Genomic DNA, 132,258 nt, shown 5'->3' with positions numbered 1-132,258 from the left:
TTCATTATTTTTGGTGAGCTCATTTAAATTTTTACTTTTTTCCTCAATCTGCAGACAGCTGGAACATTATACATAGATTTCAGCTCTTGCTTTTTTCTTAAAATTTTAGCAAATATCTGTGCAGTTAGCAAGCCTGTAACCTAGCCTAATATAAGCGACAGCAGAAGCATTTGTCCTCTACCTGAAATACAACAGCATTAAATTAAGGGTTACCCCTAGGAAACCAGAATAAAATTTATTATTGCTATTTCCAATGAATCTTTGATAGCAAAGTGCTGAAAACAGTTGTTGCAGAGAGTTTTTCAATTTTTATAACAATTTTTAAAAAAGTTATTAATCCTAATTGAAGATTCCATTCTGCAAGCATTGCCTTGTTTTACTTTTATTGAGAGAAACTTCTTAACCACTTTCCTCTCAAACACCAAGTGAAACAGATGCACTCTGCAGAATGGGGAATCCCTAGAGCTAGGCATGAGAATAGCTGCCAGGGTTTTCACTTTTTTCCTTACTAGCTTTGGTTTAAGCTGTTGACCTCCGTGATGTCTAGTGTCATTGAGTTCCTCAAGTTAATCAGGACCTCTGAGAACATTTCCACTTGTTTCACATCTGCTGCCTTTCAGTTTCATTGGCACACCATATTTCTTGTATTATGAAAAAGGCTAAATATAAGAGCCCACATGCTTTCTCTATAACTTCACATATTTTTGGAAGCAACCATCACATCTGCTCAGTGTTCTTGCTCTTTTCACTGTTTCATACAAAGGATGCTGGCTCTAACAACAGTTGTCATGGGTTGTGGACTCCTTTCCATGTTTCTGTCTTTCCCAGAACTGCACTGCTGAGGTGCTTTGTGTGAGAAGGCGTTGACATGTCTCAAAAGGAACAACTTGCAATTTATAGAAGGAACAATTTGCAGTTTACAGGTCTGTTCTACGTGCTCTTGGCTCTCTCTTGGGCTGTTGATACAGATGGAGATTTCTGTGGCTGACCTCAGAGGAATTCTTCTGATGGGCAGGAAGGCTGGAATGTTTGCCTGGTGACTCATCCTTGTACCCTCTTTTCCTGTCCTTGCCTCTTATATTTGAGTGATATCAGATAACATCCATTAAAAACAAGGCCAAAAAAGGGCTCTCAAAGCTTACTATTCTTCATAACTACAGCTTTTGCTCTCAGGGTAACTTGTCACAGGGAGTTGGACCAGGGCAACTCAAGATAGGCTTTACATCTTCTGTTTCTCTGGTGGGTCCATCTCCTAAAAGTCCTTGCTGTTCTGTTACTGCAAAATCAAAGATAGCTCTGACATAAGGTGCTGAACCAAAATATTCTATGTCTAAACACAGTAATATCAATTCTGGAAAACATAGGTGACTGTTTTACCAGGAGAAAAAAAAGCAGTAATTCATATTTAGATCTTGGTGTTGGGTTCTGAGAATTCCAAATGTCAAAACATTAATGCCAAAGAAAATAGAAACAGCCATATTGACAGTTCCAACAAGTGACAATATAAAGTTACACACTTGTGAGCTAATGAGTGATTAACAAGTCACTCTTTTTAATTACTTTTCCAGAAGGACTTCAAAGACTTCAGATGGAATTTCAGCTGAGTTTGGATAAGTATTGGCAAGAGGTAGTCTGCAAAATCGGTTGGGCAATGGACAGGCACTTTGGTGAGATTTCTAGTTCTTCCATCTGGTCACTTGGAAATCTCAGAACTACGTTCTAGCTTGGCTTTTTTCTGGCATTTTAAATGCAGCTTAAATCCAGGAAATGGAACAGCTAATGAAAACCAAAAGCAAGACAATTCAGGATGCCTATGAATTTAGATTCTTGATCCTTCTAAAAAACATTTTTGCTACCCCTAAAAACAATAATTTCAAAATTTTCCTAGATATTAAAGAAAATGCTGTTGCTATTTCTGTTGCTGAGCAAAGAAATAAGGGTGTGCCTGATTAAGGCCATGAAGCAGATGGAATAGGCTTAGATCACTTTTGACAACAATGTAGGTTTAAAAACACATGAAAATTCTCAATTTCTACGACTGAAAGTCATAAAAAAGCATCAAAACCACCACCAAATTTGAATTTGGTCATGGGTAGCTCAGTAACTGCAACCAATGACATTTAATAACAAGTTAACAAGACTCTAGCTCTGGCTTGCTTTTGGCAGTCAGCAGTTTGAACCCATGGACACAGATACAGATAAAAGTAGACTGAATAGAGCACTGACTATGTTGTCAGTTTTGGATCATGGATTAGGCTATTTGGAAAACAAAAATATTAAATGTAGTGTGCTTGATAAATATTGACTTTCTGGAAGGTTTGAAAGCTACAATGCTAAATAAAATGTGCAGTTTCTTATTGACACTTGACTTTCTTAGTGACACTTGATCTATGAAGTCATCTCCAATAATATTATAATACATTGAAACAGGAACAAAAAACAACTTAGATGTCTCCTGGGGCCAATGATTACAACAGCTTTTGACTAATTTTCTTACTTTTACCTCCCCATGCTGTTTGCCACCTAGAACTCAAAGTCCGTTTCTTATGTTATGAATGCCTGTTTTGTAAATTCAGAAAACATTAGGTGCAAACACACACATCAGTTAAATAGTTACAATAAGAATGAACTGATTAATAAAACATTTTGCAAAGGCATGAAAGGATATAATACAATACTATTACAGAATTACATTTACATAATGTAATCCTTCATATGTTTTTTGGTTAAGATAACGATTTTAAATTTATTCAATTCATATAAACCTGAAACATCCATAATCTGATTTTGGATAACCCTCCAGCACCACATAACCTCCCCCCTGCAATGCTCACTAGTCACGTTTACAAAGCTTATTTTGTTTTTAATAATTCTCAAGGACAAGAGCTAAAACTAGCCAATTAGCCAGCTCAGCTCAGCTCAGATGAAACATTGTATGTATGATTCTAAACTCTATTTTACAAAATCATCCTGGAAGAAGTACAACTAAACCTAATGAGGCTGTCTGAGAAAGTGGGAAAAAGTTCAACTTCTTCGTGTTAGACTGATGAAATTTTGCAGTTCCATGTTTTACAAGTGTTTTCCATGCAATTCCATAGATTAGCTAAAGAACAGGATTAATGAGCTATGTCTTTGGTCTTGGCTTTTTTTGTCAAGGCTCATGTCTATTTTGAGAAGAGTAGCACAAAGCACCCTTTAGCCTTGACTACATCTGATCTTCTGAAATGATGCAATGGGGGTAGGGATGAAAATTCAGCTTCTGTTTCCCACTGTGTTGCTGTGATTGACCTGTTGCCACAAAACACGTGTTGTGTGCCCACAAGTCATGGCAACCTTCACTTGGGGATGGGCTGTGGATCCCCACCCCAGTGATTTCCCTGCAACAATGCAGCTTTGCTCAGGACCACAGGCCAGGCATAATCTGCCTGAATTTGGTCATGGTCTAATATACCCAGCTATGTGATCTTAAACAAATCTTCTCTTACGTGCTGCTTTACACAAGATTGCCATGTTCATGTTTTTACTGTTAAGTAGATGCCAATTATGTAAATGATAAAATAAAAAGTAATTTATAAGAAGTGCGTTTTTCATTGAGTTCCTCAAATGAAGCCTTTCCGTGTATTTTAGAATTTTTACAACTGTGTGGCACTATAGCAAAAATCTCTAGGTAGATGACAATTACAAGTGGAAACTCTTGCTTCAAAGTAATTGTTAAGACTGCTAACCAAGTAACCTGAGTGGAAAATATACTGAAGAAACAAGAAAAAAAGGAATTTGTCTTATGAAGAAAAGTAACATCATGCTTTTTTTAAATTTTCCACCATTAGGTATTGAGAACCAGAACTAATGTTTCAGATTAAATATAAATTATTGGGATGTAAATTAAATGTATATTAAGCAGAGCAGTAGAAGGACTAGGAAAAGGAAAGGAAAAGGCTTCCAGTACAGTAAGTGACTTAACAATATATGAGATATAAACTGAAACCATGTGAAGACAGGAAAATACAAGCTTAAAGCCATCAAACTGCTTTCACTGTTTTGAATCACCTTGGTCTAAATAAATGATAATAATAGCTAAAATTATATCACATTTTTACTGTTATCTAATTAATTTAAGCTTTTAAAGTGGAAAAAATCATAGTGTCTATGCCAAGCTTTAGCCTGCTGTGAATTGAAGTGTCTGGGTTCTAAATTAGATGCGAAAATAAGGTTTTAATGGGAATGGCAACTGACCCTTGGCAGTCACAGTGTTAAGAATTGCTGCTGTAGTATTAAGTTACACATCTGTTCCCTGGGCACAATTTTACAAGTTATATAACAACAACCATTGTAGGATTACTCAATCCCTTTACCTAAACTTAAGTGCATGCTTAATTTGTGGTTCCTGTAATAGTTCTCTAGTGCCGTGTTCATAGAAGATGTCAGTGACACCATCAAATCCAGATCCTGCCTAGACCAATAATGTTCTGCTTACTAGTACCACCCACCCTAAGGGACATTATTTTGTTTTTCCTTCTCTCCTTTCTTAGTTGGCAACCAATTCCTGCCCAAAATTATCTACTCCCGGAAAAAGTCTGCTCATATAATAGACACATAAGCTACAGGTACAGTACATACTGTAATTCATTTCTTGGCATTTGTGTGAGACAACCACCCAGCTGCAGAAGGAAAGAGTAAGACATATTAAAATATGTGATACAAGTGATTTTTTGTTGGTTTGGTTTTTTTGCTTGGATTTCCTGGAAATCATCTGTACAATTACACCACATCTTGAATGTTTTTTTTTTATTTTACATAGTCTTTAATAGGCATAACTTGACAATTTTCAAGACAACATTTTCAAACCTATCTGCTTGCAATTAGGCAAGCAAAAAGCTATTTCAAATTGTGTCAATGCTGTGATTTTTCAGAGAGCAAGTAATCTGATAGGTTCCTGTTAACAGCTGCTTAGTACCACCTTTCAAAGATACAGGGGGTCTGTATTTCACTGTCTTCATAGTCTGGAGACTATGCAATTACTGATTACTAGTAGTAGCCTCCAAAGTCCTTGATCTGGCACAGCATCGCCAGCATGATGGCCAAGCAAATATCAAAGAACATTTTCCTTCTGAAGAAAAATAATGGTTTCTCTTCAGGGAAATCTGCCTCATTCCTTTTAGCTCTTCCTGTTCATCCTGTAAAACTTGGGGGTAAAAAGCAATCTGCTACTAGACTGCCCACTGTGAAGTCAGATCCTCAACATTGAAAAAACAAGGATTCAAGGAAGAACAGGCTCACTGCCATCCCATGGACCTGTGTTCATCTAAAAGCAACTGCATTCAGTGGAAATGTGCCTGCAGAAGAAATCCAGCCCACACAGTTTCACATCTTATCTGCATAGTCATCTCACTGGCAAGTCAGACTGGATAAGGGATTTAGCTACTTCATGGCATTCGGGATGTCATACAACAGATGGAGATTTCTCAGAAATCTCTCTGGCGTGGTTTCAGCATGCAAAACATCTGCGTGAAAGGCAATGGATACAGTAAGAAATGGAAAGGCCTCCTTAGTGGTGTGCTCTGACAGATTTGCTTGCTAATGAGGCAAAAGGCAGAAAAAGGATGCAGTGTGCTGTGAGCATACCATTACCTTTCCTGGTCTGCAAAGATAACCTAAGTCAGACGTTCCTCCTAACTTGCAGATTGGTCCCAGAGGAAGGAAAAATTTGTTGTGGAGATGGGCAAAGAAGGATGAAGAAATGTTTGCTCACTGATCAAAAGCTTCTTTCCCAAAAGCATTTTGCTTGAAAATGCACTTCCTTTCCCTCTCTTCTCAATTTTCTTCTGTCTTAATGTACCCACTACCTTTGCTACTCCACTCTACATATCATCTTTATTGTTTTCTTTCTCCCTATTACCCTCTTCTGGCAACAAGTTATGCAAATGGCAAGACCCTGGAGGAGCAGCTGCATATATCTTTCAATGTTTAGCCTGTGAGGCAATTCAAGAATTTAATCTTTTCTCTGGTGTTTTTTGTAGGAAAGGGCTTCTTGTTTCTGCATACTCGATACAACAAACAAAATGTCTGTACAGCACTGTGGTGATAGCTGCCCAGTTCTACATTAATCAAAAGGTGATAAATTAAATATAAAAAGGAGTAGACTTCAGGAAGGTGAGGTTGATTGTAATGGAGCAATGTGGTAACTGGGAAACCTGGATCAAACAAGTATCCTCTGCTTTTTATTTGATTCCCAGTATCAGCATTAGACATTCTAATGAATGATTCCACATTTCGTCAATTTTTTGAAAAACAAACTCTCATAAAGCAGAGCTACAAGATCTTCATAGGTGCAGTTATATCAATAACCTTGGTCTCAACACTCACTATCTGTGTGAGATCACTGACATGGGATGCAAATACTGTAGTTAACTGTAACCTGTGGATTTGCATCAGTAAGCATACTTAAGGGACACCTTGTATTTGGAGCAAGAGGACCTGCACTGCCTCTGCTTCCATGGCTGACTCGATGAGCCAAAAAGTCAAGATTATGTTTGCCTCACTAGTAAGATGGAACCAGAAGAACACACTCTGTTCTATTTACAGTCTAATAGCAGTATAGTGGTATAATTGCATAATATTTGTCTAAAAAAGTGTAGTGGTAGTATAATTGTCCAGTGACTGAGTTAGACAATTATAACCATCTGAAAGTATAGCTTTGTCCATTTACTGTGTCTCCACTAATTTTCTGCAGTAGCTAGACAAATTACTAATCTATTTGTTGCTAACACTGTTGCCTGCTCACAAGTTGCCAAGACGGGCTTCTGTTTCACCAGCAAGACCACCATTGAAATTATAAGACACATTCAAAAGTTGCAGAATATATTTCCTTGAAATACATTGCTTTCAGCTTTTGCTATTCATAAACATCCTCCTGGTTAGCTGAATTCTGTGACATTACTTCAGTTGTTGCACTGAGTACTTACTTTTAGAAACAAGATGGAAATGGAATAAGTCAGAGAACTTTAAAGTTTTTGGAAGCTGAAACACTAGCCTTTGCATGGAAGTATACCTTAGTTACAAGGCTTTAATTCTCTATAAAAAGTTATAGAAGTATACCTTTAGTGGAGTGGTGGTAGTTTCCATCAAGCAGAGGTTTATACCACTTGAGCTACTCCAGCACAAAGCAAAGGCACTAAGCTATTCAGTCAGTCACTGAAAAAAATACGGTGAGTGCAAAACTGGATTGTAATCATGAATTAATCTTTGCAGTGTAACAACTGGGGCCACGAGCCTTGCTGTATCACAGTGGGGCCTGGACCCCAGCTAAGGTCTTCAGGAGCTACCAAAAAACATGTCAGACCCAGAGAATAAAAAGAAATCTGGATTGGTAAGTGATGGTACACAAGCAGTAAGTGATGTCTGCCTGAGGACTGCTGATGTAAGCTGGGTGCTGCAGAAGTCACTGCACCTGTCCCCAGAGAGACGTGTGTTTGCTCTGCCTCTGTTTGGAGGAAGAATTTCGAATACAGAGCTCAGTAGGTTAATGAGAAGATGGCTAATGGGAAAAACAGTTGAGTTGAAAGGAGAGAAGAGTTTTGAACCTAAGCTGTCATTATAGTCAGTCACAGGTGCCAGTGGTGACAGCCCTCAGATAAGCACAGCAAGATGCTCAGATTCTTTGTTCTCATTCAGACAAACTCCTCCTGACTCCAAAGGAAGTTGGAGTGGAAACTGGGTAAGGTGCCTGGTATTCTGCTTAGAGCTGGAAATAGCCCATCAGGGGTTAGGGAACACTACAACATGTCTATGATTATATCAAAACTACACAGAATCAAAGGAGCTACAGGGAGATACTTATCCTTCATGAAAGATTAATCACTACCAAATATTTCTGAACTTGCTTGTACTGTTGATTTCATGTCTGCTGTCTCTGACTAAGCTGCAAAAAGATTAGTCAACTCCTGTGTGACAGTACCAATCTCCATGCCTATATGCTTCTTCTCAGCAGCATTACTTCATAGCCTAGATATCTATTGTCAACTAGAAGCACTGGCCAGCCCATGAGACAAACACAGTAGTCAGTCAATAGCTGATTGCAGACATCTGCCGTGCTCAGGAGCAGCGTTCAGCTGCAGTGTTTGTATTTAAAAGCTTTTGTGGCCAGACAGCAGGACTGACTCGCTCAGAGCTTGCTTATGGTAACAGTCCCCCAAGGCAATGACGCACGGCTGGAGCGAGGAAGCAGGTTCTCTGATTTACAAACCATGCTCCCCTCTTCTCTGCCAAATAACTACACTGTCTAAGTGCACCTTAAAGAGGGGAGGAGTGGTAAGCAAAACCAAACTTATGAATATCTGCTGATTTTAGCTAACACTCCCCCTGTATTTTTATTTTTTTCTGTCCTATTTACACTTTTAGCCACCATTCCAGGCAGAGGAGTGTGTGTATCACCCCAGGACTGGTCCTAAAAGGCACTGGGACTGAGGGAGGAGGTGATGTCCTCAGTCCTTCTCTGAACAGGCAGAGTGTCATGGTGGCAGGATCCTCAATCATTGCATCCTCCTTGAAAGCACCATGAGCCTCACCCGTGGAGGGGTTGGTCTTTTGAGAACTGGTATTTCCCTAACATCACCTTCTTTCCCAAACAGCAACAATATCAAATGAGGCTCCCTCAAGACTCCAACAAATGGCCCATGAAGTGGTCCAAATTTCTAATATAAGTCTAATTCATGGAAATTTGAATATTTTCACCACCATCATTGACTTATTTTGCTATTGAAGTGTAAAGAAACTTTGCATCTGGTCCCTATCTTTCTGGGCTGGTGCAATTAAAGCTGAGAAGCTGCGTTCAGTGCTTTTTTCCAGGTATTTCTCTAAGGATTTGATATGGTGATATCAGAGAATGCTCTTCCTGGCACACAGGAAAACTGGAAGATATAATCAATTCTCAAAAGATGAGTTTACTTTGAAAACCAAAATTAAAGTAGAAGGGCAAAGAATGGGGTTCTGCAATATGATCTAAAAGCTGAGGAAACTATGTCTTCAAGCAGTCACCATTAAAATTTCCATCATCAGTAACACTTCGTGCTCTCAGTCTGAGAAGCACCAAAGTGGATCTGAATTACTAAAAAAGGCAAAAAATAAGAAAAATTATCTGCCATATTTAAATTTTTTGACCAAAAATCTGCTGTGTCAAACTTTCTTTCTGCATACCAAATGCTGGTAATCTTGCCCGTATTATTTGGATTTTTATGAATACTAATTTTACTTCTTTGGCATTCATTGTTCAAGGGGGTGGGATCTGTTCTCTGCATTTTGGTCTCTGCCTTTTCCAGTTACAGACGTAAGTGAAGAACTGACTTTTTAAAATATTGACATTAAAAATAAAGATTCTCTGTGTGAAAATGGTTGAGGGAGAGAATTGCAGACAAATTGAATGCTGGAATGTGAACAAATATTCTCTAAGTCTGTGTTTGCAGCAATCAGGCATCTCTCACTACAAGAAGGGCAGTCATTCCAGCATGTAGTAAAAGGCTCTCAGGTTTAATCTTTCAGTGTTTCTGTGCCAAGCAGGTTCACATAGTTTGGACAGCATTTGAATAAGCATCAATCTTCTGAATACTTATCTAAGACAAACTTCGGAAAACTTTCAACTGCCTCTATTGGAACTAATTAATCCTTTGAGCTAAAGCCAGTGCAGCTGGGTTTATTCAATTTTCCAAAGAAGAGAATTATTGCATAAAAAAAAAAAATCAACAAATTTTTATGAAAAAATATAGGATGCCTTATTTAAGAAATAAGTCCCTGATTTTGATGTCATAGTCATAACAAATGCTATATTTTATGGGGTTAAGTTTTAGCCTAGCAGATTACTGTCCATAAGTGAACCTGACCTTTTTGAAATCAGAAATGCCGCCCCAGCTCTCAATGCACCTTATCTAACTAAAGTTATACAACACTGGCAAAAAGAACGTTTTTTGCTTTTACTTGGAGCCTTTTCTCAGAAGAAATCCCATCTTTCTCACTGCCTGAGGAGCCAAAAGGAGGTGATCATATCAGCTTTTTGAGAATGCCAGTGCTCCATTTACTTTTTTTTCTGCTGGTGCTAATTGATGGTGAAGGATTTTTCCTCAGAGACTCTGACTTTATGTTCACTTCTACATTCATCAAAGCTCCCTAATTTTGCTTCTTTGTGAGAGCAACATACCTCACTATAAAGGTGTTAAAGAAGTAATTTACTCAGTGCATGAATGAAATTCAGAGCTGCTATGAAGTTGTCTCTTTGGACTGGAGTGCTCCCTCCAAAGAATAAATGTGTTTTCTTGACAACTTCCCCATATTTGCTTTGCTTGTAAAGCTAAGGAATGGTGGCAGTAAGGCCTCATAACCATGCAGAGCTGTTCACAAAGCACCATGTCTTATTATATAGCAGATACTGCTTTTCATTCTGCAGTAGAAAGATAACAAATATTCCTCCTATTTCCGACAAAAGTGAGCTGTTGCAGTCTTTGATTTTCTTTGAATTAGAATCTGGCTTAGTTTCTCGTCCCAAATGCTTTTGGGTCAGGCAAAGAATGGACTTTAACCCCAACATTATCTGGCTAATGCACTTTTTCACCAGGCTGGTTTTTTTCATTGGTCTTATTTCCATGAGACATACTGATTTAATCATGTGTTCAGCTGTTCTCCACTGTCTCATTCTCTTTTGAACTGGTGATGATTGTATGTGCACTTGTTTGTGACACAGACAGCCTTCCAAATCTTTTTGCTCCGGTATGCCTACATAAATGCATACTTATGTCACTGCCTCCCTCCATAAAAAATAATTTTAAAAAAAAATCTACTTGAAAAATGAATAATTTATAAAAGAAAACTTCAACTTAGTGAATTCTTCCCCTCTGCTGTATGACCTTTCCTTATCTATTGTCATGAGGTACATCATTGTCTATCACGTTTCGTTTCCCTCAGGAAAAATCCTCATACTCTTTTTGATCCACTTTGCTTCATGCAGAACAGATGTTTTTTAACTTGTTCTGGGCGAGTGAAGATCCACCTTGATGAAAACATTTCCTCAAAGTTCCTGCTACTGTTGGTCAAGGCCAGAGCAGAGCTCAGAGCTGTCTCAGACATGGGCACACAGACCCTCTTGGGGGACAGAGAGGGTGCCAGCTGGCAGGCTGCACCTATTCACTTGGCATCCCTGCTCAGCCATTTATCTCCCTTTCTCATGTAGGTGTCCTAGGTACTTCCCAGTGACCTCAGTGTGAAGAACTGCAGACTGGTGGTGGTGAGTCACTCAGATTCACTCAGCTTGGGGCTCACCTCCTGCAAGGTCTCTGCTCTCCCTTCCCAGGCTCTGCTGCCTCCCACAGGCCAGTAATTCTTGTGCAATTCTATTTCTCTTTCACAGTTTTTCTTCAATTATTAAAATCAGAGGTAAGGGTTTTGTTTTAAAAACATACAAGCATAGCCTTTGAGACTCCTCTGGGAACAGAATTTTCCAATGTTCCCTTGGCACTAGAAGTACTTGGTTGATACTTTTTAGTAGTAAAGTTGTGAAATTTTGTTTTTTTGCTTTTTTGGGGCATCTATGGGGGTTTGTTTATTTCTTTGTTTGATAATGTAGTAACCATTGTATTCAAAGTCAGATTTGAATTTCAAAACAGGAAGTCCATGGATGCTCATCTGGAGTACAAGGATATCTCTAATCCAGAATTATTAACGTATCTCCATCTATCACGCCTCATTTAATATGGGGATTTTATCACAAGATTGCTGAATGCTTCAGGTAGGAAGATATTTTGACACAGTCTGAAAAAAACTCTAAGCTTCCAGATATTAATCTCGTCCCAGCTCCAAACCTTTTACTCACCTCTTCTTTTGTATGGTTTGTTTCCAATGTTGCAGTGAGTACATGTCTTCAGGATATGTTATGGAAAAGTGAAGGTAGGTCAGAAAAGTCAAATACAATTCTGGTTTTAGTAAAGACCTTTGATCACAGGCATAGGAAAAGTAGAAAGAGATTAATGGAAATTACTCTTTCCTTGGATTCACCCTTTTGAAGCCGCATGACTTATGCAATATCTCATATAAACCTGCATCTTTGCTATGAACTAATACGACATTCACATGACAGCAAAGCTCAAATTTAGCCCTTCAAAAGCTGCTTGCTGAGGTCTGAGATGACGTGGGGCGAGTAAAACCTCTCTAATGCTTAAATCCTCCTGCTGCTTCAGAACAGTCAGCACCTCATTAGCCTTAGCTCTTTGTTTGATAGGAAATGTCAGCTCGCCACAGGAAATCTGCACCCAATGGCAGGAGCATCTGTCTCCATCTAGTGTTCATCCCTCTGTGTTTGTAACTCAGCTGCCCCATGGTGAAAGCTGCAAACTGAAAAAACTTGCCCTCTAAAGTGTCATCCTCTTACACACAAGAAGTCAAAATTAAATGGTGGTCACAGCCAGAGGTAGAAGATCACATAAAAACCTGCTTGAGAGCTGCCCTGGCATTCAGGACTCAAATCTGCCTTGCCCTAAAAGACTGTGAAGTAACAAAAAATGGTTGAAAAATCTTTCCTTTCACAGTATTCCTCTACTCATGACCAAAGTTACATTCAGGGTCTTTCTATTGATTAATGTTGAGGGAATTTCTTAGTAAGAGAGGTGAAATGTTTAATTAAGGAAAAATATCATGGAAACATTTATAGGAATACTTTCCACTGTCATTCCCAAGGAGTAAGAGTTACTCAATTTGCCTCACAATGTGACTGTGAAGGAGAGAGATGTCACACCCTTTGTGGATTGTGAAATCAAGATAATTTTTCCCCAAAACCTTCTGCATAGTTTAAGGGCATTTGAAGTGAAACCAGGAACAGACTTCTACCAAGGCACCCCTTGGCTCCAGAGGCCCAGCTTTTTGATTAATATCTTGCCCAAACACTTATAAGAAGAGGAGAAACCTGTGTAAAAACTGCAGGAAAATCATTTTGTGCTGGTAGAAGTAGAACCTGAAGAGAATGGTGGGCCACATTGGCTTTTTTGAGGAAGAGAGTGAGTCCCTTCAAAATATTTTTAGAGTCCTGGAGGATCCTTCAGGCTACCTGGCCTGGAACCACTGAGCTGTCAGCCACAGAGACAACATCCTGAGAAACCCAGGTTGGGTACAAACACAAATTAGTTTTAAAATAAGAGGCAGAAGTTAGAAAGCAAGCTCAGTATGTAGTGGATTGTATTAAGAGCCTTTGTGGGAGCCATAGTTTTTATCAATCACTCTTTGTGAGATATTTGTTAGTCCTATAATCACTAGCTGAAGGCAATAAAGCCCTAGCTCAATTTCTTAACCCTTCCATATTTCAGTAAGTGGAACAAATTCCAAAATCTCAGAGAATAATCTAAATGTCAGTGGGGTGAACCCAAATGATTCTGATGAAAGCCAAGAGAGGCAAGCAAGGAAACCATGGAGCTCCGTCATGCAGTTAGTGCTGGTACCAGCTTCCAATGCCTTAGATATTGTCTCAGGGCAAAATAGATTTACAGCTACTGTCAACATGTTTACACATCCCAGTTTTCCTGTCTCACATCTGAAAGTCTTCCCAAAACATATTTAGTCACTGACAGTCAGAGAACACTTAGGGCTGTAAAAGTGTGAGGGGTCTACTGCCTTTCATGGTGGGGACCAGAGAAGAAGGAAACACAGAGGACTTTAATGAAGAAGGAATTTAAGACAGACTGTATGGTCTGTGGGAACCTCTTAGACCTTCAGGGAGTTTTTGAAGTGCCAAGAAACAGGGAAGTGGCACACAGGATGCTCTTGGAAGAGGTGTGGGAATACAAGGAAATTCAACTCCAGCAACAATGTGAGACTCCAGGAAACCTTACAATTTCACATTCCTTTTTTTTTTTTTTTGAGAACTAGATCCTTTCTGTTCATTCTGTCTTCTCTACTGCTTGATCACTTTTTCCTTATTCTGAGGACTCAGCTGGATTATAATCTTCACCACCAAGTTCTTGCTGACCTCCAGTTAATGAGAACAAGACAAAGACCACCCATGAAAATATTGCAAGCATTGCTGATGTTGGAACTCTCAGTGAGTGCAGATAGGTTAAAGCTCTCTGCAAGAAGAGAGACATCAGCATGGCAATATTCAGCATTTGGTACAAATTTCATTTTTGTATTTAACTCCTCCTGCCTACCTTGCCATTCCTCAGTCTTAAAAATTACGTGCTTTTTGTTTGGATTTTGAAACAGATTTTGCTGGATCACTTTCATTTTGAACACCCCTATTTAGCATTATGGATGTCAGGAGGTATTGCTTCCCCTAGGTGTTAGAGCTAAAGAAGAGTAATGTGAACATGAATTTTACAATGTACAAGGGCTGAGTTTAAACTTAATAATAAAACCAGATGAGTTTTCATGCTTCTGAGTTTCACAAGGACAATTTCACATGGTATCAATCAGAAACAGGCATACTGCAAATGAAGTTGTTTCGGTTAAGCATCCAAAACTTTGGATGCATTTAGAAACCTTGCTGGTTTGGAAATAGGCAAACATTTTCATCAGATTTGGATGTCCTGATCATATTCCAGGGATCTTCTGTTTCAGCCAGCTCAGAAATGGTGCAGAAACTGTCACTGAAATGTTTCTATAGTCATGTAACTTGCTGGCAACAGGCAGATACAACATATGATGTATTTTTTTTTTATTATCTAATACTAATATTACTAACACTAATCTTTATTAGTATTACTATTAGCTGGTTAGTTGTGTATTTATGTATGTCTTCCACATTTCAAAATGCTTGAGCTCTGGAAAAAGTCTGGGGTTTTTTCTGAACTACATTGCACCTTTGTAAACAGTGACAATAGTTCTGTTGAGTAGGTAAGTACATATTTGTGGTATATGTACAAATTAAAGTGACTGTAGTACTCAGGAACAGGAATTAAGTCCTTCGTGTTATTCCCAGGACAGCAAAAGCACTTGTAGTGGCACTGCTGTCTCATATCATGGACATATATCTCCAGTCTTTTCCTGGGGAAATGTCCTTAGCTATGATGAAAGAGTCCAGTTTCTGTGGAAATTCAACTCTCAGCTTCTTTCCTGAAGCTGCCAAGAAAGTTTGCCTGATGTGGGTTTGGATGTGAACAATGATAATGGCAAAAAAGGTAACAATGTTAATTTTGAGCAGTTTGGGTACTCGAACTTTCACAATGCTTCTTCCCTTGGTTCCATCAACATTCATTGTACCAATTTGATGTTGTGCCAATTTATGCAGACAATCTTCAAACAGCTTCTGTTTTGAATAAAATGAAGTTCAATTGCTTGAGTAGCGGGGGTACCATATAACTGCCATGGGTTAACTAGGATTTTAGGACTTTGGTAGGGAGACACCAAATTACAAACCTCTCCACAAATCCCAGACTTTTCTTAATCAATATTGATGCCACAAATCACTAATCTGTTTAGTGCTTAAGAATGTCACATGTAGCTTTTACTCTTTCATGGTAACTCTTCTGCCCTGTAATGCAGGCATGAGGGCATGAATAAGCTTATGTGTGATATAAGAAGGCAGACTAACTCAAGATCAGCTCATGAAATAATGACTGGAAAAAACAATGATCTGTGGGAATTCTGCCCAGATCTATGAGAACTACTAGGATCGCTTTTCCCAGACTAATGAGCCTTGGGCAGAAACAGTTTGAAATGCTGAAACCAAGAGCATTTTTGAGGGAGGACATTTTAGAAGAATGTCTTGAAGCTGCATTTTGTAACTGTGGAGAATAAAGTGGAGACTGTGTGTGGGTTGAGACTGTTGGAATCAGGATGCATCTCACCTAACTTCAGATGTCCCAAAGGAACATATTTAGTGTAAACTGGTAATTTGTGTTTCCTCTGTCAGCAGTAGAGAGAGACAAGTCTATGTTTAACCCATATGAAAGACTTCTTGGTGACACCTATTTTACTAACTGGAACATTGTCCTTGTAAATGTCAATCATTCCCCGCTCAATAGCACCTAGAAAACTGCATTAGACGGGATAATTATCTTGTAAGCATCTTGACTAAAGTTAGGAGATACAAAGTCTCCTTTTCCATCTTCCAGGAGAGGATACTAACTCTTGTATACTGTGGCCCTGGTGGTTGTAATCCAGCAGTACAGACTTGCTTCATGCTGGTGTTTGGCCCTTGTCCCTGTGATGGGCTGAGGAGGTGAGGTGGTGAACAGGCAGGCTGTATCCATAAAAATGGTGCTGTGACCTCTTCCAATCCTAGGAGATGTTGCCTACCTCCTTCTCATGAAAGACCACAGATCTTTAGTCCCCTGCACAATATCCCCATGGAGTGAACCTCACAAAATATCAGTGTTTATCAGTGCTAGGACCCCCATCATTGACACTGTAGTTAACTATGTACAAATATTTTTTTTCCAATTTCATTGTCGTTGTCCATGCACTTCCCAAAGACCCATGTCATCTTCCATACCTTAGGTGCAGATTTTCCTACCAATCACAATTACTTGTGCTAACTGCCTGGGATGTACAAGGATTTAACCAAAGCACCTGAATAACACGGACAGAGAAGCTGGGTCCTACAGTCTAGGCAGGCATGGTTCTGGCCAAAGCAGCTACATTAGTTTGATTGTAGGAAGGGAACAGCAGGGAATAGTGTTTTCTGTCTTCACTAGACAAATGTTTTGAGAGATTTGTATCTTCATTCTTTAGTTGGACAGGCCATTCAGCCATGACAGTCACACCCTTTGGCACTAACCCAAACCACTGCCTTTTTGAAGACTGCTATAGGTTTGGACAGGGAGCAGACTACCTTGGCCAGCTTTGGAAGGTGATGAATAAACAGAGGCCTTTGTCCAAAGACTCTCTTCTCTGAATTATAACATAATTGCCTGTGCCAATAAAAAAGGGGGATTCATCTCAGTAGTTTTGTAGTCAGTACAGAGAAATAGCCACTCCCTGGATATTTATCCTAGACAGGCATCTGGCCTGAAAAGCTGACTCTGAAAGTTGACTCAACTTTTAAGGTGTCAGTTTGTGCCAGGGTGATGAACTTAAGTGGGATGAAATAACTTATATGAGATGATGTGACTAGCAAAACTGGGAATCAGACTTCCCAAGCCCTGACCAAGTGGTGATATCACAAACCCATCCTTTTGGATTAATTATTATTTACTCTAGAAGAGCTGCTGTTATCAATTAGTTGTGTTTATTTTAGCAGTGAAGGCACTAAGCAGATTGTCTGAATTATTGTTTCCAATCTGTCATGCATAATTGATTTTTCAGTCCATTGGAATTAAATATAAACAAAAATAATATTTTCAGTAAAACCAAAATGACAAAGTATCAATGTCAAACATTTGACAAATAAAAAGTGTAAATCAATTTCATGTTAAGTCAAATTCATTATTTCTAATGTTTTGAAAAGAAAAAGAATAGTCTAAGCATTTGAGTACTTTTAAGACTTGTTTAACTTCCTAATCAATTTTTTTTAAAAGAAACTTTTTCAGAAAGTCTTTTGTTCTCTTGGCAAGTATAAATTGGCAAAAAGAGATGGCAGTTGTGCAAAGCAACTGAGCTGTGGCATCAAATAAACATTTTTTCCAAAGAAAAGAGGCTCAATCAATTCTAGCATACTGGAGATGGAGAAACTGAAAAATGGCAGCAGTCCCTAGAAAATTAAATTCGAAAATAATGTGCATATGTATTACAATGTTCAAACTAATATTCAGGTGAACCCTGTAACTTAGTAAGGATCATTTAATGCAGTGAAAAAAACACTTGCCCTAAAAGAATCATTGGACTTAGCGTATATTGTGACAGGAAATCTCCCAAGCAAGTCTGCAACAGACTTGTCAACTATTTATTCTGACTACAGCAGGTGACTTAGACAAAGAAGAGGGAAGAAGGTTACAAAAGGTGCTAAAACCCCTCAAAGACAGGAGCAAAGCCAACAAATTCCCCTTGTACTTTTTCATTTCAAGTAATTCATTACTTTTTCACTTCAAGTAATTCCTTTTTAGTGTCAAGAATCCACCAAAAATGATAGGATTGATCTGGAGCTGTGCCCAAGCCCTTGGGACACCTCTGTGTTCTTACAGCAACGTCACCATTTTCATTCTTTCCCTTTCTTGCCGTGAGGTTCAGATCGTTGATGCTCTTCTTCCTGTACACAAGTAGTACAACAGCCTATCCCCAAAAGCTGACTACCTTTGCAAATCTACATAAAGTGAGTGCTAAGGTGGCTTACAAAACTATCCCTGATTCTTGGACTTGACCCTCCCTGTGAGCTGTAAAACTGTAGCTTTTTTACAAGGCTGCCCTGTAGCAATTCTGGATTGGCTCTGACAATCCACTTGGAAAAAAAACCCCATACCAGTGGAGTTGCCAATTTTTCTGGGTTTTTGTTGTTTGGTTTTTTTGGTTTGGTTTTTTTTTTTTTTTTTCCTTTGAAATAAATTCACTATCTTTGGAATTGTGACAGAAAATGTGAGTTTGATGATCTTACCAGAAAAGTGCAAAGAGCATATGGATGAGTGTTTTGACATTACATATAAACTTGAAAAGAAAATTGCATGTAATTATCTGGATGTCATCATCCTTAGGAAAACTTCTGGCATCCTTTCACTCAAAATATTTGCTTCAGCCCAACCTCCTCCAATGATTAGAACATGTTTTGTGATGCTAACAGATTGTTTGTAGGAAGTTTGTAAAGAAAAATATAATTGATGTAAAAAAGGGAAAAAATCCCTTTTAATCAGTTCCTCATGCCAAAGATTAGCAGTGATGTTGACGTGTGCAACATAATCGGTCATAATCAAATCCTAGCTGGAATAGTACCTCAGATGTTGTTAATTGTATTCCTATTAGCCTAAATTTGGTTTACCCATTAAGTGCTGATGGAGGAGACAGATACTTGTTCACAATACTGTATATTTTCTGTTAGCAGCCTAATCAAATTGATGGAAATGCACAGAATTGTAGCACACAGTGGCAGATTGGAAATGCCCATAGGGGTTGAATTTCTGCCATGGAGAGTTTGCCTTATCTTCCCTGCTTATGGGCTTAAAGACTTCAGAATGTAGCTGAAAATAATATCATCTCTACCAGATATTTGAACTATCCTTCCAGGATTTAACCATAAATTATGGAAATCCCTGCAACATTCTTATAGTACTTCATTTAATTCTAAGGCTTTTTCCTAAAAAGGTACAGACTCCCTGATATTTCTCTTGGCTTTTCCACTGCTCTGAGATTTAGGCAGCCTGCTAGCATGTGCAGTTCAATATTGCTCCAACCTACAGGATTCAACATCTCTTTTTGAAGTGAAAATATGCTTTCCTGCAACCTCCATCAAACATGCCCTCTCTCAGACCTCCCGCTGTGGCTAGGAAGAATTTTTGCTGAAGTTCTCAGAAATTACTTACTTTCCTTACTTCAGTTCACAATATTTCTTTCACCATTTTGTCCTATACTCCACTTGCTCCTTCCCCATTTTAACCTTTTCTGTGATGTTCTATCAAAACTACTTGACCAAGATTTATGACATAACATGTAGGAAAATAAAAAACAAAGCTAGCTGTGGTTTTAAGAAAAAAAAAAATTTGGCAAAAACCCTTTTGAAAAAAATAGTGTTAACAGGTAAGTTGCAATGACTTCAAATGTACATTTTTCAAGATTTGAGGCTTACAAACAGTGTAAATTCATGGTCATACAATTGTTCACCATATACAGGTGTTGTATCTGGCTTCACACTCACATTTCTCCCTCCTTTTGTTCGAGATAACTCCATGAAAAATAGACATAATTATTCAAGGAAGGGCAGTTTCAATGTTTTTGGTTCTCTTCCACAGGTGGGATGCCCATAAACTACATGAAGATTATATCATGACTAAAATGAAATTTTCACAATACATAATGGTAAAATATGCTTCTACACGCTTCCTTCCCAAATCTGAAATATAGGGTGATTCTGCATGTCCCTTCTACTGCCAGATTCTGGCAAGAAATAGCACCTGCTTCACAAGATTGCTGGGTAACTAATAACAATATCTCATTTTGATCACCTTTATAAATGCAAAGGCCTGTTGCTCTGGCCATCTATTTTTAAGAGGTTAAATTTCTTAAATTTGACCATCTCTTCCAGCTTATCAGTTTTATTTTGACCCTGTTTTCCATGGCTGTGATACACATTTTGCCTTTCTCTGATTTTAGTAAATTACAACACTACTTGCAATAGTAAGCAGTCAGAAGCATGATGCAACAGTATTTTACATCATGCTTCTTAGTGCTGCACTTCATGAGATCTAGGACAGAGCTTGTATGAATCCGACCAAAAGTCCCCATAGCCATTGCCCTTCTCCAGGAGTGGTCAATGAGGATAAATAGAGAAAAGTCTAAACATAGATGAAGAACACAGAAGCATTTTCCAAGAAAATCTGCCTTCCTATGGCAGTTTGTGGTGAGGCACCTTTTGAATAAAAAATGCTACCTTTGTATGTAATTAATCTCTTGAATGGTTCTCCTCCCAGATTAATGCAGTAAACATCTGAGTTGGGAAGGACAAATTTCTGCTAAATCTAGTACCCCACCTCTCTCAAAAATGGTTTATGGAATTTTTGATCTTGCTACTACTACTTATAGTAGATATTAAACTATGCATCATGACAAGTACCATTCCAAATAGTGATTAACAAAATTGAGAACACTTTTTTCTCAGCTTGTTATTGTGAATGTGCTTTTTGGTTCTTACAGTTCAATTCCAAACATCATCTTGCATAAAGAGGGATCACTAAAAAATATTTGTAATACATATTCTTTTTTTAAAAAAACAAGTCTCTGTACAGCAATCATTTGGAAATGATTTCAAGAGCAGTTCTGCTCTTGAAACATGACTTGAGTCTGGTTGCCAAGTTGCTCTTTCCTGTCACACGTTTTACTGATTCTGCAGCTGGGCTGCTGAGTACTGTCTTCAATTTACTGCAATTGTGCCAGTGTACAGCAACAAAATCCATGTAATTATAGTTTAGCACAATTCATGCTGGCTCAGCAAGCAGCCATTGTCCCTCTGGTGCTCTACAGCAGCAGTTACCTGAAAAACCTCAATGTTCGCATCTTAAATCTTTTCCTTTTGGTTCCAGGTCCATGAGGTCTTTAGGACTGGTGAAAACTTCTATGCAATCATGCCAGAATGCCCAAGATTTTCTTGGATTATCTCAGTATTTAGGGATTTAGTTATTTATTTGTTTGTTTGTACTGTATGAACACAGTCATTTCTAGAAGAGAAATGTTGATGCAGAGTAGAGAAACACTAATATTAGTCTTAAATTTATACCATCTGCATCAAGATATGTTTAGACTGCTAGAGGATATGATGCTTTTTATCCATACAGATCAAAGAAGTCAAGTTATCTTCCCAGCCCTCCATCCCCAAACACACTGAGCTGGCAAAACTCCAGCATTATTTTAAAGTGCTCACACATTGAATAAAAAGTCCCTGCCTATCTGCTAATATCTTTTTCTTGGTACAATCACTTCTACTTGTTACCAAAATGCCACGTATGTGCTACAAGAAAGGAGTTGAATTACGATGAGAATTTCTGGTCTGGTTAGCAATCTCTCATTAGGTATTTTGCCTTTCCTCTCCAGTTCTTTACTCTGCTTCCAGGCAATCTATGGGAAATCTACCTCAGCTAGTGTTGACCATAGGTCATTTATGGTCCATGGAGCAGTAGGAAATGTTTCTTAGGAAAAGCCAGTATATTCTGTTTTGTTCATCGTAAAAAGCAGGAGTCATGAGCTCTTGAGTCATTCACCAAGGAAATGGGATATCATAATTATGTTAGTTACGTCATCCTTTTCTTCTGCCACCACATATTACCCTATCTACCTCCTCTCCCAATTTCATAAACTCTCTCTGAGGACAGCGACTGCTGTCGAAGATGTTAAGAAAGACTTAACGTCTCTATTTTTAACTTTATTTTTGTCTCCTGTTTGTTTGTATGGGACACAGAATTTTGCAGACTTTATCAGTAAGATGAATCTGACAAACAGATTTCCTGTCAGTAGGCCTTTTGTCAGTATGACATGTCAGAAAAGTTTTTTTTGGTTGTATTTTACACAGCACAAAGATTTTTATGTGAAATTTTTGTAGTTAGGATAGCTGTGTTTTTCTCATTCAGGAACACAAATAGAAGACAGAAAACTAAGAGAAAAAATTACAATAAATCCTTTAAAAATGTTTATTTTGTGACATCAATGAAACTTATACCAAAGGAAATAGAAAATTCAGTTTTTCCTTAATTAACTAAGATCAGATTTCAAAAGGATCTGGGGAAATTGAACTGTGAATCTCATTCTCTATACTCAGTTGCTGGAATGAGACAGACACATTTGCATATATTAGGAGGACATACACAGTCTGCTTTCCGTGCTTCCTCTTTGCCTTGTTAAGCAAGCCAGTCTGCTTCTAGAAAGTGACTACCACTTCCAAATGAAAATGGGATCTTCTTCTGAGCACCTGACATCCAATTGTCCAGCTATGACTACTCCAAGATAATAGCACAGGGTCCTGGCTTTGATGTGCTGAATCTCAATTCTGTGGCTCCCAAAAGGCAACCAATAGAGATTTCAACCCTAATGAAACGGGTCAAGTGCTTAAGTATTTCCAAAAACCCAAGGAAAAGTCGGTTACACAACACCTTCTGAAATCAAGCCTCTGGTGTGCCAATGCTGGTAGTGGCGGCATGCAATATTGGGTGATATTTTTCCAGCAGCTCTTCAGGATCAGACACTTCCTACACTTTGTCAAGTCTGGCTTTGAGGCATTCCTAAAATGCAGGGGGATCATGAAAAAATCTGTGCAATGAGGAACTTGCAATGTGGTGAAAGGAACTCAAACGAGGTCCCTCCCTGAACAAAAACAGATGGAAAAATACAGACAGACCACATCAGTGCTCCATCACCTACATCAAACCACCCTCCCAAACATCTCCTAAACCAGTACAAGAACCACATCAGAATAAACTTCCTATTGCTGGGATCTGTCAGACCAACAGCTTACAAGCATTGGGGCATGACCCAAAAGTAGGTCACCAGAGGACACCCAACTGGGTTTCATCCCACCAACTGAAAGGGCAGTAAATCCCTGTGGTTGCTAAAACCAAGTTGGAATTTTAAGCCCAGTGAGAAGGAGCAATTCTTTCCCTCACCCTCACCTTCCCTTCCTGCTGTAGCTGTGCTTGCCCTGGATTCCATCTTCACTTGCCCACAGCAAAGCAGATGACTCTCTCTCTCTCTACTGAGTAGTAGCTCTTCAGTTGCCCTCTCAGCTCCCTGTTGCTCCTGTTTAGCACTGACAAAGTGCCCATGTGATGCCACAGTACTGTGTCAGAGCAATGTTGCCCAGGTGCTGAGGAGCACACAAACAGCCCTATTCCATCCCTGTGATTTGCCAGGAAAACAGCCTCCAGGGTTCCTCACCTTGCCAACTCAGGCGTAGTGGTTTCTGGTTTTCAGCTCATGCTTAAGATTACCAAGCCCACTTGGTTACACGTTGTTATTCCCCACATGAATGGTCAACTCCTCATAAAGTAGGACAATGTTTATATTAGATATGAAACTTAAAATGCTTATATTTCTGTTAAATGGGAAGAGGAAGACAGCAAATGCAGTCACAAATGAACACAGCAAGAGCTTCCCAGCCAACTCATTCCCTAAGAGCATCTGAATAAAAATTTAATGGAAAAACTAAGAAAGTTTCTAGGCCACCAATCAAACTGTGAAGTCCAGCATTAGAGGAGCTTTCAATATTTAACAACTAGTGCTGACATTTCTCTAGCTGACAAAGGGCTCTCTCAATGGAACAGATGGGAGATTTGTCTTCCAGACTTTTCTGCATAGGGGCAAGTCAAAATGCAGCCACTTCTACTTTATAATAATTGTTTTAGTAAGTACTAACAAGAAAAATAAAAAAAAAATAGAAATAGCAAAAATGTTTACTTGCCTGGAACACTGTGTCCCTGTGGTAATTGCAATGCAAATAGAGAGTGAAGCAGTGTTCCTGCTTTTGTTTATAGCCTAAAGAAATGGGCAGGTAATAGCACATGAGGAAACAAGACAGCAAAATCTGAAGCAGGGTTTACAACACAAAAACTGTTATGTTTTTCTCTGAATATCACATTAGAAATTCCAAGGCAAATCCTACTGTATCACAACTGCTGGCACTCTACTATATTTCAGCTGGGCAGGAACAGTTAATGGTATTTGTGTTAGAAGCACAGAAGGCACTGTTAGTTCCCTAAAGTGAGAATCATACCTAATGTTGCATTAATACTGCTCTTTTCTCTACTAAAACAGCTTTAGGCCTTAGTCTCAAGTGTTTCATAGGTTTTATGGTGTTAACTTACTGTGACATCCCTCAGCAGCTGAAGCACAGATAATGCTATCTTGCAGATAACAAGCATGCATGTGGGTAATCCATTTAAGTCCTTTCCTAGATTATCTCCCAGTAGTAAAAATGCTTAAAAATTAATCATTCTTTCTGTTGTGTTTTGCTCAGAAAATCCATACTCTTCTTATCAGGAGTCAATAAAATCTTTTCCAAACATTAAGATAAGTATGGCAGGGAGTTTTAAAACATTGTCTTAAAGGAAACAGTAAGTATATACTTTGCATCACTAAGCTTCTCTGTTTCGCTACTGAGCTCTGGATGGCAACACTGATACCATACAACTGTGGCTCAAAACCCCCCTGCCCCATGTCTGACATCTCTCCTGCTGTGTACCCAGGCTTGATGTGGATTTTATGGTGTTCACAAGATATTAATGAGGTCTTGATGGGTTTTGTTGCATCAGTGATACAATTTGCTCGAGATTTGTATGAATGTTTTCATTCTCAGGGAGAGATTTGTTTTAAGTTCCTGTCAGTTGAATGCATATATATTCATCATCGCTGGCAACAGCTTATGATTTCCTGGGATCCTGAGAAAAGCAAGAAGAGCAAATCCAAAATATATTCTGTCTTTGGAGAACAAATTGAAAAAGCATATGATATTTGGATTATTTTATCTGAAAGGCAATGGTTTTCTTGGAAGAGCGCTAGAGTAATGCACAAGCATAGCGACATGCAGCTCAAGTACAGATCTGCATGTTGCAGACTCACAAGAGGTAGCTGCTGTGGTGATTTGCCAGGTGCACCAATCATCTTCCTGTCATGGGATATATAAACAAAACAAAGAAATTCAGTGGAGCCCATTTCTCATTCTTTGGTAAACTCATTTCAGATCTCCCATTTTAAAAATCCTACTTTTTGGTGTGGCGGTGGTGATAAAAATAAAATCTCTGCTCCTCACCTTCTAACTCCCAAGAATAATGGGGAAAATCACATTCTTTTGTTCTCTACTCCTTTTCTTTAGGTACCAGAGAATATTCCTCCAGTGTCTTTTTGCTGCCCAATTAGACACTTTTCATCTGCTTGGTGTAGTCACTGAAGATTAATTTGAGCTGATTTAAATTAAAACTACTGTTACATTACACTCAGTTGAGCAGATTTCTACTGAACTGTGTTGATGATATTTATCTATCTTCAACAGCCAGCTCTGGTTACATATGACAGAGTTTAACCTGAAGAAGGTCTAATATGGTGAAGCTGAACCCTAGAGGATGACAAAACAATTCATTGCCATGCCATGTCATGACATACAATCCTAATTCCTTTCCCTCCCCAGAACTACAGTTTATGTTCAGTAGTATCTCTGCATTTGGCTAAAATCAAGAGGTCCATTGCCCATCTTAGAAGCTGTATATAAATTAACCACAGACACTGTTCTATGGGATTTGTCTCACCTCCCCTTGAACCTGTGCAGCATAACATGGATGGAAGAACCAAACCTAGACACATAAGTGTGATATACACAGTGTACTTTCAAAACTCTTTGGTGCAAAGCCAGCAGTGGGTTGTTGAAAATCATGATAGAAGGCTGTTACTTACTATATTCCAGCTGCTGTCATAAAAAAAAATCATGCTGCTTTAAGTAAATGCTAGTAAAATATCACATTCCTTCCTTCAGTAATAAATTAAACAGTTTATGAAAATATTACAGAGTGAAAAATATTTGGGAGGGTCTGGTTTTTCATAAAACAGCTGGACCTACAAGTTTTGCAATGTACAGCACCATCTCCACATCTTTTGAAATAAGCATAGTGGTTAATACCCAGCTGTCTGTTTTTATCCTTGCTCAGTTCTTGCCACAGGAGCCTACTGGATGAATAATCTCAAGAAGGAGAGAAATAGAAGATATAGATATAATACAGTTGATAGAATTAGAAACTAATAGCTAGGAGATCAGTGATCTAATGCATATTCATAGAAAGAGGCTCCCTTCATATATTTCAGATATATGCACTAGTTCCTGTGCTGATCCAGTGCTGTGGTATTAAATTATCCCAAATGCATGAAATCCTGTTTTCTTCTGCCTTTGAAGTTGTGGTATGACTTCAAGGGGGAAAGGAAAAGACTGGTAGAGCTTTTGAAAGGCTTACTGCAGGATCTGTAAAATTAGTAATTATTAATATTAATTAATAATGACTTTTGGAAGTACAAAAAAAAAAAGAACTGAGGTCTGTTGCAGAGGGAATGATCACTAGAATTCTAGGTTAGGTACAGCATTGGTCTTGTGCTGTACATATAACTTGTAGAGGTTAAGGTAGAAAAGAGATTAAGCAAAGGTCTATTAATTCAAAATTCATCTTCCTGAAAAAACAAACGATCAGGCCAAACAGAAATTGATGCCCGGTGACTTCAATGATTAGATCATAGTCTTATGATATGAGGCACATCACATAGCAAACTGAGCTAGGGCCAAAAATAATGAACAGAGATCTCATTAACTGAGATTCTGCAAGTTCTAAATTTTACTAAATCATTTTAATGTCACCTGTCACCACTAAGTGGCAAAAATAATACAGTGAAAGCACTCTGTATTTGCAGTACCAGACATGCCTAGCATACTCCCTATGAGTCCACAGAGATTATAAAAACCCAAGCAAATGTTTTTTTAATCAGACCCAATTAATTTATTCTTAATCCTTCCCAAGTTTTTTTTCCAGTAATAATACTGGTGCTGTCCCTGGAAATTTTTTATCACACACAGGACACAATTCTTTTTTAAGGTATGGGAATGCACAGGCAAACATGTTTTGCAAATGTGTAGAAAGTAGGGGCAAAGTTAAAATTTAACATGGACTAAAAGGAGCAAATTCAAGTCTTGCAGAATATTGAAGCTAACTCACTGTTCTGTGTGACAAACGATTTTGGAGTGCCACAATGCTTCAGCAAATGATAAAATTTTGGGAGCAGCAGAGTTATAGTGATCAAAACATAACTGTAGTAGAAAATCTGAGGCTATGTCAAAGAACGTTTTCACATTGTTTACCTCTATCTGCTATCCACATTTATTTTGCTGGTATCCTTCTAGTCTGATCCTTGTAAAAGTAGATCCACCAAGGAGAAATGTCTCACAGCGTTGGAGAATCCTTATAACAGGAAAGGGGATCATGGAAACATTTAACAGGAAAGTGGAGTACATCATTCCAGTGCTAATGAATAAAGTGAGAGCAAATTTATGTAAATACAGTCCAAGTAACAAAATTTATAGATTCTGTCTCTGAAAGCTCAATGAAGAATGAGCTGTAGACTGAATTATAATCTAGCTCAGCATTAACCACCTGGTATGGTAGGAAAAGGTACTAGTTATCCAAAACTGCGTAAAATTCAGTCTTCTTTGGACCACAATTTATCAAGACATCTTTTACTTAGGGATATTACTTCTGGCTTATCAGGCATTCCCATAGACTAGAAGTTTTGCTGCACTTCAGGGAGGACCCACATCACTGATGACTGGGGTGAGACTAAACCCAGCAATAGCAGCAACAATAACAATGAATATTATGTTCCACAATCTGGATGACTACCTGTTGAAAGATTATCTGATTACTTAGACCAGGAATAACACCATGATAGACTTCCCTTAGAATGTAATTTTGCTTTAAGCATGTTGTTCATTCTTACACAGATTTTTTTTTTGGAGGCCAACAATGTCATCCTGTACAGCAAAGGAGAAAGTGGATTTCAATTGCTAGCTCCTTCCTCTTAGTTGACAAAGACCTGTGAAGCTAAATGTAAGCATTTCCTTCTTTATTTCCAGATAACTGAACTTGAACTAAAGGGAAGGTAGAAATCTATCAGGAAAAAACAGTAAATTTTAGTTTTGTCAGAATTTTCTTGCTAATGAACAGTATCCTGAGCCAGGGAGTAAGTGTGGAACATCTACAGAAATCAGGAATAGCTTTTCAGCTCTTCTCATTGAAGTTGACATCTCCTCAATGACTGCAAGAGGAGAGAGGAATTCTCCTTTGGGGGGATTGCTGGAGGACAATATTTTGTGTTTGGTGTTTCAGGCGATAAGTGATCTGTGATGGTCCAGGGAGCTTACTCCAGACCCCTCCTGACACTACCACCTTCTGTAAAATTTCTGCTGGATCCTGTGACCGCAATCTTAGTCCACAAACACTTTGAGCAACTCTAGACCAGCTCTGCCAGGAAATTTATGATGTGCCTTATAGGAAATAAATCTTTTCGTGTTTGGAACAGTCTACCTCAGTCATGAAAATCAGAGGAGTCTGGAAATCAGAAAGAACAGCAGAACCACAAGCAATTATCTTGGCTCTTTCATTAACTGAAACTGCTGAGTTAAGTAACAATTAGGGCTTTATCCTCTGTAGCAAAAGGAGCAGATTGTCAGGTTTCCTGTGAAATTTCTAGTTTTTAATGAAACTATACCCATGAGATAGGGAGCACTGCCTTCTGGCTGGTGTGTTATGGGCACACGCATGACCCTCTGCCCTCACTGCATGCGGAGCAGGGAGGAGAGGCCCAAGCTCACCAACCAGGGCCCTAAGCCAACAACAAATCTCTCCCTGACACACAGAGACCAGCCCCCAGTTAAGGAGACTGTAAGTGGGTGGTACAAAAATACCTGAGACCTTTATCTCCTTCTGAAGTCACCGAGATTCAGAAGAGAGCAAGATGCCTGTGGAACGGAGTGCACTCTCTGTATCTTGGCATGTGTCAATCTATGATCTATTTTTCACCTGCCCATTCAAAATGTGTTGACTGCAAACAAGAAGGGAAGGCCACTTGTCCATTTACAGAACATCAGGGTCACACACCAAGTCTGATAGAATTTCACCACAAAATACCTGCATTATCAGCATGGCAGCATATGAAAACAAACCTTTTAAATGTATTTTTAAAGGACTGTCTTTTTTTTTTTGCAATTAACTGATTTTTGTGCATGTAAATTATGTACACAGTCAAATACATTAAAATCTGATTATATGTTTCAAACTCAGTTCCTTGAAATCAGTGTAGCCACTGATACTAGCAAAAGAAATAAAAATGTTCCTTCTCTTGTGAGAAAAAAACCACACCAAAGGCACGTATGTTGCATTTACATGGATATCTTACATTTGAGCATACCCACAACCCAGAGAAGTGGCAGCCATAATAATCATACAGATAATTGCATCATACTCACAATAAAGATGTTACTTGGAAAGAATTCAGTTTTTTGTCAAAAGCATATGGCATTTATGATCTCATTTTTCACAAATTAATGTCAAGCCTTTGATTCAGTATTGAAAGAGCCATATGTCCAGATTTGTCTCTTACACATCCGGTGATAATCAACACGGATATTCACAGTAATAACATCAAAATTTGAGTACATCAAATGTCATGAAAAACCGTAAAATCTGGATGTTTATCCTATGTCTGTAACAAAACCATCTGAACTTCAATCATTTGCAAAGCTGGTCTGGAAATACAAAGGAACCAATATTCACATAGAAGACACGGATTGTGTTATATTATAAATTGTTTACTGCAAAATATCTTTCTCTTACTTTTCCCTCTTTGAACTATGAAGTAATGTTAAACTAACCAGTCTTTAATCAATGTGTTCATTACTCCTAACTAGAGTCACATAAAAATTAAAAGCAATCAATAACGGCAGAACAAGTGGATTCCCTGAGCTATTACTCTTCTATTCAACATTTTTTTCTGTATAAAATTATGATACTTCTTAAAATTAACTCCTGTTACCATGATCTTGGAAATATCCATGTATAAAGTTTTGTTCATATGTTTGTTTTGTAAGTTGCTTCTGAGCTCCTTTTTTTTTTTTTTCAGTTTGAAAGAACAGCTAACTTTATCTATACAAGAAGAAACATCACCGTGTGATTCACAGGTGTACTGCAATTTTTTACATTGAGAACTGTCAGATCATATAATAACAGTAAATGCGATATTGTAAACATTACTGAATAACTTCATTCCTGCTACTAGATCACAACATTAATTAAAGAATCAATATATTTTCTTTTTAAAAAATCCTTAGGAAGTTTAAGTATTTCAATGGGAGAGTTTTATTATTTTGCCCAAATTTTGAGCCCTCTGTAAAGCTAAAAAGGCAGCCTCTCCCCAGCATACTCCTTGCCCAGCCACGCACCTCCCCTGCTCCCCAAGGATATTGATCAGCTTCCAGCTTCCACTTTGCCAATCAGAACTGCCAGTTATTTGTTGCTAATCAAATACACATTTTCTTATGACAGCAGTTGTTCCAATGGACCTCAAAAGAGCTCAGGTTGTTCTCAGGCCACAGTTTGGATTGCCACTGATGGAAAATTCCCTGAGGGCTTTAATTTGCCAGGCAAACTGTTCGTGTTTGGGTAATGGACAAGATGCTTGTGCATTGTATCTGCAACTACCCCACAACATGACCCAGTCATGCTGCACCCAAACTACATGACCCAGACATCAGTTTCCTTTAAAACCATGGCACTTTCAGAGTGCTGTCTGTCTCTTAGTGTCATGACTTATCTGTTGGGAACTTGACTCTCTCCCTGAACAAACAGAGCAGCTGACAGTGACACAGAGGATCACAGTCAAATTGACAGGTACCTGTTATTCTTAGTCAACCTCAACAACACTAGACATTTTATAATAAAGCTGGGCACCAAGTTCAGATTGTGCCCAATAAAGTTCCTGCAAGTGAAACAACCATGGTCTGGGGGAATTAGCATTGTCAGTAAATTACTGTATGACACATCTTTCTTGTAGAAACAATTTTCACAATAAAAATGGGCCCAAATTCTGGCCAGGTTTGGGCTGAAAGGTCTGCTGGTCATCATTTGGTCAGTAGGTCAGGAATGCTTTGAGAAAGTCTGTTCTGCTTCTCCTTTGCAAAGCAGATTGTCTGCAGTGGGACCCAAATGTTTATGGGTTGTCATATGATGAACTGAGTCTCCTATCAAATTACAGCCCTTAGTCCACAGAGTGAGTGCGCCACTCTCAGTGTGTTTTCCATGAAAATGTGGTATTTAAATTTGGGTCCACCCTGAAGGTCCTAATGGGACATAATTAAAAGGGTTGTGTCTTGCCCGGGGTCCCACCACCATGGGGAGGATGCAGCCTTTCAGAGTAGTGTTTCCAGGAATCTCTTTGATGTGATTTGCACTCACAGAGGCACATAGTGTGAGTGCAGAGGTTCAGACCATCTGCAGTGTTTGTGCAAGTGGGCACAAGGATAAAAAGTCTCTTTGTTTCCTGCCTTCATCTGCTCCCACACTTGGCTTTCAAATGTGGGTGCTGGATTCTGAGGGCACTTTTCAGCACCTACAATGACGTGACTGATGCACTTTCAGATTAAACTGTGTAGCCTGTTTGCCAGGCTGAGATATTTTCTGTCGAGCCTCATGTTTAAAAATTCATCAGATGTTAAAAGTTCAAAGTGGTTTCAAATTATCTGCATCTCAAGAAGGAGTCTGTAAGTGAGCACGTTAGAGTTTCATTTCTTCCTATGCCACCACCAATGAAAGCTTCTTGAAGTTTCCTTAGCTAGAAAAAGGCAACAACAACTTAATCATTCACTGTATCAAATGTCCCATGCACAGCATCATGGTGCTGAGTAGTCTGAAGACATTATTTAGTAATGATGCTATATTTCATTCCAGCATTTCTCTCTGCTGCCTCATGAACCAGGTTTCACCTGAAGATCAGAACTTTTTTTTATCTGAGTGTTAGTAGCCTGGAGTGAATGGTACTTTGTTTTCCTTTCACAGTAAGGTCAGGGAATGCATATCTGCCCCATCAGTTTAAGAATTAACTCCTAAGGCATCTGATGCCCACAGGAAACAATATATTAGTGCAAAAATCACAAAGATCATTGTCTTCACTCTCCAACTTCCAAATATTTATTCTTAATAATCTCTTTGTCATCAAAATTTCAGAATTTATAACTTTCCCCCTGTCTAAAGGACACAACTTTAGAAAAGGCAAAAAGGCAACCTACATTGTAGTAAAACTCTTACTCAATGGGTCTTTCTCTAATTATCAAGTGTGAATTGATTTTAAATTAACTAAGTAAACTATAATTTTTGTCTCACCAGGAAGAAGGAAGGGAGAAGTTGCACCTCTTTAGCTGTAGCTTTTTGTTTCATCACAAAACACTCATCCGCCCAGTCTCTCAGTGCCAATAACTTTAGGTTCTGCTCTCCACTCAGATCCTCCCACAAAGGGAGTGCTGCACCATACCCAGCACTAAGAACAGGAGGCAGGGACAGGTAGGAAACTTATGGTTCAAACTCTCCTGGGTATGAACAGCCTGGAGAAAAGGATGCAGGGGTGTGTCTGTTCCTGGGGAGTTCATGGATACTTGCCTTGAATGTATTTGGCTTGAGCATTGATTTTATGTGCCACAGCTGCCTAACCTTAGCGAGGTTTGGGCTGTCATTCCTTAGGCAGGACAAATTTTAAGACTTTAAATCAGTAACTTTGTCTTTCCATATGTTTCTCATTCAACCTAATATGCAATTTCCAGTTAAAATAAACTTGGCTTTGGGATAACAGAGATAGATAATCAAGGCAGCTCACTATCCCACATCAAACTCCTCCCTTCCTCTGTGTTAACATTCTCTGGCTTGGGTCTGATGCCATTCTAAGTGTTCCTGTGTTCCTGCTGTTAAATACTGTTTTCTTTCACTGTCTCACACTCCTCTTTCCTTAATAATAAGGTTGTTTTACTTGTTCTCATGTAACCATAGTATTGTTCTGTCACTTCCACCCATCCAAAAAAAAAAAAAAAAAAAGAAAAATCCCTCCTTGGCAATGGAAAGAGATGCTGTAGGGAGAAGGCAGAAAGGAAAAAACAGCAGAAGGGTCCTGAGAGCAAGTTCATTAGCTGGCCCAAACACATAAATCCAGAGGAAGGGCAGACCCCCCTTCATGAGTCCCTCACACGTAAAGGAGAGTATGGCACATTTCTGTTGGAGGAGGCGGACATGGAGGACTGAAGTGCAGAAACTCTATACAGATTTGGGTCGTAGTAGCAAGCTCTAGAGCACAGACAGAGCCTTTATATTGCCCAACCCCATGTTGCTGAGGCTACTGGTTTGCATGGTGGGGATGTCCTTCTCCCAGAAGCAAGTTTTGACATTTTTTTTTAAAAAAAACATTTAGCAGAAATCCTTTCACTTCAAAAAAACTGATGTTGAGAACAGCAAAACACTAATGAGTACTGGAGTACTGTCTGGCTGTAAAATAGTAATATTATTAATAATTATAATAATGATAATGGTGGTGATGATGATGATGATGATGATAATAATAATAATAATAATATTGATGATTAATAATTTGCTAATTAAACACCTTTGCAAGGTGAGCAAGAGTCATGAAATACTCATGAAAAGGCCAACTTGTAAGGTGGCTGAGAATGAGGAATTCTGACCTTTGAGACTGAATGTAGCCCTCTAAATAAATCTGCTTTTTCTAACCCTGAATACGACATAGACTCCCAATAAATGGGCACTGGCTAAGGAAACAAAGAGATCCTGAGAATGAGACTGCTGCCTTTCTCCCTAAAAACCTCCTGTTATCAAGAGAAGTGAGTGGTCTGGAAGAAAATTTGTTGATGTCTGTCTTCCCCGAAGGTACTTCAAACAGTAAATGAACACACAAGATCCCATGTTTATTTTCTTTTAAATATATTTTTGAAAATATTGTGTGATCCAAAATATGTGTTTTTCAATTTTTCATGGCCTGGCCGTGAGTGATGTATTTTATCCATATTCATAACAGTGTACAAACTTTCTATTCATAGCTCTCTCCACAGCATAAATTTGGGTGGGCATGCTGGAATTTCCTTCTGTGGCATATGGTAATCCTTTACCTGAGGGCTTGCTCCAAATAAATGTTTACATTCCTCTGACAGCTCTCTTGAAATGTAAAGGAACAAGGTATGTGAGTCTTCAATAAAATAACTGACTGCATTTACATGTTTGGGGGAGGAAGGCACATAGCGTTCCTACACTGGACTGGCTGCAGGAATGTCCAACCTTGTTTCCTCTCATAAATATTTCATAATAGAAAGGACCTTAAAAACATGCCAATCCAAACTGCGGATTGACCCTTCCAGCTCCAGGCACCATAGCTAGGAGGGACTGAAATAAACACCACAAGTAAGCAGTGCCTGCAGTGGGCAGTCATCCGTGGAAACCACAGCCTCCTCTTTGGTCCTGGGGACCATCGTTTCATTCGGAGGCTATTCCAGGGAGGGCTGGCTGAAAGGGAGGGTGGTGGGTAGCAAGGGTCACACATCAAAGGTGCAAAGAAAGGTGGAAATGATCTGGAGAAAAACTTCCTAGTCTGGGATAGGGTTTCATTTTATTTTACACAGTTCAAGCAAATGATGTTTTTACTGATGTAGATGAAAGAATGCCCCAGCAGCTAGGGATAAGCACACTGAAGAAGTAAATAGGAAAAATGTCCACACATGGTGATTATATCCCATTACAGAAGTAAACGTGCCACTGTTTGCTTATTAGAGTACCAGGCCTGCTCGAGATCCTGTGATTCCAGCTAGTCATATGGGGTTTCTTTAACCTTTTAATCATTTTTCATACCACCAGGCTATTCATTTGGCTGCCCTCCTTTAAGCTACTACCAGGCTGGGGTTGGCAGGCTACCAACACATCCCCAAGAGAAAGAGCAGCACAGGAAGTCAGGAGTTTGTTATTCCACAGGAATCCAAACCCACAGCTTTCTCTGGTCACTCCTGCCCACCTTCCTTGGCAATTGAGTTCTAATAAGATATCCTTCAGCTGCCTTTGATATCCTTTACTGAGGGGACATAATGTTTAGCCCTGGCAGGAAGGTAAAATACAGAGGCTCTTTCTCCTCTGTTACTCGCATTCCTGCACAGTGAAAAATGTCACTTTTCCCAGTTACAAATCTTCTGTTTCCCATAAGTGCTCATTGAGAGGCCCACATATTTGCTATTTCTCTCAATTGCTATCAAGATCACTCTTATGCGTCTCTAAAAGGGCACAAGGAGCTTGTGCAAACTGAGTAGAAATAAAATTAATATTGGTCTGGGCTGACAACACCCCTCAAAACCTGAGAAGTTCCTGAGTGGCATCTTGTCCAGGACACTTAGACAAGATTTTCTTCTTTAAATGAAGAAAAGCTTCATGGATGTTACATGATTGACACTGGCATAAAACTAGGGGAAGCAAATGGACCCTAGTAGCTGCAGTAAATTATAATTACCAGAATAATAAACCCCAGATTTATTCTCTGAGGAACAAAATTTCCTCTGCAACCTTTAATTAAGTTGAGATCTGAGCCTTTTGTGAGCTCATTTCCTGCACAGTGGCCAATTTACAGTATGGATACCAGCTCTAACATATGTAAAATAACTTGTCTGAGTGTGACAGAAGAAGTCAAAGATACAGCCAGGGGTGGAAACAAACCAGACCATAATATGAATGTGCATAATTCCTGCTAGAATCTGATAGCACATTTATCCAATCGTGGATTTTACTCTTACTTCACAGTCCTACACTGATACACTCCCATAGTTGCTCAAGCATATCAGTCCAGCCTTTAGATCAAAGCCTCCCAGACTACCCTTACAGCTTGTCCCTAAGGTTGGCAGTTTAAGATTAACTTTTTTTTCTAATGCTGGAGATACAAATACTGACATCTTAAGATTTCAGCTGAGTTTTTCAGTGGGATTTCCTTGTGTTTGGAGAAGTTCCACTGTGTTCAGCTGGTGATCTCTAAAACCCATCCACAGTCCTTTGCCAAACAGGTTCAGAAAATCATTGCAAAGGGAAAGAACAACCCTTAAAACTGGGCTGAAGTGTATCTCCATATTTGGTTTTGTAATCTTAATGAAGATGTTGAGACACGCCTCCTAAATAATCAGGGCATTTCAAGGCATGCTCCTGTAGATCTCAGCACACTTCTCACCATATGGTCAGTTTCATGCAGTTGTCTCCACAAAAGTGGAATTTAGAGCCCTGCCGTTCTAAAACACTCCTCTAGTACATGGATAATCTTGTATTTCTACAGCCTGCCTGCATCACCATTAAGTCCCATTAGAACTGCACACTGGGCTTCCATGTAACTCTTGGGTGGCAGAAGCCATGGGGAGGGGCTGCTGGTTTCTGCTCTCAGGAAAAAAAATCCACTCTGGGGACTCTGCATTTCAGTGAAAAATTGTCACTGCACAGTTACACAAGCACCTTGTCACACAACCCCTATCCTTAAAAAAGAGCTGCGCCCACCCCCCAGACACACAAGGGAAGCTAAGTAGTCTTGCATGGCAAAACTGAATTACAGACTAAAAATTCAGAAGCAGCAATCAGATAATCTCAGTGAGATTAAAGATGGGAAAACAAGGATTTTAAACAATCCATGTAGGCTTTGAAATTATATTTCTATTGTCACATTATGAAGGCAACAAAATCTGTTTGTAAAGTGCTTTGTTCCTCCCAAGCAGTAGTGGCAGCTGTTTGCATCCAAGTATTTAGTATGGGCTGGGGATAGACTGTTTAAAGTCTTTGAAAAAAAGGAATTTTATTTTCATTCTTCTTTACCAGAGTGGAAAGTTACTTCACAACTTTTAAATATTTGCAAATTCATCCAGGTTTGAAAAAAAGAGCCCACCCAAAAGACTGTGTGAGATGTATAAAACCACAAATTCCTTGAGGCTTGTTTACTTTCAAGTTAAGAAAACAAAGCATTTTGATGGCTACCAGAAGGAGGGCAATGTGTTTTTGTGCTGATTGCATCAAATACAGTTTCTCATTGTCTGGAGAACAATTTTCTGTCAAGAAATTGTTTTGACTGAGCTTTGGGTAGTAATGAGCTTTTACTATTCAATAAAGTTCTGCTTATCACTATCAACTCAGGTATAGACTGTGAACCACTTCCTTTTGGTAATCTGTTGAGATTTATAGCTTTCTGCCAAGGCAGCAAACTACCTCACATACCTCTGAAGGTATCTCACAAAAAACCCGCAACAAAATCTGCAAATCGAAAAGCAATTATTAGAATAAACATTCTAGAAACATCGCTGGTTTGGTATATTTCAGCTTTTATTACGTACGTATACACACATACCAAATTTCGCCTGCATTCACTTACTTTGGAAATTATTGGAAGGAGTACATGACCACTTTGGTGTATAATTCCAAGTGACTCACTCTGTCTGTACTGGGAAAAGAAAGCAGTCCACAAAGGACTGAGTGCCTGCATGTCAGATTATTAGTTGTGCATAGGCTGACATCTGTGCATCATCAGGTTTTCTGTATTAGTGGTGCTTCTCCTCATCAGGATCACTCTATTATGATTTGTGCTTTTTTTCTAGACCCCCCAATCAGATGCTATTGGTAAATATGAGAGGAAAAACAAAGAGCAAGCAAGCTGTATTTTTATGCTCTTTGATGTTTTAAAATCTGCCTAAGATACAGCTCATAAGCATAATTTTAAAACCATCCAGTTAAAAAAAACTCTATCCCACACTTTTCATTATAAATGAGATTTTGAGTCGTGTTTTGGACCCTGAATGGGAGACACACCCACAGAAGTAAAGCTGTACATTATACAATCTAATAACGTCTGAGATTTCAGTCAATGTGACCTCAAAACACTCAATGCTTCAGAAGTATGGAAGTTATGTGATATGTTCCTTTAAAGAAATCACAATATCAGAAGTCAGTGCATTGCAGAAACAACAAAAGAATAAGGTTAGTAATAATATCCAATTAACTATTGCTGCTGTACACTGTATTTTATAGAAAGCATGTAAGGGAAATAAAATTTCAAACAACCCATGTGTTTGTGTAGCAAGTTACATCTTGAACTACATCTGTTAAAGCACTTGTTTTCTGGATAGATTACAGCTAGCCTTCACCAACCTCTTAAGTGTGGGTGGAGGTAGAAGGGGGAAGGCCAAGTTCAGAAAACACCTTTTTTCTATGTCTTTCCAGGGCATTGTTCCAAAATACGGGGCACTGTACCAGTAATGTTGTCATCAGCTCCCAGAGCATCCCTCTATCTCCTTGGGGATGTCACAGCCTGTGTGCCAGCTGACCAGGAAATAAAGAAGCACCTTAACAAAAACAGGAACAGAAACTAATCCATATTGCAGTCTGCTTCTAACAAGTCCTTCAAACCTCTCCATGTCTGTTGGACATGGGCAGGATCAGGCAGGATCACTCTGCCAGGCAGCTTCCTTGCAGACATACTCAGCAGCAAAAGTCTTGTCAGTTATTCCTAAATGCACTCATCCTTCTTTGAGCTGGAGGTCTGAGGTCAGGGATAATTAAAATATCATAGTATGCCCCATAATGCACTCTCCTTTGTAGAGGCCTGTTGTCTGTGACACTCTTCTCTCTGACCTCAGCAAGTGAAAGAATAATTCATCCTTTGTGTCCTGCATTATTTTTTGCCTCACAAGGATGCAGAAGCTCTTTTGAGGGTTGTCTGAAGAGTCATGCCCACAGCCTCCAGTAGACCACCTCTAAGAGGACATCCTCTTGAGATTCAGCCAGTTCTCTTGTTCCACAGTCTGAATTGCCTCTTTCAGATGCTCATGAGGAGACGAGCTAAATATCAGCCCTGAATGCTGCTTTTCAAAAACAGCCTCGCCATTACTCATTTTAAAGTAAACAACTCTTGCAATGCACAATAGAATGAGCTAGGTGTTTCTTGTGCTATCTATAAATTGGTGGTTTCTTCTGTGTTCTCTGGTTTATTTATTTTCTATGGATAAAGGTCAGTAAAATATGAAAAAAAAACATTTATTGGTGTACAGCTTTGTTACAAAACCATTTTTCAATATTAAATCACATTAAATTATGTGTGTAAACCTTATCTCTCGCTTTTATTTGAACAATGTTTGGACATAGTCAGGCCTCTGATGAATACGTGATGAGAAATAATTTGATCACAAATTTGTTTCACTGGATTATGCTTGAAGGTTTACCATTTTCTTCCTCTTCCCTCAAATTTCCGTCTTATTCTCCCCACTTGTCTCAATTAAAAGTTCTGTTATTGCCTCCCTCCCCAATGATTTTTTTTCAAAATTCTGCTTTCATGCATTTTTCCCCAACCAAGATAGCTCAGCAAAGTCATCTGTTCTTTCATCAGGAAGCCAAGAAATGGCAGTGACGGCAGAACTCTAAAAGCCAGTTTAAACAGCGAGCAGTTTCAATGGGTCGTAGATCCTTTTCATAGTTCATCCAGACCCATTCTATGATTTGGCAAAAGAGAGGAGCTTCTGCAGGCATCATTACTGGAGGTATTAATGATCTCATCTCGTCTGACGCAGGAAACACAACAGCTAGTGGTCAAGGTGGCTGGGAGTAAGGAATGTACTGTATTTTTTTACACAGAAGAAGACCAAATGACCACACAGCCACTGCTGCTAGTTTATAAAGAAAAAAAAGAAAAAAAACCACACTTTTTCTTGAGTTTCCAGACTAGGAAAAGTACTATTACTATATGTGCTATATTTAGGAGAGCCAAAATATCCTTGTTCCTTGTGACACTTTTCAGCGTGAATTCAAAGTGACAATGGTTCATGGCCTGAAGTATCTGCTTTATTCCCAGACAGCCATCTCTCTTTGAGGTGCTGTTATTCTGCAAAGTGTTAGAAGGACCATCAGAGCAGATATCCTGTTTGCCTTCTTCATCCAGGTCCATTCTTCTACCAAGACAAAGCAATAGTATGTTTGAGTCATGTCATGCAAAAGAGGGTGAGTGAGATCACCTTTAAACATTGCATTACACTGAGTTACCATAATAATATCTCAAGTCTCTGAATTTTAAGAAGCCCCGTGTCAGATCTGTATCACAGGGGAAAAAAAAAAGAAGCTGATATAAGATGCGGGAAAAGCAATTCTTCAGGCCCTGTGTTTTCCAAGCAGAGATTCACTTCTTGGTGGCAAAGGAGCATTTGAGCCCATCAATTGACTGACTGTTGTAGTATTTGTCGTTGTGGCACTTACTTGTTTTGCTAAAGGAAATGCTTTCGCAGGGAGAGCACACACAGCCTGGCACAAACCGGAGTGTGCCCACATTCCTGACAATGATGGTTTACTTAGCTGTGCAGAGGGAGGCTGTTTTCAGCTGGCTGGGTAGAGTGCCCATTTTTTCCTGAAAAAGGGGAAACAGAGTAACAGCATGAAGAATTGTGGACTTGAACTGCCTGATTTCACCACCAGATCTAAATTCTTCCAAAACAAAATACCTCAGATCTTCCAGTGGGCAACAAGGTGTGTGTTTGTACACTGCTGTGGCAGGCTGTGGAGTGGTTTTTTTATGGTGACTTTCAGCTAGCTCAGTGTTGCAAACCAGACACAGTGGCCTTAGGTAACAATTGGTCTCCTGGATATTAATGTAGCATAACCCTTTTTCTCCAAAAACTCTGCTTTACACTACATAAGGGCTTTGTACTTCATGCATTTAACCCCTAAAGGATTGGAGGAGGATATTTGTAGGTCATTTTAGGGGATGAGATGGCTATGAGGTGCAGCAGGCTGAGATGGCTCACCTGGAGGTAGCAGTATGGATAAGGTTTGTACAACAAGCTAGGAAGTGGAGAAAGTGAGGGAGAAGGTTTTCACCCAAATTCTCCATTACTAGAACAGGACTCAGTTTTAAACAGATAAAAGTCACTTTGCAGATAAAAGTCACTTTTTCAGCACTTCTGAATCATGCTGCCACTGGAGCCACCCTGAGAAACCAGAGCAAACCTCTCATTCAAACAGGATTAGACAAAATTTAAAGCAAATTAGACACCATAGTCACCATAAGGAATGGGAAAGGAGGGATGTCTCCCTGAGGCACCACCAATCTAATAGATATTTTTGTGCATTTGTTAATCTAGGAAAGTTAATCTCCCTACAATGGCTTCCGCAGAGCAAGTCATGGGGAATTCTGTCTCTTCCTGGTCTCTCCTAGTGAGATCAAAGAAGCTGCATCATTTAGTCTAAATTATCTTCAGTTCAAACCTTTCCCCAGATAAAGAAAATTCAACTTAATAAGTCCATGACAAAACTAAAAATGTCATATGGTAGAAAAAAAGAAACCAGCGCTATGAGCCATTTTTAGAGTAACATAAATGTTCAAAACCCAAAACCCTCAGTGTCAGATTTTTCTCCCACCATTTCAACCATCCGCTGATATAAAAGCAGAATTCAGACACAGTTACAATTAGCTACATCTTTGTCCTGTTTTGGCAATGGGATTTGAGAAAATTGCACAATTTAGGCAAAAATGGTCAGTATCTTGAGCCAGGTGCTGTGTACTTTTGACTGCTGGGAAACAGCACCGATAGCCCTGCTTTAGCTGGTGAATGGGAACTAAGTGGATAATATTTTTTACATCAGTTTCAGGAATGAGATTATAGCCTTGGACCCAGAAATTACATCCAATATTCATTTTGGTACATTTCTTTAAATTTATCAGGACAGACTCCCTCAGCAGTCAGTCATTGTTTTCCCTACTAAGCCCACACCATAAATTATTTTGGTATATTGCCTTTTGGTTTATCTTTGCTTACAGTAACCCCACATTCCTTGATGAATGGCAATCCATGTGTAAGCTGTCTGAAAGATAACTTCTTACTGGAAACTGTACCATACATAGTTATGACTCAGTCGGAACAACAACAAAGACTGCCCTGGTGTTTTGATTTGTCAGCTCCCCTCCATGTAAGCCATTTGATAATCCAGGACAATAACCCAGACTGCCTGATTTCAAGTTTTCTTTGCACCATATTTTGCACAAACAAGCCAAGTTGCCCCCATCAAAGATTACATTGGGTAGAAAAGAATGATAGAAAACAGCTTTACTCCTGGGACACTCTGCTGATCCTATGAGAGATCAAATCTTCACTCTCTCCTTCTGTAGAACCCGGTGCTTTGGGCCTCATCTCCTTCCTGGGAAAGATATTGCATTTGGAATGATGCCTTCTGTATTCATTTCAACTTTATTCTTCCCAAGCTGTAGTGTGCAAAGTAGCCTGTTGACTTTCTGCTTCATGCCTTGCTCTGAATTCCAGATTAGCACAGCTTTCTTGCAAATGCTGGGATTAATTGGTACAATGCGTTGCACCAGGCTTACATTTCCAAGAAGTCTGTCTCACATGCTAAGGGGGAGTGTAGGAAAAAACTGCACATGAAATGAAAAATGTTCTCTTGACACCCATAGGTAGAAATGGTGGTTTAATTGAAACTCATCACAAAAAGTCATCCAGAAAGGACCCAGAAATAAAATTAGTCATTGGTTTGGTATAGCTGTCTGCACTAAGTCCTCTTTGTATTTCCCAACAATACACACAGCTCAAAAATAATAGTCACTGGAAACCAAGAGAAATATGACTGATGCTGACTTGGTTTAAGTATAAATGAAACAGCTCAAAAATTTTAAAATATACCTCAAAGATAAACACATCTGTTTGTCTGGGAGCCACCTCTCACATTACAGCAACCCTTTTTATTTCTGTTCCTGTTCTGTTCAGCTTTACCATTCCAAGTGGAATCCTGACTTGCTTTCATTTAATTTTATTTAATTTAATACAAACAATTTAATGCCTTCTCTTTATTTAATTTTTAGAAATCTAAATGAACCAGTAATAGCACATTCATCAGTCTACATTAATATTGACTGCAGGAATTTATTGGGCCTTACAAACAATTTTGTTGCCAGGATATAGTGGTTCTTGATAGCAGTGGACTCAATTAGAAATTGCACATAGTCTGTGGACATGCACCATCGTGGCTGTGGCTGCAGCAGCTGAACAGGTCACTGAAGCAACACCACCTCATGTGCTCAACATTTTCTCTCCGTGGCCCCTATCCAACATCCATCCAAAAGAGAAGAGACAATGCAAAGAATTTAAAGGAGACCGCCCCTGTTATTCTGACTGAAACAAGTTATGGGAAGTCACATGCAGAGCCTGGCCAGCAGTTCTGAGGGGCTGGTAGCTTCCAGTAGCAGACTGGGGAGGAGGCTGTGGCACTCATCTTTTTGTTGGCACAGCTGCAGCTGGAACAGGGCATGCATCCATAGCCTTGCGCAAACACCAGCTGCAAGGGAGGAGATGACAGAGCCAGAAGAAATGCCATATGGGCATGTCAGCGTGCATGCAGCTTGAAGCAAAACATCTTGGGCTTGCAGTGAACTTATTCCACTCCAGACAGTGGGAGCTCTGCCATTTACGTCTGTGGCAGAAATAATTCTGAGTTCTGAAGATGACTTGAACTGCATTAAATGAAAGGACTGTTTATCACACATCATAAGGTGAGTGTCAACTTGCTAAACCACATAATTAGATCATGTATCTGAGCCCTGAATTCTTACTTATGCACCTAAAGAAATAGATTGAATTTCATAAGCTCTGGGAATCCAGGCATCTCCTGTTGACTTAGTCATTCCAAGGGCAACTGTAAGGTTCCCAAATTTTGGGAAAATAAAACCATTTATTTATATGGCCATAGAACCTACTTTCGAGTGTAATTATGTTAATCTTTTAGACTGCAAAATTGAATGCAAGGAAATAAAGCCTTTTTGGGAAGGCAAATTTTAAATGATGCCTCACTTATTTCAAAATACAGCAAAATCTGTAAGAATACTCATATAGACTAGAGCAGCACAATTATAGTGCTTTGGATGACCATGGTAAGATCTTAGTTTAGTATCATCATGGTTAAATTTCTTCTAGGTACATAATTTCTTTTCTACAGAACATGAACCACTTATTCCCACCAAATACAAATCAGTCTCTTATTTCCAAACCTAGAAAGTGTGTCAATCACTTCAGAAGCTGTTATCTTTCAGATGCATGTAAGTAGACCTTACAGCTTCTATGTTTAGTCATAAAAGAAAATGCTTAAATAGCCAATAGCAACCTCTGAACAAAGCAATGACATTTTGCCTCTTCACTGATTTTACTGTATCTTTCACTGCGTATTTAGAGGTGAAACTGCCCTGCTGCCAGGGATGGAAAGCTTTACAATGGTCTTGTGCTCTAGACTCAGAAGTTTCATTAGAGTGAGGCAAAGAAATTATTCTCACAACTTGGTGGTTTCTAGATTTCAATGTTCTCACCAACAGAGACCCCACTGTATTTGGCTGTAGGAATCCCCTTGCCCAAGCCCAGTGTGCAGTTGGTGAGGCAGCTGCCAAAGGCTGTGGAGCACCATGGAGTGACCATGGTGTGACCAGAGTGTGCTTCAGTGGAGAGGTGGCTCTTGACCTTGGAAGCGACAAACAGGAAAAGAGACAGAGAATGGGGAAGATGAAGCTCTGAGTAATAGGAGATATAAAAAAGAATGCCAGGTAAAGTCTCTGTGCATACTGCAAGTACTTAGTTTTTTCATTACATCAAAACTATGTGCAATATACCAAAGCACACTCATTTTTACAAGCAAAGTTATAGATATTGCAGTATCTCACTTTCCAACCCTCCTTTCATAATCGCTTTCCCATATGTTAGGGATGTCACAGTAAAGAAGCAGATCTGCTGTACACAAAAAGTTAATATATCAAGCATCTGAGTATAATAGGTGGGAAAAGGCAGCTCTGAATGGCTTTTATCATTCCCCAGACCCAGACCAGCCAGTGTCTCAAAGTGTCTGGAGAGATGAGGGAGGACTTGTCTTTCCTCCCTTATGCTGCCTGCAGAAGCCTTCTGGGGGAATCTGTGTTGGCTGAAAGCTGGAAGGAATTATGGTGTTGTGTGCATTGCCCAGACAAACAGTGTCCTGACATGGACCAGGTCCTCCTGGTTCCCATGCCCAAAGCTTTTATTATCTCTCCACTTGCCATATGATGTCATCAGCAGTCAAGTCCCACCTTGAAATCGTGTTCAACCCAAAATACCTTTATTCAATCCATAATTTAACCTTAACACACATATAAATATAACAATCAGTTGCTGACTTTATAGATCAACAAAAGGGATTTCTATTACCAGGGACATGTCGTCTCAGGGACTGCTTACTACTGGAAATGTACAAGAGCAGCGTGAGGTTCTTTCCACCCTTCCCCCTCATCTCTTTTTCATACCTTGACTGACCACTGCTATCCCCTGTTTCAGCACATTTATGTGTGCTGGGATACTGCTCAGGTCCGTGCAGACAGTGTTTAAAGTGGACAGTTTTGGAGCAGCATTAGGCAAGTGCTTCCTAGCTGAGGAGTCTGACCATGCATTTGGTAGTGTTTTCCCATGCTAGGAAAGCTGGTGTTCTAACATGAACAGGAGAATAGTGGCCTTTCTACAAGCCGTTGTCTGTGTTTGAAAATCAAACACCCAGACTCTGCTGAATATTTGAAGTTCAGATAGAGATTTGGGAATGAAAGGCCTTCCCGCTTTGAAGTGTTTTCCTTTTCAGTACAAATGTTCAAATTAATTTGGCATTAGTGAATCAGAAAATTAAGGTCCTGAACAGAATGTCAGTTATGGATAAATTTAACCCAAAATGTATTATGGTTTGACTCTATGCTGAAAATATTCATATACATGTTTAAATGATTCAAGAACTACTGTGTTTAGCATGAAATAAGTTAAATACAGATACTAGGACTTGCTAAGCTAAAGTCTAAGTGATCTCCTCAGATGAGACACAATCATTGGGCATGATAGGTCCCAACTTAATGTGTCAAAAAGCTCCTATCTGAAGGGTCAGACAAAACATCCAATTTTGCTTCATATTTGCATGAACTAGGTATGCATATCTGGCTAGTGACTATATCTCAGCTGACTCTTGACATCAGCTTATGTTATCATTCATTTTCTCACTCTGTGAGCATTAAGCTGGGTTCACAGGTGCAGCAGGTCACAGGTCACACCAAATAACTCCGGCCTAATTGCTTTGAAAGTGTCTAATTTCCTACCCCTCTCGGCATTTACTCATCTGCTTTCAGCCATGTCAAGCACTTCCATTCTGTCAGATTTCTAAATCTTTATGCAACATATCTCAGACTTCTACTGGTCTGCTTTGCACATCTGATCTGGTAGGTGTTCTTACTTCTACTAATGAAGTATCACCACAGTAAAAGTGCTTCCACCTTTTTCCTCAGATAATATTCAGCTCTATCCTCTTCTTTCCACTGAACTGCAAGAAAAGCTCTGAACTACAGTGTGAGAGGTTCAGTCTCAATTCCATCCTCTTCTGAAAGGCCTTTTCATGTCCCAAGCATTTAGAGGTGAACACCATAAATTCCAGGCAATAGACTGCTCTGAGATCCTCCTTGATGATTTGAGTAATAAACTACAATGAATAACCACATGTTCATTAGATCAGAGAAAGAGAATGAACAATTTTACAGACTCTTGGGTCTGATATTCCCATGGCCAGTAAAGCATCTCACCTACCATTGTTTTTGACAGGTTGACTATGTTGCTGGAGGCTTTAGTTCTGGGAGAGGAGCCCCTCTTCCTTGGTTCACAGCTCTTCAAGGCTCTGCCCTGTAAAATGCTGTTTTTTGCCTTAAATTGTCTTGGAACATCTAATACTCACAGTGGTTTAATGGTTATCTAGAAGTACTGCATCCGGTTTTTAAAGGCAAAGGAAAGGAATTAAATTTCACATTCTTCTCTCCTCTGGTCCTGTTTCTGTTAGCCCTCATATTATTGAAAAAAAGCTCAAAATGGTCATAATCTGTATGAATTTAGCATTGCACAGGCAGCTAGGGATTGAAGAGAGCTGAGGATAATGAATTCTGATGAAAAACCTCCTCCAGTTTCCTGCAGTTAGAAGATTGTCAAGAAGTAGAATTTCAGATAATATTATAATATTCCCTCTGGTTTATTTATAACCACACTGGCTTTGTTTTGATCTTGGTGATGAGGGTTTAGAGCTCTCTACATATCATGAAAGGAGGGCAGGATTCTTACCTTTCACGCAGTGGACTTAAGACATCTAAAAGACTAAAGCTGCATTACAACATTGAAAATTCCATCCTGAGCAGCAGATTTTTCTTTTAATTCCCACTGATCCACATCAGTCTGGGTGCTTTTTCAAAGTTTATCTCTACAGCCTTAGGTCACAGGCTCTTCAGGGCAGGGACCAGCCATTTCATGTGTCTGCAGAGCAATAGCTATTCATAGGGTTAACACTAAAAGCAAATGCAGTGGCAACCAGCAACTTACTATCAACTTAGATATATGAAGTCTACCATCTGGCCTGGAAGCATTTGTTTCTCCTGCCTTTCCCCTCTGCATGTACTTTTACACTTCATCTGAGAGCAAAAGATTCATCACTATCTCCCTCCAATGGTAAAGTTTGGTAATTTCTTTTGCAGAATGAAAAAAATATTAAAAGATATTACAGTACCCATTATTTAGAGATTTTTTCCTAGTCTGATGAGTAGAAAGAAAGACTAATGACTTTAAATGTCAAATACCCTTTACAGCATGCAGTTGCTTCTGAAGAATGAGTCTCATTTATTAGGTATTTATTTACATATTATAGAATCACAGGGTTGAGCCAGAGGCTGAGCAGGAATTTCTGTTCCAAACACCTGCCCACAGCAGGGCCAGCTGTATCCTCAGACCATGATGCTCAGGACTGTGTCCACTCAGGTGTGGCAAATGCCCATTGTCCTCAGCATGAGAAAGCTTTTCCTTATATCCATGCTGGAACCTCTCATTTCACCTCAGGCCCCTTGTCCCTTGGCCTCCCCTCGCGCAGCACAGTGGAGCCCCTGGCTGCCTCTTCTCAACCCCCAGCTCACGGGTGCAGATCCCTTCCCCAGGCTAAACCAGCCCTGTTTCTTCACCTCTCTGCACAGGAAGAATGTTTTCCCAACGCTTCAGAGGCCCCCACTGAGCTTGCTCCAATTTGTCCATGTCATTTCCACAGAGGTCCCAGCTGAAGGCAGCACCCACACCTGAAATCCGGTGTAATCCAGTGTCTGTGCTCCTGTTAATATAACAAAAATATCAAGCCTGAGAAAGCTCTCATTGTCTTCCATGCTCATGAGTGGCTGGATGTCTCATTCCAACATTTGGATGAAGACAACTGTCGGCATTTCACTGATGGCCACAGGGCAGTCACCTCTCCTGGGCTCTGCCCCCAGGGAGAAGAATTCATTTGTCGGTTCTGGCCCCTTACAGGACCTTGCTTTTCAGGGTGTGAAGAGGGGATGGGCCAAGGCAGAAACATTCACTCAAAGCATGTGTCTTTTACTGAGAACACGGAAAATATGAATGCAGCTCAGCTGAGAACAGATCGCTCAAGTCAAGGTCGGGTCTTGCTGTGGTTTCACTGTTTCCCGGTAGAAGTTGCAAGAATTTCCATGCTTTTCTGATCTGAATTTCATTTGGAAAGTATGTAAATGGTTATTTTCATTGCTTTTACTGGCTTAGTCAGAAACTCATGCTGAGGAAGACAGACATTTTCCAGAATTTTCACAAATAATAAAGCCATCGTAGCTCACTCAAGAGATGCTAAAAGAGAGTTTTGACAGCATATCTGTGGAACAGCTCAGTGTGGCAGAGCTACTGGTTGTCGCAGCTCAGCATGCAGCACTGGCAGGCCGTATGAGGGAGAAAAAGCTGAGCTATTGACTACAAAACATCCTTGTTAATAGCTCTGAATTTTCTTGCATCCTTTCTTTTGATACCCTATTCTGTTCCTGGCTTGCAGCGATTTAGTCAGCAACATGGTAAAGGAAATATTAAGTGTTCAAGTGTGTGCAGTTTATACAAATAAATTCAAAGACTGTGCTCACAGAATTTGCAACTAATTTCAGGGATTAATATTATGTGTTTAGCATATGTGTATATATGCATAAATAAAGACATGGAATAATATTTGATATGTAATATATTCACAAAATCTAATTTAGCAAGATAAATTTTCAGAAGCAGCTCTGAGAACTGCAAGCCTTGGTCGTTGTCACTGTCAATGAGACTGAAGTGTTACTCCAGCTAGTTAGTCCAGCACAGACTTGTCATCCATGAGATAGTTGAACACTGTCACATCTTAAAAGGTTAATGTTCAAAAGTAGAGAGAGAAAAGAAAAAAACACCGCAAGCAAGGCCAAAGAAAGTAATTTTGGTGCCCATGGCTGAATATAAATTAGTTTTTCCTTCTTCCCCAACCCTCAGCAAGCAGCACACTCAAGGCAGCATCAACACAACTGAAGAATGAGGCAATCTTGGGGATGGGATCTGATTATATGAAACTACCTGGGAATGAAATCTTTAGCTTCTGTCAGCCAGAGGATGGCTGAAAGCTTCATTCCCTGTTCCTTAGTACTTGTAACGCATGGAGGCTAGCATCCTGGTGAAGGCTGTCAGCGAGCCAGCCACGCCTGCTGAGAGGCACTTGAAATGGTTCAGTGTTTAGGTTTTCCCTTTTTCACTCAACACAAAGGCCACCCTACTGTAGCATGCAAGCCTGGGAGATGGTTCCTCTTCCCTTACCCTCCTAGAATATATATTTCCTGTTGGCAAAGGAGCAGATCTGCCTTCTAGTTCATCCATATTGTGATTCTCTGTCAGATGATCCAAAATGATGCCTCTGGGGACACCAATCAGGCCTTCTTACAAGCCCATCACTCTGAGCTCTGAATATTAAGCATGTAGTGAACTAGATGCTGGATTTCTTACTTTCTCTTTTCTAATGTCTTTAATCTGATGATGCTATTGCCTGTCACATTTCCCCTCACCTCTTTCTATGGTAGATCAAAGTCCTCGGCACAGAATTAAGCCAAATCTAAAGGATGCCATAGTTAAACTTCTTATCTGAAGAATAATTCTTATCTCGATCTGAAGACCTATCTCCTAGTCTTTCACTGTACAGTCATACCATTCAAAAGGCTCGATATACCAAAATTACATTATTTTACAGATACATAGACTGAATTCAGGAACAAGCCAGTCTGTTAAAATGAAAAAAACAAAAGGATGAAACATTAGTTAGTCATCAAACCATCATATATTGCTCACCCCTAAGAAAGGATTAATAATAGGAAACCCTAGATTTATGTCAACAGTCTGAACAATCGTATGATAAAATAGTTATGGTAGGTAAAAATTTTTACTTGGATAATTTCATACATTGCAGAAAGAAAAGGCAAAGCTGTCTAAAGGTCAAAAGGGAAAATGCCGTTTTCAGGGGAGGAGGCACATACAAAATTCAAGCAGGGACCAATATTTCCTAGTGCTGTGATTTTCCTCTCTGTACATTTCTTATGATCAGAATTGCTTCTTAATAAGCTCTCCTAGCCAAATTTCACTCTAAGGAACTGAAGAGTAAAAAATATGTTATTCCTTAACAAGAACACAAAGAGCTCCTGGAAAGAACGCTTGCTCTCTTACTTACAAAGTGCTCTTAGTGATCTTACCTGATAATTTGACATGAGGTGGTTTGGGGACATTAACTTCTGTGATATCTTTTAATGACGCACAGTAGGGATTGCATAGGTGACCAAACACTAACAATAAGTTTTCTTAACTATGCAGAACTTGCTAAATGGGCAGGTGCTCACTCAGTGTGGTACATTCCTATCTCTATTCTAATCTCTTTTTTCTCCATCACTTCAGTTCCTAAATATTGCTGAATTTTATTTTTTCTGGGCTGAAGTCCTATTTGATGTGTCTGAGTAGATTTCAGCTCAGTAAGATTCCAGCCTTTCAAAGAGGCACATTTTACCTTATTCAATATACAATTTATAGTTTATGTAGTAGATGACACATTAACAGCAAATCTAAAGGGTTTTTTTCCCCAAACAAGCAGAGAAAATGGGAAGAGAGTCTGAAGGAAATCCTGCACTGAACAACCAGGGAAAGGTCTGCCCAAGTCCTGCCATGGGCGTCTCTTAAACACATTATAGCACATAGTGTTCTCTATGGCAGGATCCCACAGACATATGAGAGCACAAATATTTATTTCACAAATTTGGACTCTGCGGTGGAACATAAACATTTTGTATGTTGCCTGTAGCTTATTATCACGGATCCAATATTACATTTCTCAGAAATCAATCACCAGGAGTGCACTTTGTACTGAGATCCAGGGTAGGCAAGGAATAATAAGGCTGTGTATTTCAATGATTATCCAGATGCAAGTATAGGTGTATCCCTCAGGATCCTGCTGGAGAGGCTGAGTGCCTTGACTGTGGGCCAAGCCATTGGTATTGTGCTGTTCATGGTCCTTTCCTCACATTCACAGCCAGCCCTGGAACCTGCTCACTCTGGGCTCTCCAAGAGAGCTGGGTGTTCTTGGCCAAGGAGCGGGTGTTTTTCCACAGCTGGGACAGGAAGGGCTCAAGTGGGTACTCATGAATGGAGGGGAATTGGACAGGTCTCTGCTGCTGGGAGGAGGTAACTCCTGGTCAGGGGTAAGCTGTCAGCAGAGGAAGAGAGGTATGCACATGCCTTTCATGCAAGGAAAGACAGACACCTCGGAAGACACTCATTTCTCCACAGAGAAGTCTCATGTTTGAGATCCACTTGGAGGTCTCGGCTGGCAGACATGAAGGGTCTTTTGTCTCACATGTATCCACAGATATTTACACACTGGGGGAGAATGTCATGTGTGATTTCTAAAAGCATTTGAGATTCACTGGAGTGAATCACATCTAATGCAAATTAGTTGACTCTTTTTTATTTCCTCAGTAATTAGAATAATGGAATAATTAGAGGCACTACTTCTCCATCCAGAAGACACACTTTCAACCATCCCTCTGCAGTATCAGATATCTGAAGAATATTCACTCTGCCCACAAGAAGAAGTATGTTTTATGAGTGGAAACAAAATATCCCTCAGTAGCAGAAAAATGTTATCCAACTGACTTTAAACCCATGTGTGCATTGGACTCTTTAAAAATGTATGGCATGACTTGCATGAAATGGCTACAAAAAAATTTGCAATTTTTGTTCTTAAATTATTACCCAGGGATAGCTACAAATCTCTTTTTGTGTTATGACACAACATAACAGAGGAGCTGTGATTTGTGATTTTGTTTTCTACAGACCAAATTCCTCTCACCTTTTCTGAACCAGACACGGATAAATGATGCAGTTTTTCATGGTCTGCCATAGCTCACCAGATCACTGTCTCTGGTTCAGTCCTATTCTTCAGCCATTTTGATTCTTGGCTGCAGTTGTGGTACCCACAGCACAAATCAGGGCAAATTCATGAGCTGCTCTAACGTGCAGTCTCCCATCCATGACACTAGACCTTTCTATTACCTAGAATTGGCCAGGAACAAGCCACTCTTTCTCACTTGTATGCCATGGGCCTCAGGAGAGGTAGAGTAAGGAACTGAAAGACCAATTGTGCTAACTTTATAATGCATGTGAGACATCCCCTGAGGTTATATTTGGGAGAAATTGAAGACAGTTGGTGTTTATGCAGGCCTGCTGAGGGGCATTGATGTCACTGAGGACCTGGCTCTCTATTCCCCTGAATGTGCTAAAAGCCCAAAGAAGGAATTAATGAAAGTCCTACTGATTTCTTATGTCTCTAGGACCCTGCAGATTAGGAGAATAAAAAGAATCCCATGTTGTACCTTGATGAGAGAAATGGCATGATGAGATGAAATCTTCTACGAGGTATCAGTACTAAAATTTGGATTAATGCCCATTAATATAAGGATGAGTCAGGAACTGGCTCCTTAAGTCTTTCAGTGATTAATGGAAGTAGTGAGCTTATGAAAACATCCAACATTACCAGGGATTTGAGTAACTTTTTGGATACCCTTTTCCCCCTGCCTATAGAGGTAACCTGATTGGCTGCTGCAGCCCTTCAGTGTTCACTCTCAGATTTACCACCTTAAAAACTTGTTATTATTGGCAAATTCTGGCACTTCAATTCCCAGCCACTTTCTAGGGTACTCCTGGATATGCTGAGCACAGATACTTGCAGAACACAATGGATGACATCTTCTGTTGTGAGAAGCTGGCACAGCTCTCTTGGTATTAAAATCCTTTTAGACCTGCAGAGACACCAAATCTAAGTACACAGCTGTGGCTCATCCCAGCAGTTATACCCCTCTGTCAAGGAATAATCACCAACAGTGTCCTAAAAATATGTGTCACTGCCTAGAAAGGTGGAGTGAGAGAAGGATAGAAATTTAGAAATCATGAACAGTGCAATAGATTTGAATAACAAATTATATTTAGAGTCTGTAGGCTGATTTTTAAAGGTTGCATGAGTCAGTAGTCTGAATCAGAATCATGAGGCTGAATCAGAATTGTTGCTTCTGAATATATAGGAAGGTATGAGGAATTTTTCAAAAATTATTTTAGGTTCTCCTTGCCAGTGCTTTTGAGCACCCAGTTTGGATGTCTGTCAGAAGTCCAGAGCACCAAAATTCCCTTCAAAGAAATGAAATTGATAAATGATCAGTTACTCATTTCATTAAACAATCAGTAGAAAGATCACCTGAAACTGTCTTATAAAACTTCAAGGAGGCCAAAATGTTGAGATTACTTCCTTACTGTTTTAGAATGTTTTTGTTGCTATTGTTAATTGTGAATGCAGCAGGTTATCTGTCTTAAAGAGGATCAAAATTCACTTTTAAAATAGCCTCTGAGATATAGTATAAGATAAATGTTTCTTGTATTGATTTAAGATTGTACTTTTCAAAACTTCTATGACTTCTGCAGTCTACAGTCTTCTATTTACAGGGTCATAAATTAATTAAAGTGAAGTCAAATGAAGAGAAATTTCACATGCATTAAAATAAATTGTTCTTCAACACTTGTGATTAAAACTAATTTAGATGAAGAGAGTTGCTAAAGCTCTAATTTAAAATAGGTGTAAACCAACTTGAAGATGACAGACCATCTGGGTAAGCTCAGAAGCAGAAAGAACATCTTGACTCAGTCTGCATCCAGGTGCAGAGGGCCAAGAAATTTCAAGGAGGTAATGAGTGATTTAGGCTGACTGCTAGTTAGAGACTGTCAGATATCCAGTCTTCTCTTTTCTCCATCTCTAAGTTTCCAGCCCAGAGCCTCAGCTGGCAACTCAACCTGTATGCTGCTGTCCTGCTCACAGTCACCCAGTAACACGTTGTGATATGTGGTGAGGGAAACAGCATCCTGCAGATAATGAATTGTTGGTTCTTCAACAATGTATGTATGCGTGTGTGCATAGAGAAAAATAGTAGGTGATATGAAAAGAGAGAAAAAGACAGAGAAACAGAGAGGAAAGAATGCATTTGCCATTGATTAATATCTGCTCTGAGGATGGCTTCTGTACAGAGAAAATATTTTCCCCATCAAACTGCTTTGGGTTTTTTTTTCCAAACTGTAGCCTGAAGAAAACAGGAAGAAAGAAACTGAACATTTTTCCAGATATCATACCAGGATGCCAGCCTTTTCCTAGGTCATCATGTCAACCTTGCTGATTGTTCAGCCCACTGTGATCTGCGTAAGTTCTTTTAACAGTTGTGCATCAACAGCAAACATTTGCCTGTTGCCTTCCTGTGCCACTGAGCTCCTCTCTTTGCCCAGGAACTCCTGGCCAGCTGCCACAGACAGTAGACTCACCACCTTGACTCGGTCATATTTGTTAACTCACTCTAGATAAACATAGCTGATCAGCAGCAGCCAGCATCCCTTACTCAGCTACTTTTCCTGACAAGCTTGGTACTCATGAGATGCATTGTGTGAGTGATTTGCAGGGTGACTATCTTCACAGGGCTCTGGAGAAGGACGCAGCCAGAAAGTGTGAAGAGTTAAAACACAAGGCTCCAAAACAAGCCCTGTGAGCCTCTACAACTCCTAGGAAACAACCTTTTCCAGCCTGACTGATGAAAGCGAGAATTAACAGACACAAGCTTAATTAATTCACTGCTTCCAATGGAAAATGACATTTCTTGGCTTGCCCAAAGAAAGGGAAGAATGTGAGTTTAAAGAAGGGAAAATATTACAGCTAAAAGGGCATAGTTATCTTCAGGGATGGTGATTAATTGCCTGGGAAATACATGGTCTGAGAGCTCATTTATAAATGTTTAGTGAGCACCCAAAACCAGTTCATAAAAAATTCCCTTGAACATAACTTTTGCCACACTTGTCAGTTTTGCTTTTGTCTTAAAGATGCAAGGATGTCTTGCATTGAAGCCACAGCCACAGAAAGGAGGAGTGTCAGTGACTGATATGGGTACCTGGCAGAGTGGTTGCAGGGAATAGAAGGAATAGATCATTCTGGCAGCCTCTTCCTGCCCTGATGATGCTTCTCTTCTGCAGTGGCTCTGGGTCACTCACATTTACAAAAAGAACATCTAGAGAATCAGAAAGCCAAACAGTGAGCAAAGTGATTGCTTGCTGGGGTTTGGTCTGTCTGCTTTCTAATCCTCTGCCACTACACCAAATGACTTGTCCTGCATATTCTGGTTTGAATCTATCTTGCTACTGCGCTGAGCAGGACTATTAAATCTCCACTAAAAAAGTCCTGCAAGAGGAGAGTTAGTTTGATGGCTGCTGATTGGTGATATACAGATACTACCAGATGTCTGCTGTGGGAAGGAGAAAGGAGTATTTTCACCACTGACAGCTGTAGCATAAATCTCCATTAGTTTTATTGTATTTGGTTAAAAGAGTTCTCAGCTGGGCTCTGTGAGGAAGTCAAGGCTACACATTGCCCCTGTTTTTCACCCTGAATAGGGATTTTGTTCCTCAGATCCTCTGATGTCATGAGCTCAATTTTACTCTTGATGCAATGCCCACTTGCTTTTTCCCTGACTGCCAGCAGCACAGAAACAGGCACACAAGGACGAGGGAGCCCACGTGTCCAGTCACCTACCCACCAGGGCACAGGGCTGAAAACAGAAAAGGAAGATGAATAGAAAACAGCCCAAAACCCAGTCCAAAAGAGCTGAATAAAGCTACAGAACTGGACAAAATGGTCCCTCTTACCTTCGGACCTGCTGTCTCAGCTCTGGAGGCAATAACAAGCTGGCTTTGTTTTTGTGATCCAGCTACTGGTTTGTGGGAGAAGGCTGGCAGCCAGAGGCCCTTGCCCCATGCTGGCAGGGGAGCTGGGGAACGCTCACTTCAGGACAGTCAGTGGGAAGATGGATTTAGGCATATTGTGCAAACCTCAGTAAGTCTTCTTTTCTGCTTTTTTTTTTTTTTTTTGTTGTTGTTGTTATTTGGGCAAGTATGAACCTTTCCAAGGAAGAGGTGATACAGTAGAAACAATATGCAATATTTTCCAAGTAACTCTTCCCTAACCGACTATTTTTAAAAAGAAATTGATAATCCATTGTTGGCATATGCCCTGGTCTACTGAAAAGTCACTTGAGAATAGAGCAGAAGAGGAAGGGAGGCAAACTAAGTGATTTTGATATGTCATTTTCCAGGTGATTTATATTTCATTACAAAAGCACAGAATTTGTTAAAATTCAATTGAATTAAGAATGAACAGTTGTGGGAGAGTCTGGATAAGCCTGCAAGAAACTCAACAAAAATACTGCATTTCAAGTTTTTTGTAGTTCTCACTTCTAATAATCACAGTTCAGAAAAATCTTACCAATTCTTCCCCAGGTAATCAAGATGTTTAAGTGATGATAACAGTGAGTGGTAATATTTTTTATTCCCTTCTGAAAAGTTCATTAATTTGTCTCAGCTACTGTTTTATAGGTCCACAGAAGATGAGTTAGAAGACAGGTAAATATCAGCATTGATGAAAAAAGGTGTAAAAGAATAAAAACATTTTTGTTGAATTATTCATCATTCCAGTGGGATTGCTGTAAAACTGCTGAACAGAATCAGTTACTACTAAGGTTTCCCCATCATTTCCAATTTTCAGGTCCTATTTTCAGTAGCTTATAATGTTTCTGAATGCTTCATTTGGACAAAATTTTCCATGTCTAGTGTCTGCTTTAGGCTGCTTTGTTTGTGGAAAAAATCAGCCAAAATGATTCATTGGTTTCCAAGAGGTTAGTTAAAAATACATTGTTTTTCACACAGTAAAAATGTTCTGATCCCTTTTCCCTGAAGGCACTGAAGTATCCCTCTCATTTGAAACCAGGGACTGGGCTTGACACAAGGGCTGAAAGGAGAGGGGTATTCAGCTGGTACAGGTGGACCTAGGGCACACTCTAATGTATGGGAACTAAATCAGCAAGCCCTGTAATTTCTCTTCACTGGGGTCCATCCAGCAGATGTATGACAAATCTGTTGTTGGCTTGTTCCTCTTCTGCCTATCACTCCTGTGCAAGTGCTGTGCAGCTGTCTGCAAGAACCAGGGAGCTTTGGACTGTATGCTTGGAATGCTCCCTGGCTGACCAAAAATTGCAGATCCTTCTCTATCCTTGTCCAGGAGAAACTGAATTGTGGGCATTTGGCTGCTGGATTGTCAACACCTGGGAAAAGCAGCTGACATTTCCTCGGGCAACACCTAGCAGCTTCTGATTTTCCTTTCTTGCTATTTTTAAGGATGAAATTGCAGGGAAAAAAAAAAAAAAAAAGAACATGTTCCATGTTCTTTTCATCTGTGGTTTGTATTTTGCTTTATCAGTTGTAGAGAATAAATACAGGGAAATATGAATAATTCTAAGAACTGGCTGGCAGGTTTTAAGCGATGTTCTAGCTGCTTATTCAGCATGGAAAAAAGTACATTGTTATGCGTCTCATCTCTTTGCACAGAGGGAATACAGAGGTGTGGTGCTGGTGGGGAATCCTAATAATCCATCGTAGAAGTTGGGCACTTCTGGGAGACTGCTGGTCTGTGTGCTCGTATGGCCATGCCTGGCACTGCATCAGCACATCCTGTCCTGGCTTCCCACTCAGCTCCATTTCAAATTATTTCCTTCTGTCTGTGTGTAGGTAAGGGGGTAGAGTGTCAGGAGCTGGAGCAGGGTCACATGTCCAGGTACCAGCACCCAGAGTGGGAGAGGGTTTGTGTGTCAGTGAGCAACTATCAGACAGTACCACACCGGTTTAGCTGCAGAGCAGGACAAGGGGCTTTCCTGGGAGTTGAGGGGGGGTGTCTCTGTGTGGTTTTGAACACCAGCAAATGAAGCAGTGCAGTGGAACCTGGGAGATTGTCTGTCCAAGGGGCAGCTATCAGAGGGATTCCCATTGCATATATGCAAATATTTCCCACTGATGGATCCTCATCATGAGCAGCTGGGGGAGGGAACAGGGTTAGGCTGTTTGTGCTGTCTGTGCATGCGTAAGTGTCACTGTTGGTGCTGCTTTTTGGGGTCAGTCTGTGTATTTGCATATATTTGTGCAGGTGTGCCTGTTGGGAATACATGCTCAGTCTTGACACTGGCTGGACCTGGGGACATGCAGCAGCAGCAGCAGCTTCACTCCTCTTGGAATGCCAGATTCAGCAAACCCAAATCGTTAGGGTCTTTCTAAATGCAGAGTAAGCACCCTGTGTGCTAATGGGAAGGTGAAATGGACAAATAAAATAGTCTGATAAAACTGACTAAAGCATTTTAATAGTTCCCATTAGGTAACTGGAATAATGTATTTTAATAATGCTGTAATTTATTCATTGTATTTTATATGTAATTTATTTATTGTACTTTAATAATGCTGTAAGCCCTCCCTCTCACACAGCCTAACATTTTTTTTAAACAGTGATGGGTGTTTGAGGCACTGCTGGCTGCCAGAAAAGCAAGACCAGGACAGTTGCAGAATTCGAGTAATTCTCCCTCGGTACCACAAGATGGCAGGACCTCAGTTTTAAATATTTTCTACTTCTGCCTCATTGGTTCTGCTTTTTTATTTCTCTGTCATTTTTTGGGTTGCCTGTCACTCTCAGATACTGCTATTTACATTGCTAAACTTAGAAAGTGAGTATAAATGATGCGTCTTCAGTGATGAGGCTTTGTCTGCATAGCAGCTTTGCTTCAGCTTTGGACAGGATTGAACACTTTCAAAACAATTCTGCTTTATACTTGGCGTAGGTAGGCGCACCTTTCTGGTTCTGTTTTTGTACCAAGTTTTCCCTTTTCTTCCTGGGAGTAGGCCAGCCACTGCAAATATCTTTATACTGATATAAATTACAGATATAACAGCTTACACATAAAATGTTCCAGCTTTTATCCCTGGACAAAAACCCTAATAAAATGACTTATTTAAAGAAAGCAGATGCTTAGCTATTGTTGGGAGGTTCTACTTCTGTAAAGTACACTGATAGTGCCTGATTCCAGCTCTTCCTCTCTCCTCTGCACCTGCACCTGACATTACATCAGCAGGCATTAAACCAGATGGGGGCTGAGGATGGGGTTCTAATGGCTGAGTGTACTTTGGGCCTTCCCTCCTTTCCTTCACTGCCACTGAGCTCTCTCTCTTGCCTGGGAAGGCAAACAGCAGGGTTTAGGGCCAGCACAAAAGACTGGTTAAGACCAGCTCTTTGTTTCTTCCAGGGCATGAAGCGTCCCTTTTATCGAAAAGCTTAGAGCTGATAGCATGTGCAGATCTCTCAGAGGGCAGCAGAGAGTGCTATTCAATAAGCAGAATAAGCAGTTATTTCTTCAGTCTGCTTCTCTCTTTTTCAGGTTTTAAAGCAAAATCGAAGAGGAAACCATGGAAGCCGGGGTGGGGAAAGAAATATTTTATTTCTTCTGCTTGTAGGAAAGAGCCCTCCATCCTCTACACATTAAACCGGATGTGGTAAAAAAAAAGACATGAAGAGCCTCTCAAGTTTGGCAAGCCATTTCTCCTGCCTGGGTATCTCAGCTTTCCATCACTTCAAGGCTTGCAGGCGGGCAGGGGGGTAAGTCCATGGTATATTGTGGGGAAACTGGCAATAACCTGCTACCATACCAGAAGTCAACACTTTAAAATTCCTGCTCTGCTGTTATCCCTCTCTGTAGGCAGGAGCAAGCAGTAGAGAACACTTCAAGTATTCACCAGGGCCAAAGAAACAAAATAACAATTTTTTTGTGCCAGACAGAGTAAAATCTGTGGCTTAAAAAAAAAATAGATAAAACAAAAATGGAAACCTGGTAGTAACACCATCATTATCTGGGATATTGTATTACCTGTTTCAAGGTGGCTGAGGAACAGAAAAATTCTAGCTAGGGTTAGAATAGGAAAAATGGGAGGCAAGCCAGAGAAAGGAAATTATAGTGGTAAACCAGCTGGCAACTAAATCCAGAGAAATGAAGATAACCCTTGGTCCAACAACTACTAATGGAAGGAGAGCAGCAATATTTGAAAATGGACAGTTAAACTTTGATGATAATTCTGTATAGATAGATCTATTTTACTCTCCCTGCTGGGGTTGAGGCTGACTAGAGGATATAATATGTATGTTTTTCTGATATGAAATCTTTTCCTTACCTTGCAATTTCCAAAACTTTTATCCTGTTGCAATGTCATACAAATATTTTTTTAGAGAAAAATAGAGAAAAATTCTTAAAAATCCCAGTCTGGTTTAAAAAAAACCCAACCAAACAAATTAAAAACCCAGAAAAGAACAGTTTCTAAGAATCAACTTTGGCAGACAGATACTAGGCCTTTAACACAGTTAGTTACAGAAAAAAGAGGTCCTTGGAAAAGGGGTGTGTTATCTTTCTATTTACAAGAGAAAGATCTTGTCTGGTTACCAGGTTACCATCTGCCAAGACATGAATGTCCTTTAATGTGGAGAGCTTTTGCCAAATCTAAGATTACCTGTCCCAGATGAAAAAAATTGCTAGGACTTCATATAGGAGAAGAACAATAAGATGGACACATTTCATAATCTGAAACTCTTGGCTACTTGTCTTTTCCAGCCTTCCATAATTTTGTTTTGCCTAATTCTCCTCCCAAAAAAATCTCTTCAATAATTTCTTCACTTCAGCACCAGTACATTCTCTGTATATTTCTGGCAGTTCTCTGTCTTGAACGGTTTGGAGACATATATCTGGTAATGGCATGGATAGACTACTGAACCTAAGCTCTGTTCAACACCTTAGCTATGAACTAAGTTGTTCTTTCCACTCATCATGCTTTTCAAAAATACCTACAAATTTCATATTCAGTGATCATCTGTCTTCTCTCTGTAGCTCAGTTCTTCCACACCCTAGCTAAAAAGCTCTAACCTTTGGAGGTATGTTCAGTTGGACACATCTATCTTTCATTTTTTCCCCATGGTCTGGTTCCTGAGATGCCTTTCTCAACTTTCTGACCTACTTTTCTCTGTCTTGCCAGCCTTAGAACACTAACTCCTCAACTGCTGAAGGAGGAGGTAGATCCATATAGCTCTATAATGGATTTGTGTCACCTTACATCAGCAGCAAATCCAACCTGTCAAGGCTAAAAATGTGTCCAGGTTCAGTATTTCACTTAGACTCTCCCAGAGAGGCACAATCTGGGAATAGTTTCTCCCAAATTTATTGCATGATGCTACAAATAATGGCCAACACTGGAGCAGCTTCTATGGCTTGCACAGAATAGTGCAGATTTGTTACATATAAGTTTACTGCATTTCCCAGAAATGCTTTGCAAGGTTTTGCACAGGTTATGAAGTAGTTTTCAAACCTTATCCTCTTAAATACCTTAAGATATCTCCCAAAGGCAAACTAGTCATGCAATCTCAAGACTACCTGTGAGAAAGAAAAATATACTGCACAACATCCTCTTTTAGACTTAAGAGCATAAACTTTCCAGGAAACCAACAGGACATCCACAGAAATGCTATTTGTCTCAACAAAGTAGGCATTTTAATGTATTTTCTCTTGTACTGAGAATGTGTGATCATAGGCATTTGAGATTGTCACATTATTCTTATTTCTTCATAATGCAAAATGTTTCACAGTACTGTGTCAAACTTTAAGAACCTTTTATTCTCTAGTTCACAGGTTAGAGCAGGGGAAGGAGTTAGCAGCTTGGATTTTGCCAAGTTTTCTCTTAAGAGATTAGAAATTTTTAGTGAAAAAACACAGTTTTGTTTCTTAAAAATCACTGCAAAGAGGGAAGTTTAAATCATTATTAAATAATGGCAATGTGCTCAGGAAACTCTTGCTCAAGCCTCTAAAACTTTAAGACAAAGCAATGTTTTTTTTTCTTTTGCCATAATTTTGTAACAGAGTTGTAAACTCTACAGCTAGTCTGGTCTGGTGTCTCTAGTGACAGAAGCACATTCAGCTCCCAGCTGGTTTCTTGCTTGCTAGGATGCAAGAAACTCAGCATTTACAAGGTGATGTACATGCAACCCATGGGAGGCATCCATAGGAAAGGAGAAAGCAGCTTCACAAAAGGCAATTTAGCTTGCCAATAAGTCTCTGAGTCTCCAGGAGTATTTACTCAATCTGTTTGTGTTTCACAAGCAGAGCTTTCTGTCTCTCAGAGCTCACCTCCACACCACAGTGTTAGTTGCCATTGGTAGTGCAATTGCAATATGTTGTCCTAGAGCAGATGTGAAGCCCCAGATTTCCTGTTACAGGAGTCTGTTGCATGCAGAGCAAAAAGACATTTGCTTGAAATAAATACTTTTCTAGTATGCCCAGAAGCAGACTGTAAGTCACATTTTTAGTCATCTTAAATTTCCCAATGTTTGGCTGGTACCTTACTATTTTCCTGTAAACTGGAGACACCACAAAACTAAAAACTCAATCTAGGTGAAAAGTCTCCTTTGCTTGATTTGATGTGCAAACATAAATTGTGTTTACAATTTTTTCCTAGGTGAGTACCCTAAGCACCAGGCCTTGGTTTTTGGTAGATGGGGCAACTGCACCTGCACCACCAGCACTTTGCAGAGGCTGAAGTAGGGAAACTCTTTGGCACCCTGTGCCTGCCTCAGTGCACCTGCAGGACACTGGTGAGGGGATACAATTGCTTGTGAGGGCACCCATGACCTAGGGAGACCTCTCTGGGGGTGGAGGAAGCGGGCCAGAGGAGTTCTCTGTCATTTTCTTCTCCCAGCTTTACCCTCTGCTAAAAGGTTGAGGATATTTGCTCTCTCTCTCTCACCCTTATGAAAGACACAGATGTACCAAAAATCAGAAATAAAGAGAAAAAGGGCAGAAGGAATGAAATTTCTTAAACATTCCAGTAGCAATAATTGGTCTAAAAATAGTCACTTACTGCTTGATGGGAGGAAAGAGGAGAATAAGGCCAGTGTTTCTGCTGGATTTTGTTTATTAAATTTGTGCCCCTATGGCATCTGGGACAATATGGCCAAACAGGCCTCTTTTAAACAAGCCAGACCTCCCCAGTGAAAGGAATTAAGCCCAATACAGTTGCACTCCCACCAGCTGGGATTCAGCCTCTCACCCTTGCACTGGTCCACACTTGCACCTAGCCTAGATGTCACGCTACGCAGCCAAGGATGGGCTGGCGTGGGGTTGTATAAATGGGCCTCCAGGATGGAAAATGAGATCAGAGAATGACATTCTCCTCTACAGGGACAAATATTATAGCTATGTAAACTCCAGTGTTCCTGTCTCAGATGTCCTGCATCTTGTTTTTACTACACACTGGCAAAATCCTAAATGGTTGTCAATTTAGATGAGAGGGATATTTGAGGAGAGCCACATGTTTAAATGGAAGATCTGCAATAGATAAATAATAGACCCAAAAGGGATTAAATACTATAAATAGTACATCTATTGTCTGCAGGTGACAGGTGACTGGACCATTTTGTGAGGAAAATTATTAAAACAGAACAGGATTTTCAGCAACTCTTGGAGAATGCAATCCACCAAATATTTCATCCCACAAAAATATTTATGTATCTGGCTTCTCACTAGAAACTTTAAAACATTTTTCACACAAAGAAAAGCATGAATGACATAATTGCTAAAATCATGTATTATGAATAGGCATTTTTGGGCTCATCATCTACAAATCATAGATTTTCCAATGTATACACATCTTCTCCCCCACCATGGTTTGCTTGATAATAGTATTTACTGTATTTGCTTTAAACTATAACTATTATGAATGCTTTGGGTGGAAACACAAAGAACTCATGCTTTACTAGAGCTCAATAATGAGAGAAAACCACAGAGATCTGTGTCTGAGAGCTTTTTCTTGTGCAGTGTGACTAGGTGTGTGCTTGCTACATGTTTTGCTTCAGTGACATAGAGTTAGCTTGTGGCATTTCTCACTTTTATCCTTGTTTGAATTTTCAACAATTTCAGACTGGTTTTTATTTGTTTTCTGGTTTTAAGTTTCTGTAATAATGTGCTCACATCTGTCTTGGATTCTTTTGCTTGGAAATATCCCAGAACTCTATCACCAATTTCTCTTTTTATTTACCTGTGAAGGAAAATTTTCCTTTCCATTCCTCCAGAAATCATAAAACACTTGTGGGTTAAACAAAAAAAGAGTGTTTAGTATGTATGACAGGACTGCCTGATATGCTGGCAGCTATCTCTCACAGACATCCTTTCTGAGCTGGCTTTGCTTTACATCATCTTGTGCCATACTGGATAGCAAAAACAAACACCCATCCATTCACGTGTTCTTAGGATGGGTGCCCAGGGAAAAGAAATCCCTGTAGATAAGAAACTGCATCGAATCAGAGAACAGACAGAATGGAAATTAACCCTAGATCTGATTTATATTTTTGCAAATCAAGTCAGCCTAGGATGGATGCCAGTAGTAGCAAATGAGACACAACACTGTATGTGAACAGGCTCCCCTGTCCAACACAAAAGCTCTTTTCTCATTTCATTGCCTGTTATTTTTCCCCTTGCTCCCTGAAGAAAAGCTGTTAAAACATGCCCAAATTAGGGATGGGTTTGAACATAAGAAAGGCCAAGGTCTCTGCTGACTCCTGTTAGAATAGGATGCATCCTAGACTTCGTGATATCTTAGATGAAGGATGCCCCTCACTTTTACATTCAGAACAGATCTGTAAAAATAATCACTCAGAAGACTTTTCTGCCTATAATTCACCATGACTACTCTTTTAAACCAGTTCTATTTGGGAATACAAAACAGAAGAACATAGTTCTTCTGGTAGGAAGAAGACACCTACATGGTTACATTTCTTTATTGGAACTTCAGGAGCTTAATCCCAAAAAAAACATATGCTATTTGGCATACACTATTTCCTTACCTCATCCAGGACCAAAGGGAAGAATGACAGAATATATCACAGTCCAGGTATATTTAGAGCAAACAGCTGCCCAACAATGATAAAGAATTTTCCCATATAAGAGTTTTTCCTAGCTAAGTACGGATACAGCATCAGGAGGATAAAGCTTGGCCCTGTGAACTTTTACCTTCATGGCTCATTTTAAATTCCCTTTGTGCATAAGTTCTCTAATGATATTGTTATGGCTCCTAGAAAATTAATTGATCCTTGATTAAATCTTTCATCTCTACTTGAGACATAGACCTGCTTCAGTGCCTCTCTCCTGTCAGCTATCACATGCACTGTAATTTTGGCTACATGCAGAGGAGCTCTACCAGCTCTGTGATGCTTTCTATTTTACTTCTCAAATTCAGAGAAGACAGCTGCAAGATCCTCTCCTCATCTTCCTTCTTATGTGATATTTGCATAAAACAGCCTGCCCTGCTTAAGAAGAGGAGCTGCACAGGGAGCTGATATCTGTCGTTAACAGTTAATGAAGAAAAATGGGCAGAAAACCATTTTATCTCAGCTCAGGTTCTTGATCTGCTCTGGACTCACCACACTGCCCAGAAGTGCTCAATGTCATAAAATTTACATAACAAAGCCTGTGTGTAACTAAGCCTACAGAGGTTAGTTGTAGAGCAGGTGTTGCAGCAATGAGGGAAGCACTCTCAGCATCCACACTTTTTTTTACACTCCAAAAATGTTTATATAATACTGAAAAAAATCATAGCTTACTGTAACTGCAGTGGGGCTACAAAACTGAATGGGTTTTTTTAAATGTTCAGTCTGTTTCTACTGTGTGGCATAATTTCACTGGGGAGCAATAAATTTTGTCTCTTTCAGGAATTTTCCCTACCCAACACCATCTGAGTTGAAAAGTTGCCAATTTCCGAATATAAATAAAACTTTGTACATATGAGACAGAAAAACAACTTCTTAATCAGCAGTTTGGCCTATTGCAATGCTCAGCATGTGCTAACAATAGCTCCTGGCAGGTTCGGCTCCCTGTGCATGGCAGAGCCTAAATGTGAGATAAATCTTTATTGCTCCTGCTGTCCAGATCAAATCTAGAAAAGGAGTGCCCACTTCTCGCCAAAGGTTTATTCACTCTGCAAATATCTTAACACACAAGGAACACCCTGAACTACCTGGGATTGGGAAAAAGAAATGCCAATCAAGCCAAGGGATTTGTACAGGATTCACTATGAGGAGATTTGGAGTCCTGCCCGTGGTTTTCATGCCTTTAGCACCCTTAGTTCTCGTATCTCAGGAGCTGAGATGGTTTTGCAGTGTGCTGCTCCCAGAAATGCCCAGACTGAATGAATCTTTCCCATAGCTTTATGGCTCATGTCAGCCAGACATGCCAAAATTTATGTTTGCAAGGCCTGTCCATATAGCAGTAATTTCATTACCAGCAGATATCAACAACCAAGGCAAAATAATACAACACAGACCAGGCTGATTGTGGTTAACTAAGATGCTTTTAGTTTATTAATTTTACCCATATACATAGATGACTTTGAAAGCACCACGTGGAAGAGGCAGGACAAGGTATAAGAAAATGGTACAGGAAAATATTTCAATATGCAATGTGTCAGTGTACCTACAGTATTTCATACATATTTTACATTGAAAACCAAAACCCCCACAGTTTCCAGAGGATGTACACATTTTGTTTTGATCCAGCAAATTTAGTTCATTAATAAGTAAAAAAATAAATCTAAAATAGCAACAGTGCAAACACATCAGAACTTGCATGGGATACAGAACACAGATGAATAAAAATTATTATACAAAGGGCCCAGTGTTTCCTATGGTACTGGCTGTGATGTATAGAATACACAACAGGGTAAGGAACAAACTGCAACTTAAACAGGAAGATGAATTGCATATTACTGGCTCTGTCTTGTATGGTCGCTCTATTTCAGGAGGTAAAGCTGTCATGCCTTGGATCTGAAATTAAAATAGAAAAAAATTACCAGAGTTTTGTCACATAAGATTAGAAAACTCTTTTTGCTCTCAAGATAATTGGCAGCTTGCCTGATAGTCTATTGATAGTTTTGTACTTGGGCTGTGACTCTCACTCTGGAAACATCAGGCTCAGTAAAAATATGAATATGCTGCATGCCAAATGATCAGCCAGTGTGCATATCCAACATTCTCAGCTCGAGAGCAGCAGTACACACTGGCATCCTCTCCAGTAAAGCAAGGTTAGACTTTGGTTGGTCGATTTGAGTAACCTTATTTTGCCTTGTGGGGTTGTTTGGCAGGTTCAGTTGTTGTTTTCATCTTTCTGTCAAAAAAAAAAAAGAAAGCTGGCAGTGTCACTCTGCTATGGGGATAGAGGATGATATTTGAATGTGTTCATTTCTGAATGCAAGGCTCACACTTGCATGTACAAAACAGCTAAAACTGTGTACACAGTTTTTGTTCCATGGAACCACAGAATGGTTGTGGTTGGAAGGGATCCCTGGAGGTCATTGGGTCCCATGTCCCTGCTCAAGCAGGGTCACATACAACAGTGTCATATTGCTATATACTGAGCATTTTTCACTCTTCCCATAGAACTCAGTGCAATTTTATGGGATTTGATGTAACTACATGTTTGCTATAGTTTTGACATGAAATTGGAGACATTTGTGTACACTGCTCAGCTTGCTTTTCCTAAATTTACTCCCTACATTTTAAAGAAAATAAGCTCTGCAGAAAGTAAGCTCCTGGGCACATTTTTGAAAGTTTGAATGCCCACCTGTACAGCATATGCTTGCTTTGGGGATTTCATCTATGTTGCTATTATTCTGTACTGTAGAAAGAAACCTCAACTGAATATTGACTTAATCTTAGCAAACACAACACAAAACTAAAACTGAAATAGGGACCAACTCTATAGAAGGATGAAGGTATTTTCAACTCAGTTCTTCTGCTACAAATTTTTCAGTCTTTTAGCAACTCAGGGATTGTTTGGCCATTCAGGTTAAATCTGTCCCTGATTTTGATGAGGATGGTCACTTAATTGCAATATCACTAATAAGGGAAGGGAAAGGAAAGACTCCTAATCTTAGCTTTAAAGAATATGCCCACGTCATTTGAAAAAGGAAACTATGATTAAGGAAGAGCTAAGAACTCCCAGTCCCAGTGAGCTCATTCTTTGACTACATCCTTTAAGTTTTAAGTATTGTTCCTTCATCCTGTATGATAAAGAGCAACAGCATTTTCCAGAAAGCATACTATAAAAAAAACCTCAGCCCATCCCCTCTTGATAAAATTTCTGTGCTTTTCATCATCTTAATTCATCCTCTGACAAATGATCAGTGAAAGGGTGGCTATGCAATTGCTACTAGCCAGCAGCTGTAAAGGTCAAGAAGTTTAACCAAAACTGGTGAAAAGTCACAGTACTGTCTACAACTGGTTTTTTTTCTGTCTAGAGCTACTTTTCACAGGAGGTCTACAATGGGACAAGTAATACTAGAAAAAAACAGAACCTCTTTGATTACTTATAGCACACAGTATTCCTTTGACATCCAATAGGCAGAACAGTCTGACCTATGTTGGAAAAACCCAAGAATGCTGATATAGGAGGGGCAATTTCTTCACCACCTGAAAGGACTGTGTGACACATGTGAAGAAGCATGGGCTATCTTCTAGGGTGAGGAGGACGAGGCAGAAGTCCTTTCCTAGGAATTACTTCATCAGTAGTATCTCACAGCAGCTCTGCTATACTGGACTGAAATAGCAATAGGAAATAAGCTGGTACAATGAGACTGCCTCCCATTCTGAACAGAAAATCTCAAAAAAGTAAAAGCCTTGAATGTGGAGTCTGTAAAGGAGTTCAAAGAGGAATACATATTTTAAAGCATCCCTTTTAGGGACGACATGACATGCACTAGCCATTCTTTTTAAACATACATCAACATTAAAGATGATAACTTTTCTCAGCAGTGCTCTGGTAAAATACCAGTAGATATTTAGAATAAATAATAATTTATTGGGGAATTTTTTTTTTCTTACAGGTTTTTTCATCAAGACAATAGGGAAAGTAAAACCATGGAAGATAAAATCTTACTGAGTTGCACAAAGAGAACAGACTATCCAATTTTATTTTTCTGGCCCAATACTTTAGATGATCCTAGGACCATTAAAAAAGCAAGACTTTTTGCAAGAGTATTCATACAATTTTAGGTTGTCTAGATGTCCAAGTTAAGAAGGTAGATTCTTGAGGCTTTTTTATGCGGTCAATAAGCTTCCCCTAGAAGGTGTCTCAGAGAGGAAACCTGATTTAAGGATTTTGAATCATCTGTTGCAAGACCCTAACATAAGTAAGTCCCTGACCAGGAAAGCAGCCAAGGTAGGACAGCTTCCTGGCATGGTCACTTCACCTGGACATACACGGTTGCTCTCTGATCAGGCCCAGCCTCACTGAAAGACTCCATCTTCCTATTACTGATACCAAGTGCTGATTAAAACTCCCACTTTTCTATTCTTTTTAAATGCTTCTAGAACTCAAGTTAGATGAAAGCACTGGTAAAACATTCTCATCATTTGTTACTGTATGTAAGTGAAATATAGCTGTGTAAACATCCTGAACATGTATAATCAGTTGTTTAGTCACATGCATTGAAACACAGTAAATCAAATTAGTTTTGTGGCATCGTTGCCTCCCTTTCAGCACACAGACTTACCGACCATTCTGCATTATCTGTTTTTGAACATCTCACGTTCACAGGTAGTTTAAGCACAAGTTGATTATAGGAGAGACCCTCTGATCTGGACCATTTGAATTTGTTCATTGCATCCATAAAAGACAGGTTTTTATATTGCTTAGGACTCTTGATAATGAAAGGCCAAGTCCTAAAGAAAAACAAACAATTAACTTAAAAAAATTAGATAAAAACTATCAAGCTGAAATGAATGATGAAAACTTTTGGGAAACCTATTCAGAAAAATAAAAGCACAACAACTATGTATATTATGCCTAGCTCACTAAGTTCTCTTTTCAACTAAGTTCTCTTCTACTGAAAACTGACGCAGTTTCATTGATTTTGACAGACTTATAAAAGGCTGTAAGCAGGTTAGTACTTGCTGCCAGATGCTTTTAGAAATTAAGGACTTCAAGAGCTACATTGCTCTTCTCTGATCCACAAACTCAATGCACAAGCAATACAAAGCAGATCTTCTGCTTTGTAACTTCTGAAGAAAACAAAACCAAAGGAAAGCCACACCCTCTCCTAGGTTTGGCAAGCCAGGTTGCCAGGGAACCTTTGCCATTAGAAAGCTGCTTCCAGATGGTTCTGCCAAACTCAGGTCAGAGCTGAGCCTAGCACAGGAGTTGCTCTGTTATGCACTGGTGGGCAGCAGATAATAACCAGTGTTGTGGACATTCCCTTTGCCATAGTCCTACAAGCTGGCTGCAAGGGCACTTTTGGCCAGGGGTGGTTTAGAGACCTGCTGCACTGCTCTGAAAGATCTATCTGGCCAAGTGTGGGAATCCTTTCCATGAAGAAATGGGGACAATCTCATTTCCCACCAGCCACGTGGAAAGGGAAGGAATGAGATTTCATTTAGTAAAGAAAACTAAAAAAGTAACATAGGAAAATAAAAAAAAAACAAAAAAAAAACCAAACCAAAACCAAAACCCCCAACCTTTTCAATTGTTTCTGCTTTCTCCTTGTTTGACTTTACTAAGATGAACAGAAAATACCTGGTGGAGAACTCAAACTTTTACAAACACAAAATCAATGCAGCTAGAGGATGAACAGAAGTATCTAAACCTTTATCAAGTAACCTAATTAATACTGTGACTGGAGCATGAGTTATCTTTTCAGAATACTTTAAACAGATCTGTGTTATCTTGTAGTTGACTGTCTCCCACTTGCTTCGGAGAAATTTCCTATGCCAGAGTTCTGCTGTACAACATCTAGGCATAGAGACTGTGATTTTAACCAAGTATTTTGGTACTTGGGCCACTATTATGGCCCAATCACTTTTATCTCTGCTCCTCATGATTTAAACTATTGTCTGTGCCACCAGATGGAGGAAAAACATTTTAAAGTGCGCCACAATGCCTTGATCCTACTCCCAGTTTGCATTTGTAAGTCGAGAGAATCTTTGGAAGAGTCAGTAAAGCAATTCTAGTGTTAGACTGACACAAGAGAGATGAGGATCAGGTCACATATCCTTAGGCTAACAGAGTTTAATGAAACAAGAATTGTGGATTAGGTCATAAATACTAGAGGCATTAATAATCTCCTCTTCTAATTACTATTCCATTTGTGGCAGACAGTCTGCATACTTACTCTATTCAGAACATCTTTATTTCCCCAGGCCAAATGTGCATTTTTTCCTTAAGTACAGTTATCATGAATGAACACTCAAGAGAGCATACATTTGTTAGAATATTTTCTTCCTAAGCTCAGAAAGACTCTTTTAGACAGGACTAATTTAGAAACTCTGTTCTCCCTGTATTAAAAGAGGTTGTAAATGGAAATTGTGTGGAAAATTATGTAGACATTGATTGCAATGTGACTTCCATCAAACCCTTCTTGAATATAAATGTCAGAACTAAGACCACTAAGTCTGTATGTCAAGTTATTTTGCAATAATAGCTTTATATGGTTTGTTAAGATAAACTGTATATGCAAAGACAACTTTTAAAATTTGTGATGACACACTCTTAGTCTATCCATTTGATTTTAAAATCTTCCTATTACCTTAGTTTAGTGCAACTAACAATACAAATGTAGTTCACATTTTGTTTTATTGTTTGATTATTTTTCTGCATTTCATTCATTTGGGAACATTCCACTTTTGACTGTTCTCACTGTTTACAATCTCCTGTTGAGATGCTTTAATTTTAAGCACTATAAGGAACATATTTTTGTTCTCAGAATTCCTGTCAACGAAACTACCCAGGGAAATTCAATAACCATGCTCACAAACTCTTTTTCAAAATTACTTCTCTATATATGAAACACTGACATGTTTTAATAAATTGATAGATTTAAAACATTGATATATAGCCTCTTTACAGATATATGTGGTGAAAAAAAAAAACAAAAACAAACCCAAAACAATGTGAATAGTATGACTTCCTTAAAAGAAGAAACTGCTTTTCTATCAGAAGAAAAAAAGATGCAAAATAATTTGGCAGGAAAATTGGCAGCACAGCATATTGACCAAAAGAAGTGTCCCAAGCGACCATGTTTCTTTTCTTTCTACCAGAAAGAAAGTTGTATAAAAATGATCCAAGGATCCCACAGACAGAAACAGAGGTGCTGCATATATTGATAAAGATTTTACAGACCTGACTGGTCGATAGATTTCCTTAACGCCAATGAACTGGAGCTGTTCCATGATATCGGGAATGCTCGCACAGCGGGTGAGGTTGATTCTCGGGTAATAGAGCAGGTATGACAGGCACATTTCATTCCTGGTGCTCAGACCACCCTGAAAATGGGATTTTTCTTTAATCAGGGTAGCACTGGAATCCCACAGATTAAACCACTGATTAGCATTCATATGCTAATGAAAGGTGTATCAGGAGGCCCAAGTTTATCTTGTACATGAGGTTATCAAGTAGCAAGAGGTTATTACATAATTAATTACAAAATACTCTGGAAACTCAAACAATAACTTCTAAGTTAAAAGACATCAGAAAGAACACCTGTGAATAAAATTGAAGTGTACTATCTGAGAAGTTCAGGTTTGCTTTCAGTTGCCCCCGAGGTACTTAGATTTGCCACGTTTCAGAAAAGTGGAACACATAAAGAAAAAAATCTTGTAGGACAATTAATCTGTTTAATAAGAAATTCAGTGAGCTTTGCCTAGTAAAACAGAGGCTGGGATGGAATATGAATCTCTATGAACTTAGGTGGGAAGTAGATATGCCAATAAAAAGCAAGAAGGAAAAGAATTATTTATATTAACAGATTATGTTGACTCAATAAAAATGAGCATGCATTATAAAATCAGTTATTAGAATAATATTTCTAGCTAACAGAAGGAACAGACTCCTAAACAGTCTTCCATTGAGAACCATGGGGCAAACAACCAACTTAAAATTAATCTTGGTAAACATGAACAAGATTATAAACTGCATGTTCCTAAATCCTGGGTGGGAACAGTTCCACAAGTGTCTTCGAACCACAGGAATAGGAATGGAGAAAACACATGAACCAAGAGTTAAACAGGACAAAACAGGACACAGTAAAACAGGACAAAAACTCAAAAGCGTTCATTCTTGCTCTTTTGCTTTTCATTAAATAAATACTGCATGTGCCTACATGCAACCCATTATTTAGGGAGAAGTATCCCTTTGCCCTCCTCATGCCAGGAACAGTTTTTCCCTACAAAACAGACAGCCCTCAGGTCTCACTTCCCAGCGGTCTGGATCCAGCCACTCCCCAGGAAGCAGCACCAGACCCTGGCAAGGCAGCTATATCCCTCCCACAGACATAGTGGGTTTGGCATCACTCTATGTGTTCCTAGACAACACATAGAGTGTTCCTGGCACAGTCCAGCCCATGACCAAGTAACCAAATTTACGTCACCTCCAAAACCCAGTGACTGCATTGCAATGGGCAGTGCCTCTGTTAACCTGTCAAGTTGCTTCTGGGAGACTGTGCCAAACCAGAGCTGGACACCCTCAGTAGGGAGGAGTGGTTTCTCAACACCTCTTCCCAACCCAAAGGACCTTCATTCTACCTGGATTCTGCGTTAGGCACAAACTAAATGGTTGAAAAACCTCCTGATCACAGCTTATCTAAAAATCAATACAAAAGAACTGGCAATTACAACTCCAGGGAAAAATGTGTAATAAGTTCATAAAAATAATTCATTAGAGTACGCAGAATTTGCATGCTAATACATGTTGTGAAGAAGCACTCCTTATACCAGAAAAGTTTGACTTCTAAGGATTTTTTTATGAGCTGATGTGCTTATTTTTACAAACTAGTCATGTGAATGCCTTCAGCAAAAGATCAGACTAAGATCACAATAGCTCAGATGACTTTAAAACCTAAGAATCTATGAAAGGAAAGACAATAAGCAGTTGTGTGCACACAGGCATTAGCAAGTAAATTCACTTTTTTAAAACAGTGTTCTGTGAAAAAGGTTCTAGTCCCCAATATTATCTATGTACTTATTTTGATCCACCAAAATATTGCTTACCCATGTCATGCGAATTCGGTCCACAGTACTGTAGTGGCATTCTGTGACTAAATTATCCCCCTGAAATACAAAATTTAGGAAGTTCACTGTTCTGAACTTTATCAACACCAGCTTCAGGTAACCACAGATGACAGCAAGCATTTAAGTAATAAATATCAGAGCAGTGGATATGACTTTTTGAAAGAGTGAAGGATTAGGTAATTGCCATATGTTAAGGCCTTGGCACTTAGCATTCATATTATCCAGATCCTCAGGGATCCCCCATGGATTTAAAAAGAGTCTTAATAAGAGTGTTGTCTGGATTTCTTTTAAAATAGCAACGAAGGTACCCAGTTGCCATCCAATTTTCTGGAAAATTATATAGTAGACAATGTAAACAAACAATTCTTGCTGCAAAACTCATCCAGTGCTACTTTACCCAGGCTAATTTACACTGCCAACTTCAATAGAAATATTTGGCAAATGAGGAAAAGAAGGCTTTCCACATCACAAAAACAACTATATCTCTGCCAAGCCTGGGAGTAGAGGAGGGGCAGGCAAAGACTTCACTACATTGACAGATACATATGGGAAAGGCTGAATACTTTCCTTCTCAAGCACATACAATTAACTTTTTGGTGTCTTGACAAACTGATCTACAATTTGGTAATAGTTTCACTCCCTGTACTTAATCAAGTACAAATCTGAAAATCACCGTGATAATCAAGTGGATTTCTTTTGTATCATCATCTTGCCTTATCAACCATTATACTTCCCTATAAAAAACCAGTTCACCCTTCAAAGGCTGAGAATTTCTCCTTTCCTACAGGCTGTTTCTCCAGATCAAGGCTAGCACAATCTGTACTCCAGAGTGCTGGAAGAAGGTGCATCAGCCTCATGTCAGCCAAATGGAGACAGAGGTTTCTGAAGTAGCTTGAGCTGGCACAGTGTCACTGCTTCCAGTGGGAATATTCTGTTCCTGTCAATGAGGTCTCTGGCTTTCCTATCTTACAGATTGGATAACATTCATTAAAGTTGTTCCTTCTGTGAGACTAGATCTGCTGCTTCCAAATGGAGAAGAGAGTGCTACTATGTGAAGAAAAAAAATAACATGGACTCCACAAGCTGAAAGAAGGCTACACTCTTGGGAGAGCTTATAGAAAGAGAGAATAACAAGAACTTACATGAAAAATCATACCATTATTTAATTGATTAAACTGTTCTCTGAATTACAACAGATAATGTAAGTGCAGTATGTAAAGCTGCACTGGTAGTTTTGCATAAGATGAAAATGAAAGGCATAAAAAATGGTTCTCTTCAGAGAAAGAATTACATCTTCTACTTGAGCTGGCTTTTTTTGTCAAGTTGTTGTTACTATCAAATACTCTTTATAGTTTTTCTGTTGTCTATTCCCTTATGTTCTTGAATTTTAAGAGGCCTTCTGCTATAATTGCATGAATTTTCCTAAAAATATTACAGGCTTTCTCTGCAAACCTGTCATCTTCTGCCAGCCCTCTTCCTAAACCTTTCAACCTTCTTTCCTGAAGGAGGTAACTTTGTCTTTGAAGCCCCTAGACTATGAGCAATTTGACTTCAAAGAGTAAATTCTGCACTTGAACATCCAGGTTCTGCTGTAGAAATTAAACAATAAAGTTAGCATTTTAGCATCTTGTCTTTAAAGTACAAATACCAAAGTTTCACTGTGTGCAAGAAGAGACATAAGAGAGAAAGGGGCTTGAAGAGAAGTCCCTGAAGTTTAAATCATGGGGCTCCTGACCAGACTTGAAGTTCAGTCATTTCAATGTTCTTTTCAGATTTGTTTCCCTTAGTGATTCCAATTGTAAAAAAATTCAATTTTTTGACGTTTTGCAACTTGCAATTTAAAAACATTCCTGTTCACATGCACCAGGACAAGCTACTCTCCTAGCCAGATCTGGAGCACGTAGACTTTGTAGCACTAAAATTTCTGTCATCATGCCAAAACTTTAAAAAACATACTGGGTGGAACAAAAGAAGAATGAATAATTTTTAAATGAGTGACACACAAAAAAATACAAACTCTTTTCATGCAATACCTATGCATAGCTACTGCTTTATAATATAATTGTAGTTGGAATATCTCTACAAGTTATCTTGCATTATTTTCAGGAACACAGTAGATAGAGTTGTATGATTTCTTCTTTCAAAGGGTTTTCTTTACTACTGAAACATCACGTGGAACATGAGCATGGAGTTTTACTCCCAACAAGAAAAAGTGTGAAACAAACAGGAGATCTGGCTGATTGTTAAACATGTTTGTAAGACTGGATGCTTGCTGTGTGCAAATACTGAAGATATACTACTTGGTCCCACAGCTCTGTAAAGCCATACAGAGGCATTTCCATTATTCATCTTTCTGGATGCATGAAAATCGTACAGCCAGGCACACAAGGGATTTTCAGATCTCCTTTGTTTAAACATTTGTGATGGTAAAGTTCAGGTTATTATGGATATCAAATGTACACAAAGAATAGCTTGATTTGGTGAACCAAGCCAGTTCTGTGGTGACTCATGTGGACAGTCCCAAGACACTGAAACTTTAATGCATTAGTGACTCTGTGGTAAGTGGAAAAATTAACAGAACATCCAAGAATTCTATGATGCTAGGCTAAGAAATTCTTTGGCAAATTTAATCCTAAAAGTGAGAAAATGATAGGCACACGATCTCTTAAACACTTTCAAGAAAATAATTAAGACTGCCGTACTGGCAAGATGGTTCTTTCTTCATTCAGGTACTGAAACTCCTGGAAGTTGAAGTCAAACTCGTCATCATAAGCAAGCAGCTTCTGCTCCTCGCCGTTGTGGAAGTGGCGCATCCTGATAGCTCTGCCAGCAAGGTGAGCGTGGAGAAGTACCGCAAACACTTGAATCCCAGCAGGTCTCTCAGCACCCAGAGCCTGGCCAAGAGAAACCAACACCATCAGTGTTCCCAAAGGCAAAGGAATGTAACGTAATGCTATCTACTAACAGAGTGAAAATACGTTCAATAATGCATTTTGAATTCACTCAGTTTACTGAAAAATGCAGTTTGGAGCAAAACCAAAACTTTAAGTGAAATTCAGGGTTTATGTACAAAAAAGGTTAGGGTTTTTTCTGTGATTATTTTTTATAACAAAACCATGGTTTTACTCCTAATGCACACATTTTTTAAAATTAAAATCAACTGGACTGCAAATAATTCTCAATAGTTTTAAGACTTTCAAGCGAATTGTACTAAAACTTGCACATTATTTTGGTGTTAATGGCTAACACTAATTAATGTAGATGTTTATTGTGAAAAGAAATTTCTATGCAGTTACTAATGATGCCAAGAGATGCACTTTAAATTGAGAGGCTGGAGTTGTAACATCCTCTACTTTCCATCTTTAAGTGAACTGGTAGGGAAATACCATAAGTATACATCTAAAAGTTTTTTTCCAGGTCAAAAACATTTGCAAATTAACTTTTCCAAATTGACACAAATCTGGCATCACTCCCATTCTAGCTGACATCAACTGATCTAAATTTTATGTTGAGTATGCTCAGCTTTAATTCTTGTTCAGAGCTCAAGGTAAAAATAATCTGTCATCACAATACCTTTCAAGAACAGCCCTAGGGTCAGAAGCCTCATGATAATGGATTACTCAAGAGTTTTAAGGCTGAAAATGCCAGTACCATACACAATATTTAACACCACCAAGAACAAATCTAAATTTCGTGTCTAATTTATCTTTCATTGTAAACCATGTTATTAATTCAACTTTTCCCTAGAGATGACAAAGTATATGAGAACCTCTCATTATACAGTCGCCACAGATTTTAGACAATGCTTCTATTGCCTGCAGAGATATTTAAGTTATCTTAATGAAACCAAGAACTTAATAAATGCAAAACCTGTTTAGATTTTCAGTTTCTGTGGCCGGTGTAAGAATACCTTTCAGGCTTTCATTTCATCATTAGAAGCCTTTTGCACATGCCCAGGTCTATTCCAAGTTATTAATAGCTTTGCCATGGAAAGCAGTGTATGCTTACATATTGAACACAAAATAAAAACATTGCAAGCCCTGTGTCATCATTATTACTCAAATAAATAAAGCAGCCTGAGTAGTGAGCATGCCAAGTACCCAGTTCAAAAGGACAACATTTTGGAGGACAACATGTACCACCTTTGCCCACGTCTTTTAACTGAAACTATCAATCTTTCCAAGAAGTTCAAGTAACTCTTCCAATTATTTCCATGAATGAAAACCGGTGGATTCAGGCAAGGGACATACCTCTTCCAGACATTCCAGTGTGCAGTGACCCTCTGACACAAATTCAGGCATGCCTGGTGGGATATTGTGGAAGAGGCTGACCCAAAGACCGGCTTCAATAACCCCAGCATCGTATTTCCTTAAAACTGGAGTATAAAATAGCCTCAAACCAGAGTTATCTATCAAGCCTGCAACAAAAGAACACAGTTAGCCGTGGCTAAAAATCAGGTTTTTAAAGGAGAAAAACCCCCAAACCATATTGCTTCCTGTTTTTCATGCTGTGTCATAAGTTTTCTACATGCAAAGCAAGGAATCAATCTCAATATTACGGAAATGTGTGAAACCATATACAGGAAGTGTTTTTTTCTCTTTAAAATTTTCAAGCCACCTGTTCTCTTCTAGTTGACAATTTTATCCATTTCTTCATCTTCGGTCCTACCATTAGTTATATTTTCCCTTTGCTTTGGATTGCCTGTTACATTACAGACTACCTGATATGAAAAAATATATCCCTTTTACAATCTCTCCAATTAAGAGAGCACCAATTAAACATGAAAATTGCCTTACTAAATCCCAGACTTGTGGACAATACCCCCACCCTGAGTGAAGTAGGCAAGAGAATTACAGAGTACTTTAATGTTGCTCTGACTCAAGGACTTATCTTGATTTCAAAAATTGGTTTAAAGAACCAAAGCCTGCTGTTTGGAGGCTGTGTTTTTTAAGAGTCAAAATAATACAAATCTATTTTGGTCACTCACATATGTTTAGCCATATGTTTGTTTGTGCATCAATTAATAACTTATGCTGCCTTTATAATCTAAATGCTTTAGAATACTTGTCTTCTTTTAGTCATTTTTATTTGTAAAGATACACACAAAAGATTATTAATCTGTGTTTGCACAGGAACCTCATTCTGTTAGTTCATCTATTAATCTCTCTGTATTTTGAATAGTAACTGAAATAATTTCAACTTTGAAAATGAGCAATGCAAAAAAACATATCAAATATCTCAGAGAAGGTAAAATTCTTCCTAGTGACCTATATTAGTCATCTGAAAAACAAAGCAGACATAGCAGTGCCTGAAGCCAAATTTTACATCAATATGATAGCAGCAGTCTATTTTAAGATAAGCAAATGGCAGAGGTACAGAGCAGGGACTGTTACACAGTCACTAAAATACCTTTGATGGAGTAGTGCATATAAATATTGAGGAAAAAAGGATATGAACTGTGCATATCCAATTAAGAATGGTAGTCAGCCATGAGACCTTCTGCAACATACAAATCACATTTAAGGAGATACATTGTGTCCCACAACACCCCAACTTTAGCATTTGGGAACCCCTACTCACTCCCTTCCTGGAGAAATTTGTACAACCTTATCAACTTGACTTTTTTCATTTGGTATTTCTGCTTCAGAAATTGTTAGATATTGTTCATGTCTAAATGTCAGACACTCTTCTGTATGGCAAAACTGGTATGTCAGAGTTTCTGATAACCAATCTCAAAAGAGGCCACCTTTCAAATGAGATGTGAGTGCTAAGGACTACGAAACCGGAAACAGTGAAACCCATCCACGCTACACTAAAAAATGTTTCAACTGCTCCTAGCTGGGAGCCAAAAGCCACTGGCAATCTGAGTCACTTAGGAAAACATTACTCCAGGTCACAAAGTGAGGCAAACAGTGCAGCCCTTCACCAAACTGGGAAAATTCAGGTGCCAAAACACACACATGAAGGTGACCCAGGGGCAGGTTTGCTGTTGTGTCAGGAGAACTCATTTGTCCCCACCTGAAGCAGATGGAGCACTCAGGTCTGCTCTCTTGCACTCCTGGCACAATCTTACACTGTCTATTTTGCCAGGGAGGAGGAGAAGCATGACCTGGATTACAAATACCCTGCTCTGCCTATGCTGTCTGAATTTTCCCAGGTCTTTTGGGACTGTCCCAGAAAGGCACAATTGTTCCTATTGCTTAAAAGGAAACAAAATATTACCAGTTTTCCAGCTTTTTGGAGGTATCCTCCACTTCAGCTAAACCAACACTATCATACAGCACAGTCAATTAAAATTATGGATTTAGGAACACAACCAAATCAAAGGGACAAAGCAAAGGGACACAGCTTTTCAGCATGTGATTTCTTGGGCTTTCATGCAACATTTGATGAAAAAGCATACAATATCAAGGATGCAAATAAAGTTTATTGTATCCCACATGCTGAAAGTACAGTCTATCATTAAATTAAAAAAAAAAAAAAAATTAAAAGATGAAGATGGGAAATGTCAGTAAGGCAGAATGCCATAGCCCACATAGCAAATTTTATTTTAACACATGGGGGTGTAAATAAAGGCCACTATACTATGCTAAATTGTATTTTACTCAGTTCATATGCAGCAACCACCACAATATTCTCAGGTACAGTAGGTTAATAAACTTCTGTTTCAGAACAAAAGAGTATCTTTCCCAGAGGCATCTTCCAAGTTCCCCTGATTTTCCTGGGATCCTTGGTTTCTTCCTTTTACTTCTTCTAAATATACATTAAATTCAGGAAGAACAATTTTAAAACATTATTGTAAATTAAAAGCTTATCTTTTAAGATAAACTAATTTTACCCAGTGAATGGTCTAAACACCTGAGTCTATACCTCTAGTTCAGAAACTGTCCACTGTTCAGGCAGATGCATATCTAAAGAAATACAGCAAAAAAAAAAAAAATTCAATGGCAGTGGGAAAAAACACTGTGAACCAGGAACTATTGATCAGGAGCAAAAATAACCCTCAGCTTTTGATTTGCTCTGTTTGCCGTGCAGTGCAGGGATGAGCACTTGAGTGTAGTACATTTTCCAGTCTGGCATGCTTTAAAGCCTGTGGGGCTACAAACCTTCTGTCTCTGATGGATTGTCATAATGCACCTCCATAAGGACAAACAGAGGGTCGGCTGCTGTGCCGATGGATAAGCCAACATGAGGAGGGTAGGTGAAGCCCTGGAAACGAATACACACAGAAGTCAATACAGAGTTAAGGTATTTTTTGCCACAGTTAAGAGTTAATTTCTCCTTGTAAGTACATTGACTCCTTCTTGCAATGATATCATCATATTAATGATAAAATTTTAAAATATCACTTCTTTTACAGCTTTCTGAACATGGCATTGTGATAAAATATACCTATTATGTACTCAATAAACTTAATAACTCTGTCAATATAAAACAGTAGATCTAATGCTTCCCAGAGGACAAGGCTCTGGGCAAACTAGTCTAATTTCACCTCTGACCCTGCTTTGAGTAGGAGGCTGGATTAGAGACTTCCTGAGGTCCTTTCCAACCTGCATTATCCTGTGATCTTATGATTATTTATTCTGTATTTATTGTTTGAGCAGAAAAGGAAAAATCCATTTGAAACTTATAAACATTGCATCATCAAGCACTTACTCTGACAATAAAACCCTTATGAAGAAGTGAATCAACATTTTAAATATTCCCATCTTCTAAAAGCAGTAATTTCCAGGGAATACTGAATTTGCATGTAATTCACTTGCTTTTTTATGCACAAGCAACTGTATTCTAAGTAAAATTATTTGAACAATAAAGGTGATCTTTCTGGCTATGTTTCCACTAGCAAGCCAATAAAGAAGTAGCTCTGCATGGTGAAACAGCTTGTGCCGGACCCACTGGACAAGCTCTGGTCATGTCCCATTTATTGCTAAAGGTGCTGGGCTCACCCCTGCACATTTATTTTAACTTCATCCCAGAGAGGCCTGTGCAAATTCTCAAACCACTCGTGATGATAAACAAAGCTTTGTAAGGGGGGATAACTGGGAGATTTACTTCAAAAGCTCACTCCTGATTCAAACCAAAATACCAGTATCTCCTTAAGTGAACTCATTTACCAAATTCACTTTAATTGGAATCAATCTGCACCATTTTATAGTTTATAGCTAATATTTTAATATGCAATTTGACATTCTAACTATCTGAAATGTGCAATTTGAGATTCCAGCTTTCTGATGCTCGATGGACATTAATAAATTAATTGTAGTATATAGTAAAAATTATTATCACCTTCATTCTACATAAGAGTAAGCTAAAGTTAGTGAAATGGGCACTTGGGCAAACCAGAACATAACCTAGATCTGTCAGATTCCTCTCTACAGATCTGTAACAACAGGATCATCCCTGCAAAAACCTCCATAGGGCTTGTCAAATGATAACTTATTTATATGAGTTTTTAATTTCACTTAAGATTAAGACAGTTAAAAGTACAAATACTAGGTCAGAGCATAGCTGATGGCAAAAATGCACAAAGCATACACCAGGGATAATGCTCCTAGTGGATTAAACTTCTTTTGATGGGTCCATGTAACAACTCCTGCTTCCTCACACTGCAGCATTTGCAGATGGCTTTGGACTGCAGGCTGGCAAATGAAGGTTCCAGAAAGTATCATCACCTCAGTTCCTCTCAGCGCCCAAACCATCATTTGAGGGGGCACACAGTGAATCAAGGGTGTAAAGAGTTGGGATTCTTTTGTAGTCATGCTGTGTTATGTCAGCTGAAAGCATTAACTTTAATGCAGCTTAAATTAACATGAAATAAATTGCAAACACAGCCTGGAGTGAGCAGGGCATCATAGCCTGTATTTTCAGTAGATATGCCCCACTGCCATATGTAAAGTGGTCCTTATGCTGGCTCTGCAGCGACACAGGATCTTTCCAACACTGAAATTATGTTTCTTTGGACAGGTAAGAAACTTCAGAATGATATGCCTGAATGGGGCAACAGTGAAACCAGGTCCTGGTGAGGCACCATATAATTAAATTCATGTATAACTTCATTTGGAAAGTTGTGCCTCTGTGTCTTTTATGAAGCCACCTACAGACACTGCTTTTCTTTCTGTCATTGTCCACAGGTAGCAGACACTGGTCATTGCTGGAGGCACTGTATTTCCATGTCAGATGAGACAAGCTGATACAGCAAGAGATTTCCATGCTCCAAAGCTATCTTTCTGCCCTAAGACATCAACTCCCTCTCGACTATTTTCATTACTTTTGGGTTGTCACTCAGGATGACCACTGCACTACATACTTGAAAGGCCAAGAGGAGGCTGAGGACTCACTGCTGAGGCATTTAGGGACCCTGATCCCATATCCTTAAAAACAGACAGATTGAGTAATCACTAATATACTAGGGACAAATTTCATGATTATACACACCCTCAAAAAGCCCCACTGATGAACCATGCTAGACAGATATTCATCCTACCTCTCCTCCAATGGCCCAAGCAAAAATGACTGTCTCACATGTAAGAAAAGAGTCTGGCATGTTGGGGTGGTAACACTCATGCCCATAGTCCAGAACACTGTCATTCAAATTGCTGCTGCACTGGTACAGGAGGATGTGGTGCACCAGGTTCTCGTGGCCTTTCTGGATCAATGGCTTAACCTGCCAATGGCAAAAATAAAAGAAAAAAAAAAAAAGAAAAGAAATCTCAATGTGACTATTTCAATGCAGGTATGAAGACAGGACTAAAAAATCTATGGTACTTTCATTTTAAAAGAGGAGACTCGATTTTAGGTTGTACGTAGCTTGAGATGTAACCCCAGCACTCTGCAAACTCAAGGAGTGAAGTTTCCAAAATTTTCATTTTGCCCAAGTGCATCTATGACAGGAAAAGCATTCAGCATCTGGACAGAAATTCTGTTACAATCTTACTTGTTCTCTCTTCTCCCATCCTAGTCTTGCACTGTCACTTTTCTCTCTCCCTGCCCAATCTTGTTTAGCCACATTCCAGCAGAAGGGGGGATATAAACCAGCTGAAAATGTGTTCTGCTGAACCAGCCTGGTGTCTGAACCACTCAGAGGTTTTCATCCCTGTTTCTGCCTCTTTTGTACTATTTCAAATTACAGCTGCCCATAAATTCTGTATATCTAGGGTGAGCCTAGAGGTATACCCCACATTCCTCAGCAGCTCAAAATGAACTTTGAAATTTTTTTGACATCTACAAGAAATTAGATTATTTTTTTTTTAAATCTGCTGAGTTGTAAAGACTTTATTAACATGAAGTCATTCTTGAGAGGTTGGGTGCTCCAGCCTGTTTATGGCAGTGATGAGCTGGAGGGCTCTCAGTGGTGCTCCTGTGCCCCCACTATAATCACACCACAGAATTTCTGTGTAGGCTAAAATCATTTAATTTCCATGTAAGTGTTCACTCCCTGTTTGGATGGGTGATGTTAAATCATCTCTGTCAGAGATGACATCCCTGGGGCAAATATGAATACTTCTGAAAATAATTATTTTGCATTTCAGAATGATCATATTCCACAGTAGAGGACAGTATTAAAATGAAAGGAGTTTTTCCCTTGCTTTTCCTTTCAAAGATTTCATCCCATTCTATCATACCTATCTTCAAGTTCAATAAGATAAAGATTAATATTTTCACAAGAAAAGTAAAGCTTTGACAATGCAACTCTTAAGATGCAGGGTGCCATGCAGTATTGCATTTCAGTATTAGGAAAGGGAAGGTTACTTTAAATAGGAAAAGAATATATATGCATCCTAAATTTGCATCCATTTCATTTTGCAGGCACATCCACGTGCTACTGGAGGACAGGAACAGGGTAAGCAGGAGCAGTTTATTACATTATTAAAATATTGTCAACACAAATTTCTTTCTCTGCATTTTGTTCAAACCACTAGATCAATTACAAAAGAGGAAGGGCAGGAGGAAGCACCCAGAGCCAATGTGCATCAAGGCCACCCTTGCTGACAAGAATCTGCAAAGTATATTTAAGTTGGGCTCTTGGAGAGGTCAGATGCTGCTGAGTGCCTGCATGTCCACCCAAGCAGAGCACAACCCAATTCCCTGCACTTGGAAATCAGTGGAAGGATGCAAATTGATTCAGATGCACCAAAGTTTTATTCTGGAGGGAAGACAGAAATACTCCATAGGGGATCATCTGTACTGTTCTCAGTAATCCCTGTTTCAGTTAGCATTACCATCATGGTGAATTACTGCACTGTGGAAGTAAAAGGTATTTTTGAAGAAGATGAGTCAGTTTTTCCATGAAATAAGAATATACTCCCCAATACATCAGACTGAATGACAAAGATTCAGAAATCCATTCCAGCTTGATGTTGCTTCTTCCCTCTTTCCATCACACACCTGCAAGTACTGCAGAGCCCAAACACAGTCATAACATGGCAGCTTATACATTAAATACCAGAATGTACCTCTAGATTTTTGAAGCTCTGCATACTGTATATGTTAGTCAAGAAAATGGTTGTGGGAATATTATCCCTCTACCTACCAAGAAAAAAAGGGAACTTTTGTCCCAACATGTGATAGTTCTGCCTGCTGCTACAAGATCCCAGCACCTGCTGTGCTTACAATCACTACTTCAAAACCAGCTTCCCCTCAAAACAATGGGACATCACCAAAATTAGAAACTCACATCCTGTCATTGGTTTTTAGTGTCAGTTACCTAAACAATTACAGCACTTCAAAAAGCAGTTTTGTTCGGCTTTCTTTAGTGAAGAAAAGAAAAACAAAAGCTAAAATAAATCCTTACACATCTTTCCAATGCATTTTGTAGGAAAACTTACATTCTTCAGATGCAGAAATAAATATTGAAGAGCAGCAGTGAAGTTATGCTTTTCACACATTTTTATTTCAACCTGGTTAAAGAGAAATTTCTTTTTCCCCTTTTAAACAGCATATAAATAAGAAAGAAAGAAAATATTAGATTGGTCAAAATTCTATTTCAAAAAATCTTAGGAAAATCTCATTAATCCTGCATTGTTCCAACATGCATGGAAATCTTTTAATGGCTAGCTCCTTAAGGCTCACAGCATTACTGTTAAATGAAACAAGAGAAGGAAGAGGACCAGAACTCTTAGACACTTCTCTCATCTGAAGAATAACTAACTGTATTTACATACTAGGATAACTTCAGCAGAAAAGAAAATTTAAAAATACAATCTCATACTCCATTGTAGTGTTTAATTGGAGCAGGGGTTTCAATATGTCATTCCACATCCCAGCTGAGTGCTGCCCTATTTACTCAGCTATTGGTCATTTTAGCTTATAGAGTAGATTGGTTATTTAGGCTGCCTCATAGTTCCTCTCTGACTTTCCACAACATTCCTCTGTACAGATAACTTTTTCCAAGCCAGAAAGAAACTCTCAAATCTCTTTTTTTTTTCTCAAATAAACAAAATCTTGTTTTCTAGCCAGCCTCACAAGTAATGATGAACAACAACTGAGTTTCTCAAAGAAGGGGCCAAATTCAGGAAATCATTAATCCATTCAGAAGTGCACGTAAGCAGTCCTAGGTGTAAAATTAGTTGCTAAAGTAGGTATCTATAATTAAGTATCTAGATCAGGGTGGCCTGTTTACCAGAGTACTCGTAGCCTCAATGAATGATAACACAATTTTCAGAGCTTTGTTTTTCCTGGTGTCCAGTCACAATGATAGGGGACCAGCCCTGAAGAGTCACCAGGACCGTTTTGTTAATTCGTGCAACTTTTAGGATACTTATGGAAAGAAAATAATTTGAAGTGTCACACTAGGGCCACTTCAGGAGTGAAATGCACACAAAAAAAGTGATAAAAACAGGCATGGTACATAATATTCATTAAACTCTGCAGATTAAAGTCAACAGCTAATTTTTATTTGGATTCTTATTTATACACAGCCTTGTTTGCTCTCTTACTACAAGGGAACTCTAAAACAACACTTGGAGCCAAGCAATAAGATAAGCAATAATCGAGTAATTTAGATGGAAGGGAGTGAAAAATGGGAATCCACCTTTCATTTTCATTAATTATGAAGAAACCTGTGACTTTGAAATGGATTTCCTTCCTCTGTCCTTGCCACTTCCTACCAGCCTCTTGTTAGCCAAAGAAGAAAGAAACTGAAAGGAGACTAAAATGGAATATGCATTTAACTACCTATCTTCCCCATTTTACCTCATTCTTTGAGGATCATCTGTGGAATTTTCAGTGTTGCTGACATGCAAGGAAGACCCAGCTGTCAGGGTTCATCTCTTTGCTGTGTTGTGAAAAAGCCTGCAGAGATACTGCACCACCGGGCACCTCAGTGACTTCTTCCCCTGCAGGCAGAGTGCATTTTCTGCTTGACATTTCCTAACTGCCAGAGGCATGGAGAACAAAAGCCCTACATCCACTCTACATCAAAATGCCCAAAGTGTTTGGGATTGCAAAAACATAAGTGCATGCAAAAAGGCACAACCTCTCCTGTTTTTCATGAAACCTGCAGGAAGAAGATCATGATTTATTATTCATGATCGTTTGCTTTCTGCTTCTTTCTCTCCACCCTTCTTGAAAGCTTGGCCAAAAAGTCTTTCAAACTGAGCAACTGACATACATGAATCACACTGCCACTAACAGAGGTAAAAAATAATAGATGTACTGTAAACCCTCAGCACTTCAAATCAGGGCTCCCAAGGAAGGAGGTAATAAATATAACCCATTCAAATGTAAGTGAAGGTACTGCCTTCTGCAACCAAAAGTATGGATTACAGTCATAGTGATTGGTTTGCACTCATCAGGCAGGCTGAGAGGCTTTAGAGAGCTCCCTTCATGGTACTGAATCTCTTAGGGACTTGAGAAAATGCTGACTTTTAAAAAATAAAAAATAAAAACCAATTCTAGTTATTATAATGTTAAGCCAGATGATATGTGTGCTGTTCACTTCTCATTTCAACAGAAGCCCTGTTTTAGTCAACAGGCTGACATCACATGAACAAAGAAAATGTTCATATCTCCTCATCCTCAATTTTTCTTCCTCTCTTCTCCGTTTCCTATTATCACTTTATGTAATGCACAATCTGAACATTGTCATATGTTTAGGGGTTTTTATCCCTTATAAAAGAAAGCAAAATTTTAACATAATAGTGCTTTGCATCTCAAGCTGATGATAAGCAGGGTCAAGATACTAATGTGTGATGTATTAAACAGGAGGAAAATGCAAACAGTTCAAGTGGTCCAAGAAGCTGAATATCCTACAAGTCAAAAACATCTCCAGAAACCTGGAAGTCTTTCTTGCTTATTCCTGTTTTTCTACCTTTTTATTTGCTCTGATTTCTTTGATAGTAATAAACATGATTTGTACTTTATGCCTGCTTGTGCAAATGATGAAAGTTATTCAAATATATCCATAGTCTCACCACAGTGTCCCTATTTAGAAAATACAGCCCACCAAATGTCAGAAAAAAAACCAAACCTGACTTTAGTTTTATATATGGAAATAGCAACAGGTTTCTGATCTGCTTGCAGCAATGTTTCTACACTAAAATGTCAAAGAAAATAATGATTTTTTTTTCTGGGTCAAACAGGTAATTCCAAATTATTCTTACAGGTTAAAGACACAATGGTATGATATCTTGCCATGTAAATGATTCTGAATAAGGCCTTACACAACACCTCATGTAGGTAGACAGTGGTGACACAGGGAAGAAAATGCAATTCTTTAGTCTCAAAATGGAGAGTAAAAATTTGATTTTTATGCTAGCACTACTACAACTAGGAGAGTTTCTAGTCTGTGGTTGGTTAATTCATTTATATGAACTTGCCATGTCTCAGGGTAACTCAGTGCAAAAAAAGTGATGGCTGTGAAACTGAGTACTGGCTGAGTTCACTTGAAAATTTTCACAAAAGACCAAGTTTTAGGGTCTCTGGTCTTTGGTCTTTGTACTTCTTTTGAAAATGTGTACCAAGTGTATATATTAAAAATTATCTGACTAAGAAAACTTTTTCAAAGGGCGACATGATTTTTTCTCATTAGAATTCTTCAAGATTTTTTCTGAGTTTTTTAAAGTGTCATTGTGAAATGAACAAATATTTATCTAAAACATCACCCTTAGGGTTTTAGATTTTTCTTGAGAAAAGCAAATTCTTAAAATATTTGGCTTTATAAAGTTAGGTCTTTTTCAGAAAAAAACTCCATGTATTCCAGAAAAATACTCTCAGTTTTATGGCTTTGTTTTCAAAACCACCAGACATTTGTTGCCTAAGACTGCTTCTTGCACAAAACCCAGAGGTGTGCTGAGCTAAAACAAGAGCTGGAAACACGCCTCTGGGCTAGGGTAGATGTTGAAGTCCATGACTGCAGGGCGGAGCAGGATTTTTGCACCAACAGCCAAGCAGCTATCTCACTGTTACCAGGAGAGCCTGCCCACACCAGTGCCACATCTGGGACACAAATCTGCTGCAGACTTTCAGCCCAGAGTTAAGGCATTCTGGGGTCAGGCAGGACCACCCTCCCCATGCCTCCACCCTACCCTGTCTGTCAGAAAGCATTAAATTAATGCCACAGAATAGTTAGAGCTGAAAGAGACACTTCCAGTGCTCAGCTGGCTGCAGTCTAGCGTGGACTAGCTGCTGTAATCTTTCCTGAGATCATCTGAATATACACAGCTTAGTGCTTATTTTGTTTTCCTCACTGTACAATCCAGATCCTAAATTCAGTCATCACCTCTAACAAATCCCTTTAAATCATTCTCTGTTCCGAGGGCTTCTGAGTTTATACTGTGCCACTTAGAAAGGTGTATATTTTAGTGAGTTAATTGCAGGAAACAGAGCAAAGCCACTGCTTCTGGTTCCCTCATGGTCATCAGGGATAATTACTTCTGAGGTACAACAGGGAGCATTACTGCTTAACTTTAATTGCCTTTCAAAGGTAAAAATGTTAAACCAAATTATTCTCATACACATTTTTCATACCTTGAAGCTGGAGAAAAATCTAACCTGAGCACTTAGTGACAGCTCTTGATTTTTGTATTTGAATAAAAACAGAGATGTAGACAAGAAAAAGGCCCAGGCAACAGAAACCAGCCCTAATCTCATAATGTGATTAGGTAAGGTTTCCTTGGAGGATGGAAGTTTTCCAGACTGAAACTTCTATGCAATCTAAGGCATTGAAATTTGTGTGATTTGTATTTAATATGTGTGGAGGGCGTTTTCCTCCCCCAAAGTAAGATTCAAATAATAATTTTAATTTGAAATAACAATGTTATCTGATTAATTGACTGATTGATTGCTTGAAGCTGTATTGTTGGCATTGGGGCTTACCTGGTTTTGGGTAGTCTTTTAAATGTAGAATAAAAATTCTAACATAACTGAGGAGGAAAGTTCCTTACCATATGAATGGAAAATCTTATTCAGAGCACAAATATTTGCTGTTCTTGGTGTAAAAAAAGGATTTGTTTACTCTGTGACTGTGTTGTTCAATGAAGGCTCTTATTTAGGTTTTATTTCTATACAGCATTAAGAAGTAATTACCATACCTCTGCTTTAGAATTTTTATTGGGAAAAAATATGTACTTTCAGGTAAAATTTAAGGGTTGCTGTGCTTTTAGCTTGGAGAGAAGGCCAGATATCTAAATTTACATAAATCTTTCTATCCCCATATAGTCCTACTAATAATTACACTGTATATCCAGAATTTCTGCAGAACAACTTAAATATTTTAATTAAGAAGGAGGAATCAAAAAACCTAATAAACAAAAAGCTCAAACATTTAAAAATGAGAGTTAGAGATGGTTTCTTGTTCTCTCTGTTATCATGCCCATTCTTAAATTTTATTCCTAATTAATTACCAGGAACTCTGCCACTCATAAAGAGTTTCAGCCTTTAAAGACTTGCAGTAATTTAGACTAAATCCAAAAGAAGTTTAGCTCAAAGAAATACCAATAAAACATTGTTTCTGCCTGACACAAGCCTGAAAATTTAAGATAATGCATTTACTAATAGTTAAGAAGTATAACCCTGAGGAGAAATCTCATAAAAAGCTCAGGTCAAGCAAAAACATGTTTCTTTTGGTTAAGCATCCTGGCAGCACACTCATGGTGCTCCTAAGCAGCAAAGCCACTGGCAGTGGTTGTGGTCTTCAGGATGACCATATTCTCTCAGCACAGCTGACACACTCCAAGCAGAATTAATTGGCAATTAATCATGAGCATCATTACTTCCTTATGAAAACAGTATCATAATAAAGTAATATGTAACCAAACATGGTTCAGGTCTAAGGCCAAAGTGGGCAGCCAATAAAGAGTTTATAGTTATTTAAGAGGAACACACAATTTGAACAGTATAAATAATAAAGGCAGAAAGGTACTCCCATTTGTTCATGGCATCACCATTCTTGCACAGCAATGTCTATTTCTTTGAGGGCAAAATGGCAGAGGTTTGATTCTATTGTAGAACTGCAAAACAATCCTTGATCATGCAGCTAAAATAACAGTACACTTTTCCTCCTCCTGCTTGCAAGTGAGCACACAGCTTTGCCTGAAGACAGAACACATGAGAATTGACAGGGTGTCCCTTTCTTGTCTTGCACATGCAGAAGTACACTACCAGGAAACATGTTTTCTGAAAATGACACACTGACTTCTGTGAGGGGCTACCAAAAAGGACCCTATGTGAGAAAAACCTTAGGTGTTTGGATACTGAGCTCCCAAAGGAGCCACCAACCTGCACACTCTGGCACCTTCTGTTTGAAGGGAAAGCAGGGGATAAAGTAAGCACAAGGTTCCTGATTTTTACACGACAGCCTGCAGAGCAACACTCAGGAACTATTGCTCATAACCCTCTAAAAATTTATATCTGCAGGGTTAATATACAAACATAAGAGGGCTTACAAATAAGTAGTTAAGTAACAATCACATTAATACTATTTCCAAATTTTATCACCCGGAGTCAGATCCTGGTATACCCTTTTGCAGGACTTCATCACCCATCAACACATGCAGGAAGTCACACAAGGGCTTTTTTTCAGATTACATGGTTCTTTTAAAGTCTGCATTAAAATTAAACCATAGCAATTCTCTAGAAACCAAAACTGTGATTGGCACTTCATAAAACAGACACAGTTTCAGACCCAGCAGTTTCAGTCACAGTAATGGAAAGGCCACAGCAGTGCAGGAAGAAGGGCAAAGGGGTTATGGTCAGTTCATCACACCTTGTTTCTCCCACTTCTCAGGGAGAGGAGTCTTCCTCCTGCTCCAGTGGGGGGTCCCTGTCATGGGTGACCTCCATGAGCTTCTCCAATGTGAGTCCATCCCATGGGCAACAGTTCTCCACAAAGTGCTCCAAGAGGATCACTCTTCCACAGGATGCAGTCCTCCAGGCACAGCCTGCTCCAGTGTAGGTCCTCCACAGGGTGACAAGTCCTACCAGGAAACCTGTTCCAGCATGGGCTCCTTTCTCCATGGGTCTGCAGCCCTCTGTCTGGAGCCTGCTCCAGCACATTTCCCACAGGGTCACAGTCTCCTCTCAGGCATCCACCTGCTCCAGCATGGGCTCCTCCACAGGCTGCAGGTAGATCTCTGCATCCCTGTGATCCTCCATGGGCTTCAGGGGCACAGCTGCATCACCGTGGTCTGCACCAGGGGCTGCAGCAGTATCTGGAGCAGCTCCTGCCCCTCTTTCTTCAGTGACCTTGGGGTCTGAATAGTTGTTCCTCTTCTCACTCTGCTATTCACTAGCCACAATTACATCTGCACAATAATTCTTCTCTTTCTTCTTCTTAGATCTGTTATAACAGAGGCATTCCCATCGTTTCTGATGGGCTCAGCCTTGGCCAGAGGAACATCCATCCTGGAGCCACCAGGGATTGGCCTTGCTGCAAATGGGGCAAGCTTCTGGCGGCTTCTCACAGAAACCACCCCTGTAGCCCCCCTGCCACCAAAACATAGCCATGCAAACCCACTACAGTCTGCTATGTGTGGACATGGTGGAGAGGCCTTTTCTGACCATTGTCTGTCTATTTTTCCACTGTTACTAATGTTGTTGTTACTAACAACTGTTACTATTAATCTATGCTTCATTCATAGCTGTGACTACTGTGTACTGCAAGTGAAAGGAAAGAGGGAGAGAGTCATAATATCATTTTCTGAAAGTACCACCAGTAGCTGCGGTTGCAGATTAAAAGATTGGTAGTGAAGAGGAATACTTCAATTAGATGGGAATAGATAGTTCTTTTCCATTGAAATACCACGGGAGCAATTTGATTTGCCTTATTTAAAATTTGTTTAAGATGCTGCTACGATGTGATTTGTCTGAATTAGAAGGCTGATCTTCAGAAACAATGCCAAGATGCTAGCAGAACCAAGCTAGGTTTGTTTTGTGCTCCACCTACACAAGCCCCATCAAGAGATTTTACTACCAATGAGCCTGCTGTCCTGGTATTCCCACAAAAGATGCTTTGTAACTGCTCATCTAAGGACAAATGGTTCTCTGAAGTTTTTTGTTGCCTACTATGATAAGAAGTGCTGGATGTTTGGCTGCAGACAATTTTCTTATCTTTTCAGTGCATCACCTAGTCATAGGTTTACTGTAAAAGCTAAGGATAAGGCAAAAAAATAAAGACATGGCACAAGACAAAATGGGGTTTACCAATCACAATGGTCTCCTGAAGATCACCCCACAAATTCTCTCAGAACTGGGAGGTAAAATGCAGAGATCTTCACAAAAATTGCACTTCCCCCTTTTTCATACTTACTTTTGGTCACATTTTAAAATAAGGCTGCTGTCATCTGACTTTTATTTAACCAAAAAAATCACACAGCACACATATTTTCCTACCACCTGCTGGCACGGTCAATACGTTGCCATTATGGATGATGTTGTTTTTATTTAGAAAGCAAAAATCGAATAAAATGGATTAAATTAACTAGACTTTCAACTTTGCTGATGACAGAAGTAGGTTATTTTTGCAAGTCAAGTATGGAATAAATAATGCAGCAATACCTGCATAATTTAGCAATTCTTTTAGTAAAGATACACAAGTGAAGTGAAAGAAGACTACCACAAAATAAAAATATGTAAGAAATAGAAAGTTTGGTAGGACAGCAAAATCTGTGGTCATACATAATTTAATCTGTAGTCATAGAATGGAATAATACCTTAAACAATTTTGCATATGAAATAATTTAGCAGAATATGAGAGAATAATGCATTTCTGTTATTTCCTCAGACAGTGCTTGGGAAACTTTTAATTTTCAGCCTGTTCAGTTACATGAATCTTAGCACTGGGAAGCCTAATGGGCCAATTCAGGCTTGCACCAAAGAGCCAGCCCTGCAGATCAAAGGGCAGATAGCTTACAAGCTCTGCAGCGTAAGATGATTGTTTGGTTGCCAATCTAATTTACTTGGGCTGAAATTGCTTTGTAGGGGAATGCCTGGGAAAATATGGAACATTTGTTTTTGTCAGGCTGCATGATGCAATTTGCTAGAGTTATCACATTTAGCAAAATGTAAAAGTTCAGGCCAGAGAGTAACAAGCAGTTACTGTCTGTTATCACTCAAGTTAAAAATCAGTGCCCTCATTTAGGTACTGCAGGCTACAAGCTGCCCTTCTGGCTTCCAATCAATCAGTCTCTTAAACTGGAGTCCCTTTGTATTTTCACACTGGGGTCTTTGGTATTACTAAAGCATTCCACTGTCAAAAAGCACAGTTACCCATGGCAACAAGTTTTTTGGAGTTTTTACTTCCTTATCAGTTTGCCCCAAAGCAGAACATGAAGATTAACTGGCAGCTGCTGCTGTGTTCTAATACAGGCCTTTCTTTAATTGAAAAGAGGCTCCTTCTTCTATGGACATCAGCAATGGAAAACTTTAGTGCTGATATAAAAATGTGCCTAATGTAACACTTCTCAGCTAATGCCAAATAATTACGGGTTTTTTCTGCTTTTATGATTAGCCTGTTTCACTAGTCACATCATAGGCTTAGTGCCAAAAATTTACACAGGGCTGTGGTTGAGAGAAGATCATTTTTCCCACAGACAAGTTTTTTTTTTTAAGTATTATTTTGCAATTTTTGCTTTTATCAGAGTCTCTTCTCTCCCCTGACCTTTTTGGTTGAAATATATCTCCCCTGATTCATTCATCTGGGCATTACTTATCTACCACAGGCTGGTGGTCTGGGTTCTCTCATCCATCAGTGGAGAGAGAGACTGAACCATACACAGGATGCTTGAGCTCATACATTTCTCACAACTCCTCTAGGATGATACCAACAGCGAGTTCTGCCACTGTAAGGTCAATTAAGCAGCTGGCTCAGGCTCATAGATGAGTCAGGTTAGATGAGAGAAAGCCCCTCTCTGTGGCTGAAAATTTACTGTTTTTAATATGTTGCCTGAGTATTCATAAGTTGTACTGAAGAGATATTGGACTTTGACCACACAGCTTAATCCCCAGTGTAGGGCTTCTTCCCCATTTCAGCAGAGCTAAACCTGCTCACACCATTCTCATAAGCAGATTCAAATAATGCACACGGAAGGACTGCTTTATACAAGAACCAAAACTTCTATGAGCTTACAAAATGCAACTACTATCCTCCTTTCCAATGCCAAATGCCCTCTAATACTAGATCTCCCATTTAAAAAGTTCTCTTCCGGAATCAGAAATATTTTATGCTCTTGGGCACTGCCACATCATAGCATTTCTGCTGGCATTTCTCTGACTATGTTAGTTTTGAAACAACCTATAAAATTTAGAACTATGGAAAAATGAGTTATTCTTAAAAGTTGAGTTATTCTTAAAAGTCATGCAGATACAACTAAGTGACTGTAATACCCAATTTTGGGGTTTATTTTACATAAAATGTTTTTCCTGCTCTTGGAGTAAAATTCAATATTTGACATGTTTTTGACTAGGGGATTTTTACTAATGAAGCCTGAGGAACTACTTTTCCTGAGGAAAACACAATGTTTTTAAAAGAAATTAAGAAAACATAATGGGGAAATCTACAGTGCTGGAACTAGCACAGGCATGCTATGCTGAAAAGTTTCACACAAATAGATTATGGCACGTCTGGCATGTAGGATATCCATACCAGTCTTTCACCAGTAAATACTCTAAATTTGCAGTTTACACACAGCATTAAACACTTTGTCAGGTGGAGAGGGAGACCAGAGGTCTAGAGGATTCACAGAACATCTAGACAGTAGAAGAAACATTGCATCCTAAGGTCTTTTAATTGCAGCAGAAAAACAATCAAGCACATGGAAGACCTGATGCAAATGTGAAGACGGAGTCACGAATCCTTAGGAGATGCAGTTATTTGAATAAGCAATACAGTTAAATTGAAGTGACAGAAGACATGGAGTATTGAAATCTAAACTAAAGATAGTAATAAAAAAGAGCTGCATCTGTAGAACCTAATGTAGAAAAAGCAGTTAAGAACAAGCTTTGAATATAAAGCAAGAGCTGTGTTTATTGAAACACTGGGAAGTATCTCTCATGAATGTGAAACAAATTTTCACTTTCTTGCTGCTGGTAAATACCTTCATGATACCTGCTCACAGCAAGGAGAAAATAAATTCAGCAAATAGGCCGAAAAATCTATCAGGAAATAGTCTTAAAACATGTTAAAAGAGATGTGTGTCAGCACACACATATCCACACACAGTGACAATCATGAAAATAGGACATCTCAACAGTACAAAAATGACAAGACTTCAAAAGATCCAGCTGACTGTCACTGAATAACTTTTTTTTTTTCAACTGAATAAGCAAAAAGAAAGAGACAAACCAGGTAATTTACAAGGGGGAGGATGCTGCAGAGACCCGTTTTCAGGATGATCACCTGTGTCTCTGTCAGCCCTGCTCCCAGCCTGGTGCAGTGGTGTCTCTGCCTCTTCACACCCAGGAACCTGCCCTCAGCATGGCTTTAGCAGGGAGACAGAAAGACATTTTCCTGCCAGGGTAGGTGTGTGGACCTGCCTGGATGTCTGCTCTACCAGTGGATCCCGCTCTCCCTCCTTCTAAGAGGTCCTGCTGGAGTGGAGTTTCTTCCTGAGGTGCAGTTGGCGAAACCAGAGAATTTTCTTTAGGAATGTGATTAAAGGACACATTCAAGACCAGTCAGAATAATGACATTTACAGAGAACTGCAAATAATCCCAGCAAGACAGAGTCTTAAACCCATCGCCAGAAGGTCTAGGCTAATAAGTGGAATGCATTTTTCTAAGAAACCTACTTCTGAGAAAGCTCCTAGCTAACTTCTGCATGTGAGAAAAGTGAAAATCCCTTGGGTAGTGAGCCTGAGGCACACACCACTGCCTGAAGCTCAGAGCAGCAGAACAGGTCAATGCACACGTAGCTGCAGGAGGAGTTTGCAGACAGGCAGCCATGTGCTCTCCATGTGAAGAGCAGCCAAAGTCCACCACACTGGAACCACTGCAGGGCCATCCTGCAAATATCTGATTTGAATGCCTGCTATTACCTCCGAGCAAGCCCTTTCATCTGTTCTGCCTAAATTATTTTCAAAATTTACCTATTATCCTTATAATTGGTTCTGTTAATAGAAAATGCTCTGGGGGGAAATCCTGTAGAAGTTTGATGAATTTTTAAGGAGCCACAATTCAGCCAGATAGGAAGTTTAAAGCTGAGGAGTGATATATTCCATTAGAGCCACAAAACCAGCTCAGTGCCAGGTTTTGGTTGTTTCCTGTATCACCACTGTCACTGTTATGCCCAGCTATTGAGAAGCTGTCTTATTCTGTTCCATTTCTTAGCAGGCATGTAATTATCAGCTGTCTCTCCAGAAGTTCCTGGAGGCATTAGAAACAGAAGGCATTGTAGGGACATGTAGGAAGACACCATCTCTTCCCTGAGGAGAATGTTGCAAGAAATGTGAAACAAAAGAAGATTTAACAGAGTTCTAAACCTGACTGGGTGTCCCCTTACTGCAGTGAAGATCTGTTCTCCATTGGTAAGTGTGGGGTAAGGAGAAATTACTTGTCCATGTCCTTATTCTACCTCTGAGATGAACAGATGATTACAATCTTATCTGTTGCACAGTTTACATATCATGTAGAGCAGCTTGATCAATGAAAATATGCTGTTTCCCATTACCTGTGATTCCTGGAAAGTAACATGAATATTATCTAAAGAGAAAGAAAAGACCTTAGGTCTTACATAATTTATCTTTGATTAATACTGAGATCTCTTGCACTAGTTATTTCTTCATCTTGTGCAAACAGAAGAAACTAAAACACTATTGCAGGTGAACCCTAAGACCCAAATGTTATCAGGTACCCAGCTTTGGCACCATTAGATTGTATTTACAAAACATATTTGTAAATACCTTAAATGTATTCTGGTTTAAAGATAAGATTTTTTTAAGTAATGCATCTTTATTAGACATTAAAAACCCTTTTAAATTCAGAATCTGAATTCAGAATCTGGTATTTGTTAACCAGAGACAATTAAAAGTCTTGACCTCTAATGACAGGTCTAATTTTTTTCAATTTCCTCCATTAAAACATCATGCTTTCAGGATGAAACTGATCTTTAAGTAGTACTTTGCTATAAAGTGCTCAGAGCAATTTTCAAGAAGGAAGAAACGACAGAGAACGGTGGAGCATAGGAAAAAAATGCCAATTGTGGCTGATGCACCTAGCTGAGACCCCAGACCACCATCAGATTTTCACATCAGTGCAGCTAAGTGCACACTGTTGATGGCACACATTGTCCAGCAAGTGCCAGACTGAGCACTTCAGCGCTCCACAGAACCACACAGGAGCAAGAAATGGCCACAGCCAGCTCACATGTACACATGTACTGAAGTAGACCAAATTATGCCAGACAAATTTGCACCATGTCTACACCTCTGTTTTCCTGTCTGTAAAAATGAGATGCGCAGGTTTGTGTGAAAACTGTGCTACAGAGGGAATCCAGAATCAACTTCTGTGTAAGTATTTAACTAACCCGGACAGTTTGATCAGGGCAGAGAGTTCATCCACCCTCCCCTTTGTGAAACTCAAGCTCTGTTTGCACAGCTAATATCTTCCCCAGTAGCCATAAGCCCCATCCTTTGTGTATCAGTGGGCTTTAGGAAATGTTTAATCAGTTTGCAAGAGCACATAGACACAATTCCACAACAACCCTCTGTGTGGCATCCAAAAGTGTCACTTATGGGAAAATATAGGTTGTGCCCTTGAAAAGAAAGGCTAAGTATTCCTACTTAAATCTACTCTATTTCTGTATTCATTTTTCTCTCTCTAAAAATTTTTAAGCAACAAAATGAAATTTTCTTGCTTTTGTGAAGATGGAAAATCACTGAGGGCTCTACTCTAATTTTTAACTTTACAAAAACTATGCTGATTTGAAAACCTGATTTCTAAAACTTTAATATTCTTTATCCATTATTGTAAAAATAAAGAGTATAAAATTATCCTGATAAATCAACCAGTGTATTTCTGAGCTAAAATCTTGTTTTAGCTTCAACCAAACCCTATTTTTTAAAGACTGAGCAAGTGTATGTGCAGTCATGTAAAGCATTTAGAAAATAAAATCAGAAATTATAAATAATGAATACTTCTGGGGAGCTTTTTTAGCAGAGCAGCAAATACCTACAACTTCCACCAAATTTAACATGGGAAGCTAGATTCTGATACTACCATTTTGAAGGTCTACCACTTTAAAGCAGAAAACTAGGGATCTTGACATATATATTGTAACACAAGCAAATTCTCCATTTCATACAGTGAAAGTAGCTATCACAAATTTCAAATGTGATTGAAGAACCTGAAGGCAGAAATTTGGGCCTTGCAATTGTTCATTCTGATAAAGTGTAGAAACATGCAATATTTCAGAGTAATTATAGGTATTTATCATACAGACATTGAGATCACATGTTAAAGTTCTCTGAATTAATTAAAAATTTCAGTCTTACTGAATGTACTGAAGAAATACGACTGACAATTGTAACAAAACAGAAGAAACAGAATTCTACACAATGCACTTGTGGGTTCAAAGAAAGATAAAATGAGGGCCAGAACTATCTCACTGTGCTATCTTCAGCATATTAGAAAAATAAGAATTTGTTGTTTCATAAGGTCTTCAGTATATTGCTTTTGGGGAGAAATGTGAGAATCATCTTTCCTTCAGCACTCTAAAGCATTCAATTTAAAACAGAAAGTGTTTTAAAATGTGTTATAGGAAAACATGTTTATGCATGTGGGTTTTCAAATCACCTAGGATCCTGCTGAGCCTTGTGTGAATGTTTATTCACACTTTTTCATTATTTTTTAAATAAACAACAATGTTCATATCTCTTTGAAATAATATTTAGGTTTCAAACTGAAAATGCTGGTGTGTGTTCTTACGTGATGGACCCTGGCTCTACATCGGCCATCACAAGAAAGGTGACTGGAATCAAATAAGAACCTGAAACATCACCATTTAATTATTTTTTAATTTAAAATTACTATCTATTAAAATAAATTCATTAAATTCCTATATAAAAGTAAAAATTTGATGTAGCATGCTTTTAGACAATTTTACTTAGTCCTTGCCAGAAATATTGACAGACAGAAATAATTTTCAACCTCATTTTCTTAGGGGAGAGAGGATGAAGGAGAAAAATACTGCAAGAAAGAGGGTCTGTCACTGTTCAGGGAAGTTGGCAGGGCACACCTGAGCCAGGTTCTGGGCTCACATACACAAACACTTGATCCATATTTGTGAATACAGAAAGAGGTCTTGTTTTCCCTCCAGTAAGCAGTGAAAAAAAATTTAAAAGTGCAAGAACTGATTTGAAGTGTAATTACAATCTAAATTCCTCTAAATTTTCTGAGTCTGAATCACTTACCTTTATCACGTGATGCTTTTCATGTTGTACAGGAATCTTAAACATTTGGCACCAATATGTTGTGTCCTTGTCTGGTACAGGCACCTGTCTTAATAAAAAGGGCACAAACACAGCATTATCACAGAATCACAGAATGGTTTGGGTTGGAAGGGACCCTAGAGGTCCAGAGGCAGTTCCAATCCCCTTGCTTTGGGCAGGGACACCTTCCACTAGAGCAGGTTGCTCAAAGCCCCATTCCTTGAAAACTTCCAGGCATCCACAGCTTCTCTGGGCAGCATGTTCTAATGCCTCATCAACCTCATAGCGAAGAATTTCCTCCTTATATTTAATCTATCCATAAAGTCACACTACTCGCTGTGTGAGTCAAGGCTTTGGCTACCACCTTATTCCCATCTCCACAGAAACCTACAGCACGTAGGTTTCTACAGCATGCAGGAGTAACTTACGTCTTTGTTTGTCAAGTCAAAGTATGGCAAAGAGGCAGACGAGACTTCCTCTCTCTCCGGGTTCAGCAGGCGCAGACTCTTGGTACCACGATTTGATCCATGGTAATTTTGCCCTGCTTCTCCCATGTCTTTGTGGTGGTAGGCCCATATCACCCGCACTGTGCTCTCCTGAAAAAACAAAGCAGAATGTCCACAAGGGATAGGAGCAACATCTTCCTTACACAGTTCCTATAATTCCTACAATAGCTGTGACACTGGTGTATTTAAGCAATGACAATGTATTCCAGAGGAGCAGTCATCTGCCTACACAATTTGGCCTTTGAAATAAATAATGTTCTATACTTAATTGGAAATACACAGAAATTAAATTGTTCTCTGAAAGTCTCCTTCCCTAATGTTGTGAACTGAAATCATATCTTCAAATGGCAGAAAAGACTCATAAAGAAGTAACCAGCTAAATGCATCACAGATATTTCTCTAGAGATGTTACTTATTTGATCAGCAACCAGAATGTTTTTCCACCAGACATTTTCCAGGCTCAAGTCTGTGAAGATGTGAATATCTTCAGTGAATTGTTGTCCTTAGATATTACGGAAAATTAACATTCAATTACGGAACAGATTTACGTCTTAAAAATCAATCTACAGCCACTGCACAGATCAGTTCTCTATAAACCACTCTCAGATTACAATAATGACCCCTGAGACAAAGTGCTAAAATAAATCCTGAAGTGTCTCAAAATGCTAAATTATACTGAGAATTCAGAGCAGGTGTGCAAACCAGAGATCCACTGACTGCCTGGGAAACTGGTAGTTTATACAGGTGGGGTTTGCTTCCTGCATTTTCAGCCTCTCACGTTGCTATAATTGCATATATTGTAAAAACACAGATAATGAATACAGTGTTTTATTCCTATAGGAATGCTTCCAAAAGAAGTAGTAAACAAGCCAAAGCATAGAAAGCCCTGCAAATCTCTCTAACCTTTCTGCCATTTCCAATACCGAAGTCATCAGCTTCATGTAATTTATGTTTAGGAAATAGCACAGCAATCCCTAGGGCAACAGAAGAATTTACCATGAAAATTATTTTACCATGGAAAGTTTTACCATAAAATTTTTTCACTTTTAATTTTGAATAAAGAAATAAAGCAAACAGACCCTTTAAATATATATTCTCCAAATTTTTTTAAAAATCTGTTTCTAAGATTAATTACAAGTTAGTGCAGAATGTTAAAAGTATTTCTCAATTAGGCCTCTCTTGGATGGTTATAACAATGGCATATAGGACTTGATGACCCAGAAGTATCTATTTCAATCCTGTGTACACTCATTGGAAATTATAGAACATAATGTAGCAAAGTACAAAAAACAAAGAAAGCTGAAATTTAAACCTAATCGTTTAAAAAAGCTAGCACAAGTATTTTACCTGAGAGAACAGATATTTTGGAAAGTGAATTTCTCTAATTCTGTCCTTTTACTAAAAAGATATTTTAACTACTGGCTTAATAACACACACATTTATCCTGTGTTAATTACTTCATCTCTCCACATTCAGAGACTCTTACCGTAATGCTCTTGTCATTTGTGTCACAAGTGTGCAGCTCTCTGCTAAAAGCCAGTATTGTATGTGTACTGTTTTCCATGGCATATTCCAGATGGTAATCCTGTTGAGGGTCCTTTTTTAGTACTCTATTTTCATCTGTAAAATAATCCTATTATAAAAGAAAGGTGGCCCATTATTAAAATCTAATATTAAACATGAAACTCGAAGTCCAGTACTGAAGCCTTTTTCAAAATATGCAAAATTCTGCAGTGTCAGTTTTGAATTAAACAATGAATCTGAGGTGGCACTGAACTGTTTTTTATACAAAATCTCCAAGAAAGCAACCCTCCTTGATAAACAGCTTAAAGAATGCTTTAAGTAATTTTAGCAACATGCTGCCTGTATGCAACTGCAGAAATAAAGGTTGGACCCAGCAACCAAGAAGCTTTATTTACCATAACTGGGATGTCATGAACTCCAGGAGAAATTACAGAGAGAATGAAATTTAGTTAATATTTGCATCAACAATAGTGTCACTCCTTTTTTCCACAACTTTTCCTGTGTTTTTTCTTTCCCACAAAAAAAAAACCTCTTGAATGAACATTGACTGGAACCAGAAACCCTACAGCTGAACTAGCACAAAAAGTGCTCATTTCATACAAAAGCTGCTGGGATTAGGTTGAGGTTTTGGAAGAGGCAAGGGAGCTGCTTGTAAGAAAGATGCTTCCCAGCCAGGGTTCTGCAGAGGCCCAGCACAAAGGAGTAGCATGGCAGCAATGTCAGGTCATTAACCTCCTCACCCCGGATTCCTGCAGCCCCGGGCAGCTGGGACCCATCCCTCCCTCTCCTCCCACCCTGGCCACCTAGGAAGGGCAGGCCACTGCCTCAGATGCACCTCCTCTGGTCACCCAGCTTTGAGTTTTAGGCTGTTTCTGCCTCCTTTGGGGTAGGGAATGGTCTTTTAACTAAGCAATGTATTTCTCATGCCAAACAGGCTACTGGCAGACACCATTCATTATGTGGTGTCTTTGCAAAATTATGCAGCACTGTCTGGTCCCAACAGGCATTTATTTCTGTATCTGCTTGGACCTCTGTTCACTTCTGGAGATTTCTAACTTTCCCCCTTCATTAAGGTTGAGGTAACCGATCTGAAAAACAGTAAAAGGTTATGTCCAAGTATTTTGATAGCAGTGAAAAAATAACTGAAATTTCATAAATTCACTAAAGGGTCATTTAGGAGCTGTACTCTTAAACTCAATTCCACCCTAGAAAACTGTGTGTGGGCAAGACACCAGACAGTTCTTCTCTTCCTGTCACCACTTCTTACAAATACAAATGATTAAGTGCATACATGAGAGAATAGGCAAATGGAAAAATAATCACTAAAAAGAGCAAAACACAGGCCTGGGACCTGAAAGAAAGTGAATTGATGAGTTGTATTTGTTTAGAGAAATAACTTGGATTTGCTGTTTTCCAGACAGAAATAATAAGACTTGTTTTGTGATGGTTCTTTGAAGATAGATACTTTATGGGATCAAAACCCTCCACTTTTACCATGCATCAGAACTTGGAAAAAGGCAGTGCATTGCCTATACATAATGCAATTTCTGCTCTGAAAACACTCTTCTGTGGAATCTCTGTTTCCATCTTTTAGTACGTGTTTGCCTGGACAAGAATTGTAACCCTGTGAACATCCGTTTTTATTGACGTGTGATATCTTTGCTTAAATGTTACCTTAAATTGGAGGAAGACACTCTTAGTGAACGCCCCCTCACTTTGAAATATTGAGGAATACAAATTCAAGAGCAGCTTTTTAGACTCAAAGTCTCTGCCTGAAACCAGTGGGAAGGGAAGCGGAGAAATGTGAAGAAAAGGTGTGCACACTCAAATGTTTTGTGGTGAACTTCACAATTTCATCACAAGTCTAGAGGACACAGCTCTAATCAGAAAAAATCCCCTCCTTGTGATATAGTCCTGATTTCCATGAGCCTGAGGCAAGAATGCAACAGTAATGCAAAGAAGTTCTGTAATTAAGGTATGAGCTCAGATATGCCTTGATAACGTGGTCGTCAATGTAATTATCTCACCCAGCTGGATGACAGTCATAGACAGGTCACAGTTCTGCCTCACCAAGAGGGGCCCATTTTGTGGCTGCTGGGAAATGCTTTGGGGAAGGTGGCCCCAAATCCCAGCCCCTAGAGAGGACCAGGCTGCTCCCCATGGGATGAGAACTGTACTGGGCACTCACACCTCTGCCTGCTCAGGCACTGGCTGCCTACTCCTGCTTTCAAAAATGAACAGAACCTTGCTGATTTCAGTGATTTCAGTGATTTCACCTGAAATGTTTTGGTGGCTTGATGTAGCTAATGCTATTTTTACTTCCTTTGTTGAAAATTATCCAGATGTTCATCATAAAAATAAAATCAAATTATGTTACACAAAAAAAGCCACCAACAAAATCTGCCAAAACAAAAAACAACAACAAAAACCAGCAAAACCAAAAAGCCCTGAACAACTCAAAATTTGATTGCTCAACCTCTCACATGAAAATGGTTTGTTTTCCAGTTTTAAAACAAAATAATGCCACATTGTCCAGGAACCATATGAATCTCTCTCTGTTCACACAGAAGATTTTAAGTTAAACTATGTAGACTTTGCGCAATTTACTCATCAGAGCTTAAAAGCCTTTAAGATGTGTTCGTGTACTAAACAGAATGAACAAAAGGTTTTCAAAAATGACAACACAGTGACAATCTGCAATGCCACATCTTTTTCAGCCACAATTTGAAAAAATATGCAATCTGGAAAAGTAAAAAAAATGTTACATATATCTATGTAGATATATGTCTGTACTGTTATATATATTCTATGGTTCATTTCAGAGTAGAAAAATAAAAATAAAGTCCTGCTGCCAAAAGTCCTGGTGCAAATGCAATCAAAACCATCACATTTGGACTGCCTACACTCCACTCTTTTGTCTAGTCAAAGGAGAAAGCTGTCTAGCTCTGAAGGCCTTTGAAATGTGGCACTACAGAGGATGGATCTATCAGAGCCCAGAGAGGGTAAGCTGGGCACTTGGGCTCCAGCTAAACTAAGGGAATATAAATTTAATTTGAAACTCTCTCAGGTCCAGACTGCTACAACACAGAGCTCATCCAAATTCACAAGTTTCACTTATTTAATTCTGTCAAGAAAGGAGTGGGATGTTTTAATCCACAGCATTACAGTGCTTTGATATCTATCACAGACAGTTCTAAAATGGGCTTCGTACTGGAACAGTTTATCCTTCCCAACAAGCAGGAAAAGGCTCTAATGTCGTACAATCTTTTCCAACACAGATCTGGTTTTGCTACCCCAGACATCTAGAAAACCTGTGTCTTTTGTAGGGTAGATTATACTGATGCAAGTCTCCTGAATTTCATGAACTCCCAACAGATCCACAATAATTGTCAAGTTCTGAAAACTGAATTTCTAAAACACTCACATGTGTGTGGAAAAACGTACAATATGGTTTTATGTACTGATTCTGTACTTGCATCCAGATTCACCAGTTTCTTATACACACAAAAATATATATCATAATGTTAATGAAGATAATGTTTTCAAACTACATACCAGCTTATGCAGAAATATAAGAATTAGTGAAAGAGAAGGATGAAGTGACTATATTTTTCTAGCATGAATATCTTTGATTCTTAAAAGACTAAGTGTTTAAAAAAGCTTCAGAAGTGTTACTGGTCATGCTACATATTAACAAAGATGTCTGTTTCAGGATTTAGGTATGTAAATTGTTTACATGTGAAACATTTAATTTTTTTGTGTTACCTTTGATAATATTGCATAAAATGGCATATTGAATTCTGGATTAAGTTGTGCAATCCATCAAATAATTAAGTATCTCCTTCCTCACCTAAAAGTTGAAACAACATATGGAAAATGAAAAATCTTCATGACATTACAAGATATTTTATGCTCTTTTCCAGATGTGAGGCAGATCATGTTACACTGTTTTTCAGATACCATTAGCCACTCTCCTTCTTAAAAAAAATATTTTGTGATATATATGGTTTCTGATTTCTGTTCCACAAACAGTCAAGGAGAGTAATTTCTTAAGGATGTGAAAAGGCGCTGGTTTCTCCTTGGAGAATGCAAGCACAGCTGCAGAGGGAAGCCCGACCCCAAAAGCCCCACCAGCTGTCATCACACACTGAAACAGGTGTTTATGGGACTCTCCCCCCAGATCTTTACAATGTACAAGATTGTTTTGTTTATGATATCAATTTCCCGTCCTAAATTATATATATTACCTTTCAGCCTCAAGGAGGATAAAATAATTCTCAGATTGTGGCCCCATCCAGCAATGGCCTCATGAGCTCAGCTTGCAAGAAACTCAGCCACCCCAATTTATGTCTGCTGCCTTTCTCTAACTGGGCCATCACTGCTGTTCCAGCACCAGTCTAACACTCAAAAGTGGAAAAAGGGACAAGTCAGGAACAGGAAATGACAGGAAAACAAGCTCTGTTTCCACTTGTCCTCACTGATGTTCTGTAGCCAATCCATGGAATTTGAAACATCCCTGTCCTGGTTTAGGGCAAATTTGGGAGGAAACTTCCAAAGGGGCTCCTCTAGAAAGCAGATTCAAGCTGCCCTTCCCCCAGCTGGTTCAGGAAAAGATTTCCAGGGAGAAAAGTGGAAAAAACCTATTTATTTAACAAGCAAAGTATTAACAAGCACAAAAAAATTGAATAATATCAAACAATAAAACCTCTCGTTCTTCTGAAGAGATGGCAAATTCAGAAAGTCCTTTTTGTGAAGCGTAGCTCAGCTCACTCAGTCTCTTATCCATCCCTGCCGTGCTGGAAAATGCCATGTCCTGGGTCCCAGCAGGCCACAGGTATGAGCTCCCGGTGTTTTTCTGGATTTTTTGGTCCAAAGCAGGCTGATCAGTTCCAAGAAAACAGTCCAGGGAACTTCTCTGCCTCAGCTAGCTAGAAACTAGCTAAAGAGCAAAGGAGAGCTGTCTCCTGCTCTCTCCATGCTGCAGACACCACAGTGAGCAGGAATGCTGAAGCTCTTATCTCTATGCTTTTGAATACAGTGCCTTAAACATTCTACCCCTTTGCCTTCTCCCCACTTCACTCTCAGATCTAGTTTTAAAGGTACAAAACTTAATATCAGCATAAACAGAACAGATGATTGGGGATACAAGCATCACAAAGTCACCCTAGGACAATCCCCAAATTACCAAGTTGATGCCAATGACCAGGACCAAAGAGAAGCTTGGCAAAAAGGATCATGAAGCTGCAACAAGATGAAAGTTGGTGTAGGAGAGGATTTATCTTAGTATAAATAGGCTGGATAAACTGCTACGGTAGGGAAAAGAATGGAACCACAAACATTTGTTTGAAATAAGCACCAAGTTATGCCTTTCTGGGCTTCCAAAAAAATAACTGTGGTTAACATTTCTCTTTTTTTTATTGTTGCATTCAATTTAAATGGAATCCTGCTGCTCAAGGTTCCAGTACACGCTAGATGTTACCACCTAAAAGAAGCTGGCTTTACACTGTAGTTGGCAAGAACCAAACAGAGCATGAGTTTACAAATAAGCAAACCAAACTGTTTTGCAACCTCAAATAAATTTCAGCTTGAGTTTCAGGGAAAGATCTTACTATGCTCTTATGCTGGGGAAAAGCAGAGCCCACTCACAGCAGCCAAACATGAGGCAGGAGCCTGAAAGCATCACTGTTCTGTATAAGAACACCTTAAGAGCATTCCAGTTGACTGAACCAATCTTGAGATTGGCTGCAAATGAAAAAATAACCATACAAAAGGGTACAGCAACAGCAATCAAGTAGTTGCAGTAAGTTCCTAAAGTAACTGGGATCAGTAAGTTCACAGCCACTGTCCCATGGGCAGTCTGTTTATAATTGATTTATTAGCTTGAGGGGGGGTGGGGGCATGTTGTGTTGGTTTTTTGTTCAGGAGTTTTTTTGTTTGCTTCTGGTTGTTTGGGTGGGTGGGTTTTTGGGCTTTGCCTTTATACCTACACAGCAGATTAGCAGGAGTGATTCAGTCCTTGCTAGTAACCCTGGATCTTGTTCACACGGGCAGTTTTGAGAAGCTGTACACAATTCCTGGTACAACTCCAGTTAAACTGGCTGACATACACTAGAGTGTGGATTATTTACTTCAGGTAACTACTTAAGCTCTGACAAGGACAGAAATTTTTTATCTCGAACAAATAATTGTGTATGTCTGTACTTTAAATGCAGACATAAACATACACACAAAGACACACATTTCCATTTGTGTATTTACAGAAACAGATAATGCCTGTATATGTGTGTACATGTTCATATATTTTCTTCACAAAAGAGGGCTTGTGTTTTTTCATACATGAAACACAACTATTTATTTAAAAATATGCCTTTTCTCATTCAGACTTGAATATACTTCTGTAAATTAGTTATCCAAGAGAATAGAAGAATATCTTCTTGCATTTCATATACTTCTTACAGAAGTGTATATTCACTTGAATACACTTCTGTATATTTCTTATCTCCAGTTAAATGGTGCCCAGGGTGGCCTACAGCTGGCAGTGGCATTCCTTTGTTTTTGTGAAGTTCCTGAGAAGTAAAACATACCACTTTCTCTGCACACAAATGAAAACATTCAAGTGTGGAGACCTGTGTAACATAGCACAAGAAGGTATAAGAGGCACTAATGGCTAGAGGCTGAAATATGACTGTCCTGGTTTAGGGCAAATTTGGGAGGAAACTTCTGAAGGGGCTCCTCTAGAAAGCAGATTCAAGCTGCCCTTCCCCCAACTGGTTCAGGAAAAGATTTCCTGGGAGAAAAGTGCAAAAAAACCTTTTTATTTAACAAGCAAAATATTCACAAGCATTAAAAAATTATTAATATAAAAAAATAAAACCTCTTGCTCTTCTGAAGAGATGGCAAATTCAGAAAGTCCTTTTTGTGGGGTGTAGTTCAGTTCACTCAGTCTCTTATCCATCCATCCCTCCTGTGCTGGAAAATGCCATATCGTGGGCCCCAGTGGGCCACAGGTGTGAGCTCCCAGTATTCTTCTGGATTTTCAGTCCAGAGCAGGGCAAATCAGTTCCAAGAAAAAGAAAACTGACAGTCGGGGGAACTTGTCTGCCTCAGCTAGCTCAAAAAAAACCAACCAAAAGCAAAGGAAAGCTCTCTCCTGCTGTTCATGCTGCAGGCAACACAGTCTTTCAGCAGGAATGCTGAAGCTCTCATCTCTATGCTTTTGAATACAGTCACCTCAGACAATCTACCACTTCTCCTTCTCCCCCCTTCACTCTCAGATCTACTTTGAAAGGTGCAAAACTTATTTCTGGGCTGAACAGACAAATGGGGATACAATTCAACATCATAAAGTCACCCCATGACAATGGCATTGCACATTGACATGGATAATTTGACATTGTGGTGGAGTCCCAAGGCCCTATACAAGTCTTTACATCAAGAATAAATGTTAATTTAAGAGTTTATATTCCAGTTATATCAGAAAATACAAAGCTAGATTAAAGACTGTCCTAACAGAAAGAGACTAGACAAAACATGTAGCAAAGTGTTTTAAGGGAAAGAAAATCAGTAATGAGAAGATACTGCACGATACAATCTTAGAACTGCATTTTATCACAAGGAACATTCCTTACATAGGAGCCACATTTATCCAGTACAAGTTTTCTGGGTTTAATTATTTTAATTACTTCAATTATGAGGAAGATTAAAAACACTTAGGGGATTTTCAAGCACAACAATTAAGGATACTTGTTCCCAAAATTTCTGGATCTGCCTTAGAAAATCTCCCTTCTTCCCTTTCCTACTTATGTGGTACTTGTTTATATTGGGAATTAAATCATCCCCCCATTATTTTAAGACTTTGCACCACTCACAGTGGCTAAAATTCCATATTTTTGGGGAGATGTGAGAAAATTTCCTTTTCCTGGTTTTCCAAAATCCAAAGGAGAACAAAAAATATGACAAAGGAAAGAAAAAAGAAAAAAGAAAAACAATCCCAACCAAACACTTGAAAACAGTCCCCTGAAGGCCTGCAAATTACAAGCTTCAGAATTCTTCTCATCTTTTGTTCACCAACTGTTGCTTCCTTGTCCTAACTATTGTACCTCTCAAAGGGAACTACAAAGCACGCAGCCAGTGGAGATGTACACTGGAGTGTCTCTTTATGCCCCACACTGAAGCCAAGAGGGAGACATTAGTCATCTGGAGATTCTGCCCCAATGCCCAAAGGCATGAAATCCCTCCAACAAAACACCGACTGAGATATGTCAGTGTGGCACTCGATCCGCATCTCTCTCTTGGTGCCTTTCAAGTTGTTTTCTAAACACTTCTTTTGTTGCTGTTGGCATGAGTGCACTTAAAAGCGGCATATCGTTAAGTACTGAAAATGCTCACTGTTTTCTGTCCTTTAAAATCTCTTCCAAGTACTTCCCTGTGAGCAATTAAGCTAACTCTATGGGATACATTTGATAACAGATATTCTTTAGTTTGGGTGACAGTTAACAAGCAAGGCTCTAATGAATAATAAAGTACTTTTTAGTGACATACAGTCCCTATTCACCCTGAGAAGGGACTATTTTTGTGCAAGTTCAACAGAAGATTCAAACAATGCAACCCTCTTGTATAACTTGCACAAAATAGGCATTCATCAAGGAGGATTACTCTCCCCAAAATGGGGCTCTCAGAAGCTACGTGCTGTGGGTGGGGATGCACAATTCCAGACAGGGGTGGAGACCAAGGAAAAGGCATGGGGCTAGCAAGAAAATGCATGCTGTGTCAATTCATAAGCACAAAAGAGATGCATTAGGGAAAAAAAAAAAAAAAAAGAGAAAAAAAAAGAAGAAAAGAAAAAAAAAGAAAATAATGAAGAAAACTAGATGCAAAATCTATGGCTGCCCTAAGATCTTGCATGAAGTGATAAAGAGTAACACATGCTGCAAATGACCATGGAAATATTTCAAAGTAACATTTTGCTAAGAATGAACTCTCCTAAGTCCAACTCCTCCCTATAGAGACAAAGACAGCTCCCAGCTTCCCAATACCGACCCCCATTGGCATCTTCTTGTTCTCAAACATGCTCAGCCAAACACCACACAATCTGCTGCTCTGACACCACAGGCTCCCAGTAATGTGTGAGAACAGTCTGTTCACTGATCTTTTTCTTCTTCTGCTTGGTGAAGGTGCCTCCCTCATGACAAAACACAAAGCCACGCATGTATGTATACACATATCCATTCTACGTCCTCCCAAAATATGTCAAGGTTCCCATTTCAAGTATCAAACTTCTGAAATGTTAGGACTGTAAATGTGTAATTCCCTGATCATTCCAATGCTCTTCAAAACACTTTTTCTTCTTCTTTCGTGACATCGTAACACTTTCCATCTTGATATATTTAGACAAAACTAAGCTACAGGCTTCCAAATTGTTTTAGCCTTTCCTTATGTCAGACACCCTTTCAGATTAAATACAGCTCCAACACAGAAAAGCAAACCAAAACAAATAGCTCACTGCACCCAAGTTCAGGATACACTGAAAACTGAGAAAGTAAAATCCGACCCAGGATATCCAGGACTCTGAGTTTTTTCAAGGCAAACACTGCCTGCTGATGGTGGGAAGAGCATTTACTTGCTCTGAGAGGATGAGGAATAAATGCCAGAGCAAACATTTTTTCTCTTTTCTCTGAAAACTACCTGGCAGTTTTCCTCTACCCCAATGCATGGATCTTCCACAGACAGGATTATGCGCTTTTACCCTAACTGGCAGCTGCAGTCTAACTATATTTACATGTTTATTCCCAGAAGAGAACTCTTACCTCTGAGAACACTTTCTATTTTTAAAGAAGGTGAGAGAATTTGGAGGGGGGGAAGGCAAAACTGACCCCAGGGACTAGCAATTTCAATGCCCACTTGAAAGGCTATAAAGGTGTTTCAGAACATCTGAATGCCAGGCCACTAACAAGCATCTCAAAACTTTCAAAGAAACCAAAAAATGACCTCTCTAAGAGTTTAGATCACGATGCACATTTTCCAACGGATAGTCATGGAATAAAAACATATTTCTAAAACCAAAAAGAAAAGTAAGTTCATTCATTATGGGGTGTACATATTTCATGGAGTTCAGCTAGGCATAAAACCACATACTTTGAAGGGTGCTATCTATGAAAAAAATCTTTCTCAGTAGTAATAATCTAAATTATGATGGTATACACTTAGCACAGAATATATTTTTAAAATATTAACTGTATTTGTTTGTCCAGTAAAGTGAAGAATTGGATATTATTGAAACAACATCCTAGAACAATTTGTTCCTTTTCTAGCAATCCATGCTGCCTGACCAGAAAAAGCCTCTGGACAAGTTTTGTTTATCATCTTTGTTTCTGGCCGTTCCTTGTCGGTGCAAGTATGGAAAAATTTTAACCGAGCAACTTTTAAAAAACCTCAGTTCAAGTTTAGAAAGAAACCATGCTCCCTAGAACTGAAGAAAGAATAGGGATGGATCAAGCCTCAAGTGGCAAGCAAGCATAACCAAAGTATTTCTCCTTACCTGCTCAAAAGTGCAACAAAATAGCTCATAGCTCTTAGCATAACAAACTAAGTGCTAAATTAGTGTTTCAGGAAAAATATCAGTAGGTTTCTATCGGCGGGCATTTGCTACAGTCCCTTTCTGTTTGTAAGGGAATGCTGGTGGATAAAACCTGTGGAAGAATGGAGTTAGCATGGGGCCATTTTTAAAGATATTGAAAACCTGTGAAGGGTGCTGAAAAGAGCCACAGCTGTGAGTGCTGGGGGAAATGTCCTGTGATGCTATAGAGCTCAATCTATTTATTTAACAAAAAAGAAAATGGAGCAGTGACTTGATTGTCTCAATTGCAGCATATAAATAACTTCATGAAGGCGGTATGCAGGGGGAGTAGAGTTTTTAATATAGTAGAGAAAATACATAGCTGAAAGCTAAACCTAGACAAACTAATCTTGTTCCAAACAGGAACAGCAGAGATTCATTATTGCCACAAACTAGCAAGGGAAGTGATGGATCCATTACCACTGGATGTCTTTACACTAGGTTTAGGTGCCTCTCTAAAAAACTTGCTTTACCCTAACAGGATCTATGAACTAACCAGGAAAAAAGCTGGGGTTTCTTTTAATGGTTAATAGGTGTGTCTTCTGAATTGCAAAGCCTTTCAGAAAGCCTTTCTTTCTCTGAGTGAAGAGCTCACTGCTCAATGAGCAGTCTAGAGTGGGTTTTTTTTACTATTATTAGTCTTTATTTATGCTTCAAGAAAAATTATCTTCAGTTTGAAATATGAAGAAAGCAATATTCTGAAAATCACTGGTCTGCACTTAAGGAAGACAAATATTTGCCTAAACTTCATGCAGCAAACAAATGGAGGAAAGAAAAAGTAAAAGACATTTTTAAATGAAAATATTTGTACTAAAAGCTCAATTCTTCTGGAAAAGCTTTGATTTTATAAAACCTTGACCAACAGTAGGGAGATCATATTATGCATTTTGTTTTCTTATGGTGAATTGTTAATAGAAAATCCGTATGCTTATGGGAAAAACTCTTAAAATTTAAGCAGGAGCTTTAAAGATCAACTAGCTCTAACATAATGAAGGAAAGACAGATGACTTCTCCTAGACCATACTCTAACAACCACTCTGCTCTTAAAGTGCAGCTCTGACTTATTGAAGCATCTGGGGGTGACAACATGTCATTCCAGGCCTGATTGCCCTTTCAGTCATCCGTGGGACAAGCTGTCTCTGCTCCCCCGACCCCAGAGCCACTCCTGCTGGCTGGATCTCAGGTTGATGAGAGGGGACCAAAGGTGTGGGTCACCTCCCCTCTCATGGCTCCTACTTCACCAACCACCAGTGCTCTTGGAGGGTATGACTTGCTGTAAGCACCAGCAAGGCTTCTGTTCCACGCTCCTGTTCCCAGACAATATCCAGACTGCTACAGAAACATCCCAAGGAAATTATGCCAATAGAGTTGGGCACCTCTGAGGTTGCTTTGCCAGACCAAGGACATGTACCAGGAGTCCTCCCAGTGGTTACTCTGCAAGTCCTTTCCAACATCTGGGTCAAAACACTTCCAGGTGAGGAGAGGAGGAACACCGAGAACAGGAGCAGCAGTGGCTGTGCGCCAGCAGAAGGGGATGTCAGCAGGCTTGGAAGCTGGTGGGATGTCGCCCTCATGCCGGTGGGATTAGAAAGAGCAAGCTCAGGCGGCACCAGGAGGGCCAAGCTCCACCAGCTGTTAGCAAGGTGAAGGGAAAGGTGCCACACCTCCCTGGGAGAGACTCTGCCCTCCCATCCCTCTCCTCCGCGGGTCTAGGCTCAGCGGGCAGGCAGGAGAAAATGCCCAAAGGAGAGAGAGTATGGCTGTTACATCTTCTGGATAAAGAGCAAAGAAACCTGACACCTCTAACGAAATCTGTGTAGAAGTTTAGAGGGAAGGTTGGCAAGGAGAGGATCGAAAAGATCTCCTCCAGGGGAAAGGAAGGCAGAAGAATAGGGATTACCCGAAGGGTGGAAGAAAGAAGTAAAGAGGTACAAGGATGCAGGACAAGAAGGCTGCAGAAGAAACGTGGGGCAGGGAAAGAAGGGCGTCCCGAGAGAGGGACAGCGCGGGGAAAGTGGGCGGACAAGGAGGACCCGGCTCGGCGGTCGAGGGGAAGGAGCAGGGCCTTACCTGCAGGTAGGGCTGGCCCCTCTCCACGCCCCCCACCACGATGTCGGCCGAGGCCATGCCGCCGCTGGCCGAGAGCCCGAAGCCCACGTAGCCGCGGGTGCGCACCTCCAGGCGGAGGGCGAGGGCGCTGCCGCGGCGGCCCCAGCTCAGGCGGTAGGCGCCCGCGCCGTCCAGCACCGCGCTGTGCGGGTAGCTCCGCGACGCTGGACCGGCACCAGCACCGGCCCCGGCACCGGCCCAGGCACACAGGAACCCGCCCAGCACCAGCGCCCAGGAGTGCAGCCGCCGCATCCTCTCCCCCAGCGGCCGCCTGTGCGTCTCGGCGTGTGTCCGGGCGCAGTGTGCGTGTGCGGGGGCTGTGTGTCTGTGTCTGTGTCTGTGCGTGTGTGTGTGTGTGTGTGTGTGTGTGTGTGGGGAAGGGGGGCCGGGTGCCCCGGTCACCCCGCCCCCGCTGCGGGCGGCACCGCGCCGGCCCCGTCGGGGCAGCACGCCCTCGGCAGCGCTTTGTTCGCTCCCGCCCCGGTCCGGCGCTGCCGGCTGCCCCCCGTCCCCCGCGCCGCCCGTCGGGGCCGGGCCGGACCCCGCCGCGCCCGGAGCACCTGCCGTGCGCTCGCCGCGGGGGCTGCTCGCCGAGATGCTCGGAGTTCGCGTTAGCGACCCAAAACCCTCCTCCTGACTGGGGAAGCGGAGGGAAGGCGGTGGACGGGAGACCATCCCGGCCTCCCGACAACTCTAACTCCGCTGGAAGAATTCCACGGGAGGAAGCCCGGAGGCAAATGAGCGCTTCCCCACTCTCGGCCGCCTCCTCACTCAGTGCGAGCGCACGGTGCGGCGGACGGAGGGAGCTAAGCAGGGCATCCCCCGTCGGGAGAGTTCTTTTTGCTTTTTAAGTGGAAAACGAGGAGCCCCCGAGTGGCTTGCACGGAGACGGCTACAAAAGCACATCTCAAAACCGCACTCGCGTCCCTTGACACCCCCGCAGCCGTCCCCGGCGGCACCGCCGCTCGGCCAGCCCGGCCATGCGGTCCCCGACACTCCTGCAGCAGAAGCTGCCTTGCCTTCCCCTGCTCACAGCACCACCGCCGCGGCGGGGGCGAGAGCAACGAGCAGAAAGATGCTCTTGGAGGAATGTTCCCCAGCCGTCTGCACATCTGGACGGAAACAAAAAGTAGCGCGGCACACAAAAGGGGAAAGTTAGGACCACAAGAAGTCATATTGACCCTTGAAAGCTCTGAGCTGTATGAAATCGGTTTTAAAAGGAAGGTATGCTGTTTAAAATGTGTTTTCTTCACATTTAAATGAAAGAGAAAGAGCCTGGTACTCAACCAAAAATACATACTAATTCAGTAAAAACCAATCAAATTAGTACATAAAGGAAATTAGTAATGCTTCCTTTTTTATGGCTTTTGCATGACTATTTCACAAGTGTCACTAGGGTTTCTAGAATACAAAAACCTATCGTGATGTGAGGGATATATCAAACTACAAAACAACTTTTAGAAAGGAGGGTGCTTATAAAAAAATAAGCACCAAAAATTACTTTTACCTAAGAAATTAGAGAGAAAAAAAAAATTAAATACTGGTGAAATGAAAGCAATCTTTAGAGGGAATAGGTTAGTGTGACCATTCTTGCAATTAAAGCAGTAACTTCAAAGGTACAGACTCAGATTACTGACAAAACAGAAAATTGTGAGATGCTGAGTGTTTAGATTCTCTTCTACAAAATTGTTAACACCTGCAGGTGGATATGGATTAATTTAAGGAGAAATTGCAGGTGTGTGATAGGCCCTGTCAAGGCCAAAGGTGTGACCTTGGCACCTAACTGGGGGCACTCAGCCTTTGTAAAATTGTGTGCTAAAGGAGGTATCCTTAGGAGAGTTTCAAAAGTGCACATTTATCTTTTTTGAGGGCAAGATGATGAAGGAATGAAGAATGTTTCTTAAATGCAGGTTTTTTCTTAATTTTCTAATAAGACTGTGCATTATGTTCTTAGATGACAGAAACCCTTAGACAAAGTTTCAGTCACATGGAGATGACAAACTCGCTCTTCAAAAGAATGATTGAATTACACGTCTAGTGCTGCCTTTAAAATTGCTGCCTTTAAAGCACAGCAGTGGTACTGAAGCCCAACTAGTGCTTCCCAGAGCATGCACTGTATAAGCATTTGTACAAAAGAGTGCAAAATGCTCACTTTGAAGTACTCCAGCACTTCTCAGTTTGGTGATGCTGATGACATTTTAGGAGCCTGTACACAACATGGGATGTTGCAGTACAGGGAGGGATGATGGACTATCCTACACAGCATGCTGTGCTACACAGCACAGCAGACAGAAACAGGGCTTCCCAGCTAGCCTGGATGCAAATTCCATGAGGGAAGCAGAGCTGGAGATAGGTGTGCACTGCAGATGCTGTCAGAGAAACAGCTGCACACCCCCCTGGTATGACCCTGCCCCCTGCATGTCCAAGCCCCTACTCCTCTCACAGCAAACAGGCACAGAAAGAAAACTCCAATGCACACAAACTTGTGGTTGGCTGGGATCTTCCCAGTCATTCTGCCAAAAGCCAAAGCAGCAGGACCATCTAGTGCCTTGGACACACTGCTGTATGTCAGGCAAGACAAGCCAGAGCTTTGCTGTAGTGGGTCTGGTGGAAGTGGTAACACTCACAGGAAACAGCTGTGCTATTTCTGGCGAGCTGCAGTGGCCATGGAGGGTGGGCAGTTCCACCCAGCCCAGCATGGGTCCTGTGATGGCAGAGCCAGTGGTCAGGGCATCCCTATTCCATGGCTCTGGAGCTAGCATCAGATTGCTCCTGAGCTTTACTTTGCCTATGCAGAGAAAATTGGCATTTTGGAGGCCAAAAGTTGGAATGGAAACAATGCTTGAATTCTTGAAATCTCCTATAAGACTATATGATTTTTGTCTGTGCAGAGCTCAAGGGTCAGTCTGCTGCTTCTCTGCAGCTCTGAAGCCTGTACATCCCAAATCCTTGTGACTTTCTACCCAAACCTGGTGGCGATGCTCTCCTGTCTTCCAGCGTTACACCACTCTCAGCAGCACTGCTCAACCCATCGTGATGGCAACGTGTCGAAGTGCAGGAATAGCAGTCCTATTCCTTTCCAATTTCCAGCAAATATTTTTCCATTAAAATAAATCATCCAAACAGTTTTACAGAGATGCACAGTTGATCTACAAATACTATGACAAAACCAACCTTTGTTCAACTTGCTGCTATTTATATTCCCAAGAACAATGCTCATGTAATAAAACTTTCCTAGTAGAAGAGGCACTTTGTGGGTAGGGATGCATGATTCCCAAAACTCACATTAAGAGACTTTGGCAACTTCACTAGAAATTTTCTCCATCATTAGGAGACCAAACATATGAAGAAAACACAGTCTAAATCATTCTAAATCTGTTCTTGGCCTATAAGCGATGCTGCTGGCAGGAGCACAGGGAGACATCAGGTTACCACCTTCTCTGAACTGAACCTCCTCTTCTGGAGGAAGGCAGTCACCTAACCAAGCCCAGAGAGATTCAGCAAGTGTTTTTCTTTTTTAGAAATTCTTACTACCTTTACTAAATATCAGCTTGTCCATTGCTCCCTCAAACCATTGCATGACATGGTTCATTTACTAAAGTACTGATTGAAAAGCTGCAGAATCATAGAATGGTCTGTCTTAAAGATTGGCTAGTTCCAACTGCCCCACCATGGGCAGGGGCACCTTCCACTAGACCAGGTTGCTCAAAGCCCCATCCAACCTGGCCTTGAACACATCCAAGGATGGTGCATCCATAGCTTCTCTGGGCAAGCTCTTCCAGTGCCTCACCACCCTCAACAGGGAAGAATTTTTTCCTAATACTTAATCTAAACCTACTCTTTCAAATTGAAGCCATTCTCCCTTGTCCTGTTACTTCAGATCCTTGTAAGAGGTCTCTCTTCTTCTTCCTTGTTGGCTTCCTTAAGGTACTTGAAGGCCAAAATTAGGTTATCCCTATGATGTCTCTTCTCTAGGTTGAATAATCCAAATTCTCTCAGCTTTTTTCTCACAGGAGAGGTTCTCCCTCCCTTGAATCAGCTTGGTGGACTTGCTCAAACAGATTGATGTCCTTTTTGTGCTGAGGACCCCAGAGCTGGATACAGCTCTCCAGGTGGGGTCTCACCGGAGCAGATAGAAAACCTCACCCTGCTGGCCACACTGCTTTTGAGACAGCCCAGGGGACAACTGGATTTCTGGGCTGTAAGTGCACATTGCTGGGTCATGTCCAGCCTCTTACCCAGCAGCATCCCCAAGTCCTTCTCAGCAGGGCAGCCCTTGTCTGTTCATCCCCCCCAAACTTTGTTGATACCTGGCGCTGCCTCGAGCCAGATAGAGCATCCTGTACCTGGAATTGTTAAACCACATGAGATTCCCTTGAGCTCACTTAAAGGTGCCCAGATCCCTCTGGATGGCATCCTGTTTTTCAAGTGTGTGCTTCTCTACTGTTCCTTAATGAGTCAATTAATTATGAAGATTTGGCCTGATCATGGATAATGACCTATCACCTGCTTTATCCTGCTGGTGTATCCTGGCATTGAGGTGTTCTTCCTAGAGAGCAGTCCAGCAAGAGCTGTGTGTCCTGTCCATTTGCAGGCAGCAGGATTTCTCAAAGGCATAAAAAGGTTAGGTTTCAGCCTATTTCTAATGTACCTTGTACTATGTGGCATGCTTTTAGTTAGTTGCCTGCTGGCTTTTCTCTTACACAATTTAGCTTCCATGCAGGAAATTAATGAATATTGAATATTGATTTTATACTAATAATTAATGCAAAGTCTTATAAAAAATTTTTGAGAAGTAGATAGCCAATAGCTACATCATCTTTCTAATAGAGGGCAACAAGAATTTTGCTCTCACCTGTGAAATGTAAATTAATCACCTTTTATTTACCTTTTTAATGTAATGATTTTTATCATTGGATTGATCTCCATGAATTCAGATTTTGACATCAATGCAATGCAAAAGGGTTAGAGAAGCATCTTGCAGATCCAGCTGGAAGCTTTTTACATTGGGGTAATGCCTATGCAGAATAAAACCAGTTTCATTGACAATCCAGTTTGTGTTCCATGTGGACAGGGAACTTAGAGCAGGAAAGGTTTTGGGTTGAACTGGATGTTATCTTTGGAATGGTGAGCCAGCAGGATGGATTCCTAGAGAACATTACTGCCAGCACAGATAGAAGGGGTTAGAAAACTTTTCTCTCTTGATCCAAGTCCAATGCTTCAAGAGCAAGGTGGACACATTCCGTCCATGCCTCTGTCAGCATCATAGATTTCCTCAGGCACACATGATAACCTGGCAGCTCTTAAACATGTTTTAAAGTATATCTCTTAAAGAAAAAAAACTTCAAATTTTGTTTGTTGTCTTAACCTCCTTAACTAAGGTGAAAGGACAAAGCACCATGCTTATTTTATTAATGGTGATTAAAGATGCACTGGGGAGATTAGCAATATAGCCATGTAAATGTACCAGAAATTGTGTATTGGTTTTTTAAGCTTTATTCCCCTCTTGGCCTTCCCCTGCTCCATTTCTCAAATACTTGATTTTTTTTTTTTTTGTCTTTACATTTTAAAGTGGAAAATGCCTATGATTTAAGTGATCACTGTAAACAGTAATTGTATGAAGGTTTTTAGAAATTTTTAGTTCTCATTCTATGCATTTTATGTCTTTGTTTTGAATTTTTGCTTTTCTTTTGCAGGGAGTACTAGAGAAGAAGACACAGTTGGTTTTTCTTTCAGATAGGCATACTGAGGAGATGCAAATTCTTCTTATGAAGCGATATACATTAATCACCAGAGCTGGAAGCAAAGTTTGAGACCAGTGAGTACAGAGGTGAACCATTTCTACCTTTCTTTGTTGATTCAGCCTGACTTTGGCTCAGGTTAGGATAGTTTTGGATGTTTGCTGTGCTACCTACAATCTGCATTTTAAAAGTTCTGGTAATCTCAAACTAGTATAAACAATGACTAGTTTGCTTTCAGCTATTCTTATGATGCGTTTGGACTCATGTCTGTTGATGTTTTAAATTATTTGCCTGAGGAGACAAAAATAAACTCATTGTTGGAAAAAGAATATTTATCCAGCTCTGTGCTCAGGGCAAAAGCAGACTGATTTAGCTTTCTTTTCCTCATCAGCAGGTTGGTTTCTGCAGACGTTGCCAAATTTTCAAATACCTTGACTCAAGTTCATAAAACTTTCTTACTTCTCCTGGGAGAGAAAACTGGAGGGCAAGAGTTTTATTACACCGGTTGGAAAAGCCAGAAGGCTTTAGAGCAAAGAGTTTCTTGTTTCCCTTGCTTGTGGTTGTTGTCTTTTCCCCTCTTTTACAAGCACCTCTGCAAAAGGAGGATTACACACACTTAGGTGCAGTGTAATCCTGGGCACTGATTCATAGGAAGTCCCACAAGTGGATACCAGCAATGGCATTTCTACACAGGTCTCCTCAGGTGTGGGGAAGAATTAATTCCCTTTCATTTGAATTAAACCTAATTTCACATTTTTTTACTTTTCACTGAGTGTATCTGCTCTGATGCTGATGTTCTGTGAGGAGGAATAGCTTTTAACATATGTTATTATAAGGATAAAGTACCATTTTAAAATGGTTGCTTATATATGTTTGTTAAGTTAATTACAATTCTAGCTGTCTGTCCATCTGCCACACAGGACACAGACAGTTTAAATGCTTTTTAGCATTAGATATTAGATATAGAGATCTAGATATAGAATACTTAGATACTAGGAAAAAAATTCTTAATTGTGAGAATGCCGAAGTGCTGAAACAGGTTGTTCAGAGAAGTGGTGGATACTCCATCCCTGGAAGTGTTCAAGGCCGGGTTGGATGGGGCTTTGAGCAACCTGGTCTAGTGGCAGGTGTCCCTGCCCATGATAGAGGGGTTAAAAGTAGATGATCTTTAAGGTCCCCTCCAACCCAAACCGTTCTATGGATCTATGATCTTTGCTGTTTGCTCCTCAGCTCCTGTCAATATCTGGGAGCACCCTCACTAAGGTAAGACCAGGAAGCTAAGTGCATTTCACATTTCTAGAACTCATTGAAAGTCTTTATCTGAGTAATGCACTTCACAGGTAACACTTAACTTTCTGAGACCACCTAAGCCAAACCCTGACTCATGAGCAGGATCACCTTTTTCCTGTATCAGACCTGAGAGATGTCTGTCTAGCCTTCCAATTATGATGTCTATCAGTGCAAATTTTTTTTCTCTTCTCCCTCCTCCTTCTCCCTTTGGGTAGAATTAACTCTGATCCATCATCATTCCTCCTGTTAGAAAGATGTGTTAAGTGGCTGATCTTGGAAGCAGCAGTTTAGGCCCGTGACTACTGTTCTGCATCTTATATGCAGAAGCCAACACGGCTGCTTTTGGAGGGGAGGAAGGCACTTCCTGGCCCCTACTTCTCACTGCCTTGTTTTCTGTCTTAATCTCGTTCAGCAAGCAGCTGGTGGATATAAGTTTTTAGCCTGTGTGATTTTTGCAAGAAAATGAAGAGCATCCCTCCTGTGCAGCCTTCACAAAGCTCAATAGGCATCCAGTATTCTAAATCTAGATGAACAATCTCTACTTTTTTTTCCTAATTGGACAGATGGATTCAGAGAGCATAACTGACCTTTGGGTTTAGTTTCCCCCTCTTGTTTATAATGTTAAAATTAGCAGAACAAACACAAAACAGAAGGCGAGCAGGAGGAACTTGGTGCCTTTGGGGGCATGTGCTGCTCTGCAGAAAGGGAGAGCATCCCCATGTTCTACTCCCTTTTGCAAAGAGCCTGCATAGCCAGTCAAGCCTATAAATGCACACAAAACCCAAAAATGTAGCAGTAAGAGGCTGCCAAATCTCTGCATCTTCTGGACAACCACAGAAACATCTGTCTTTCCCACAAATTAAGATTAGCTCGCCCAGTTACTCCATCTAAGGAAAATGTCTCCAGAATTTTTCGAAACAGCAAAATATTGAACCCAAACCTGTTTTCACTGAAGTCAGTGGTAAATTCCTAATGCAAACAAGAGAAGTAACCTTTCTTTTGAAAAGGACGACATTTTTTGGTGGGAAAAAAATACTCATGTCTAAAACTTTTAAGCATTTTGATGAGCTTTTTTTACTTTGAACTGATGCAATACATTTTGTTCCTGCATATAAAACACTCCCATCCCCGCCTCCAGGCACTTACACACACACAAGATGACTTCTATTAAAGCAAAGAAAATTCTGTTGAAATGTGGAGTTTAAAAATAAATGTGTGCATATAAAGTGTACACAGGTTGAGGGAAGAGATTCTTGCCTGCTGATTCAACGGTGAGTCTAAAGTAATATTTCCAAGAGATGATGTTCAACATGGCCATCATGAAAGTGTCTGGACATTTCTCCTGAATTTGTTGAGTTGCTTGTCATGGTCATAGATGTTTTTTTGTCAAGTTTACAACCTAGAATGACAAGCACTCTTATTATGAATGTGAAAGGAATATGACAAAAAGCAATGAAATTAAAATCCCTAAAATTAACAAATGATATCACCTATTGACATTGGATCAATAACATCCAGGGATATTCTTGAGAAGGAATAAAAAAATGCAGAACCAGAAGATCAAGTGTAAAAAAAAAATGAAGCCACAGGTAGAAAAAGTAGCCTAAAAGCTGTGATGCTGAAAGAGACTGACCCTTGGTATTAACCTTTGGTTAAAAAAATCTACTGAGCAGGAACTTCCAGTGTGAAACAATGAGACAAAGGAGAACTGGCTCTGCCACCAGGGAAGAAGACAAGCATTGCTGTGCTCTGTCCCCTCTGCCAGGATCCACACACTGAAAAGGCAGTTTGATGCTCAGTCTGGTTATTACTTTAATAGAAGGAGTTACTTTAATAGAATTATTTATACATTTGTGTTCTTATTTTTTTATAAAAAAGCTATGTTGAGGATACAGTGTTATCAATACATATTATTTTACCAATCACTGACATTTTTTCAAAGACACTATGCAAGTCCTGCAGAAAAACAGCAGGTATGATGGACAGATTTCTAGAGTTTTTGAGAAAGTTGAACTCCAGACTACTACAGATTTTTCTTCTAAACATCAGGAGAAAAGCAGTTATCTGATGCTCCCATATGAGCACTACAGTACAGATTTGCAGCTGCCTGACATTCTTAGGCACAAACTTTCTCAAATTAGGGCTCACTTGACCAAAGTTAGAATATTCCAAACATAACTAAACAAATCTTTGCTTGGAGCACACAATAAGAATCCAATGCATGAATACATGTTATTTCAATTTTTGGTGATGACAGGTTTGTTACTATACCCATGAGAGTGTAGCCTGAAACTCAGACTTATATAAGCAACCTTTGGACATGTGGCTGTACCTGCTGAACTCAATAACCACAGACTATTTGTGGGGACTTCTGGGAGAAGCTGTAGTCAACACTTTCTGCAGGTGATACCAGTCTGGGGTCCTTGCTTGATTTATAAATAGAAAGTAAATAGAAAGTTCTTCCCCAGATTTCTTTATGATACAGCATTTTGAAGACAAGTGATGTTTTTATACACTACTCTATCAGGAAAAGAAGTTTTTTTTTTTTTTGGTCTTCTTTTTTCCCTTTTTCTTCAATCAGCAGGAGAAAAATATCACCATAGTGAGATCAACATTTTCCCCTTGCAGCATAACACTCTGGAGGTCACATATCTGGACCCATAATGGTTCTGCTTTAGAAACTCCTCAAGGATTTTTCGTGCTTTAGAGCTTCTCAAGGAAAAAGTGAATTCAGCATCTTTTCCAGACCCTCTGGAAGCTGGAGAAGGCGGTCACAGTACACATCCATCTGTGGTCACAACCCCACAAGGCTAATTTGATACCAGTGCCGTTGTTGACCAACCTTCTTTCCAACCTAGATACACAATGTGTCATTTTCAGTAAGTAGTGGCATTTCACAGACTTTAAATCATAATGACTTAGTTTTTTGTTTAGTTTCATTCATCTCTCTCTATTCTTACAAGCCTGATGTTGCAATAGCCAAAATCTCAGTTTTCAATTAAATAGAAGGTCTACATGTGATGGATTTTAGTTTGTGGGTGCTGTACTGCAATTTCATAGTGCTAAGTATAGACCAGAGTCTGACTCCTCAGCATTTTCAGGAGCATCTGTGTTATTTTAGCACCGTACTCTTGTTATCCCTGGTAGGATGTGAGGTTGCAGTCCAAACCCAGACTTCCCTGCAAATTACTAGTTTATTGCTCACAGCCTCTTGTCAGGGTTTTCTCTGTGAAGTACATCACTGCCAGCTCAAGGGATATCCACAGTCACCTGTTTATTCTTCCAGAAAACCTGCATCTGGACTAAAAATTAAAACAAAAGTTCTTTAGGGTTTTCCAGATAACATCTGCAGATCTTGGGCAGATCTGGTGCTGTGTGTCACAAAACCTTGTTCTAACATCTGGTGGGAAAAAAAGCCGTCAATAGAGTGATTGGTGTGGAGCTTGTCCAGGTTGTTCTGATCCTCTTTGAGGGAGAAGACAGTCTAGGAATGCCACAGCATCTCAGCCTTCAGACTCTACTGCTAGGCTGTTGCCTGAGTTTCAAGCTGACACTCTGGGTTTGTTGATTTACCTTGTTGGTTTCTTGGATTTTTAAAATAAGTTATTTCCCCATCACTACCTCAGAAGCAGCACAGTTCAGAGGTGCAGTTGTCACATACTTGTTCTCATCCAAGATGACTCCCATGCAGCAGCCCAGACTAGCCCCAGTCCTGTGCCATCCTGTTAAGTCTTCTTCATCCCCTTGCCCACAGCATCTTTCATGGAATAAACACTCAAGTTACCTTGGCACCCATTAAAGCAAATCAGTACTATTAGCACCATAATGACTAATAGTCATTAGGCACTACTCAGCACAGTGGGAAGTATTCTGTAATGAGAATCCATGGAAAATTTTGCAACCCTGCATAAGTAGAAAAAACAAAACAAGCAACTCATAAAAAGAGCTTGAGTTAGAACTGGGTTAAATGATTTTTTAAACAATTTGCATTCTCCTTTCTCATTTTGATTTACAAACCCCATAGGTCTTTTTTTCTTCATCAGTCAGATAAAGAAAATTTTATCAGACAAATGGTTTCCTGGTAAAGCATTTGATAATGTTGTACTTTTTGCCTTCCTTAAATGCATTTGGTCTGATTTTGTTAAGAACCTCATCAAAAGATCTTCTGTGTATCTACATGGCAAAACCTAATGAGGAAAGACACAGCACTTAGCTGAGGAACCTCCTCCCTTCTCCGTCTTGAAACAATTTCTGAAGGCCAGCTCAAATTTGTGTCTCAAAAAAAAAAAAGAAAAGAAAAAGAAAATTAAAAAGTTCAGTTGCCTGATGAAAATATTCAAAGTATCCTTAGCATCAAAGAGCAGTAAGCCAGATTAGCATAAGATTTTACTACCTCTTCCATACCAGCCATAGTATTTTGTACACACCTTTCAAATTATATCAGTCTTGAAGAGTCATGTCCTTGCATTCCTTTGGGGATTGGAATTGTTGCATACAAGCAGAGAATACAGCTTGGGGCAGAGTTCTTGTTAGAAACATCCCAACAGAATGGAACAGGAGTATTGGAGATATGATTTTGGTGCAAAGGAATCATGTCGAAAAGCACAAATGAACAAACTTGCGTAGGGAACACCTCATATTTCAACAGCACCTTCCTGTTGAAAGAAGAGATGAGGCATAAAAGTAATGACGAACAAATAGTAATTAAAATACAACACCCTCTGACTTTGCAACCTCAAGGATGTTATCAAGGCAAAATTATTTATGCCTTCTTGAAATTTTGAATATGATTTAATAAAATATCTGACTTGTTAAGTGTTTAAGTTTTTGAGACTGACATACATTTGTCTCATAACAACTCATGCATAGCCAAACTGAATTATGGCCATATATCTCAATTTCTTTATATTACTATAATGCCACTACTTTGATCTTCTTAATCCTTTTGCAAATCTTCCTAACATGTCCTGGAGGTCTCCAGCCCTCCTTGCATTTTTACTCCAAATGCAGCCCTCCCAGAAAACAAGAAAATAACTGGCAAGTCAATAAAAGTTCAGGGAATTGACCACTTCCCTAGAGTCATAGCCAAAATGACTCCACCAAACTACTGAATTCTCAGGAATCAAATGAAACACAACATGCAGAACAGCTCCTGTTTTTCCCCTCCCAAAGCCATAAAACAACAACAGCAAAGATGGTTTTTCTGGCTGTAGAGAAAGCCAGCTTCAGAAGACTATTCATAGAAGAGTAATTTCCAAAATTTGAGACATCTGTACAGTCAGCCACCATTTATTGCCCAGAACAATGTTGCATAGTGTTATTCAGTACAGCACTCCACAGTCACCTCCAGTTTCTCAGACCTACAGTGTTAGATTTGTTTCTGCCCTTCTCTGTAGCACAAGCTATAGAAAGATCCTTTTCTGTCTCCCCTACCTCATCCTGCCCTCTCCTCTCAAATATTTTTCTTACTTTCATTTAGTCTTGTGGTCTTTTTTTAATATTTCTGGGTTTTCAGAACTCTTTTAGTCTATGTGCGTGGCTTACAAAATATCCCTTAGCCTTTTCTTTTTTTTATTTTGTAGAGCTGTGTTTGCAAATGGATGAATCATAAACCTCACAATTTTCTTTTTTTTTTTTTTTGAGAAATAATTTCTACCTAAAATGCAGAGGAGTTGAATTTTAACTAGAGTGTTTATGGATATCTTATGTCCAAGGGGAAAGAAACTTGAGGTCAAACTTCTATGGTCCTGGCAAATTTCACAAGTAAATTTGGGACTGGGGGTGGGGAGAGGAGATGACAGGATAGTTGTCTTGCAAGGAAATTCTTAGCTTACTGGGCATTTGCCTTTTTTCAAGTGCAGCTCCATCATAAAATTAGAACTGCAGGGATTAAAAAAAAAAAAATCTCACTCCAGTATCTGCTAGAATAAAAAAATCTGAATTTTTCTCTTTACTGAGAACAGTGTGCTAAGATCAAGGCTATAACTGGTTGAGAAGTTCATGGGAGTTTCTGAATTGATGATGTCAAATTGCTTCATCACTGAATGCCTTTGACAGTGAGTGAATAAAATGTTTGTTCCCAGTGTAGAACTACTGACTTGTACAGCAATCATGTAGCCAACCTAACTGACCTTATTTGCAGAAAGTCCTCACAGTGGGGTGGGCACAGCCTTAAAGCAGAGTTGGTTCTGCCTGTACAGGCTGCCAGGCAAAGGCTGGAGCAGAGGAAAAGTTGCCAGTACAAAAGGCAAGATGAAGAAAAGTCATGCAGTGTTGCCATTTAAAAAAAAGAAATTACTTCCCGTTTGGGTGACTTGACACAATGCTAAGATCTGATTATGCTCATTAGAGAGATTCCTCTGCCTGAACCAAAGTGCAGGTGAGACCACGTGGCAAAGTCAATAGTTTGGATTTTATTTAACAGTAAATATCAGCTGGAGAGAGACAGAGAAATAGAAGAGAAGAGAGAGTGAGAAGACAGGCACCACCTCCATGGATCCCGTGGCATTCTGTTGCTCCTCTTCACCCTGCTCCCAGTGGGGGCCCCAGGAAATATGGACTTCAATGGATGTTCAGGTGTATGCAGGAATGCCCAAGCACCTCCTCCCCAGCAGGGAGCAGACCTCTGGTGGAAGGCCTCAGGAATGAGTCCAAGTGTCTTTGATGGTTTATGACCCCTTCTAAGATATGAGAGCTGCCTCCTCTACAACTGAGCCAAAACTCCCCAAACACCCCAAAACTCTCCTCCTCCCCCTCAGCTGGCAGGAGAGTGTGTACACCTGGCCTTAGCAAATGAATCTGTGGGCTATGGCCTCCCCCTGCCACAAACAGACAGAACTGATTTTCAGGACAGCTGCTGAAATTACTTTCCTTGTGGATATATTCTTCTCCCCCAGCTTTGTTTACTTCTCCTTGGACCTGAGATAATTGAAAATTAGTGATGCCCTGTTCTTTTGTGTGGCCCCTCAGGTGCTCAATTGCCCTCTTCCAGGGATTCCGCTGTGGGGCAGATGAACGATAGTGGCTCACTGCTGCAGACATCTCCCCTCCTCTAGAGCTTCAAGCCTTGCAGACCCTGTTTGGGAATTTACAGACTACTTTGTAAACTAACAGAGACACTACAAATCAGGGACAAATGCTCTAATTCTCTATTTAAAGTTCTCTGATTATTTTAAATAATGATTCGCGGAAGACATCAAAACTATGGCTGATACACGATAAGAAAGCCTCAACTTGTTTTTGTCATCTTACAAAGGCAGTATAAATCTACTTTTTAATAAGTATTTCTGATCCCCCAAACTTCTTCAGCCTAGTTCTCCCTGACATCACAGTGGCCAATCTCCAAGATAATAGTTATTCTTTATCTAATTGAAGAAAAGCTGTTGGAGAAGAGAATATTAGACAATGAGGCATCTCCCTATTTCCTATTTTGGCAGAGAAGTTCTTGAAGACGAGACATGAAGGACCCAATTTTGGCATTTCAGTTTCTTCTGCATTGAGAACATCTGTGTCTATGAGAGATGAGAGGGGAGAGGGGGTGGGTCGGAAGGGAGCAAACATGGTGCAGATGGCAAGGAGTATATTTATCTACCCTCTCCCCATGTTGCTGGCTGATGTTTTCCTTTAGAGGAGAAAAGATCCTCTCCTTGTCCCTGCTTACCTCCTTTAGATAAAGGTCCATCCAGCCCACAGGACTTGGGAGCAGCTGAAGCTGTTGCTGAGGAATTCCCTGTAGTTCTTGCAGTCCTTCCTTCTAAGATCAAACTTGGCAGCTACTGTGAGCTTCAGCAGCTTTTATGAGTAAAGGTGGGAAAATAGATTATCATTTATACTGCCTGGATTATGCAGTGTGCCTACTCCTTCCCACCCTTATTATCTCTTCAGACTTCAAACTGTACTGCCAAAGACCAAACATTTTCTGCATAAACATTAAACAAAGGAAAAAAACAATTACAACTCAGTCCAGAATGAATCTTGAAGGAGGGGTGAAATGTGCTGCTAGAGACTTCCAATTTTCTTTGTGCTTATTTTTACTTTTCTCCTTTTACAATTTTTAAAATATGCAAGACAAATTTTAAATGTGACAGTAATAAAAAGCTTCAAAATTATTATTTTTCTTGTGCTAACAAGCATTTTAATCTAGGTTATTTTTGTCTTAAATCAGAAAAAATATATTTTTCTGATTTAAGACAAAAATAACCTAGCAGTAGCAAAGAAGTGATGTTTTCATATACAGAGATATAACTATAAAAGAGCAGCCATTTATACTGAATATTTATTTTTAGGATATTCTTGCAAATGCAGAATCATAGAATAGTTTGGATTGTTTAAAAGTGAACTAGACCAGCTCTCCTGAAATGTGCAGTGACATCTTCAACTAGATTAGGTTACTCAGAGCCCGGTTCAGCCTGGTCTTGAATGCTTCCAGGGCTGGGTCATCCACCACCATTCTGGGCAACCTATGCCAGCATTTCACCACCCTTATTGTAAGCAAATTCTTCCTTATCTAATCTAAATCTATCCACTTTTCAGTTTAAAACCATTCCCCCTTGTCCCATCACTATACACCCTTGTAAAAAGTCCCTCTCCCTTCTCTTGGAGGACTTCTTCAAGTACAGGAAAGCCACAATTAAGTTTCCCTGGACTCTTCTCCAGGCTGAACAAACTCAACTCTCTCAGACCTCAGAAAAGAGGTGCTCCAGCCATTTTGTGGCCCTCCTCTGTACCTGCACCACACCCACAAGTGTGATGCATTCCCCTTCCTGAGTACCTCTCTGAGTGATACCTGGGATAGGAGCAAACCAAATCACTACAGCTGTGCTCCACACTAGACATTCAATACAGCCAACAGGAAAAGTTGAGAATGAGTTGAAAGCAAGATATAGCATCATTTGTTGCTCTCTGCCTCTAAAAGTTGAAGATTTTGCTAACTTTTCTGGTTATTCCTGGATTTGTGGAGTTCTTTAGTATTATGCAAAACAACTCCCTTTATCATAGAAGGATATCAAGTATCAGGATACACAAAGCTAAGTAAA

The 132,258-nt window shown here is 39.6% G+C and overlaps 1 protein-coding gene across 1 annotated transcript; it reads right to left on the bottom strand.

The window, feature by feature from the left end:
* Positions 1–66,855: 66,855 nt before the first annotated feature.
* On the bottom strand, positions 66,856–116,554 carry MOXD1 (monooxygenase DBH like 1). The gene is made up of 12 exons (XM_059842078.1): positions 116,154–116,554; positions 103,431–103,577; positions 101,867–102,034; positions 101,421–101,504; positions 84,064–84,243; positions 81,686–81,788; positions 78,830–78,996; positions 77,282–77,473; positions 74,559–74,618; positions 72,694–72,836; positions 70,073–70,241; positions 66,856–67,346 (listed from the first exon to the last, which is right to left on the bottom strand). Exons 1-12 carry the CDS (start codon positions 116,442–116,444, stop codon positions 67,182–67,184), a joined length of 1,869 nt encoding a protein of 622 aa, XP_059698061.1. The 5' UTR covers positions 116,445–116,554; the 3' UTR covers positions 66,856–67,181.
* Positions 116,555–132,258: the final 15,704 nt, after the last annotated feature.

The sequence above is a fragment of the Haemorhous mexicanus genome, chromosome 3 (assembly GCF_027477595.1).
Source record: "Haemorhous mexicanus isolate bHaeMex1 chromosome 3, bHaeMex1.pri, whole genome shotgun sequence".
In the NCBI taxonomy this organism is placed as follows: Eukaryota; Metazoa; Chordata; class Aves; order Passeriformes; family Fringillidae; genus Haemorhous; species Haemorhous mexicanus.
The sequence above is the reverse complement of the archived record's forward strand: the minus strand, read 5'-3'. Positions and strand labels throughout refer to the sequence as shown.

Bases quoted from the DNA above. Each gene is read 5' to 3' on its own strand.
- MOXD1 (XM_059842078.1), bottom strand. From the start codon at position 116,444: ATGCGGCGGCTGCACTCCTGGGCGCTGGTGCTGGGCGGGTTCCTGTGT. The intron at 102,035-103,430 runs GTAAGAGTCTCT...TTGTTTTTTCAG, and splicing joins CAAATGACAAGAGCATTACG to GAGAGCACAGTGCGGGTGAT. The intron at 74,619-77,281 runs GTACGGCAGTCT...TTTGTATTTCAG, and splicing joins AAGAAAGAACCATCTTGCCA to GGGGATAATTTAGTCACAGA.